The 144,179-nt window shown below is 37.8% G+C and overlaps 2 protein-coding genes, 1 long non-coding RNA gene and 1 pseudogene across 16 annotated transcripts in view; 2 read left to right on the top strand and 2 right to left on the bottom strand.

The window, feature by feature from the left end:
- The window catches only part of MIA2 (MIA SH3 domain ER export factor 2), a 100,776-nt gene extending 84,613 nt beyond the window's left edge, over nt 1-16,163 (top strand). For all 12 annotated transcript variants that reach the window (XM_045568097.1, XM_045568117.1, XM_045568106.1 and 9 more), the window contains 4 exons: nt 9,312-9,434; nt 13,809-13,867; nt 14,524-14,758; nt 15,836-16,163. In XM_045568097.1, coding sequence (XP_045424053.1) covers nt 9,312-9,434; nt 13,809-13,867; nt 14,524-14,758; nt 15,836-16,002 — 584 coding nt within the window. In that variant the 3' untranslated portion in view covers nt 16,003-16,163. The remainder of the gene's footprint in view (nt 1-9,311; nt 9,435-13,808; nt 13,868-14,523; nt 14,759-15,835) is intronic.
- A 22,028-nt stretch (nt 16,164-38,191) lies between these two features.
- FBXO33 (F-box protein 33) lies at nt 38,192-80,022 on the bottom strand. The gene is made up of 4 exons (XM_045568078.1): nt 79,086-80,022; nt 42,973-43,083; nt 41,775-42,460; nt 38,192-40,306 (listed from the first exon to the last, which is right to left on the bottom strand). Exons 1-4 carry the CDS (start codon nt 79,691-79,693, stop codon nt 40,035-40,037), a joined length of 1,677 nt encoding a protein of 558 aa, XP_045424034.1. The 5' UTR covers nt 79,694-80,022; the 3' UTR covers nt 38,192-40,034.
- A 110-nt stretch (nt 80,023-80,132) lies between these two features.
- Nucleotides 80,133-126,654, top strand: LOC123649836. Of its 3 annotated transcripts, none has more exons than XR_006739158.1 (4): nt 80,133-80,217; nt 95,806-95,895; nt 125,277-125,401; nt 126,608-126,654. It is a non-coding gene; the product is annotated as an uncharacterized LOC123649836 (long non-coding RNA). The 3 variants fall into 3 exon arrangements; XR_006739159.1 differs by having other exon boundaries at nt 125,277-125,397; nt 126,608-126,646; XR_006739156.1 differs by lacking the exon at nt 126,608-126,654 and having other exon boundaries at nt 125,277-125,575.
- Nucleotides 126,655-140,394: 13,740 nt separating this feature from the next.
- On the bottom strand, nt 140,395-140,863 carry LOC123649833 (annotated as a pseudogene).
- Nucleotides 140,864-144,179: the final 3,316 nt, after the last annotated feature.

Raw genomic sequence — 144,179 nt, 5'->3', positions numbered from 1 at the left:
ATTTTTCACTATGAGATAGGATTAATATAGAGATATATTTTCAATCATGCTACTATCGTAGCTGTTTTTTAAACAACTTTTATTGACTAACTTAACACACATACATTTGATGGAGATGTAGGTTGTTTGCAGTTTCTAATTGTTATGAGTAAAACATTCTTGTGTGTGATTTTTAGTACATACATTTATTTGAGTATATATATATTTAGGATAGGAATTTCTGGGTGACAGGATATTCTTATGTTAAGCTTTAGTAAATTATACTAAACAATATTCCTAAGGTATAGTATCAGTTTATACTTCCACCAACAGTAGATGAGCCTATTTAATTTTAGTCAGCCTGGTCAGTATGTGGTAGCAGCAATCTGGTTTAAATTTGCATCTCCCTGATTATTGATAAAGTGGTATTCCTCTTTCATAAGTTTATTGGCCATTTGAATTTTCTCTTTTGCCACCTACCTTTTTGAGTTTCATGTTCATTTTTAAATTTGCACATTTGACTTTTCTGTTTTGTAGTAGTTCTTTTATATTTTCTGGAAATGGACTCTTTCCATTTCCAGTTATATATGTTACCGATATCTTAGAGAACTCTGTGGTTTGCCTTTTTACTTTCTTAATGGTCTTTTGATGAATAGGTTGTTGGTATTATTAATAATATGGCTCAATTTACCAATCATTTCCCTTATGGTTATTTTTTTTCCTTGTTTAAGAAATCTTCCCTTACTTTTTAGGGCATGAAGATCATTTCCTATGTTATGCACTAAAAAGCTATATTTTTCATATTATGTCTATAATGTGGAATAAATTTTGTGTGTATAGTATCTAATAGGGATCAAACTTCATTTTGCTCTATAGGGATATCCAATTGATTTAGCATCATTAATTTAAAAAACTCTCTTTTCCCCACAGTTCTTTAGTGCCATCTTTGTCATACATTAAGTGTGCATATGAATGTGTGAATGTGTTTCTGGTTTTCTGTTAAGTTCCATTGGTCTCTTACCTGTACTAATACCACACTATGTTAATTTCTGACTTGGAATCATGTTGATATTTGGTAATTGAGTGTTCATTCCTTGTTCTTCTTCAGGATTATTTTGGCTATTCTTACCCCTTAATTCCATAAAAATTTTAGCATCTACAGGCCAATTTCTTAAAAATTTGCTGCTAGAATTTAGACTGGTAAATTTAGAATTTACTTTGATCTGTAGATAAATTTAAGTCCTCCTTAATTTTTCCTAGTACTTTGTAATTTTCTGTGTGGAGATCTTACATATATTTTGTTAGCTTTCTTTCTAGTCGTGTTATATTTTTTGATGTGATTATAAAATGAATCTTCAAAAAATTTAATTTTCTAACTTTTAACTGGTACATAGAAATATAATTGATTTTGTATATTGGTCTTACCTCTAATAGCCTTATGTAATTTGATTTTCTGTATATACAGTCATGTTGTCTTGAATAATTATAGTTTTATTTCTTCTTTGCCAATCCTTACATATTTTAATTTATTACAAACATGTATGGGTGTATTTGTACGTGTATTATTTTCTTTGGTCCACAAGTTGTTTAGAAATGTATTCATTAATTTCCAAATGTGGAGATTGTCAGATCTTCTCTTATTGTTATCTAGTTTACTTCCAATGTGGTTAAAGGATATAAGTCTATGATTTAGATCCTTTGAAATTTGTTGGAACTTGGTTTATAGACCAGCATATGGACAGTTTTAGTAAATGTTCCACATACATGTACTTGTAAACAAGGTGTATTCTTAATATGTTGGGCACTGTATTCTATATACATGACCTAGATGAAATGTGTTTCAAATCTTCTCTTTGTATATTTTATCAGAATATTTTGATACATTAATATAGCTATTCCAGCTTCCTTTTTGGTTACTTGTTTGTATTGGTACATTTTTTCTATCTTTTCAATATTTTTATATATTTATATTTAAGCTGTATTTCTTTCTTTCTTTCTTTTCTTTTTTTTTTTTTTTTTTGAGACAGAGTCTCACTCTGTTGCCCGGGCTAGAGTGAGTGCTGTGGCATCAGCCTAGCTCACAGCAACCTCAAACCCCTGGGCTCAAGCAATCCTCCTGCCTCAGCCTCCTGAGTAGCTGGGATTACTACAGGCATGCGCCACCATGCCCGGCTGATTTTTTCTCTCTCTCTCTCTCTCTATATATATATATATATTTTTAGTTGTCCAGCTAATTTTTTTTTTTTTTTAAAATAGAGACAGGGTCTCGCTCTTGCTCAGGCTGGTCTCGAACTCCTGAGCTCAAACGATCCGCCCGCCTCGGCCTCCCAGAGTGCTAGGATTACAGACATGAGCCACCGCGCCCGCCGAAGCTGTATTTCTTATAAAACCACATAGGGTTAGGTTTTATTTTTATTTATTCTGACAGATATTTGAGCTTAAAACTATTTTACTATTTATGTTCTATTTGCCTTATGTTTTTTGTTCTCACCTTTCTTGGATTAATTACTCTTCTCACCTTTCTTGGATTAATTACTTTTTATTAATCATCCTCCCCAACTCCCATAAGCTTCGTACTTAGTCATTCTTTCCACTAGTGCTCCTTCCAGAGAGGATTTTAGTTTACTTCAACCTGGAGGCTAGGGCCACTAACAGTCCAGGATCACAATTAGAGATCGTGATCATTCAGAGTTGAGAGGAATGATCTGTATTCCTAGTTTATCATTCTGTGATACAACCATTTGGGTTCCAAACCTGAAGCCTAGTGGGTTTACCAGCATCCTAACCCCCTACCCTTACAGGCCACGAACTCCATTGTTTGTCTCTATTTAGTCTTGTGTATGATCTGCTGACTTTCTCAATCTCTCAGCAGTCTCTTTTGGAATTGGCAGATGCCTCATTGAAAGGTAGCCTCAAATTCTGGGCCAGTTTCTCTGGGTTTCCTTATTCTTCCAGATCTTGGTACTGCAATACTTCCCTGCTTTGTAAGCCCTTGGCATTTTTAAAAGATTTTGAAAAGTATGTTCTATTCAGGATACCTAGTTCTTAGAAGTAGGGTTGTTTTGAATCAGTAGTCTGTCATTATAAAAAACAGAATTCATCTTACTTTTAATGATCTTTCTTTTATTGGTTTTCTTAATAACCAAAGCAAAAAAGAGCATTAGAAAGCACTTGTAATCCTACTTACCCAGAGATAGATGTATTTTCTTCCAGGTCTTTTTCTGCATGTGTGTAATTATATATACATACACATGCACACACATACACAAATGAACATTTATATGAATTTTCACTTTTAAATAATGAAAGTGGGATTGTATCAGCTATTTTTTGGTACATCAGTGCTGCATAGCAAATTACCCTGAAAACAATGCCTTAAAACAAGAAATACTCATTTAGGTCAAGAGTTTGTGAGTTGGCAATGTAGGCTGGGCTTAGTTGAGTAGTTCTTTTGGTTCTTCTGGTCTTCTGGTCTTGGGTAACTGTGTTGTCTGGCTTTTCACTCGTGAGCTGTTGACCTTGGCTACAGTGATTCAGCTCTGTTCTGTGAGTGTCTCCTCCTTGTGGCGACAAAGGTTCAGGAGTGAAAAAGCAGAAACATGCAAGTGCTTTTTTAACCCTCTCTTTGTCACAATAGCTGACATTTGACCAAATCAAATCACATGACAGAATTTAGAATCAGTGGGCAGGAAATATATTCTACCTTGAAGACAAGGATGCAGGGAGGGATAAAGAATTGAGGTCATGAATGTAATCTACCAGAGGATTATACTTTATAATATATTTTTACTTACTATTTAACTATGTTTTAAATACTATAATTTCTTAGATTTTAGAATTATTTCTTAGTAGAAAGGATTATGTAATTTTTTGTTTAGTTTTTTTTTTTTTTTCTTTTTTTTTTGAGTCAGAGTCTTGCTCTGTTGCCTGGGCTAGAGTGCTGTGGCAACATCCTAGCTCACAGCAACCTCAAACTCCTGGCTCACGTGATCCTCCTGCCTCAGCCTCCGAAGTAGCTGGGACTACAGGCGCACACCACGACATGCGGCTAATTTTTATATTTTCAGTAGAGACTGGATCTCACTCTTACTGAGGCTGGTCTCACACTCCTGAGCTCAAACAATCCTCCCTCCGCAGCCTCCCAGAGTGCTAGGATTATAGGCATGAGCCACCATGCCTGGCCTGGTTTTTCTAATAATTGGCTCCTAAGTAATTGCCTTGCTTTCTTTGCATTTGCTCTTATTTACAAAGCTGTGCATATTAAACAATCTTGAAGAGTAATAATTTAAAGAAAATTTTTAGAAAATCTTAAAGTGTGCACTGTTATCTCCCATACTTAGTAGTTACTAATAAGCTTTAAGGGGTGTGGATATTTAAAAGTTTTATGCCTTTTAGAAACAATAGTAGTATATTTCAATAATGTTAGCACATAATTCAAATAAGAAAAGTAATGGTTACATGATAGTTTCTTGGCTGTGAGGGAGTAAATCTGCTGAATTCTTGGCTTTTAGCCTTTTAATTGATTCTTGAGACTTATATCCATGGGGCAGTTACAAATAATTTATAGGGCAGGTGTTTGTTAATCAGAGCAATGATTCTTTATGTGTGAATGAACTATACAGTAATTGTGTCTAAGTTTATATAAATATTTTATTTTGGTAATGTTTTAACTTGAGAATATTTAAGAAAACCATATATACTTTAATGAAACAAAGTTTCATTATTTTTATCATTTTCTTACTCTTTGGTGTTCTTGATCTCTTAGTGCTCCTCTGATCGTCAGTGCTCCAATTGCACCATCCTTCCATTCTTTTATCTAGTCTTACAGCACCCTTTTCCAACAGGGAGAAGTAATGTAAGACATAAAGAATTTTAATCCTCAGCAAATCTCATGCTGTTTAGGGTAGAGAGCTTAAAGCAGAATTATGTTATTTCCCCTCCTTGTACTTTTTCAAGTGTTAGTATTCTTAGTTTTAATTGTCTAAAAGAACAAGGAGTGTGTGGCTTCTATTATTTTTGTCACTGCTTATCTTTTACTTATTTGGATAATAATCATGAGTTAAGTCTGGTCTCTGGCCTTGCATGTTTAAAAACTCTTTTTCTTGAAGAGCTGAGAAAGCAAGAGACATGTACTGTACAGCTAAATTGATGTGGACAGTTTTAACTCATTCTTTGAGCAAAAAAAGCAGGTTAAGCAGATCAAAGTACCTCGGATAGCTTTGGAAGTACAGGCATAGATTTTTCTTTACTGGCTGTGATTTGTAGACATTTATGCAGACTGTTGTTGTCCTTTTGTGTTGTGAATATTCTTTTGGTGGAATTACAATTTTCTTAGTTTAGGCTAATTTTGATATCCTTGCTGAGGTAATGGAGTCTTTTCTTAATAAGGGGTTCTAAAAATCATCGTCTGTGCTTTTATTCTCTCAGAGGAAGACTTTAAAGTTGTAGCCACATTTTAAAGCTGTCACTTTTTTTGGCATATATATCTCTTAGTCACTTACATCTTCTTGATAGTGATCTCTTGTAAATTCTAGTGATTAGTATTTGGTTGATAAGTTATTGCTATGTATATTTACATAAACTTTAAAAATTTGTGTTTAATTTTTCACTCTTCTTGAAGAGTAGGTTGAGGAGAGATTAGGATGTAAGGGCAAATGTGGACAACTTTTTGAAAAATTGTGCTTTGAATGAAAAAGAGAGATGAGATGGTAGCTGAAGGGAGAGGTATTTTTGGTTTTTTAAAGGTGGGTAATATTATAACAGGTTTATTTGCTGATGGGAATAATACAGGATAGAAGGAGAAATTAATGATGTATGGGAGAAGGTATAGTTATAAAAGTGAAACTCTTGAGTATTAAGCAAAAAGGATGGGATCCAGAGTGTCATTGGAGAAATCACTTCATTCATTGTAAAAAGAAGTAAGCTAGTACAGATAAGTAAAAACTTAGAAATTGGGTAAGAGTAAGTGGAAGAATCCAATTGCTTCAATTTTCTTGATGTGAGATCATTGTCAACTGAGGGAGATGGGAGAGAAGAGGATTGTTCGAGATTTGAACAGAGAGAACAAGGTATGCAATAGATGAGAGTGGAAGAATTCAAACATCAGTGAAATGTAGTATGATTATATAGGGCATTGCTGAGCATCAGTTTGCAATTTATAGTCGTAAATTTGAATGAGGTCAGTCAATATTATATTTTTACGTAGTTTATATTCATAGCAATAAGCTTAATTTATCATTACAGTTACTTTTGGGTGCTTACTCTGTGGCAGATATTATGTTAAGTGCCCTTTATTAGTTACGCTAACACTGAGAGTGTTATTCTGTTATTCCCATTTTGTAGATGAAGAAAGAAAAGCACAGAGAGTCTGGGTAACTTGCCGAATGTCAAAAAACAAGATTTTGTAACACAATCATGTGTATCACCCCCGAGAATTTACATATTAATATTTACGTTAGATATGTATGTGTGTGTATGTGTAAATATGTAAGTTAAACATAAAAAGAAATAGCACATTATATAAATGAGTTGAAGATTATTCTGTTTCCTTTCCTGGGCGTATTACCTTCCTCCCATTCCTAGAGGCAAACTTCTCATGAGTTTATTGTGTGTGTAAACTTTCAGTCCATCTATGATTTTAAAAGGTTACATTTCTGTTTTATCAACTTTCTTTATCAGCATTATCTTCCTAAATTCTTTTCATGTCAATGTATATAAAGTTTATTCCCTTAATTACTGTGTAGTTTTTCAACATATAATAAACCATAATATATTTATCCAGTCCCTGTTGTTGAGCATTTTCCAGTGTTTCACTATTACTAACAATGCTGCAGTTAACACCCTTTTTGCATATATGTTCTTTAGAGATGGGTCCAGGAAATGGAATTGCTGAGTAATAGAATATGCATATTTTTGGTTTTGGTCGATATTGCCCCATTGTCCTCAAGACTGGCTATGAATGAGATATGTGAGAATAGCTATTTCTCCAATACAAGTCTTAGTTTGTGAAACTGCTTCAGAATGCTCTGTATCTTATTCCCACCCCTTATTTGTTTTTTTCTCTGGTCCGTTTTCTTCTGTCATTCTTTCTGTTTAATCATCTTTGTTTGTGGTAGAAAACAAAGTATGAAAGCAAAAAAGAAAGGAACCTTTCATGTCCTTATTTTCTACATTTCAATGTTCAGTCTTTCATTGGTCATATATGCTTTTCACATAACTTTATTGTGTGTGTGTGAGTGTACATGTGCTGATGTGTGGGACATATATGTATGTGTTTATGTGTGTGGGTGTGGGTGTGTATGACTTGACCAGAGTACCCTTGTTTACTTGTTCATCTTTCAGGGCAAAGCTTTACTACCTCTATGACACCATTCCTGATTCCTCCAATCAGAATTAGATAGGCCACCTCTTATACTATTTGTATTTCCCTTTATTAAGACATTAATCACATTATATTTACTTGTTTCTATCACCATTAGTCTATAAGGGCAGGGACTGTACTGAGACCAACATGGATTGCTCATGGCTGGCACATGATAGGCCATGGGAGATTAAAGGAATGAATTACTTTTGTCAGTGGAGGGCAACATGGGCATACAACTTACAGTAAACTTGTAACAAAATTTTTTATTTCTGAGGTTGCTGATGTTGTGGGGATGTATTTTAGAAGCAAAATAATTATGTAGTATCTTGAGACCTGATTAAGAAAGTGTTGAAGTTTTTAGATTTCCCCATTTCAACCCCTTGCCCAACCCTGCCATTTGTTAATACTGAATCCTATGTTTGAAGTACAAAGAGAGAACTCAGTTTAGGTCTCAGTGATTGGTATTAGCTTTTTCTTCCACTGGGCTATTTCAGACCTGTTGAGATAGCTAAGTTTGCTAAGATTTTGAAATTATACAAATGAGCCTTCAAGACTGTCTGGATCTTTATCTCCTAGGCACACCCCCTGACCTTTGGGGAGCTCATTTAAATATAATTCTCTCCATCAACTCTTGTTGATGCCAGATGATTTCCTTGGTTTTATGTGGGAGAGATGTGTCAATAAGGTCCCATGTGGCTGAGTCAGATGAAAAGTGACATTTCCAACATTGATTCTATGAAGTTCATATTATGAACCACTGCCTAGGACAGTCATGAAAGGCAATTTGGGGCTGTTCGTCCATATCTATACTAGGATAGGAGAGAGTCACACAATTCACCTTTTTTTGACATTCTCCATATTTTTGGAGTTGAACATAGGTATACATAATCTAGCAAAGTCTGCCATCACCTGTCAAGGGTAAGATAGACTACCTATATTTTTCAAGAATGATGAGTTCCATAGGGACCCAGAAATTACCACTGTGTCATCATAAGTCATCTCTGGAGATGAAGGAAGATGGTTGTAGAAGCATCTGAGTCAGAGTCTGTGTCCAGCTTGTTGTCTGTCTAGATGTCCTTAATTTCAGCAGTGAGAACCTTCTATTCATCTATTGAGTCATAGGTTCTTCCCTTTAGTTTGGGATGGATGCTAAATTCCAAAATGTTAATTGTTAGTGAAAGTTTGACCACTGATGACCTCTGAGTGATACTCTTTCTGCTTTGGTGACAAATTATCACCTGTTCTGCTAAATTTCTTGCTATGCTTATAATGTTTTCTGTTATTTTTCTCTTCTGTTAGTAGCTGTCTCCTCAGTCTTTTTTGATGTATCCACTATTATTACAATTGAAAATTAATTTATGTACATATATATGTATGTACTAAAACTAGATTCTGTTTTCACGTTTTTTTTTTTTTTTTTTTTTTTTTTGAGATAGTCTTGCTCTGTTGCCCAGGCTACAGTGCTGTGGCATCTGCCTAGCTCACAGCAACCTCAAACTCCTGGGCTCAATCGATCGTCCTGCCTCAGCCTCTTGAGTAGCTGGGACTATAGGCATGCGCCACCACGCCTGGCTAATTTTTTCTATTTTTAGTAGACATGGGGTCTGGCTCTTGCTCAGGCTAGTCTTGAACACCTGAGCTCAAGTGAGCCTCCTGCCTCAGGCTCCCAGACTGCCAGGATTACAGGTGTGAGCTACTGTGCCCGGCCTTATTTTCGCATATTCTAATTTACACATAGTAATTGAAACTTTCAAAATCCAAAGTAGCAAATTTTACTTGTGTTTATACAAAAGCAAAGTTAGTACCTATAGCAAAATATGTAGTTTTTCTAAAATTGCTTATGATTGCCAACCAGAATATGGGTTAAAGTTTTAGGAAGCATGAGAAATGTCTAAGTTCAATATATTAAACTTAAGTAAATTTGATTTATGTTTATATTAATGAAGACATTTTAAAAACTTTTTTCTAGGCCAAATGTATCCTGATCCAGCTCTTCCTCCACAAAGACAAGACAGATTTTATTCTAATTCTGGTAGACTATCTGGACCAGCAGAACTCAGAAGTTTTAACATGCCTTCTTTGGATAAAATGGGTAAAAAATACTTTGTTTTCTTTCTTTCTTTCTTTCTTTTTTTTAAATAATGGTGGCATACTTGAGAACTGGAAGCTAGATTAAGGACTAATATAATTGCTATCTCTGGTAGTTCTTAAGGCCAAAATCTCTTTCCTGAGAATGTCCTGGTCTTATGTTTCTTGTTATATTGTACACAGACATGCATCTAAATATATGTGGTTTGAGCATCATGGTAATAGGTTTACTATATATAGCTATGGTGGTGAACTTTGTTCCATGACTAATTTTCTAATTTTTACAGTCCAGTTTAGTAAACAGGGAAATTAGGCAAGCAAATGTGAATGGATATATGAAAATCTGCCAGAAAAAGTAACTTAGATGCATGCTTTGTGATGGTTTAATCAGTTACCTTGTTTGAACATTTCATATTTTACTTGTGTTTAGATATATTTAACTAACTTGTGTTTAGATATATTTAACTAACGTTTACCGAGCAATCTACTATTTGCCAGATACTCTTTTACTTAAACTACCTCATAGCAAAATACTGAAATTGGGACATATATGTATCCAGTGTATCAATTAAAAGTATACGACATTAAGAAAATGAAAAAACATTTTTTGAAAAGTAGAGAATTAAAACCTATTGGTGAAAGATTTCCTCAACAAAGGGCATATATTTGGAGAGATGTATTATCCAGTTGAAATATTTATTATCTTAGAAAATCAATATTTCTAAAATAACAAGCTAAGAAGCAGACCTATAGTCTGCATTTCTATTATTAGTCATAATTAAGTCAATTTTTCCCATTTGGATTTATGAATTGTTTTTCCCCCATTACTTCAGGCTTAATGGAATGAAAGTATATATGTGATTAAACATCCATTTCTAAATTAATGCTATTTAAAAGTTTTTACATCTCTGTCTTTTTTCTGCCTGTTGAACAATAATATATAATTGAGCAAATAATTTTTAAGCGCCTACTATTTAGAAGGTACCCTGTATGACATAGTATAGGATATACTTATAGTGAGGCATAGTCTGTGCCTATAAGAACTTAATAAATAAGGACAAAGATATATATGCTTAACTAATACTTGTCAGAATAGTAAGTCCCAGTAGAGAGTATGTTGTGTTCAGAGAACTCCTGTTTAGCTGAAGGATCAGGAAAAACTCAATGAAGGAGGTAACATTTGGGCTCTTTTGCAGATATTTGAAAAATTGAGCAGAAGCAAAAATAAACAAAAAGCACAAAACATTGTTGGATAATGGCTTTAAAACAGATATTTATCAGTTGACAGCGTTGTGGAGGGCTTAATGAGTTAATATGTGTGGAAGTGTTTTGTAAATGGAAGAGTTCTTTATAATATTAATAGTTTGTCAGTATATGTACTTATATACATATATCAGTTTATGTTCTTATATATTAATTTGTCAGTTTATGTCAGTACATGAAGGAGAATGGTGAGAGATGTGGTTGAAACATCTTGACTATCAGTAGTGCTCAATAAATATTTATTGAATGAAAATAAATTATCTTATTTAATCTTCACAATAACCCTATGAAGTAGATACTTTTATCCTCATTTTATAGATGAAGAAACTGAGGCCCAAAAAAGTACTCAAGATCTCAGGTAGGAAGTATCAGAGGGCAGGATTTGAATCCATGACTGTGTGGCTCCACAACTGTGGTCTTGATCCCTGTACTTCATTGAAATGAGAAGGTTGTGGACCCATTCATTGATGAACTGAGTATCTTTTGAATGCTTACTGTGTGACAGGTGTCATGGTAGTTGCTGTATTTCAGTGGAAGACAGGAGACAGGAGCTCAGCATTCCTTATACCTTATAAAGGCCTAAAGGCAGTTACACTACAGAGTGACGATTGTTATGAGTACAGCACGTTATGGGAGCATATGGGGCACTAACCCAGATGAGCGTTTTGAACGTGGGATGGTCAAGAAAAGCTTCTTAGAGGAAGTGACATATAAGCTGAGAATTAAAGGAGGGATTAGCTGGACCAAAATGATGATGATGATGTTCTAGAAGAAGAGAATAACATCTTCAAAGATTTAGAGTTAAGGATGCCTAGTAAATTATGGCTGTAACATGGACTGTGAGTCAGGGAATATTGAAAAAAGTAGCTGAAGAATTAAAGATTGTATAGATTTTGCAAGGCCTTACAAACCCTGTTCAGAAATTTGGACCTTATTCTTAGAATAATGGCAACATACTAAAGGATTTTAAGCAGTGAAATGATATAATTATTAATGGATTTGCATTTTAGAGAAATTTCTCTGATTGCATTAGGGAGAATAGATTGGAAAAATAAAGAGTGGGAGTCTGGGTAACTTTTTAGGAGACTATGACAGGAATCTAGATGAGTGATGGTGATGATTTAGCAGAGGGAGTAGATTGATGTGAATAGACATGGAGAAAATAGAATTGAGGGGATTTAGGATTGAAGGCTTGTGGGGGAGAGGAGGGAGAAGGAGTCTTGGCTGATGCCCAGGTTCCTGGCTGTGGCACCTGGGTGAACAGAGATGCCATTTATTATTCTGAGACAAGGAACAAGGGGCAAGTTTGACAAGAAAGATTATAACTTACCTTTTGAATTTACAAAATTAGTGGCACCTGTGATACACCTGCATGAATATTCAAGGAGGCAGGCTAAGCTTTGAAGTCCTGGGGGCAGTATCTGGTTCTGAATTATAGATAGGAAAGTCAGTTGTATAATATATATCTAATTAAAGCTACAGAATTGAATGAGATTTTTCAAGGAGAAAATGAGAAGATAGTATGGCTGAGGATGGAACTCTTTATGGTCAGAAGTAGTAGTCCCCACCAAAGAGACTGAGAAGCAGTAGCTGGAAAGGACAGCTAGAGAGAAGAAAGGGTCCTGTCATGTAAATCAAAGGCTGAGAGCATATCAAGAGGGAAGGAGTGGTTAACATGGTGGGAAGTAATGTAAAATGAAGACTAAAAGTGTCTATTTTAATTTAGCAAACAAAGAGACCTTTTGATCTTGGGGGAAATAATTTTAGTTGAACAGATGTTGCAAATTGAGTACAGTAAAATGAGGACAAAATGGGGGGAATTCCGAACAACATATATAAAACAATTCTTGATTGTAGAGTAGAGAGGTGGCTGGAAGGGAAGTCTTTTTCTCTCTCATTTTTAAATTGTCAGTAGAGACTTGGATCTATCAGAAAGGGAGGAGGGAACCAACAGAGATAGGAAGGTGCCTGAGGAATCTGGAAGACAGAGATTCTGAGAACAGGATGAGGGCCATAGATTGTCTAGAAAGATCCTTTTCCAGGATAATAGGAGGAAAGGTCATAAAAGTACAGTTGCAGTGTGCTTGTATGTTTTATCACAAAAAGGGAAGGGAGTTTATATTTAGAAGTCCAGTGCACTATACATTGTGCCACAGAGCCCGATATGAAGGGAGTTTCTAAGTGACTGTTGTGGTAGGTTTGAGGAGAATGGCGATTTGAAATTGCTGAGGAGAAAGCTGGCTTAAGAGACACAGAAGGAAGGCCCGGCAGTGTGCAGCTGGGAATATGGTGGATCCTGCAGCCTAGATCTCCAGTCTGCATGGCTCTTTGGTTTTTTTATTTTTACCCCCAGCAGTGCTAGGTGGCTGAGATATAGTCAGAGTGGGAATAGAGATTTAGATTAATCTGGGCTTGGAATGTTGTCAAGCACAACTGAAAAATGAGCAAAAGAGCAAGGATATTGATGGCTGGTTGAAGTGGTGGACTTTGGAGTCTAGTTAATTGGGGAAGGAAGTGAAGGAAGGAGGAAACCGAATTAGGTCAGAGGTTTGGAAGCATCAGTGACATCCAAGGACAGGTGTAGTGAGAGTAACTAAATGAGAAAGCTAGAAGAGGTGAGGTAGTTGTAGTCAGAGAGAAGGTTGTTTTAATTTATGTCCTCAGAGACCAACCAGTTCTTGATAACAACAAAGTTCAGGAACATTTATTTAGGAACAGTGACTAAATTCAAATGGCTGGTCTGTCTTACATAATGGAAAAATAAGGAAAGAAGGAAGGAAGGAAGAGGGGGAGGAAGAAAGGAAAGGAGAAAGGGGGAAAAATTGGAAGGAGAGGGGTTCTTTTTTCCAGATGTTTCCTTAGGATGCTGCAGCAGCAAGATTCCCCAAGAACTAGCTGGAGAAATCACTGCCCCACACTGTTGCAGAACTGAGTCTGCCAAAATTTCCAGGGACCTCAGCCTGTTCTTAGAGCCCCAATAAAGGATGCTGGTTTCAAGCTGTTTTATGTGCTAACAGAGGGAATGGGAAAATATCAATGTCCTTTGTGATCCGGAAATATTCTAGGAATGGAGTGATAAATCATGTATTTTTCATGGTTTAACCTTTATGTCTAGATGGGCCAGTATCTTCGGAAATGGGACCCAGTAGAAATGATACCAAAGATGATCTTGGTGTAAGTACTGAAAGTGGAATTTTATCTATGTATTGAGGAGCCTTTTAATCTCTTGGCTTATACTAGAATAGAAATATAGCTAATAATATGGTTTTTGATACAAAGCTGCTTCTATCTTTGACAAATATACTTCCTACTTAGCACTGAAGCTGTTTCTTTTCTGGATTTTATTCTACGGTGATGAAGGACAACTTGCAGACTAGGGATTTTAGTTACTTTACTAGTTAAGCAAGATTTTAGATTTTCCCCTTTGGATTTCTATTTGAATATCTTAAAGTATATTTTTATTTATTACATGTGCAATATTGATTTTGGTCACCTTGGAAATATAAACATTAAACATCTTGCCTTTTTTTTTTCAGTATATGCTTGGTAAAAGAACATACATTTTGGTACTCTTGGACTATACTTTTGTGTTAACTTTAGCTAAAATATTATTTTATTGGTTAAAGCTGTTTTCTGTTTATTTAGAAAATATATGTGATAGCTAAAAACCAGCCATGTTAACATGGAAAACTGTTTGAAGCTTGGAGCTTTCTAAGACTGTCACAGACTGTTTTCTGCCTAGGTGCTTTCTTCTAAGCTTAAGATTTTCAGGAAAACTATTGCAAATTTTGCTGTTGTTTTAATGCATGCCATATGTCAATTTGTTATAGAATTTAAATGTGCCTGATTCATCTCTCCCCACTGAAAGTGAAGCAACTGGCCCTGGCTTTGTTCCTTCTCCCCTTCCTCCAATGAGAGCACCATTGTTTCCAGTGGATACAGGGGGCTCGTTCATGAGAAGAGGACCTCCTTTTCCTCCACCTCCTCCAGGAAACATATATGGAACTCCTCGGGGTTATTTTCCACCAAGGGATTTCCCTGGTATACCACCTCCTCCATTTGCAAGTATGGTTTTTTTTTTTTAGTTCAGTTATCTGTTTTATACAGTAAATCAGAGATCATAATTTTACTCTCTATTCATGTAGTAAAACAGTGGAGGAAAAATTTTTCTAGTGTTCTGTGAGTGTGCCATTACTTCTCCAAATTGGAAAGGCAGCCAGCTAGCCATCGGTGGACTGTAATGAGGCTTCAGCTTGATTCATCTTAATAATGTGGAATTATTTCTGTATTTTAGTATTCAAGAAAATCATTGGCTTTTTGCAGCAGTCTTATGATAAAACTGGAATTATCTGTATCACTCGATAGAGACTGGTTATTGTGGCAATTAGTTAAAATAATTACAATTTATCTTTTAGCATTAAAATTACTGACTAAGGTATTTTTAAAAGTCTTTTTCATAAATTGTACCCATGTAGTCCTACTTGTTTAAAACCTAAAATGTATTTATCATGTTTGGCCTAATTGTTTGTTGGATGTATTAAAATTTTTTCATAGCCTCACAAAAGAAAAATGGAGTAATTTATTGCCTTATATCTATACCATTTAGAACTGTAGATTTCTGCAGAATAAATATATGGTTACCAAATACTAGGCTTTTTATAGTCTTATATAGTCATTCCTTCCCTCATTCCCCGTCTATTTTTAAGTTTAAGATGAATTAAAATGAATTTTGTTTGGGGAACTTGAAAATGGTCTTTTGATATAACTGGAAATGTTTTAGTATAATATCAACTTAGAATTGGGAATCACTGATCTGAATTTTAAGTCTGGTGAAAATTAAATTACATGAAAATGTTTTTAAAGTAAGTTTTATATATTTTGAAATAATTCCTCTCCTTTTTTCAAAGTGTTAAGATAGGACAAAGACTGCATCTAAAATTAATGATATTCCCATTAATAATATATTGTTGAAGAGAGTACATTTTTCTCAATGTTGTAAAAATTAATTTGATCAGATAATTATTCTGGTGGCAATTTTTAAATATAAGAATAGATATTGAAAGTTACAAGCTAGTGATTTATTAAGGTTGAAGTACAGGTTCTTCAGCTTAAAAAATGTCTTTTATCAATCTCTTTGAACAGTGAGAAATGTCTATTCACCGAGGAGTTTTCCTCCTTATCTTCCCCCAAGAGCTGGATTTTTCTCCCCACCCCTACATTCTGAAAGTAGAAGTGAGCTCCCTTCCGGGTTGATTCCGCCTTCAAATGAGCCTGCTACTGAACATCCAGAACCACAACAAGAAACCTGACAATGTTTTTGCTCTCTTCAAAAGTAATTTTGACTTATCTCTCATTTTCAGTTTAAGTAACTACTGTTACTTAAGTGAATATACTTTTGCTCAAATTGAAGCTTAATGGAATTATAATTCTCAGGATAGTATTTTGTAAATAAAGATGATTTAAATATGAATCTTATGAGTAAATTATCTTCATTTTATTTTATTCTAGATAGTATAATTAATTTGATTAACTAATTTACTATTACATAAATAATGGGAGTTTTATATATGTAATCTTGCAGGTGGGGATATTATAAATTCCAAAGGCTGTGTCTTTATGCCAAGAATTGTATTTACTGTGGTTGTAGACAAATGTGAAAGTAACTTTATGCTTAACGGAATAAATTTTAGTTGATTTAAAGACTTGTTTGGCATTGATAATAAAATCAGCTAGTTTTTCCATAAATAATGGCTTTATTAATTAGTTTTTTCCTTTTACCAATAACTTTGAGACTCAAAACTACTAAATCTTTTTGTGGGTCTTTCGCATTCAATTACTTTAGCACAGATGTGCCCCTGTTCTTACAAATACACATGAATGACCCAAACCAACAAATGAATACACTTTTAAGTAAAAATTGAATATATATATTTTAAGGAAAACTGGGATATTGTCCAAGAGTGAATTTCATAATTTTGATCTTCTTAGTTCATTCACTGGTTTTCTTGAGCAATTTCTTGTTTTTTGTCTTCATTTGTAAGATATTAACATTTACTGTTTTCTGTGGGGAATGTTGAGATTTACTACAGGATAACTGTATTGAGGCAATGTGTCACCATTTTGAGCTTTGGACTCAATATCTTTAGAATGTTTCCCTAAATCAGGTTTTAACCTACTATTAGTCTTCTTCCCCATTATATGGTTATGAAAGGAAAGACAGTGCAGTATAACTAATAAATATCATAATACTTGTATTGATCAGTTAGTTGTTTACTTGGATTTTTGCTTCAGTGCCCCAAAACAGAAGGTTAAATATTCTTGAACAAAGCAGTGATGCATTTGTAATTGGAACACTTCATGCCAGCATTTCCCCAGGTGTTGTTCGGAACACTGGTCTTGTGAGGTATTTCTACTCCCCTTCCGTTCTCACCCTCACCTCAGAAAAAAGGCTAAAAAGAAAGGTTTCATGTGAAATGCTTAGATAAAATATTAAGTAGAATGAGGACTGTGAAAACATCATTGCATTTGGTGTTTGCTATGGCTTGAATGTTTGTGTCCTTACAAGATTCATATTTTGAAGTCCTTATCCCCAAAGTGATGGTATTAAGAGGTGGGAACTTAGGGGAGGTATTTAGGTTACTAGCTTAGCTCATTACCTTAACATCATTAGCTAGCCTTTCAAGCAAATAGCTTATTGGCTATTTGCATATCTTTTTGAAAGAAATGTCTGTTTTTTCAGTTGGGCAGTTTGTTGTAGGAGTTAATTTTTTTTTAAATGTTTTATTGATATATTTGAACAATTTTATGCAGTGCATCTGCTGTTTTGTTACATGTATAGGATGTGTAATGATCAAGTCAGGGTATTTAGAGTATCCATCACCTCAAGTATTTATCATTTCTATGTGTTGGGGAACTTTTCAAGTCCTATCTTTTAACTATTTTGAAATATACAATACATTGTTGTTAACTATAGTCAACCTACTCTGCTATCAAACATTAGAACTTATTCTTTCTATCTAACTGTTTGTTTGTATCCATTAGCCAACCTTTCTTCACTCCTCTCCACCAAGCCTCTGGTAACCAACATTCTACTCCTACTTCCATGAGATCAATTTTTTTAGCTTCCATGTATGTGTGAGAACGTGCTATTTGTCTTTCTGTGACTGGCTTATTTCACTTAATACAATGTCCTCCAGTGCCATCCATGTTGCTGTGAGTGACAGGATTTCATTCTTTTATGGCCAAATAGCAGTCTATTGTACATATAAACCACATTATCTTTATCCATTATCCATTGCTGGACACCTAGGTTGATTCCATATTTTGCCATTGTGTATAGTGCTGCAGTAAACATGGGAGTGCAGGCATCCCTTTGATATACTGATTTCCTTTCCTTTGGATAAGTATCCAGTAGTGGGATTGCTGGATCATATGTATATCATACCCTGTTTTCCATAATGGCTGTACTAATTTACTTTCCTACCAACAGTATATAAAAGTTCCCTTTTCTCTGTATCCTTGCCAGCATTATTATTTTTTGTCTTTTTAATAATAGCCATTTTAACTGGCTTAAGATGATATCTCATCGTGGTTTTGGTTTGCATTTCCCTGATAATTAGTCATGTTGAGCATTTTTTCATATACATATTGGCCATTTATATGTCTTCGTTTGTTGCTCAGGCTGGAGTGCAGTGGCACAATCATAGCTCACTGCAACCTTACACTCCTGGCCTCAGCGATCCTCCAGCCTCAGCCTTCCAAGTAGCTGGGACTATAGGGTATACCACCATGCCTGGCTAAATTTTTGTTCTTTTTTTTTTTTTTTAGAGATGAGGTCTCACTATGTTACTGAGGCTGGTCTCAAATTCCTGGCCTCAAGTGATCCTCCCACCTTGGCCTCCCAAAGTGCTGAGATTGCAGGCATGAGCCACTGTGTCTAGCCTTTAATGGGATTATTTATTTTTTTTGCTGCTGAGTTGTTCGAGTTCCTTATATGTTCTTGAGTTGTTTGAGTCCCTTGTCGGATGAATAGTTGGCAAATATTTTCTCACATTTGATGGTTGTCTTTTCACCCTGTTGTTTCATTTGCTATGCAGAAACTTTTTAAATTAATATAGTCCATTTGTCTATTTTTGTTTTTGTTGCCCATGCTTTTGAAGTCCTAGCCATAAAATCTTTGCCTAGACCTAATGTCCTATAGTATTTCCCCTTTGTTTTCTTCTAAGTAGTTTTATATTTTTGGATTTTATGTTTAGATCTTTAATCCATTTTGAGTGGTATTTGTTGATTTTTTTGAGAGATAAAGGTCCAGTTTCATTTTTCTGCATATGGGTATCTAGTTTTCCCAGCACCATTTATTGAAGAGAGTATCTTTTCACCCAATGTAAGTTATTAACACCTTTTTTGAAAATCAGTTGGCTGTAAATATGTGGATTTATGTCCAGGTTCTCAATTCTGTTCCATCAGTTGATATATATCTGTTTTTATACCAGTACCATGCTGTTTTGGTTACTGTAGGCTTGTAATGTATTTTGAAGTCAGGTAGTGTGATGTTTCCAGCTTTGTTCTTTTTGCTCAGGATAGCTTTGGCTATTTGGGCTCTTTTTTGGTTCCACACAAATTTTAGGATTTTTTTTTTTTATGTCTATGCAAAATCAATTGGTGTTTTGATAGGGATTGCATTGAATTTGTAGATTGCTTTGGGTAATATGGATATTTAACAATATTAATTCTTCTAATCCATGAACATGGGATATTTTTCCATTTGTATACTATTCAGTTTCTTTCATCACTGTCTTTTGGTTTTCCTTGTAGAAATCTTTTACTTCCTTGGTATTTAATTTTTTTATAGCTATTGTAAATGAAATTGCCTTGTTTTTATTCCAGCTACTTCATTATTGTTTTATTTTTAATTTTTTTTATTTCAGTATATTACAGGGGTATAAATGTTTAGGTTACGTATATTGCCCTTGTCCCACCCAAGTAAGAGCTGTAAGCATGTCCATCCCCCAGACAGTATGCACCATACCCATTACATGTGTGTATATACTCATCCTCTCTTCCCCAGTCCCATCTGCCCGACACCCAATGAATGTTATTACTATATGTGCACTTAAGTGTTGATCAGTTAATACCAATATGATGGTGAGTACATGTAGTGCTTGTTTTCCATTCTTGTGATACTTCACTTAGTAGAATGGGTTCCGGCTCTATCCAGGATAATACAAGAGGTGCTATATCACCATTGTTACATTTCTTATAGCTGAGTAGTTCTCCTTGGTATACATATACCACATTTTATTAATCCACTCATGTATTGATGTGCAGATGGGTTGTTTCCATGTCTTTGCAATTGTGAATTGTGCTGCTATAAACATTGGAGTGCAGATGTCTTTTTTAGAGAATGTCTTTTATTCTTTTGGGTAGATGCCCAGTAATGGGATTGCTGGATCAAATGGTAGTTATACTTGTATCTCTTTGGGGTATCTCTGTATTGCTTTCCACAGAGGTGGTATTAGTTTGCAGTCCTACCAGCAGTGTATGAATGTTCCTATCTCTCCACATCCACGCCAACATTTATTGTTTGGGGACTTTTTGATAAAGGGCATTTTCACTGGGGATAAGTAATATCTCATTGTGGTTTTGATTTCCATTTCCCTGATGATTAGAGATGTTGAGCATTTTTTCATATGTGTGTTAGCCATTAGTCTTTCTTCTTTTGAAAAGTTTCTGTTCATGTCCTTTGCCCACTTTTTTTTTTTTTTTTTTGAGACAGAGTGTCACTTTGTTGCCCTGGCTAGAGTGAGTGCCGTGGCGTCAACCTAGCTCACAGCAACCTCAAACTCCTGGGCTTAAGCAATCCTACTGCCTCAGCCTCCCGAGTAGCTGGGACTACAGGCACGTGCCACCATGCCCGGCTAATTTTTTCTATATATATTTTAGTTAGCCAGCTAATTTCTTTCTATTTTTAGTAGAGACGGGGTCTCGCTCTTGCTCAGGCTGGTCTCGAACTCCTGACCTCAAGCGATCCACCCGCCTCGGCCTCCCAGAGTGCTAGGATTATAGGTGTGAGCCACCGCGCCCAGCCCTTTGCCCACTTTTTGATAGGGTTGTTTGATTTTTTTCTTTCTGATTTTCCTGAGTTCTTTATAGATTCTAGTTATCAGCCTTTTATCGGATGTGTAACATGAGAATATTTTCTCCCATTCTGTAGGTTGTCTGTTTGCTCTCCTGATAGTTTCCTTGGCTGTGCAGAAGCTTTTTAATTTCTCAAAGTGACCTACAGATTCAGTGAAATCTCCATTAAAATACCAGCAGCATTTTTCACAGATCTAGAAAAAATAATTCTACGCTTTGTACGGAACAGAGGAGACCCCATATAGCAAAAGCAATCTTAAGCAAAAAGAACAAATTGGGAGGCATCAATTTACCAGACTTCAAGCTATACTTCAAGGCTATAGTAACCACAACAGCATGGTACTGGCACAAGAACAGAGACATAGACCAATGGAACAGAACCAAGAACCCAGATATAAAAGCATCCTAATATAGCCATCTAGTCTTTGACAAAGCACACAAAAACATACATTGGGGAAAAGAATCCTTATTCAATAAATGGTGCTAGGAAAACTGGATAGCCACATGTAGAAGACTAAAACAGGATCTGCACCTTTCACCTCTCACAAAAATCAACTCACGGTGGATAACGGACTTAAACCTAAGGTGTGAAACTATAAGAATTCTAAAAGAAAATGTTGGAAAAACTCTTAGACATTGGCCTAGGCAAAGAATGTACGAAGAAGACCCCAAAGGCAATCACAGCAACAACAAAAATAAATAAATGGGACCAGATCAAATTAAAAGGCTATTTCATTATTGGTATATAGAAACACTACTGATTTTTGTGTGTTGATTTTGTATCCTGCAACTTTACCGAATTCATCTCAGATGTAAGATTTGGTGGAGTCTTTAAGTGTTTCTAAATATAAGATCATGTCATTTTCAAAGAGGGACAGTTTGATCTCTTTTCCAGTTTGAGCAATTAAGCCTTTCTCTTTCTCAACTCCTCTGGCTAGGACTCCCAGTACTATGTTGAATAGGATAGTAAAAGTGGGCATGCTTGTCTTGTTCCAGTTCTTAGAGGAAACACTTTTAGCTTTTCCCTGTTTAGTATGATGCTAGCTGTGAATTTGTCATATATGGCCTTTATTATGTTGAGTTATGTTTTTTCTATGCCTAGTTTCTTGAAAGTTTTTGTCAAGAAGTGATGTTGAGGTATCTCCATATTACTTTCCTAGAATTTGCAGTCCCACCAGCAGTGTGTGAGTGTTCCTATCTCTCCACATCCAGTTGGTACTAATTGATCAACACTTATGGGCACATATGGTAGTAACATTCATCAGGTGTCAGGCAGGTGGGAGGGGGAAGGAGGGGATGGGTATATTCACACCTAATGGGTGTGGTGTGCTTTGGGGGTTGGGCATGCTTATAGCTCTGACTTGGGTGGTGCAAAGGCAATATATGTAACCTAGATATTTGTACCCCCGTAATATTCTAAAATTTAAAAAATAAAAATAAATTAATTAATATAAAAAAGGATATGTTGAATTTTATTTGTGTCTATTGAAATCATATGGCTTTTGTTCTTCATTCTGTTGATGTGGTGTGTCATTTATTGATTTGTGTATGTTGAACTATCTTTGCATTTTGGGGATAAATCCCACTTAATCATGGTGTATTATCTTTTTGATGTGCTGTTGGATTTGGTTTGCTAGTATTTTCTTTTTTAGGAAACAGGGTCTTGTTCTATCAGGCTGGAGAGCAGTTGTGCGATCATAGCTTACTGCAGCCTTGAACTCTTGGGCTCAAGCAATCCTCCTGCCTCAGCCTCCTGAATAGCTCAGACTACAAGTGTATACCACCACACCTGGCTAATTTTCTTTTTCTTTTTTGTAGAGATAAGGTCAGGCTAGTTACCCAGGCTAGTCCCTAACTCCTGGCCTCAAGTGATCCTCCCACTTTGGCCTTACAAAGTGCTAGGATTACAAGTGTGAACCACCATGCTTGTCCCTGTTGAGGATTTTTATGTCTAGGTTCATTACAGATATTGGCCTGTAGTTTTCTTTTTTTGTTGTATCTTTATCTGGTTTTGGTATCGGGGTAATTATGGCCTTATAGAATGAGTTAGGAAGCATTCTCTCTTCAACTTTTTTAATAGTTTGAGAAGAATTGGTCTTATTTCATCTTTATAAGTTTGGTAGATTCAGCAGTGTAGCCATCTTGCCCTGGGCTTTTTTTTGTTGGCAGACTTTATTACTGATTGAATATTGCTACTCATTATTGGTCTCTTCAGGGTTTCTTGTCCTGATTCATGCAGTCTTGATAGGTTGTATGTGTTCAGGAATTTATCCATTTTGGTTTTCCAGTTAGCACATAATTGTTCATAGTAATCTCTGATGAGCTTTTGTATTTCTGTGGTATCAGTTGTAATGTCTCCTTGTTCATTTCTGATTTTGTTTGTTTGGGTCTGTTCTCTTTTACCTTGGCTAGTCTAGCTAGTGATTTATTGATTTTGTTTTTCTTTTCAAAAAACCTACTTTTCATTTGGTTGCTCTTTGTATTTTTTTAAGTCTATATTTCATTTAGTTCTGCTGTGATCTTTGTTATTTCTTTTCTTTTGCTAACTTTGGGTTTGATTTGTTCTTGTTTTTCTTGTTCCTTGAGGTATGACTTTAGGTTGTTAATTTATGATCTTTATACTTTTTGATGTAGGCATTTAATACTATAAACTTGCCACTTAGCACAGCTTTTGCTGTGTCCCACAGGTTTTGGTATTTTGTATTTTCACTTTCATTTGTTTAAAAATTTTTTTAAATTTCTGTTTTAGTTTCTTTGTTGACCCAGTGATCATCTGGTACTGCGGTCCCCAACCCCTGCTCCGCCTCCAACCAGGGTGCATACAGCTGGGAGTGAGTGGCAGGCGAGCCAGTGAAGCTTCATTTGTATTTATAGCTGCTCTCCATGGCTTGCATCACCTTGTGAGCTCTGCTCCCCCACCCACTCAACTCTCCCATCCCGTCCATGGAAAAATTATCTTCCATGAAGCCGGTCCCTGGTGCCAAAAAGGTTGGGGACTGCTGGTCTAGGAGCATGATATTTAATTTTCATATATTTGTAGTTTCTGAAGTTCCTCTTCATTTTGATATCTAGCTTCATTCCACTGTGTTTGCAGAAGATACTTCATATGATTTTGATTTTTTTAAACTTGTTGAGACTTGTTTTGTGTTCTAGCATATGGTTTATCCTGGAGAATGTTCCATGTGCTGATGGGAATAATGTGTATTCTGCAACTGTTGGATAAACTGTTCGGAAGATGATTGTTAAGTCCATTTGGTCTAAAGTACAGTTTAAATCCAATGTTTCTTTGTCAATTTTCTGTCTAGATGACCTGTCTAATGCTGAGAGTCAGATGTTATAGTCCCCTACAATTACTGTATTGCAGTCTATTTCTCCCATTAGATCTGATAATATTTGCTTTATATATTTGGGTCCTCTGGTATTTGGTCCATATATATTTGAAATTGTTATATTCTCTTTCTAAATTGATACCTTTATCATTATATAATGACCTTCTTTGTCTTTTCTTTTTTTTCTGTTTTTGACTTAAAGCCTGTTTTTTTCTGATAGAAGTATACCTAGCTACTCCTGCTTGCTGTTGTTTTCCATTTGCATGGAATATCTTTTTCCATCCCTTTACATTCAGTCTATATGTGTCTTTACAGGTCAAGTGAATTTCTTATAGGCACCATATAGGTGGGTCATGTTTATTTTTTAAACTGTTCAGGCAGTCTGTATCTTTTAAGTGGAAAATTTAATCTGTTTATATTCCAAGTTATTGATATGTGATGATGTATTCCTGTCATTTTGCTAATTGTTTTCTGGTTGTTTTCTGTATTTTTTATTCCTTTCTTTCTCTCATTTATCATTGTGGTTTGGTGGTTTTCTCTAGCAGTAACATTTGAGTCCTTTCTCTTGTTCATTTGTATGTTTTCTCTACCAGTGAATTTTATACCTGATACGATTTTGGTTTTTTAAAACTTCTTTTCATGACAGTAGATATTATCCTTTCACTGCCAGGTGTAGGACTCCCTTAAGCATTTCCTTTTTCTTTTCTTTTTTCTTTTATTTTAGAGACAGAGTCTCATTCCGTCACCCGGGCTAGAGTGCTGTGGCGTCAGCCTAACTCACAGCAACCTCAAACACCTGGGCTCAAGTGATCCTCTTGCCTCAGCCTCCTGAGAAGCAGGACTACAGGTGTGCACTACCACACCCAGCTAATTTTTACTATTTTAGTAGAGACAGGGTCTTGCTGTTGCTCAGGCTGGTCTTGAACTCCTGAGCTCAAGTGATCCTCCTACCTTGGCCTCCCAGAGTGCTAGGATTATAGGCATGAGCCACTGTGCCCAGCCTCCCTTAAGCATTTCTTGTAGTCCCATTCTACTGATGATGAATTCCCTTAGTTTTTTGTTTTTCCCTTTATAAATGAAGGGAAAGATTTCTCATTCATTTATGAAGGATAACTTTGCTGGGTATAGCATCCTTGGTTTCCAATTTTTTTTCCCCTGTCAACACTTTTAATATATCATCTTATTCTCTCCTTGCCTATAAGATTTCTACTGAGACATGTACTGTTAATATGATGGAGTTTCTCTTGTATGTAACTAGATGTTTTTCTCTTGCAGTTTTTAGAAATCTCTCTTTGTCTTTGCCTTTTGACATTTTACCATAATGTGCTGTAGAGAAGACCTCTTGGGGTTATATCTGTTTGAGGATCTCTGAGCTTTCTGTGTCTGGATGTCTAAATCTCTTGTTAGACTTGGGAATTTTTCAGCTGTTGTTTTGTTAAATTGGTTTTCCTTGCTGTTGCCCTTCTCTTCATTTTCTGGAACACCCCAAATTCAAACATTTGGCTGCTTTATGGTGTCCCATATGTCACATAGGCTTTGTTCATTTTTATTTATTCTTTTTTTCTTTTTTTGTCTTACTATTTCAGAAGACCTGTCTGAAATACCTCTGCTTTATCTAGTCTGTCGTTAAAACTCTCAAATGTATTTTTCATTACATGTGTTGTCTTCTTCTGTTTGTTTGTTTACTCATATCCATCTCTCTGGTAAATTTCTCATTCATATCCTGAATTGTTTTTCTGATTTTTTTCATATTGTTTATTTGTGTTCTCTTGTATTTTATTGAGCTCCTTTAATATCATTATTTTGAATTCTTTCTCTGGCATTTTATAAATTTGGTTTTCACTGGAATCTGTTGCTGGAGAATTATTGTATTCCTTTAATGGTGTCACATTTCCTTTCTTTTTTATGTTTCTTATGTCCCTACATTGATATCTGTGCATCTGGTATAACAGTCGCTTCTTTTAACTTTTTGGTTTGGCTTTCATAGGGGAAGACTTCCCTGAAGGTGTATCTGTGCTGTTGGTTGGCTAGAGCACTTTAGCTTTGATTCTGGGTATATAGAGTAGTGCAGTCTTGTATGATTTATGTGGTTGTAAACCATGTCAGTGGTGCCTGCGATTTCCTCTGTGGCTTGGGCTACTGTTGTTAATAGAGGTTGTGATGAGGTTTTGCTGGGGGTGGGGATGCCAGGTGGGCCAGTCCTTAGGTCCCAGTAGTGGCAGCAGTGAGGTGAATGTGCCTGTCCTTGGGCCCCCAGATAGCATACACAGGCATCAGTGTTAGCAGGTCCAAGCAGGCCTATTCTTGGGCCTCCTGGTTGTTTGCATGGGTGCTGACAGTGGTAGCGATAGGCTGGGTGGGTGGGAGGGTCACTGGGCCTCTGGGTAGCATGTGTGGCTTGGGCAATAGATGTAGCGGTAGTGGGACAACTCTCAGGCTCCCAGGCAGCATTGCTTGTGTTAGCAGTGGTTGCAGTGGGCTGGGTGGGCCAGTTTCCAGGACCCCAGGTGGTGCCTGTGGGTGGGTGCCAGCTGTGATGTTAGCAGCATGCAGCGTGGGCCCATCTGCAGGCCCCCAGGAGGAATGCACAGATGCCAGTCGTGGATGGGGTGGGCCGTCGCCAGGCCCCTGCGTAATGTCTTTGGGTACTGGTGGGAGCAGGGCCAGGCCTTGGGGGCTTGTCTTCAGTCATCCTGGTGGTGTGCATGGGCACAGGCTGTAGGCCACCATCATTTGCGCTCTCTAGCAGTTGATCCTCTTCTAGCAGGGACAAAGTCGATTCACCTGGCTTATTCACAAATGAGCCTTGGATCCATATCTTCCCAGTTCGGGGGTCTTTTGTGGTTGGGAAGTAATGCTCAAACTCTTTTGAAAGCTGAGACAGGTGATCATGCACCAGCTGGGAGAAAGAAGGCCCTGGCTCAGCTTCTTTCAAAATCTCTGCTAATGTTTGAAATGTCAAAAGTCCCAATGTTCACTTGTTGCCCCCATAATTCCAATTTGGCTTTGAATGCAGCCACTTTATCTGCTGACTTGAACACAGTTGTTCTTCTCTGAAGCGACAGATTGAGTTTGTTGAGCACATCGAATATGTCACACATGTAAGCAAGTTTTGTGACCCATTCTGTGTCACTGAAATGTGCTGCCAGTGGTGACTGTTTTTCTAAAAGAAATCTCTGGGACGGGCACGGTGGCTCAAGCCTGTAATTCTAGAACTTGGGAGGCCGAGGCAGGCGGATTGTTTGAGCTCAGGAGTTTGAGACCAGCCTGAGCAAGAGCGAGACCCCGTCTCTACTAAAAATAGAAAGAAACCATATGGACAGCTAAAAATATATATATAGAAAAAATTAGCCGGGCATGGTGGTGCATGCCTGTAGTCCCAGCTACTCGGGAGGCTGAGGCAGGAGGATCGCTTGAGCCCAGGAGTTTGAGGTTGCTGTGAGCTAGGCTGATGCCACGGCACTCACTGTAGCCCAGGCAACAGAGTGAGACTCTGTCTCAAAAAAAAAAAAAAAAGAAAAGAAATCTCTGGAGCGGCTCTCATAACTCAAAAACTCGGCCAGTGATCTACCTGTAGAGAGCCGTCTCACTTCTGTGAATAAGAGAAGATGCGTGTGCTCTGCGTCCATCTCCTCACAGAGCTGTGCAAACAGACGTGAGTTAAGGGCATGTACTTTAATGTGGTTGATAATTTTAATCACATCCTGCAAAATGTTGTTTAGTTCGGGTGACATTTTTTGGGTAGCCAGCATTTCTCTATGGATGGCATAGTGCGATTCAGAAGAGACCTCCTTGGCCTGAGTAGTGAAACCAGAAAGCCATCCAGTCATGGCAGCCACTCCATCTGTGCCTATACTGACACAAAATGACCAATTCAGTTTTCCTGATATGTAATCATTCAAAGACGTGAATAGTTCTGCAGCTGTGGTGTTGGTTGGCAACAAAAGTTCTCATAATATATCTTCATGCACATCCTTTGGAAAAATACATTGCACAAAAGCATTGTTGTCTTGCTGTCAACATCAGTAGACTTGTCAACCTGCATTGTGTTCCACAGTGACCCAATAATCCTAATAATTGTGCCTCACTATTCTCTGCTGTTTCATCAATTCATCTAGTTATGGTGCTATCCGAAAGAGGAACCCCGTGCCACCTTTTGAACTGCAGCCTCTCCTAAAAGTTCACAGCGCATGTCCTTAGCAGCAGGGGGATCAACTCCTCACCAATAGTAAAGGGCTTCCTAGCTTTAGCAATGCGGTTAGCCACTCAGAATGATGCTGTCAGTGCAGACACATTTGATGAAGTGGTGGCCTTCAATAATTGCTTCTGTTCTTCATGTTCACATTTTTTCTTTTGAAAAACTCCAAAGCTTGTCTTTTAACGCAGGCTGCTTGGTCTCCATGTGGCGAAGCAGTTTTGAAGCTTTCATGGCCTTGTTGGATAGCTGGTCGCCACATATATAAAGCAGGCTTGGAAAATATGAATCACCTTTTGCAGTGAACCTGTAATTTAAGTCGGACTCTGGTATTTTTCTTTAAATGCACACTTCATTTTGTCGGCAGTCTTCTGCTGTCTCCTCACTGGGTCTTTCCTCCTTTGCTAAGAAGCTCTCTAGCAACTTATTATTATTATTATTTTTTACTCATTTTTGCTAGGGTTAGCTTGTGGGCTTACCAAAACTGTGACTGAGACAAATGTGCAGTTCAGGAATGCAGCGCAAAAGGAAGTGGTAAAGAAAATAATGGGCGGGCTACGCATGGACTAAAGTAAGTGTTGGGTTCTTACTTAAAGCCTGCCACTGGATGCAGCTTAATTGTCACTTGCCACTGACTGATAACATTTTGATATGAGTCTCCAAGCAATTGATTTATTATGGTCTCTGTGTGGTCAAACCTCTCTGCTAATCATAATCTGTATTTGCAGCCGCTCTCCAGCGCTAGTATCACTGCCTCAGCTGCACCTCAGATCATCAGGCATTAGATTCTTATAAGGAGCTTGCAACCTAGATCCCTCGCATGCTCAGTTTACAGTAGGGTTCGTGCTCCTGTGAGAACCTAATTCCGCGTCTGATCTGACAGAAGGCGGAGCTCAGGTGGTGATGCCAGCGATGGGGCATGGCTGTAAATACAGATGAATCTTCGCTGCCTTGCACACTGCTCACCTCTTGCTGCACAGCCCAGTTCCTAACAGGCCACAGATCGGTTCTGGTCTGTGGCCTGGGGTTTGGGGACCCCAGGCTCATGAGGATGTACTTTAAAACTTTCAAAGTCTGAACTACACCTGCTTCATTTTTCAATTCTGAGGTACAGAGGTCTGGATGTGGCAAAGGGAACCAGTAATCAGACTTGATTTGGTATGAGGTAAGGAAAATACATAATTAGGAAGTAAATATTCTTCCCAAGGGCTTATTAATGGGAGAAGCATTTGCTCCCAATTAAAACTTCTTAAGACCCCTTTGTTTTCTGAATTCTTTTTCATTTATGGAAGGAAGCTAACACTTCAGTTCTAAAGAATTGGTTACCTAGATATAATAATGTACTCTGTCAATTAAAGTTGCATTTCTTCTATTTTTTGAGGTATTACTGAAACGGTTCATCATTAGTTCATAATTTAATCATCATTTACCTTGAACAGAGTTTGTGACATGTTAAGTTCAGCATAGAGTTGTAAGGCTTTTAGAAACTGTAAAATGAGAGCATTATTAAAATTGTGGATCCAGTTAAGAGCTGAAAAGTTGAAAGACACAACCTGAACAATGAATATTTTGTTATTGCTTCACTGAACAAATTACATAACTGACTAAAGCATCTCCTTTCATAAGCCCCTGAAATTATGAATTGTGATTCTTGTTTAGAAAAACAAATCTAGTCTCTGGTAGGCTATTTAAAGTTGCATATTGTTATTTTAGTTACATGGCTTTTTGGTTGTAACCTAAAGCAAAAAAAGTAAGAAATGGTGAAAAATTGATTAAGTGGGTTTAAGTTTCTTTATCTGTAAAATGATCCCTCAGACAAGTTGATTTCTAAAGTATTTTTTTAATATTGAAATATTTTAAACGAGTAACATAATAAATTATTGTGCCATTTTGTGCTGTGGGTTGACTTAGTGTGTTTAAAAGTTAAATATTTCAAATATAAAGAAAATTAACTCTAGCATTTTAAAATTAATTTATTATTAGGTTTAACAAATAACTTATGAAAATAGAGAAGCATGGCAAATTTTACATCTTAATTATTAAGTGAAACATAACCATTTCAAGCCAAAGGTGACCTAAGTATTTAAGAAGAGAATTTGTTTTTTTCAGTCTCATATGGGGATGTTTAGTAATAAAAATGTTTCCTAGTTTATTATTTAAAATGCTGTTTGTTATTTATAATCAGGTTCAATAACTAGATAAGAATTGGACCCTCTTTGCTAATCGAACAGCATTTTAGACTTACATATCTACTATGGCCAAAGAATTTTTTTTTTACAAGAGGTAGAACTTTTGTTTGATATAATATTTCTTCTACAGGTCTTGACAAAATTCCCACACAGGATGTTGCAAATTAAAAAGAAAAGGGTCATATGACTATTATCTGTTAATCGTAATTACCAGAAACACAGTACAGGCATAACTTGTTTTATGGCACTTTGCTTTAGTGTGCTTTGCAGATTTTGTGTTTTTTACAAATTGAAGGTTTTGGCAACTCTGCGTCAAGCAAGTATATTGGCGTTGTTTTTTCAATAGCACGTGCTCACTCCAGCCTTCGGCAACGACCACTTTGATAAGTCAGTGGCCATCAAAGTCAAGGCAAGACCCTCCACCAGCAAAAATATTACAACTGGCTGAAGGCTCAGATGATTGTTAGCATTGTTTAACAATGAAGTATTTTTAAATTAAGGTATGTACATTTTTTTTTAGATATAATGCTATCACACACTTAATGGACTACAATATAATGTAAATAACTTTTATATGCACTGGGAAACTCAAAAATTCGTGTGATTCACTTTATTGCCATATTTGCTTTATTCTGGGGGTCTGGAACAGAACCCACAGTATCTCCAGGGTAAGCCTGTACATAATGCCAAGCCCATTTGCTAATCGTTTATTGCCTTTCCAAGAAATACTTGTTTTGTAAGAAAGTAGAATTTAACTTCGGTCAGTATACAAAGCTCTTGATAACGCATATCCACCTAGAGTATCCTCGAACATCTATCCAAACAATCTCAGGTGTTTTTCCTTCATATTCTATGTTTCTTTTCTTTTTAAAGTTTATGTCTTATTTTGCTGTTTTGTCATTGTAACTTCAAACCTTATAGTTTAAGCCTGTGTTCTCATGTCTTTCTACAACTTTTTAAGTCCAAATTCCATGTCCTTACCTGATTTCCCTCCTGAGTGTTTTCTAGATGTAGTGATATTAATGCTGAACCAAAAGTTAATATGCCATTCATTCAACAAATGTATATTGAGAGTCTATTATTTATTTCCTAGGCATTGTTCTAAGTGTGCAGGAGACAGTCAATGACAAGACAAAGTCGGCCCTTGTGGGATCTTACATTCAGTTAATATGGGGGAGACAGACCATAACAAAGAAAATGTAAAGAAGGCATTTCCAAGTAGTGCACTCTGAAGAAAATAAAAACAGGTAATAGTAGAATGTGGTCCAGAAAGCTGCTTTGAGGAGATGAATTTCTAGCTGAGTTGTGAGTAATGAAAAGAAGGTGAATATGGGAGAATAGTATTCCACAAAAAGGAAACAAGTGCAAATACAGCTCTAAGCAGAAAGAAATGAGCTTTTATTTTGAGGAAAAGAAAGCCAGTGTGGTGGAATGCAGTGAGCCCAGGAGAGTGGTGTGGGACCAGGTCAGCAAGAGGTGGGCCAGACGTCAGCCTTGAAGGCCATGTTAGGGAGTTAGGATTTCATTCTAAGAACAAGAGGCCAGTGGAAAATTTTTATGTGACCATTTTATTTTATATAAAATGAAAACCATTTTCATGTGTGTGTGGAGAATGGACTGAAGGGTAGAGACAGTGGAAACAAAGAAATAAGAGACTATTGAAATAGTACAGCTGAGAACTAACAGTGGCAAGAAAAGATGGAAAAGGAAGAGAAGTGGATGGCTTTGGAATTTATTTTAAAGCCACGGACTTGCTGATGGATTAGATGTGGAGGGTGAGAGATAGAGGGATCAAGAGTGACTCGGCTTTGATTGGAGCAGTTAGGTGAATAGTGATGCCACTGGACATGTGAGAAACTGGGGAGGAAATAAGTTTTGGAGGGGGCAAAAATCAAGAATTCTGCATGGCCGTGTTAAGTTGGAGATTCCTATTTAGACATCCAAATGAAGATCCCAAGAAGGAAGTATGAGTTTGGAGCTTGTGGAGGAGGGTCCCTTAGGGCTAAGGAAACAAATTTGGGAGTCATTAGCATAAAGGTAACCATGGGAGTGGATGAGATTATCCAGGGAATGAACATAGATAGACAAGTTGTAAAAATGTTCACAGTTTATATCAAGTATGTATGGAAATCATTTAAAATGTTCACTTTAGAAACCCTTGTGATACATCAGGGAGGGTAAAAAAGCGTATCCATGAAATGACTGAAAACCACGCCATTCCTTTCTGATAAATTTAAGCCTTGCCATGCCTCTTCCAAGCTGAACATCCATCCTTTGGCATGGTTTTCTTCTCCATAGAGTGAAACATTTTATGACAAAATAGAGAAATACATTTCAATTAAGGGGAATTAACTTCAGAGTGAGTGAGAACCATCCTGCTTGGATTTAATTAATCTTTCTGGCATTGTCGTAGTAAGAAATTTTATCAAAGGGAATGAGTGTCAGTCTGTCTCAGACCATGTTTTACTTTCTGCCCGTTTCCTGTCACTTACTTTTCTTGACTGACATGCTGCCACCTAGTTTTAGGAGACCTTCACATTCATCCGCTTCTTAGCAGGTTGTGGACTAGAAGTGTATTACAAACAGAAAGCATAATTTGCGTACATGCAAAGATAATCCCTTTCTCTGTTTCCTTTGAAAGAGTGGGATTTAGGAAATCTTGCATAAAATGGCATTTATCATCCCTCAAAAGTGAGGATTTGCTGGAAATGGGATTTTTCTTGTGCTTAGGAGACCCATCCTCGATCACTTTCAGCTGGTGTGAACCATTTAAAACAGCATTTGAGAGGATTTGAAATATTTTAGTATTTGAAAATGAACCTTAAAGTATTTAAAAATTCTGTCTGGAATGCTCTCGTAAGTCAGAACAATTCTAACGCAATATCAATATTTCTACTATGATGCTAAACGTGACCTCTATGTTCCAAAATATCCAGGTGCAGCAGAGCGTGGAAATAAGGAAGCTGATCTCTTACTGTATGTTTCAACTCCAAAACTAGTTTTGACACTTTAATTTCATGACTATTTTAACAGGTAACATGATTATTTAGTCACATGCTGAATTTGTACAATACATTATCTATTAGTTCTTAAAAGGCTTTCACACCTGTTTGTAGTGGCTTTTCATCAATCTGGTGATTAGGTAGGACAGGTATTAATATTCTTCTGCTACAGACAACTGGTAATGTACCTGGGCTGGAACCCAGACTATATTTCTAAAAGATAAGGACCCTTAAGCAAACAACAAACATAACTACAAATGTCCACCTTTTAAAATCACAATTTCTTACCATCATCGAATATCATCGAATAGCCAGTCATTTAATTATCATCAAGTATCTGTTCAATTTTCTCAATTATCTTTAAGATTTTTTTGTTAGAATCAGTCTCTAAATAAGGTACAAATATTGTGTTTGATTGATAGCCCCCCCCTTCTAAGCTACTGTAGACCAAGAAGCCAGATGAATAGGATTATTAAAATTATGGTGACAAGAAGACAAAGTGGGCTAAAAGGAAGTAGAAATGGCTCTTATGAATGTGACACCTTTAAAGCATTAGGAATTAAACTAGCTCCACAAATTCTTTTATACTTATTTCTGGATCCTTGGCTATACTTCAAATAGCTGAAGTTGTTTTATGTAATATCCATATTAAATATTACTCTAATGACAATAGTGATTTAGAGTCAACTACAGTGACATTTTTGCAGCTTTATTGAGGCGATTGACAAAAATTGTATATATTTAAGATGTGCATTATGCTTTGATATAAATATACATTGTGAAATGATTATAACACTCAAGCTAATTAAAATATCCATCACCTCACATAGTTGCCATTTTTTTGGTGTGTGGTGAGAACTTGAGATCCACTCTTAGCAAACTTCAAGTATACATTATTAACTATAGTCACCATGCTGTACATTAGAGCTCCAGAATTTACTCATTTTATAACTGAAAGTTTGTACCTTTGACCAATATTTCCCCTTCCCCCCATGACATATTTTGAAACGTCTATTTTAGAATTTTCCTACAAACAGCTAAACTAGTCTTTAAGCTCTCAGTATATCTTTGACCTTCTTTTAGGTTACTGTGATGCACTTATCCATGAATGGCTAGAAGGCAATATTCTATCTTCCTGCCTTGGTCACTGCTATAGTTTGTGTCCCCTTCCAGATTCATAGGTTAAAACTTAATCCCCCATGCAACAGTATCAGGAAGTGGGGCCAAATGGGTGGTATTTAGGTCATGAGGGCTCCACTCTCATAAATGGCTAAATGCCCCTATTGAAAAGGGCTTATGGGAATAGGTTAACTTTCTTTTGCTCTTCTGCCACATGAGGTCAGCGTTCCTTTGGAGGATGGAGTGTTCAAGGAGCCATCTTGGGGGTGGAGACTGGGCCCTCCTCAGATACCAAATCTGCGGTGTCTTGATCTTGGACTTCCCAGCCTCCAGAGCAGTAAGAAAACAATTTTTATTCTTTATAAATTACCCAGTCTCAGGTATTGTTATAACAGCACAAAATGGATTAAGACAGTCAATTTTAGACTCAGCCAGAATTATGAACCAAGTCAGTCCAGAAACATGCATTTATTGGTAACTTGGATCATATTGACATTTTAAATTACAAATTATTTAAAAAAATAGGAAAGTAATATAACGAATACCCTTTACCTATTACCTAGATAGAGCAAACTTTAACATTTTGCCATATTTTTGTTCAAGGAAAAAAGTTACAAATACTTTCATGCCCACCACGCTGATCCTTGCCCTCATGCCCCATAAGCACTCTTGTGAAGAGGGCATGAATGTTTGTTTTTTCCATTATCAGAGAGCATATGTTGGAGAAAGCATGCAGAGCTAACAGGCAATAAATTGATAACTGATACAATATGAGTTTAAGGAGAAAAATGAATGATGTAAATAAAATTTCCAAATGATCAAGAGCTAAATTGTTTTTTAAATGGATGGATGATCCTACCTAATTACAATAGCATTTAGATTCCATTATATACATTTTAAAAAGTGACATATGCAGTTTAAGATAAACTGTTAATGTTTAATATCTGCTTAGATTATGGCCAAGTTTATGTTTAACTTAAAAACGTGGGCCGGGCGCGGTGGCTCACGCCTGTAATCCTAGCCCTCTGGGAGGCCGAGGCGGGTGGATCGCTCGAGGTCAGGAGTTCAAGACCAGCCTGAGCGAGACCCTGTCTCTACTAAAAATAGAAATAAAAAGTATCTAGACAACTAAAAATATATAGAGAAAAAATTAGCCGGGCATGGTGGCGCACGCCTGTAGTCCCAGGTACTCAGGAGGCTGAGGCAGTAGGATCGCTTAAGCCCAGGAGTCTGAGGTTGCTGTGAGCTAGGCTGATGCCACGGCACTCACTCTAGCCCGGGCAACAAAGTGAGACTCTGTCTCAAACAAACAAAAAAAAAAATGTGCAAAGGAGTACATGGTTTTTCAAAATTCCTTTAGGATTTGTAGGGGTTAAGAAAACAAACTAGAAGACATAGTGTTAGAGAATACATCTAGAGTGATAATGCTGGGTCATAGGGCACAGGCAACTTTGAAAACATACTGCAGATTTGCTTTCCAAAGTGGGTATACCAATTCAAGTTCTTGCCCACACATGGTATATGTTGCCCTAATTTTTTTAATCTTTGAAAAAGGAAGGATGATTCTAGTGTCCTGAAAACTTTTTCATGATACACCTTCCATTTTCATTCCACAACCAGCAACCCAAATTAGTTAGTAGATTGCACCACAGGGATGCACCTCAAGGATACCTAGCGAACCCTGGGAGCCTGGGCTGGTTGCCTCCTGATGCTTTCAGTCTCTTCTGAACAATGAGAGTGGAGCTGGGTCTGACAGTGTGCCCTGGGCAGAGAGCAAACTCAGTTACTCACTACTCCCTGGCCAGATGAGATACTCCACTGTCCATCATAGACAAGGCGGTCTATGAAGCTGTGAGAGAAGTGAAGAGCAGGTAGGAAGGCCCCCTGTAGGCCTCTAATTGCCTCCATATACATCAGATAAATATCTTTCTGTCGGTGGCTGATGTGTGCCTCAGCAAGCAACAGGGTTATGTTTAGGAGATTACAGATTAGAGTATCATTATTTTGAAATAGTTGTAATGAAAAAATACATTTGAATTTTATATTAATTCATATTACAAGAAACCTAAACATTTCATTTCCCAATGAGAGAAAAGAAGGCTGTTAAATGTCTTAATTTTGACTGCATAAATTTTTGAATAGTTACTAAAGGCTCAAAAATTATCACCTATTTGTGGACTGTTTCTCATTGGTTGCAGTATTAAGATTTTGAAGAGGTTATCAATTAAACCATTTGACAAGATTTTATTTCAAAGTTCTTATATCCAATATTTTTCCTTAAATCCTCTGTATTTTATTTTTTCATCAATTGTATTAAGAAATGATTTTTTTTTCTCTAATTCCTTCTAGTTTATACCAGCATGCTATACAATATTTTTTGTGTGCCAGGACATGAAAAAGGTTGTGAAGCATTGATACAGCATATGGCATGATCCCTGGGTATTCACACATGCTTGTGTGTTAATCTATTAGCACTATGTTATGTTGCTGGCTTCATAAAGATCCAATCTGATTCATGCTATAAGCCCCAAGAAACAAGTTAGTTTCTGCATCTTTTGTTCAACTATAACCACACTGTCCCTCCCAGGCATTACTCCACCAACTCCCCAATTTATTCCTAGGGTGGTGGGGGAAATGGGAAAGTAATTTTAGATATGTAAATTTCATATATTTTAGTAAGCTATGTCTTGAAAATATTTAATATCTTTGTTCAAAGATGATCTTGTATGTCTATGAGCTGTTAGGTTAACAGTTGAAAATTTCAGTGAAGTATCAGTTTTAGATAGCCAAGTCCAATATTTCATTTCACAAAATAGGAAACTGAAGCTCTAAGAGGAGTTTGGGCTCAAGTAGCATTAGAGCCAGAGCTTAGATTAACAGTTGCCAAGATTCCCAGTTTATTGTTTGACTACACCAACCTTCACTTTCGTGCTATTCATATTTATTAATACTTTCCTTTTTAAATTTGGGTACATTTTAAATACATACTTAAACATGTTGATTCATTCAAAGGAGTTAGATGTGTCCAGGAAATAAGTGGTAGGTATAAGAACAATTCCAAGATAAGGCAGGGCCTGGAAGAGTCAATGTCTGGAATGATTAAGGAAGGGAAGATGGAAGAAGGAAAAGAAGCCATTTCTTTCCTACATGTTAGAGCTGTTTGTCTCCACAACCAAGAATGGAGATTACAACATCAACGTAAAGCAGGATAGGGGTTTATGAAGTATTTGATAGTGGCATCTCTAAGTATTTTTGCATTTGATTGATATAGGAATTTTAAAAAATAAGAGGTCCCTATAGTATACAAATTAAGTTTTGCCTTATCAATAATGTATTCTAAGTGCATGATACACTAGGACTTTTTTTACTAACAAGTCTAGTGTTTGCTTTTAAGCTTGTATTTTGTGAAAGTACATTTTAAAAAAAACTCTTCAAACTATTCAGCCTAAGACTTTTTATGATGTATTCCCAAATTTAAGGTTTGCTGCCCCAGAATACAATAGGAGCTAACACGATTATACACAATGTAAGGATTATTGCCATTTATTTAACACTAAAAGTTGTCATGCTTCATATACAATAAAATATATTACAATGACCACTTTTTAATGCTTTATTCATTGATTAAAAGAATATACATTTAACATAAACCATACAACATCAGTCATCAGGTCAAACATTCAGCTGGTTTCCTTACAGTTTCTGTCAGGAGTTATTTTATCTGATCACATTTGTAAGATAAAATCTCACCACATCTGGCATTTACACACACTGTGCCAGTGGATTCACACTACTGATGTACATATAAAATCCGCATGGTATGTGCTCACTGGAGACAAAACAGTGCACACCTGTCAAAAGGTCATTTTAATATAAGATGGTAAAACCATTTGTAAAACACATATAAACTTTTTCCATAAATAGAATCATATCTGGACATCTGTTGCATAAATTGTGTTTCCAAAGCTTACAATAGAGCAGCCAGGTCTCAGCACTGCTGGGCACCCACGTTGGCTACTTACTTTATTATTGCAGACTGTCCTTTAACATTAAATGCACAACATTCGTACCACTTAAAACTGGGGTCAGGTGGAAGTCTCACAGAGACCACGTCTGTACCGCGGTTGCCCTGAAACAGTTAAATCGGCTTTTAAAGCCTCTCAGATATAACAAGGTTTTAAAACATACTTCATGGAATGTTCTTCATGTATCATAGCAGCTCATACCTGTGATAGAACAAGCTTTCAGTTCTTCCTTTCTTTCCTTTCTTTACATTCACTATTCACAGTGAAACAGGTGCATGGTTTTTTTTTTTCTTTTTTGTTTTGTTTTTTCAGAGTTCTGAGGTTGCTGACTGAGCCACAGCACAGCTGTGTACCACAGGTCGAAATTCGACCTTAAATATTACAATCTAGCAGTATCTGGCTGGCCAGAGTGGGCCGGCCCCTGCCAGCATGTGGGCACTTCTTCGTTAAGTCTATTCTTTGGCAGCTGACACGCGTGCTGACAGAGAAAAATCCAGTGACTTGTTGCTAGGGATTTCACGACTAATGTTTGCAAGCTTGTGTGTTTACAACTTTGTATTTTGATTTAGGAGGTTTTAACCTGGAATAATTTCTTTCTTCCTCCACTATTTGAAATCTGGGCCAAAAAGCTAACTTGAATGTATAATGTAATTGATGAAGAAAATTATGTCACAAATATTGTTTTAAAAAATCCAACAATTTGAGTATTTGTGTTTATGTAAATGCATCTTTTTTTTAAAAAAAAGGATTAAGTAATGTTCTAACCTAGTATTACACAAAATTCAGAATGGTAATTGATGATATCAACTATTATGTATGTAATAAAAGTTAGTCTTGGCTTTTCTGTTAAGAACAATTCATTTGGGATCATATTATCCTCTCTTCTTCCATTTCAAATCAAAATTAATGAAATGCTATCAGAATGCATGGATGCAGTGCATTGCATACAAATCCACCAGGCTATGGATATGTATCTATATATGTATAAAAATATTTTGGCTCCTGAGCTCTGAACTCTGACATATAATAAGGAATAAAAATGTCAAAAAGGCAGAGTAACTCAGTGAAAAAGTTAGCCAGCAACCTCATACAACCTTCGGTTGTGTATCTTTTAAGGTTTGGTAACAAGTCCATTAACCGTGAAAGCCCTATACATTGTCACTTTGAACTTCTAAACCAATACCCGACTACGTTCTTTGATCAAGAAGTAGAATATACATATGTAATTCTATAAAGCTAATACTGATTAAACACAGCACAAAGGGATTAATTCACGCTACTGAAAAAAAACATAATAGGACCCTACTTGCATATGTAACCACAGGAATTGTACATTTAAAAAAAGCTAAATGTCTTCGCTGAAGCTTTGCATCTCTCTATAGAAATGACGATTTGGTTCAGTGAAGACACTGAGTGATTCAATGTCCATGACTGCGTGCCAAGGTTGACCCAGGCCCAGGGATACCTGCTCAATAAGGTTATGTACTGGATCTACATCCTGATCGGCCAGTTCACCTTGGTCAAAATCAATGCTTTCTTCGGTGACTTCAAGCATTTTCAGATCAGAGCCACGAAGACGAGCAATGGCAATGAGGTTGTGTGCCCACACTGTGTAACCTGGAAAATAAGCAAAATAATGTCATTTCCTTGCATTTTATTTTGTCTCTTTGATAAGTTAGTCTTTTCCTCATTCAATACTTCCTGAGAAGCTTCAAATTTGTATCTCACTTATCACGTTGGTTCTTTTCCTTTAAAAAGATATTGAAATCGAAAAGGAAGCATGATTGTTTAGCCCAGGAGCCCAGGAAAAAAAAAGGCTAAAAGTTTGATATTGTCTTCAAGAACACCACTGTGGATGGTGAGCAGGAAGGTGATCTAATCCTATTCTGATATTTCATTCAGTAAACAGAAAACATTTAAAGTATATATAAATAAATTTTATCGCTTTGGAGAGTGATGTATCATACGGATCAAATGTGTACTTCATATATATGTATCCATTAACAATACACAGTAAACTGGTATTTTTCATTTGTGAAAAATCATCTCCTATGATGCTTCACAGTCCAATTATGAAGTGACATTTTAAAGGTAAATTGTTGTCAAAGCAATATGTAAAGTATAAAACAGTCATGGGAATGATATGTACCAACTTCAGAATAATGGTTACCTCTGAGAAGGAATAAAGAGCAATGGTTGGGGGAGGAGCTTTAGTGGTAGTATCTAATGTTTTATTTCTTAAAAGAAGAAAAAGGCTTTAAAAAGACTGGCTTAAATTAACTTTTACAAAACCTGACATTTCTTTTTCCCCATTTTACTTACCACTTTCAATATTAATCCAGTCTTTGCTACTACCTCTGATGACTGGCCAAATTATAAAGCAAAACTTGAAAAGCAAGACACATACATTCCCACACACAAATGCAGACTAAAAAGAAAATTCAAAAATAATGAAACAGAGCTAATAAAGAGAACTGAAGACATTCTTATAGATTATTTTCTAACTATAAGTATCAGAAAAGAAAGTAAAATGTCCTTTTGTCAGAATAGCAACTCTCTCTCCAAATAAGAATAGTTCATATTAAGGTGAAAGGCCCCAGTAAGAACTGAACATATACCTAATCAATGGAACCATGATTTAAAAAATATCAAATTAATACTTTGATACCTATAATCTAAAAGATGAGGCAGTGAGCATGAAAGAAATGATACTTTCTCTTCCTTCTGTGCTGTGTTTTTAAGGGTTCTTGTGATTAGAGGAATTATATCTACTTGCAGGTAGACATGTATATTTTCTTATATACTTAAATTAATTTCAAATGCCATTTTTGTGAAATACCGTAATTCACATAGTGGACAAAAAACTAACAGGGAAGCTGGAGCACAACACTTAGGGTTGAGTACAACTTTCCATTTGTAAGTGATATATTCTTTAAACTTTAAAAGACATAAGAATCTGCCTATCAATTTGTTCCTATAATATCAAGATTTCTTGACACTATAAAGGTTAGTGCTATCTTTTTATTGGCACAAAGTATCTTAAGTATAATGCCAATACCAAATTATAGTGAACAAAATCACCTACCATGAATTGCCAGAAGAGAGAGCTTTGTGCACCTCCATGCTAATAAAACCAGTGGATCTTCATTTCGGTTGTCACTGAGATCTGGAAAACCAGACGTGTCAATCACATCATTCATTAATATAAAATGAGTGAGGAACTTGTCATACTGCCTGGATATAAGATCAACAATAGCCCCTGAAACACAGGTGATATAGCTGTCAAAATGAATTCTCTCTAGTGGTATACTGGGTTTTAGGATCTTGAACATATCTTCACTCTTGATATCAAAAGCCATTATATAGACCCGAAGGCTGGTGCTCTTTCGTGACAGGGCTTTCCAATGCTCATCATTTGGCATGTTGTCCAGGGACTTGTGCATCACAGAAACATTGTGGACCAGAAGAGATAGTCGCTGCAAAGGCACATGGTTGCTATCGGTTAAGACTCTTGCCATTTCAGCTGTAAAGTCACAGAAATCCAAGGCAAGTGAGCTCAAACTGACAAATCGCTCCAGTTCAACTGCAGTAATAAGAGTGCTGTTACCAGGAGTAGTATTGTCCAGTAAACTCAGGTGCTCCATGGTGTTGGCAATAGCGTTAGAGAGAGATGACAGTGACGTTGGGGTTACTATTTCCAGCATAAACCCACAGGACAGCCATTTCAGTTGCCTACTATTACTCAGTATTTCTTCAAACAGTTGCTGAATTCTATAAGGAAAACACATGCCACAATGATCCCATTAACATTTAGCTGTAAATTTTTTAACACTAACTTGAAAATAGGCAATGAATGGCACGCAGTGCTGAGATCCATTTCCTCTCATTAATTTCTATTCAACCCAATATAAATACCATTAAAATTCACATTAAAATAAATAAGGTATATTAAACATATTGATTTATTAAATACATAGAAATATGTTCTGACAAGGAAAACAGCATTTTACATCTATTTGGTAGAAAAGACTGATGACATACAATTTATAACAAAGGCAACCAGAGAAATAAATTTTAAATAGCTGTGATTATCCAGCAAGTTCTTTGATTTATCTTAAAGCGTTATCACATGGAATGGCATACGCTGATCACTGTATTTCATCGTTAAAATATTTCCAGGACATATATTCCTTTTAGGAAAAAATCACTTTTCTGTTTGTGTCTTATAATTATTCAGAAACAAATTATTACTAATATAAGCCTCTATTAACTATATAACTTACTGTTTAATTTTTTTGCCATCAGGGTCCACCTTGCTGAGGTATGTATTTGACAAACTTCCTTGCTGTTGTAGAACGCTTATGTCTCCAAAAAGACTAAACTTCTGGAGATTTCTACAAGAAAAATTATTTTAAATGATTTTCTAGATAATACATTAAAATATAAATATTAAAAATATGCAACAGGGATATTCTAGCAGTTTCCACTTTATATAACTCACTTGGAATCCAATTAAGTACTTTCAGATTGCTTTATACGTACAATGCAAAGCAACATGATACAGGAGAAATAGCATAGGCTTTAAGACGGACTGGGGTATAAAGATTGGTTCAGGAACTCAATATTTTAATGACCATGAAAAAGTCTCTCAATGGGTCTGCGACTAAATTCTTCATCATTAATAACACCACCAACCTTATAGGGTTTAGGGGGTGAGTAACAAAATGACATATGAAGAACTGTATGAGCTCTAAATTTTATATAGATGTTATAACTGTAATATAAACATTTTTCAAACCAGTTAACTTAGTTAACATGTTAAATGTTCAAGGGTAGGGCACTACCTTGAAGATACTTTCTCAGAAAAAAATATTCATTGACTAAAATCTAAAGAGAACTCTCCCCAGTTTTATGATTAAACATACAGCTTATGATTATGTAAAAAAGATCTTTCAGTCTTGGATAATTTTACTATGCAACATTTACTTTTCTAGTAAAATTCTAAATAAATTTACATAAATAGTTTATCTAAAACAATCTAGATAATTTATTTTCTAGTAAAATTCTAAATAAAGTGAGAGAAAACTAATAGCTGGATAAAGATAAAGCTCCAAAATGCCAATAACCAACTAGAGATTCCATTTATAACACAAAATTTAAGGATAACTTTAATAAGAACTATATCCATAAAAAAAGTATCAACCACCAAAGTGATAAAAGATTTAAATAAATGAAATAAACGAAAAATATCATTTCACATTTGCCAAAATTAATGACCTTAATGTCACTGAAAAACCTAAATGATTCTAAAATTTAGCTTGAGGAACAATCATTAATTCATTGAACCAGATATTCCCTGAGGGCCTATTAAGGGCCAGCTGCTGTGTTATATATGGAGACACAATGGGGATCCACTGCTGTGAAGGAAAAGTACATGGTGCTACATATCATGGTGGTACTTGACACTGTGTAAGTCAGAGAGGGCTTCTCAAAATAAATTGATTAAAATGGTTTGGATTCAAACTGCAGACACAGAAACAAAAAGTATTTAAAAAAAAAAAAAAAAAAGGATCTTAAGGATAAGTGAGAATTACCAGAAGGAAGGTAGGGAGAGAATGTTACAGGGAAAAGGAGAAGCATCTGCAAGCTTTCTGAAGGGAGCAAAGTGAGCTGAAACGAATACAGAGTGGAGTATAGAGAAAGTGAGTAAACCTAACATGAAAGGTGGTTACAGAGGTTAGGTAGGGTTCCATGTCAAAGAAAAACCTTTAGTTTTTGCCTTCACAACAATGAAATGTCCAAAAATGGTTTTTTTTTTTTTGGAAACAGGGTCTCGCTCTGTCACTCAAGTTGGAGTGCAGCGGCGTCATCACAGCGTACTGCAACCTCAAACTCCTAGGCTCAGGCGATCCTCCTACCTCAGCCTTCAGAGCAGCGGGGACTACAGGCGTGTGCTACCATGCCCAGTTTATTTTTCTATTTTTTGTAGAGACAGCATCTTGCTATGTTGCTCAGGCTGGTCAAAAATGTTGTTAAGAAGAGAATAACACAATTAAATTTGTGTCTGAAAATTATTACTGTAGCATTAGAATAGCATGGAAGGAGGCCAAAGTGGGGAGCTGAGTTAAGAGTGTATTTTAGTAATAGAGATGAGAGATAATGGAAGCTTGGTTTTTTTTTTTTTTTTTTTGGCAGAAGTAGAGAGAACGACAGCTTCAAGCTATATTTAGGAGGTAAAATGGACAGGAGTGGGTGCTGGATTTTAGCTATAAGGGGGTAAGGGAGAGAGTAATCAAGAATAACTTTTGGCCGGGCATGGTGGCTCATGCCTGTAATCCTAGCACTCTGGGAGGCCGAGGCGAGTGGATCGCTCGAGGTCAGGAGTTCGAGACCAGCCTGAGCAAGAGCGAGACCCTGTCTCTACTAAAAATAGAAAGAAATTATGTGGCCAACTAAAAATCTATATAGAAAAAATTAGCCGGGCATAGTGGCGCATGCCTGTAGTCCCAGCTACACGGGAGGCTGAGGCAGTAGGATCGCTTAAGCCGAGGAGTCTGAGGTTGCTGTGAGCTAGGCTGACGCCACGGCACTCACTCTAGCCTCTAGCCTGGGCAACAAAGCGAGACTCTGTTTCAAAAAAAAAAAAAAAAAAAAGAATAACTTTTAAGTTTTCTGGTTTGTGGAATCACACAGATAGTGGAGCTTCTTACTGGGACAGGGATTACTAGAAATGATTCAAAAATTAATGAGGGAATTTTTTTTTGAGAGGGTTGAGGTGAGGTGGTGGAGTTATGAGTCACATTATGAGCACTGTCTTGCACACCGTTAAGCTTGTGGTGCCTTTAAGATAGTCAATACAGGCCGGGCGCGGTGGCTCACGCCTGTAATCCTAAGCCCTCTGGGAGGCCGAGGCGGGTGGATCGCTCGTGGTCAGGAGTTCGAGACCAGCCTGAGCGAGACCCCGTCTCTACTAAAAATATAAATAAAAATTATCTGGACAACTAAAAATATATATAGAAAAAATTAGCAGGGCATGGTGGCACATGCCTGTAGTCCCAGCTACTCGGGAGGCTGAGGCAGGAGGATCGCTTGAGCCCAGGAGTTTGAGGTTGGTGTGAGCTAGGCTGACGCCACGGCACTCTAGCCCGGGCAACAGAGTGAGACTCTGTCTCAAAAAAAAAAAAAAAAAAAAGATAGTCAATACAGTCTAAGCTTAGAAATAATAAATCAGAAAGGAAGAGATAATTTTTTGACATCATAAAAATAAAAAACTTGATATCCAACAGCAGACCTCACTAAAAAGGGCAAGCCAACATAGTAAGAAAAACATGTGTCAAAAAAGCTACAGTTATTTTTTATATATAAAAGAACCTCACATAAATCAAAGAGAAAATTATTAAGAATCCAAGTGGTAAATGGGAAAAGGTTATAAAATAGCCAATGTAGAACATGTCAAGGAAAACATTAGAGGGATTACTAATGGAAATAATCTAATTTTTTCTTGACCTTTAAAATCTTTAGTCACTCTAGTAAATCCAATCAACTTTCCATGTGATGACCAGAAAAACTGTATTCTAAAAAAAATTTCAAAGAAAGACATCAAACTTCAAAAAAAAAACAAACCCCATTTTTTCCTATTTAAAAAAATATAAAACTGTTTTTGAGAGAATGGCTTCATATCAGACTCCAAAGGACATATTTCTGTAATATGTAACTATGTTTACTTTTAAAGTATTTTCTCTTTTATCTTTTCTTTATTCTAAAGTCGCTACCACATCCATGAATTATAAAGATGTTGATTTGTTTCTCATAAGTTTTCTTAAAAAGAAAAAAAAATTTTAAAGACTTCTAAAAGAATGAATATTTGTTTTTAAAGAATGTGAGTTTTTATATTAAGTAGAAAAAAGATCACATTTAATTTCTGATAATATTCAGAGTCATATAATCCCAATAGTTTTCTCCCTTCAACCCAACTTCCATTAATTACCATTGTAATATCCTTAACATTGTCCCATGGTACTGAAACACACATATGTGAGAGACTTTTACTTCTCCAAAGGATTAAACAGCCATGAGAACTTCCTGCCCTCTCACTGTAAACAACTAAAAACTTGGACAAAATGTAAGAAACAACTGTCTTCAGGCATTGAACAATAAGCAACATAGGACTGTGATCCCTGAAAGATGGGGGAAAAAATAAAGTGTGCACTATGATTGCCTCACATTATGCCCTAGAGAGAGTTTCCAGGTTACAATACACAGTGGGGAAACCTAAACATAGTCCAGTGGTCTCCCCGAGTTAAGGAGACAAAGATTGTGGGGAATTTGCAGGCTAGAATTTATCAAACAGCGTACCAGAGACAAAGGGACTGTACAGAGAGGGCTCCACAGATCTGCAAAGACTTGATATTATGCAGGTCTCTGGCTGAGTAATAACCTACATATGTGTGGAGTAAAACTGCACAAGGCTAGACAAAGTACCACTGGAAAGCAGTAGAGCGCAGACACTGGTGAGAAGAGTTTGTTACTACTAGCCAGAGTTAAGCAATCTTGTAGTACAGGGACATTGGGTAGAATTCTCAGAAAAGTCATGCCTTACTAGTGGAGATTAATTAACCCCAGGTGCTTAATTAATTAGCTACAGGGTGCTTTGAATCTGTCCTAACACACCGCTTTTAAAGGCAAGGGTCAAACTGATTTCACATAAATTTACTATGTGTCAGAACAAAGTTCAACACTCTTTAAAGGAATACCAAAATATACATACACAAATACTACTCAACAATGTAAAATTAATAATGTCTGGCATACAATAAAAAATCACCAGGCATGAAGAAAAAGGCAAAATGACTCACAACAAGGAGAAAAATAAATCAATAGAAATGTACCCAGAAATGGCAGACAGAGGAATCAGTAGACAAGAAACTTAAACCAGCTATTAAAAATACACTCCAGGCCAGGTGCGGTGGCTCACGCCTATAATCCTAGCGCTCTGGGAGGCCGAGGTGGGCGGATTGTTTGAACTCAGGAGTTTGGGACCAGCCTGAGCAAGAGCGAGACCTTGTTTCTACTAAAAATAGAAAAAAATTATATGGACAGCTAAAATATATATATAGAAAAATTAGTCGGGCACGATGGTGCATGCCCGTAGTCCCAGCTACTCGGGAGGCTGAGGCAGGAGGATCACTTGAGCCCAGGAGTTTGATGTTGTTGTGAGCTAGGCTGACACCACAGCACTCTAGCCCAGGCAACAGAGCGAGACTCTGTCTCAAAAAATATATATATATACTCCATAAAACCATCAATACAAAGCATATGGATTCAAACAGAAGTAAAACTGCCCTTATTTGCAAATTACATGATCATTTACATAAAAAATTCTAAGGTATCTAAAAAAAGCTAATACAACTAATAAGTGAGTTTAGTAAGGTCACAGGCTACACAAGGACAATATATAAAAATTAATTGTATTTCTATACACTAGCAATGAACATTTGGAAATTGAAGTTGTAAAAAGTACTATTTACAATAGCATCAAAAACTTGAATTCTGTACTGCCTTGATTAAATATCCCTAAAGGATTGCACCCCTATTGGCTATAAGAAAAAGACCCAAATGGCTAGCTTAATAGTATAAAATCCTTCAAAATTTGCTTCTAAAAAGCTATCCCAGGCCTCTTACTGCCCTTGAAATGGAATACAGGTTGACTGTCACTTATCTGAAATGTTTGGAACCACAAGTGTGAATTTTGGATTCTGGAATATTTTATATTCATAATGAGGTATCTTGGGTATGGAACCCAAGTGTAAACATGAAATTCATCAATGTTTCCTATATACCTTATATATGTAGCCTGAAAGTAATTTTATATAATATTTTTAATAATTTTGTGCATGAAACAAAGTTTTGACTGCATTTTGACTGCCACCTGTCACATGAAGTTAGGTGTGGAATTTTCCACTGTGATGTCATGTTGGTGTTCAAAAAGCTTCAGGTTTGGAGCACTTTGAATTTTAGGTTTTTGGATTAGGGAGGCTCAACCTAGTATTATTTCTTCTCCTGGTCTGCTGGTAAACTTCTACTCAGCCTTCAAAGACCTGAATGAATGTCACCTACTCTATTAGAGCTTTTAATAAAGGCTAAGAGGCTACTCCATCAACCTCAGTAGGGTCAGCCATTCTACAGACCTTTGTGAAATGCCTTTTTTAAATCGTATTATGCTGTACCGTGATTAATTACCCAATTCTCTCCTGATAGTAAACTCTTGTCTTTCTTAAGTACGTAGCAATAATTTCAGGCACAAAATAGGTGTTCGGTGAGTATTTGTTAAATAAATGAATACTTTGGAAAAGTAGTCCAAAAGTCACCTAAACGGAAATAGTAATCAAGACCATAATACGAAAGAGAAGAATGGGAAATAGGCCGGGCGAGGTGGCTCATGCCTGTAATCCTAGCACTCTGGGAGGCCTAGGCGGGTAGACTGCTCGAGGTCAGGAGTTCGAGACTAGCCTGAGCGAGACCCTGTCTCTACTAAAAATAGAAAGAAATTATCTGGACAACTAAAAATATATATAGAAAAAATTAGCAGGGCATGGTGGCACATGCCTGTAGTCCCAGCTACTCGGGAGGCTGAGGCAGTAGGATCGCTTTAAGCCCAGGAGTCTGAGGTTGCTGTGAGCTAGGCTGATGCCACGGCACTCACTCTAGCCCGGGCAACAAAGTGAGACTCTGTCTCAAAAAAAAAAAAAAAAAAAAAAGAACGGGAAATAGATACATAAGGGGTGGGGTGGGGGTAGGGTTGAGACAGACTTGGGAAGATAACCACATATCAATGATTTCATATGGAGAATTATTTTGAGGGTAATATTTTCAATCAGTTTAAAATAAACTTTTTCTTCTAGATAGATCTTCAGGTAAAGGGATATACAGATTAGTTTATAAGCATTGATAACTATTCCAAATAATTGTATCTGCCATATTTTGACTGCATTTCTAATCAGGAGTTCTTTTATGAAATAGAGAACTAAATTTACCGTGGGTGGGGGGAAAGACTAAGTAATAGGTCAGTGCCTTGAAAGGCTTAGAAATGATTCTTTCTTCTCAGAGAATAGAAAATGATAGGTAAATAGAAAATATTTCACTATCTTTACCACCAATATGCCCCATAAAATGTATTTAAATTTTTAAATTATTTATAAAAAGAGATAATAAAAATCTTTTTTAAAAAAGTTAAGGGACTTTTTGAGGGCCCCAGGATAGGTGAGAACCAACCCAAATTATCAATACCATACTAATGATATGATTCCCAAATTCTAAATCTGCAATGTCTGATATGTGGCATATGGTCTGAATTGACATATATTCTAAGTGTACATACTGAACTTGAAGCCTTACTATAAAACAGTAAAATAAAAAATTGGTCATATGTTGAAGGGATATTTGAATATACTGGGTTAAATAAAATATATTAAAATTAATTTCATGGTTTCTTTTTACTTTTTTAATGTGGCTACTAGAAAATTTAGTATTACATATGTGATCCATACTATATTTTCACTGGGCAGTGCTGCTCTAAAAATTATCATAATGTATATACCTTAGTTTCCTGGTTACTTTCATTTAAAAACATACTGTCATTGACAGAAATAATGAAAGGCATTTGGTTAATACTATTGTTCTTATGATTAATATAATTGGTAGAAAGCCCAGACCATATTTTACCTGTCTTTCTGGCTATAAACGTAACATTAAAAACTCTAAGACCAATGACTAGTTTTTCACTATAAGAAAGCAGGAGTTGAGGAAATGTTATCCATAATTAAAAAAAAAAACCCTACAACCAAAAACACATCTTGATTATACTGCCAACGTATGTTGCAGATATTAGAAAGTACATACAGAAAACACCCTCGTTAAAGCTCCCATTCCTCCCATTAAGTCAAATACAACCTAAATCTAAGAACTTAAAGAGCAAAACTCAAGAAGACAACCATCCTTCATGAACAGCACAAATGAGCTCACCTTTCTTTACCCATGATGTCATTTCTGACTTTCCATTGACTGTAATTGATTTATCTTGAAGATATCATATTTAATCTCCACTGCTGTTTCTACTTACACCTGAAAAATTGCAGCCTACTAGCTATGAGTGATTTAAAAGCAAGTCCTCCCACAGGAGGTAGGAATTCTCATTTTCTCATTCTCTTCAGAGAAATCAGGAATGAAAAGATATATTGACAGGGAAAAATGAAATTAGCCATGGATTATATATCTCCTCCAAACAGCAAGTCTTCTCCACTTATTTTCTATAATAGGCCCACAGAATTTAAGATGACTATGCGGGTATTTATTCCATTATTTTAGTTTTCCCAAACATTTCAATCTGTGTCACTCACATCAAGGTCTGGGTATTCCTTCTTCTGTCTTCCCCCTCCTTTGGGTTACTCCCCCTACAATGTACACAGGTCATCCACATTTCTCAAGACATCCATCCTCTTTTCTGCCCTTCTATCTAATCTCCCCCTTTTCTGCTACTTCAAACCATTTAGTCCCCAAATTCCCTTAATTATAATATTAGACATTCATACTTATCAAGGTCCCAGAAGTGGACCCAGAAGCTCATTTAATGTACCTTGGTTATATTTATACACAAATATGTACTATTTTATGTACTGTATGTGGTGAATAAAGAGCATTTATCTCTTAGTGATGGAATATAAAGACCTTATGATTAAAAATAAGAGCAGAAAAATAACCTTTCACTCCCATGGCTAATGACCAAGACTTTTAACAAAAAGTGTTGAAACTTTTGGCAATTACTGGCATAATGGTGACTATATCTCCATTACGGTTGCCAGTAAAATTAAAAGTAGGGTTTTATAAAACATTTCCCCAATTTATTTATCTCACAGCTGTTATCTGGATTTACTGAATTTAAAACAGAAAAGTTTTTTCTATCTCTATTTCCCTTTTCAATTGTGACTAAGATCTCCTAGTAATGTCATTGTCCTAGGCACTTAAATTTTACTGACAAGCAACACTGAATTTCCTCAACTACTCAGCAACGTAAAATTCCTTATTCAGACCATCACTTAGTGCTTCTAGGTACCCAAATAATCTAGACAGTATTACCCAAATTAACTTCACAATTCCCAGCACTACAAAATTACATATGAAAGATTTTATCCATTCATTTTATTCCTAAATCAAACTTATTTATCCCTCCCCTATCCAAGAGCTTTCACTAGCTTGGACTCTATTCACTGAGTCATGCTCATTGCTAAACTGAAAGTATAACATGTTATTTTTTTCTTGACATAATCAGTATGGTGTTGAAAATATTAAACATTACATCTGCTTGACATAAATCATTTAAATATTTATAATTATTTTCTTTTTCATAACTGACCACACTGGCCTGAATGAAACCCTTGTCGATTGAGAGAAGCAACATAAACCACATTATAATCTATAAGAATAATTTAATTCACACTTTTAAAGGGTTGCCCAGAAGAAATAAATGTAGTGTTGAAAGAGCATTAAATAGGAAATCAGGTGTCCAAAATATAATAATTCTCTGAAATGCAGTTTTCTTACTTGTAAAATCAACAAATTTTTAAGTTATTTTAACAGGAAAAAAACCTATCACATTAGCAACATCTAATTTCTTCTTATAATCATCACAATCAATCATATTATTTGTAATCTTGCTCTTAGTTCTCATGTCACTAAACCTCATGTGTAAGACATCTTCAACTTAAAAATTCTCTAATTCTATAAATTCATGGTCCTTGAATTTTGATTTAAAAGCACTGGATGAAAAGTGTTCACTTAGAAATAAAAACAGAGAAAGTAATTTAAAAAGCCATAATTTTATATTACTGCATAGTGACCATCTTTCCCATAAATTTCAAAACACTTGTTTTGTCATTTTGCCTCTAATTATCATCCTTCTTTTGGGGGCTAGTCTTGAAATTCAACAGCTAAAGCATAGTGTTAGCTCATCTTTTTTAACTCAGAGTTTCTAAGACTTCTAGGATTAGCACTATTAATGAGAATAACATTTTCAATTATAAAACTACCAAAATTAGTTGTTCTTGGAATAAAGAGTATGGGTTTCTCATTGATAGATTTTAAAGCGTTATTCATTTATATAAATTTAAACTATTAATAAATTGTTTTATCCATTGACTCTGATTTACATTAAAGTTGGAGTTAGTTAGAATTTGGAAAAAGAATGAATAAAAAGTAGTATAGGTACTAAAGACAATATGTATCCTGATCGTATCTATACCAATTTTTGAATTTCTATGTATTATTGTAAGATATTATGTAACAATATTATAAATTGGCAAAATGAAAAAATATTTATTAAGAAAAACTACTTTATAGCTTTTTAAAAATTAAAACCAGTATCGTATAAATACATACTTCTAAATGGTACAAAAATTGAGATTTATGGGTCCTTAACCTGGGGGGGGTACATCCCAGAAACTGTTTGCAAAATACTGTACATATGTGCACGTTCTGGGAGAAGGGTTACTAATTTTCATCAGATTAACCACAAGAGATCAAGGACCATTGACCTAGACCTAGAGTCCTGTAGGAATATTAAAAACCCAAACAACAAAAATTCTAGACCTATACACATGATCTGTCCACATTTTAAAATGTAATATTCATCACATTTGCCAATACTCTCTACTTGTAACTGCCAATTTTATTTTATTTTTTGAGACGGTCTCACTCTGTTGCCTGGGCTGGAATGCAGTGGTGTCATCATAGGTCACTGCAACCTTAAACTCCTGGGCTCATGTGATCCTCCTACCTCAGCCTCCCAAATAGCTGGGACTACAGGTGGATGCCACTGTGCCTGGCTAATTTTTCTATTTTTAGTAGAGACAGGGTCTTGTTCTTGCTCAGGCTGGTCTTGAACTCCTGGCCTTAAGCATTTCTCCTGCCTTGGCTTCCCAGAGTGGTAGGATTACAGGCAGGAACCACGGCGCCTGACCCTGATTTTTCATAACTTTATTTTAAATGATATGTGCTTGCTGATTTTTTTTTTTTTTTTGAGACGGAGTCTTGCCATGTTGTCCAAGCTAGAGTGCAGTGGCATCATCATAGCTCACTGCCACCTCAAACTCCCCGGCTCAAGTGAGCCTCCTGCCTCAGCCTCCCAAAGTGCCTACAATTACAGACGTTAGCCACCCCCTACCCCACAACTGCCAACTTCTAAGATTTCCTTCCTTCAGTACGTTAAGAAAGCACAAGTAGCTTGCAACCAATGACAGAGATTACTACTAAAGATTAACACAAAAGTTGGTAAAAGGAGAAGCAAAATTAATTTCATTTATGTTAGGACCAATTCCTAATTTATTTTAGGCTTATTGCCTGTTCATCAACATGCTGGCAAGACTTCATATTCTGAGAAAAAGGTTTTTCTATCAGAAATGTCACTTTTTAATCAACTTAAATCACAGCTGTCAAAAACCAAACCAAAAAAACCCGCAAGTCATTCGGAGTTTCCTAGTCTCTGATAAAAATAAAAAGGCTTTACTTTGGAAATTCTTCAAGAACTTTCACAAATACAGTGTTTGATTATCCTCAAAAAAATTCTAGCTTAGTCTTTTCTCCATATCTTTTATCCTCCCACAAAGGAGGATTGCCTGTCTTCTCAATTAACCCTTCAAAGAAAATAAGGCCTCTTAAAATTATTGCATTTTAAGTTTTTTTTTTTCCTTGAGTATTGTTTGTACCTGCTTCCAGTGTGCTTTCAATTTAGGATTTTTAACAATTTATTATGTTTAGGCTGTATTTTCCTGTAAAACCTATATAAATACCTAGTAAAATCATAAGCAAATAATGATAGTTTAATAATGTAGGTCTTAAGTATTTCCTATTTTATTTTTAATGAAGAATCTTCTTGGCTTTTCAATTTAGTAGCCTTTTACATAAGAAAATATTTGTAAAAGCAAGGAAGTACAGTTGAGGGTCATTGTTTCAGATTGGAGTTGGGAAATGAGTGGAAAGTGTGTGGAATTTATATACTTTGTCTATTAAGAATGCAAGCTTAATTAAATCCTGGCATTTAAAAATCTGATTATTTCTTAGAACAAAACTAAGATAACTAATTCTCATGTCTTGAATTAATACACAGTTGACTGCAGTATAAACCATTTCTGGACTAATTATCCTTTTGACTACATAGTTTATTTCTCTGAAAACAAACTGTCAGAAAATGCTGATTTATGTAATTACCTTTTAGAGGAGAATTTTTAACATGTATACATATATCTTTTAAAATTTTTTTTAGAGAAGTTTTACTACCTGCACACATGCAAACCCTTCCCCATTATCAACATCTCCTGTGAGAGTAGTATATTTTTTTACAACTGGCAAACTTACACTGATACTTCATTATCACTCAAAGTCCATAGTTTAGGACTCTAAATGAGGATTGACTCTTGGTGTTTTACTTTCTATGGCTTTGGACAAATGCTAATGACATGTATCCACTATTACAGTACCATACAGAGCAGTTTCAATGCCCTAAAAATTTTGTGTGCTCTGCTTATTCATCTCTTTCTCCCTCTAACCCCTGAAAACTACTCATCTTTTTAATGTCTCCACAGTTTTGTCTTTTCCAGAATGTCATATGGTATTGAAGCCTTTTCAGATTGGCTTCTTTCACTTAGAAATATGCATTTAAGTTTCCTCCATATCTTTTTATGGCCTGTTAGATAGAGCTCTTTTTTTTTTTTTTTTTTAAGCATTGAGTAATATTCCATTGTCTGGATGTACCAAAGTTTATTTATCCAGTCACCTACTGCAGGACATCTTGGTTGCTTCCAAGTTTTGGCAATTATTAATAAAGTTGCTACAAACATCTGTGTGCTGGTCGTGTGGGCATAAATGTCAACTGCTTTCAGTAAATACCAAGGGGCTTGTATGAATAGTATGATAAAAGTATGTTTAATTTTGAAAAAAATCACAAAAATGTCCTTCAAAGTGACTGTACCATTTTGCATTCCCATCCAGCAATGATCGAGATTTCCTGTTGCTCTACATCCTCACCAATATTTGCTGATAGTATTTTGGATTTCAAATTTTTGCCATTTTAGTATGTGTGAAGTGGTATATCATTGCTGTTTTAATTGGCAATTTCCCTGATGACATATGATGTGGAACATCTTTTCATATGCTTATTTGCTATCTATATCTTTTTTGGTGAGGTGTCTGTTCAGATCTTTTGCCCACTTTATTGGGTTGTTTTCTTACTGTTGAGTTTTAAGAGGTCGGTCACTGTACATTTTGGATAACAGTGCTTTATCAGACATGTCCTTTTGTAGATATTTTCTCCCAATCAGTGGCTTCTCTTCTTTTTTTCTTAACAGCATCTTTTTTTTTTTTTTTTTGGAGACAGGGTCTTGTTCTGTCGCTCTGGCTGGAGTGTAGTGGGCCCAATCATAGCTCACTGAAAACCTTGAACTCCTGGGCTGAAGTGATCCTCCTGCCTCTGCCTACTAAGTAGCTAGCTACAGGCACATGCCACCATGCCTACCTAATGTTTTAAAATTTTTAATTTTTTGTAGAGACAGGGTCTTGATATGTTGCCCAGGCTGAGCTCAAACTCCTGGCCTTAAGGGATTCCTTCCTCCTTGGCCTTCCAAAGCACTGGGATTACAGACATGAGCCACCACACCCAGCCCTTAATGGTACCTTTTGCAGAGCAGAAAATTTTAATTTTAATGAAGTCTGGCTTATCAATTCCTTTTTTCATGGATTGTGGTTTTGGTGTTCTATCTAAAAAGTAATTGCAAAACACAAGATCATCTAGGTTTTTTCCTATGTTACCTTCCAGTTTTATAGTTTTGCATTTTACATTTATGTCTGAGATCCATTCTGAGTTAACTTTTTGGGAAGGATATAAGGTCTACTTCTAAATTTTTTTTAATGTGGATGTCCAGTTGTGTCAGCATCATTTGTTGAAAAGACTATCTTTTCTCCATTGTCTTGTTTTTGACCCTTTGACAAAGATGAGTTGACTAAATTTATGTGAGTCTGTGTCTGGGGTATGTCATTCCATTGGTATATGTCTTTTCTTTTAGCGATATGTCTGTTCATTTAGCAAATGTCTTGATAACTGTAGCTTTCTAATAAGTCTTGAAGTTAGGTAGTGTCAGTCCTTCAACTTTGCTCTCCTTCAACATTGGGTTGGCTATTCTAGGTCTTTTGTCTCTCCGCATAAACTTTAGAATAATTTTTGTTATATATACATGTATATATACAACATATACACACATTATCTTTACAACAGTTTTCCTCTACAGTGTTTACATGCATAGTCCATTCCAAATAGTAACATTACTTTTTACAAATGGTTTTTAGCAGAGGTGGGAGGTAGGGGGAGGCGGGCATGCACTTCCCAGTTGAGATTTACAGCCTCATAGGGACCATAGATATGAAACACTAAATGTACTGGGTTTAAGATTGGGAGGGAAGAATTGAAAGATTATTTATGCAAATCTTATGTTTACTTAATCTTGATGGCCAGGATATTTACAAAAATGAGTAAATTATGTATCACATAATTGGATCTGTAGGGGGCTTAAAAATGTTCAATGTAACTGTTTTAAAAAATCAACACTTTAAATATTGTATAGCCACTATATATTAGCATAATAGGATTTTAAAAAATTAGTCATCAAACTTTATTATTCAAACAACCTATGAGTCTTGATAAAATGCGTTCATCCTTCTATATAATTTTTCTTACCTCCAGAGGAGATTTCGGAAACCAGTTGTGATGTATATCAAAAAAGTTACATCCATTTTTAGGACCTGTACCCATGTATCAAAGACATCATCTCAGGTAACCAGAACCTTCAAGAAAGACACCAGTAAATTTCAAACTTGGAAGTTTACAAAGTCTTTACTAAAATGCACCAATCCAAAGCCTCCAGCTAAAAATAGCATGGTGCCATATGCTAATTTAGATGATTTTACACAATCATGGGTATAAAACCAGAGTGATAAATATACTGGCAGTATACTTATGAATTAGTTATTAATATATGGATGTAAAAAAAGCACACACAAAAAAAACAAATAAAAAAACCCAAACCAAAAAACCGAGTATTTGGTATAGAAACCTGAAAGTAAAGATGATGGAAAGATTTCATTGCCTATGCAGAAGGCTGGCTGGCCAGTTTCCAAAAAGTCTAATGAAGTATCTTTATCTTGGTGAATTGACTACAGTATGATCTATGCTCCTTGATTTTATAGCATATAAATGTTTAGAATCACCATAATTAGAATCATGAAGACTATTCTGCCAAGTCAACTCACAAGAGACTAAGATAATATGAGAAACAAAATTGTCCCATTCAAAGGAGATTTGCACTGAATGATCAGATTAGCCCATTCCCTTTTTTTGGGGGGGACAGAGTCTTACTCTTTTGCCCTGGCTAGAGTGCTGTGGCGTCACCCTAACTCACAGCAACCTCAAACTCCTGAGCTTAAGCAATCCTTCTGTCTCAGCCTCTGGAGTAGCTGGGACTACAGGCATGTGCCACCATGCCCAGCTAATTTTTTCTGTATATTTTTAGTTGTCCAGCTAATTTCTTTCTATTTTTAGTAGAGACGGAGTCTCACTCTTGCTCAGGCTGGTCTCGAACTCCTGACCTCGAGCAATCCTCCTGCGTCGGCCTCCCAGAGTGCTAGGATTACAGGTGTGAGCCACCGTGCCCAGCCCATTCCCTTTATTTAGGAAAAGTACAAGGCAAGGCAAATTGTCTTAAGGTTATCTGATCAACGTGGGAATCAACTGTAAGGGAAGGTACTGGCTTAATTCAGACATTTTAAAGACATCACATTCTGAATGACTAATACACACATCTTTAGCTGATTGAATTGGGGTTCTGTATCCACTTGCTGGAGCATCATCTTCCTGTGCTTTGATGGACACACGCCTAATGACCATCAGATTCTTTCTTGTCACAATTTCCTGCCTTTTTAAAAAAAGCTTTAAGTATAATTGATAAGCAAAAAATTGCACACATTTATTTATTTATTTTTGAGACAGAGGCTCACTCTGTTGCCCAGGCTAGAGTGCCATGGTGTCAGCCTTGCTCACAGCAACCTCAAACTCCTGGGCTCAAGCAATCCTACTGCCTCAGCCTCCCAAGTAGCTGGGACTACAGGCATGCGCCACCATGCCGGGCTAATTTTTTTCTCTCTCTATTTTTTTTTAGTTGTCCATATAATTTCTTTTTATTTTTAGTAGAGACGGGGTCTCGCTCTTGCTCAGGCTAGTCTCGAACTCCTGAGCTCAAACGATCCACCTGCCTCGGCCTCCCAGAGCGCTAGGATTACAGGCGTGAGCCACTGCACCTGGCCAATTGCACACATTTAATGCATACATCTTGATGAACTCTATAATCACCACATTTAAGATACTAAACATACTCTTCACCTCCAAAAATTTCCTTTTGGGGTGTGTGTGTGTGTGTGTGTGTGTGTGTTAGTGGTAAGAACAATTTAATCAACATGAGATCTATCATTTTAACATATTTTAAAGTGCACAATACCATACCGTTAACTACAGGTACTATGCTATACAACAAATCTCTAAAACTTTTTCATCTTGCAAAATAACTTTATACACACTGAGCAACAATTCCTCACTGCCCCCTTCTCCACAGCTGCTGACAACTACCATTCTATTCTCTGCTTCTGAGAGTTTGACTATTTTAGATGCCTCATATAATTGGAATCACATAGTATTTGTCCTTCTGTGACTGGTTTACTTCACCTAGCATCATGTCCTCTAGGTTCATCCATGTTGTTGCATATGGTAGCATTTCTTTCTTTAAAGCTGAATAATACTGTTTTATACACACACACACACACACACACACACACACACACACACACACACACTTTCTTTATTCATTTTTTGTTTTGAGAAAGGGTCTTTCTCTGTCTTATGGCCTAGAGTGCAGTGGCATCATCATAGCTCACTGCATCCTCAAACTCGTGGTTTTCAGTGATCCTCCCACCTCAGCCTCCCATATTCATCTTTTGATGGACATTCAGGTTGTTCCCCTATCTTGGCTATTGTGAATAAAGCTGCAAAGAACATGGGAGTGCAGACATCTCTTTGAGATCCTGATACAATTCTTTTGGATACATATCTAGAAGAGGGATTACTGGATCATATGGTAGTTCTATTTTTACTTTTTTGAGGACTCTCCATACTGCTTTTCCATAGTGGCTGCACCACTCTACATTGTCACAAACCAGCTGTATAAGGGTTTCATTTCCTCTACATTCTCACAATTATTTTTTTTATTTTTGAAAGCAGGCATACTAAAAGGTGTGAGGTGATATCTCATTGTAGTTTTGCATTCCATGATTAATGATTTTGAGTACCTTTCCACATACCTGGTGGCCATTAGTATGTCTTTAGAGAAATGTCTATCCAAGTCTTCTGCCCATTTTTTATTTGGGCTATTTGTTTTTTTTTGCTATTGAGTTGTATGAGTTACTTATACATTTTAGATATTAACCTCTTACCTAATAGATGGTGTGCAAATGTTTTCACTCATTCTGTAACTGGCCTTTTCATCCTGCTGATGGTTTCCTTTGTCAGGCAGAAGCTTTTTAGTTTGATGTAGTCCCACTTGTCTATTTTTGGTTTCTTGCCTATGTTTTTTTTGTGTCAAACCAGGAAATCACTGCCAAGACCAACGCCAAGTTGTTTTCACCCTGTTTTCTTTGAGAAGTTTAACAGTTTCAGACTGTATATTTAAGCCTTGAATTGACTTTTGACCATAGTATAAGACAGGATCGAATTTCTCTCTCTTGCATGTGGATATCCACTTTTCCTGACAACATTCATTGAAGACACTATCCTTTCCCCATTGTGTGTTCTTGGTACCCCTGTCAAAGATCAGCTGATCGTAAATGAGTTTATTTCTGGGCTCCCTATTTTGTTGGTTGGGTCTATAAGTCTGCCTTTATGCTAGTATCATATTGTTTTAATTGCTGTAGGTTTGCACGCATATTTCAAAATTAGAAAGTGTGATACCTCCAGCTTTGTTTTTCTTTTTCAAGATCACTTTGGCTATTTGAGGTATTTTGTGGTTCCATATAAATTTTAGGATTGTTTTCCTATTTCTGTCAAAAATGTCACTGGAATTTTGATAGAGGTTGCACCGAATCTGTAGATTGCTCTGGGTAGTATGGACATTTTAACAATATTAATTGTTCTAACCATGAACATGAGATATCCTTCCATTTATTTGTATCTGCTTTAATTTCTTTCATCAGTGTTTCTATACTTTCAGTGTAAAATACTAGACTTCCACCTTTTTGGCTAAGTTTATTCCTAAGTATTTTATTTTTTTTGATGCTATTGTAAATGGGATTGTTTCTTTAATTTCCTTTTTGAATAGTTTTTTGTTAGTATATAGAAATCCAACTAATTTTTGTATGTTGATTTTATATATGTCAACTTTGCTGAATTCATTTATTAGTTCTGACAGGTGTGGGCATGTGTAGTCTTTAGTGTTTTCTATCATGTCATCTGCAAACAGGCAATTTTACTTCCTTTTGGATTTGGATGTTTTTATTTTTCTTATCCATGTGCTCCGGCTAGGACTTCCAGTAGTATGTTGAATAAAAATGGCAAGAGTGGGCATCCACATCTTGTTCACATGATTGTTTGCTGTGGGCTTGTCATACCTGGCCATATATAGCCTTTATTATGTTGAGGTACATTCCTTCCACACTTTTTTGAGTATTTTTTATCATGAAAGGATGCTGAATTTTGTCAAGTGTTTCTTTCTGCATCTATTGAGATGATCATATGAGTTTTATCCTTCATTTTGTTAATCTGGTGTATCATATTTATTGGTTTACACACGGCAAACCATCCTTGCATCTCAGGGATAAATTCCACTTGATTATGGTGTATGATACTTTTAATGTGCAGTTGAATTTGGTTTGCTAGAATTTTATTGAGGACTTTTGCATCTATGTCCATCAGAGATGCTGGACTATAATTTTATTTTGTTAGCATCCTTGTGTGGCTTTGGTATCAGGGTAATGCTGGTCTTGTAAAATGAGTTTGGAAGTGTTCCCACTTCAATTTTTTTTTTTCTGTTAAATTAATTCTCACCTGAGAACTCTTCAGGTTTTTTTTTTTTTTTTTTGGTCAAGAGTTTGAGGAGGAATGGCATTAATTCTTCTTTAAATGTTTGGTAGAATTTATCTGTAAAGCCAGGTCTTGGGCTTTTCTTTTTTGGAAGTGTTTGATTACTGATTTAATCTCCTTATTCATCATAGGTCTGACCATATTTTCTATTTCTTCATGATTCAGTTTTGGAAGACTGTATGTTTCAAGGAATTTATTCATTCTTCTAGATTATCCAATTTGTTGGAGTACGAAGGTTATAGGAATCTCTTATGATCTTTTGTATTTGTGGCATCAGTTGTAATGTCTCCTCTCTGAGTCTTTTTTCTTTTCCAAAGGTTTGTCAATTTTGTTTATCTTTTCAAAAAGCAATTCCTAGCTTTGTTGATCTTTTCTACTTTTTTCTAGTCTCTATTTATTTCTGTTCTAATCTTTATTATTTCCTTTCTTCTGCTAACTTTGGGCTTAGTTCTTTTTCTAATTCCTTGGGGTATAAAGTTGTTTGAAATCTTTCTTCTTTGTTAATGTAAGCATTTACTGCTAAAACTTTTCCTCTCAGTTTTGCTTTTGCTACATCCTATAAGTTTTACTATGTTGTGCTTTTGTTTTTACCTCGATATTATTTGATTTCCCTTTTGATTTATTTGATGCATTGATTGTTCAGAAGTGTGCTAATTTCCACACATTTATGAATTTTCCAAGTTTCCTCCTTTTGTTGATTTCTATACTATTTTCCTATTACTGTGGTCAGAAAAGATGTATGACATGATTTCACTCTTCTTAAATCTGTTAAGACTTGTTTTGTGACCTAACGTGATCTATCCTGTAGAATGTTCTGTGTGTGCTTGAGAAAAATGTGTATTTAGATGCTGTTGGATGGAATGTTCTGCATATGTCTGTTAAGTATATTTGGTCCATAGTGTGGCTAATATCCAGTATTTCCTTACTGATTTTCTGACTGAATGATTTATTTTATTGACATCTCCTACAATTGTACTGCTATCACTTCTCTTTTATGTTAGTACTTGCTTTATACATTTAGGAGCCCTGATATGGATGCATATATAATTGTTATACCTTCCTGAAGAAGTGACCCTTTTAACATTCTGTAATGACCTTCTTTGTCTCTTGTGTCAGTTTTTGACTTAAAGTCTATTTTCTCAGATGATAAGTATAGCATCCCTATTCTCTTTTGATTACCATTTGCATGAAATACCTTTTTTTATTCCCTCACTTTGAGTCTTTGTGTCCTTAAAGCTAAAGGGAGTCTCTTGTAGGCAGCACATAATTGGGTCTTGTTTCTTTTTCTGTTTCTTGAGACAGAGTTTCACTCTGTTGCCCAGGCTAGAGTGCCGTGGCGTCAGCCTAGCTCACAGCAACCTCGAACTCCTGGGCTTAAGCAATCCTTCTGCCTCAGCCTCCTGAGCAGCTGGGACCACAGGCATGCGCCACCATGCCTGGCTAATTTTTTCTATATATATTTTTAGTTGTTCAGCTAATTTCTTTCTATTTTTAGTAGAGATGGGGGTCTTGCTCTCACTCAGGCTGGTCTCAAACTCCTGAGCTCAAACGATCCGCCTGCCTTGGCCTCCCAGAGAGCTAGGATTACAGGCATGAGCCACCGCGCCCGGCCCCAATTGGGTCTTGTTTCTTAATCTACTTAGCCACTCTATATCTTTTGATGAGGGAATTTAATCCATTTACATTTAGAGTAATTATTGATAGGCAAACACTTGCTATTGTCATTTTGTTTGTAGCTCCTTAATTTTTTTTCTCTTGCTGTTTCCCTTTGTGATTTTTTTTTGTAGTGCTATGATTTAATTTCTTTATGTTTTGTTTATCCATTATAGGCATACCTAAGAGATCTCACGAGTTCAGTTCCAGACCACCACAATAAAGCAAATACTGAAATAAAGTTACATGAATTTTTTGGTTTGTGCATATGAAAGTTATGTTTACACTATAGTGTAGGTTATTAAGTGTATATGTTTAAAAAAGCAATATACATACCTCATACCTAACTAAAAAATACTTTAATGCTAAAAAATGCTAATTATCATCTGAGCCTTCAGTGAGCTGCAATCTTTTGGCTGGTACAGGGTCTTACTTTGGTGTTGATGGCTGCTGACTGATTAGGGTGATGGCTGTTGAAAGCTAGTGTGGCTGTGGCAATCTCTTAAAATAAGTTAAGACAAGAGTGAAGTTTGCCACGTTGACTGACTCTTCCTTTAATGAAAGATTTCTCTATAGTATGCCATGGTGTTTGATAGGATTTTACCTACAGTAGAACTTCTTTTAATATTGGAGTCAATCGTCTGATACCATGCTGCTGCTTTATCAACTAAGTTTATGGAATATTTTAATCCTTTCTTATCATTTCAACAACATTTATAGTGTCTTCACCAGGAGTAGATTGTATCTCAAGAAACCACTTTTTTTGCTCATCCATAAAAAGCAACTTCTCCTTTGTTCAAATTTTATCATGAGATTGCAGCAATTTATTCACATCTTTAGGCTTCACTTCTGAATCAATTTCTCTTGCTATTTCCACCATATCAATAGTGAGTTCCTCCACTAAAGACTATTATTGTTGACATATTTACCTCCTCCCATGAATCATAAATGTTCCTAATGGCACATTTATGTGCTGTCATCCAGGCTTTTTTGTTCCATTTATAGAGCACAGAGTAGCCAAAGCATAATTCTTAAAGTTGCTAGGATTTTCAGAATGGTAAATGAACACTGGCTTCAACTTAAAGTCACCAGCTGCTTTAACCTCTCAGAAGACAGTCAGCCTGTCCTTTGAAGCCAAGCATTGACTATTTCTCTTAGCTATAAAAATTCTAGATGAAATCTTTTTCCAATAAAAGGCTATTCCATCTACATTGACAATCTCTTTAGTGTAGCCACCTTCATCAGTTATCTTACATAAATTTTCTGGATAACTTGCTGCAGCTTCTACATTAGCACCTGATGTTTTACCTTGTACTTTTTTGGTATGGAGATAGCTTGTTTTCTTAAACCTCAGGAACCAACCTCTGCTAGCTTCAAACTTTCTTCTGTGGCTTCCTCACTTCTTTAAGCCTTCATACCAATTGAAGAATTATGGCCTTGCTCTAGATTAGGCATTGGCTTAAGAAAATGCTGGGGCTGGTTTGATCTTCTGTCCAGACCACTAAACCTTACTCCATATCAGCAATAAGGCTATTTCACTTTCTTATCATTCACATATTCACTGGAAGAGTACTTTTAGTTTCCTTCAAAAAACTTCTCCTTTGCTTTTACAATTTCACTCTTTGGTGCAAAAGCCCTAGCAACATGCCTTCCTCACCAAGCTTAGTCATTGCTAGCTTTTGATTTAATGTGAGAGACATGTGACTCTTCCTTTCACTTGAACTCTGAGAGGCCAGTGTAGGGTTTTTGATTGGCCTAATTTCAGTATTACTGTGTCTCATGGAATAGGGAGGTCTGAGGAGAGGTAGAGACGGGGAACTGGCTAATCAGTGGAGTAGTGAGAACACACACATTGGTCAATTAAGTTCACTGTTTTCTATGGGCACAGTTCATGGTGCACCACCCTCCCCCAATTACATAATAACATCAAAGATCACCAATTGCTGTATCAGATACAACAAGGAAAAATTTTCAAATGTTTGGAAGAATTACCAAAATGTGACACAGAGATCTGCAGTGAGCACATGTTGTAAACATGGCACCAACCAACTTGCTTGATGCATGGTTGCCACAAACTTTCAATGTGTAAAAAACACAGTATCTGTGAAGTGCAATAAAGTGAAGTGAAATAAAATGAAGTATGCCTGTATGTGCTTTTGCTTTATGATTACTATGGGACTTACACAAATTGTCTTCAGATGTAACAGTGTATTTTAAGATAATTTACTTACATATAAAAAGTCTATATATTTACCCCTATACACCTTGCTATTGAAGTTCCAATTTACATATTTTCATAATACATATTGAATAATTAACATAGTTATTCTCAATGCTTTTAACATTTAAAGTGATAAATTCACCAGTATTATTATTCTCTATTTGTCTATATATTTATCTTCACTAGTGAGTTTTATACTTTCATAAGCTTTGTGTTGCTATTTATTGTTCTTTTATTTCAAGTTGAAGAACTCCCTTTAGCATTTCCTCTAAGGCAGGTCTAATAGTGATGAACTCATTTAGCTTTTGTTTTATCTGGGAAAGTCTATCTCCCCTTCATTTCTGAAGGACGGTTTTTCTGGGTATCATATTCTTGGTTGGCAGTTTTTTTTTTTTCTTCTTTCCCTTCAGCACTTCGAATACATCATCCCATTCTTTCCTGGACTGCCAGGTTTCTGCTAAGAAATCCGCTGTTTTATGGAGGCTCTTTGTATGTGATGAGTTGCTTTTCTCTTGCTGTTTTCAAAATTCCCTTTTTGTCTTTGATTTTTGGCAATTGGATTATAATATGTTTTGGTGTAGACCACTTTGGGTTCATCCTATTTGGTACTGTTTGGACTTCATGATTCTGGATGTCAATTTCCCTGCCCAGATTTGGGAAATTTTCATCCATTATTTCTTGAAACAGCTTTCTGCTCCTCCCTTTCTCTTCTTCTGGGACATCTATGGCTTAAACTGGTTCACTTGATTGAGTCACACAGTTTCCTCAGGCTTTCTTCACTCCTCTTCATTCTGTTTTTCTTTTGCTCCTGACTTCATAATTTCAAATGACCAGTTTTCAGATTCCTTGATTTTTCTGCTTGATCAAGTCAGCTGTTGAATTCCTCTAGTAAATTTTTGAATTCAGTTATTGTACTGTTTGGCTCTAGAATGTCTCTTTCTTTTTTATTGTTTCTCTTTGTAAATATTCTCACTTGGTTTATGTATTGTTTTTCCTGATGTCATTTAATTGTCTACCAGTGTTTTCTTGTAACTTAGTGCGCTTCTTTAAGATGGTTAATTTGAATTATTTGCAGGTAATTCATACATCTCCATTTCTTTCAAGTTTATTACTGGAGAATTATTTTATTCCTGTGTCATGTTTTCTTGATTTTTCACATTCCTTGTATGGTTGTATTGGTGTCTGTGCATTTTTGAAAAACAGCACTTTTCCCCAATCCCACAGAGTAGTGCTGACTGTAGGGGGCGCCCACATCTTTTCCTTTGTTCTTAGCTGTTCCAGGCATCCAGGCTCTGCCAGTCTTTCAGTACTCAGCATGAAGTGAGATGGAAACCAGCCCTTTGGGGACCACAGTAAAAGGCTGGAGACAAGGCTCACTTCTTTTCTCTAACTCCCTCCTGGAGGAAAAGCCTTTTCCCAATCTTACAGAACAGTGCCCGCTACAGGACACTCACCCCTTTTCTTTCATTCTTAGTTGTCCCAGGTGCCTGGACTCTACCAGTCTTTCAGTGCTGGGTATGAGGTGAGACAGAAATTGGCCCCTTGGGGAGGGCACTGAACAACCAGGAAGCCAGATGTGCAGGTACACACTCTACTCTTTTCTTCCCCATTGTGGGAGACGTCACAGGCAATCCTCTTGGCTCTGAGCTAAGCTGATTTGGGGGAATGGTGGATGTGGGCAAAGTGAATTTGGTCTTTTTACCTAAAATGGTACAAATTTTCCCAGCTGTGTGCTTGTCTGGGGTGCTAGAACTTCTTAACTGGATTTTGCATAAAGGTATCTTCATCTGAATATTGTTATCTTGCTGTTTCTATGGAGAGAGAAGGGCTAGATTTCCTACTCTGCCATCTCGCTCTCATGATAAAATTTTTGATTATGTGAAAAAATCTACATGACATAATATTAGCGGAAAAGGTACAAAACCACACATAGATTATTACTCCAATTTTGCAGAAAGGTGTATCACATTTTACCAGTGATCATCGCTGGTGAATTTTTTACTTTTTTTGTACTTTTCAAATTTTCTATTTACAAGCACATATTACACTTGGAAATTCAGAAGAAAATTTAAATTAGTTTTACATAGCTTTTACCTTTATAAGAACTTAATTTACTTTAAAATCACTTTAAAAATTAACAAACTGCATCATAGTAAAATTTAACAATATTAATATAAGGAGACTCTGGAATACTTCTGGTTTTAGTTCCAGCTATACAATATTTTCAAATGTCCTAGCAATGAACAAAAATTCTATTGCAGCAACAAAATGGAAATAAATGGTAATAATCTTGTTACAAGGGAGACAATAATACATATACAACCTTTCCTTATGCGTGTAATGCCAGACATACTCCTTTATTTTTTTTCCCCCGAGATGGAGTCTCACTATGATGTCCAGGCTGGACTTGAACCCCTGGGCTCAAGTGATCCTCCCACCTTAGCCTCCTGAGTTGCTGGAACCACAGGCTGTGTGCCATTGTGCCTGACTTAGCTATACTTTTGAGGCTAGAAAGATTTGTGGGATTAACTGACTGGGTGTGGTGGCTCACGCCTGTAATCCTAGCACTCTGGGAGGCCAAGGCGGGAGGATTGCTCGAGGTCAGGAGTTCAAGACCAGCCTGAGCAAGAATGAGACGCCATCTCTACTAAAAAATAGAAAGAAATTAGCTGGACAACTAAAAATATATATAGAAAAAATTAGCTGGGCACGTGGCACATGCCTGTAGTCCTAGCTACTTGGGAGGCTGAGGCAGGAGGATCGCTTGAGCCCAGGAGTTTGAAGTTGCTGTGAGCTAGGCTGACACCACAGCACTCTAGCCTGGGCAACAGAGTGAGAGTCTGTCTCAAAACAAAAAAAAAAAAAAAAAAAAAGAAAAGAAAGATTTGTGTGATTAACCAATTTAATCTTTTCTTTTTATAGATGAAGAAACTGAGGTGACCTTTTGTAAAGTCTGAAATGCTAGTTAAGGCAGAGCCAGGAAGAGAACCCACGTTTTGACTACCATTTAGTTCCTACTATTTCTCATAATTTAAACTATGTGCTCGATTACAATGCTTTTATTTAAAGTGATAGGAAAAATTATAGGTGGTATATTTTAAAGCAGTATATGATGGACATTTGTGAACAAAATTTTTAGGTACTTATTTTTCAATTAAAAATGAAAATTTATTAAGCGATATGGATAACGATTAACATTAAAACTTAGAAAAAGGAAAAAAATTGGCAACTCAAGGGAAGCTTTCAAATATATCATGTTGAAATTAGATTACAGACCATATGGTAAAGCCAAAGAAAATGCATATAGCTTCCAGGTGGCTCATTATTGTCTCAGATGGTAAAAAAGGGACTGAAAAGAACATCTAGGCAACAACACTAGAATAGAACCTACTGAATCATGGTAATAAACAGATGCCCCATTTTGAGGCCAGGAAACTATAACAGTAATAAGGGAATTGTGCCACATAATTTTTTTAATGAAAAGTAAAATCTGTAACCTGAGTTTTATTTATTTAGTATATTCATTCATTTATTTATTGTTGAATAGCAAGTGAACTAAGAAGTAAACACGGTTCTTTCCTGCAGAATGTCCACAACATACACTGGCTCAAAAGGCATGTAACAAAAAATATTGGGAAAATATTACAGTTGGTTCCAAAGTATTTTCTTTCACTTTAATTCTTCAAATTAATGTAGGTAGATTCCTATGGTAATATTAATAGGATACAATCTATTTACTAGTCTCTTTGTAAATCCCAAGATGTGTTGTGAAATAGCACAAAATCATAAACAGTGCTTGACAATCTTTACAAAGCATACAAAAGACCATACTATCACCAAAAGAGAATGAATTTCTTCAACTTAATTTTGTTCTTCAACGGTATTAAAAAAATCATGACTTTAAAGAGGAAAGTTGAAAAAGAAAAAGAAAGTCATCAGTTACAGATCTAGAGCTAAATCACATTATTAAGCACTCACAACTTAGAAACTCAGCCTATACTGCTCTCCTACTCTTTGCTTATTTAATTACTAAAATATGGTGGGTGTGGTTGCTCACGCCTATAATCCTAGCACTTCGGGAGACCGAGGAAGGAGGGTCGCTTGAGCCCAGGAGTTCGAGACCAGCCTGAGCACCACAGTGAGACCCTGTCTCTACAAAAAAAGTTAAAAAATTAAATAAAACAATTACTAAAATATATACATTGTATCCAGTGATATAAAAAGTTATGGTGGTTAAATTCCAAATATCCATGTGCTTCCTAGATTCTTGCAGTAGAAATAAAGGTTATAAAAGTAATAATTTTTAATAAAAGTCAGGTGATACCAAGGAATTATTGTTAATGGCAAATGGCATTGTGGTTATATATAAAAATGTTCATAATTTTCAGAGCTTCATACTTTAGTATATAGGGTAAAATGACATTGTTATCCAGGATTTGCTTCTGGTGATAGGTACACTGAAGGCCCTGACTCCTGCATGATACAATTCATCCAGGTAACAAAACACATTTGTACCTTGTAAATTTTTTGAAATATAAAAACAGAAAAAGAAAGAAAAAAAATGTGTGGCAAAATCTTTAAATTACTGAATCTGGGTGACGGATACAATGGAGGTTCATGTGTCTATTTTTTGTATGTGTTCAAAAATTTCAAAAGGAAAATTAGAAAACAAGGCAATCATTTCTCTAATTGTGTAACCCTGGAAAGTTCACTTAACTATGTTTCAGTTTCACCATCAGTAAACCTGGAATAATAAAGATGCCTATCTCAGAGAGTTGTTCAATACTGTTGTTTCTCTGGAAAAGCTAGTTTAGGAATTTAGGTGATATCAAGAACGCATCTACTCAGCTCTCTGCAGCACTGGCGACATGAATGGGCCTTACCCAGCCCTATGACCCTGGTGGTGACTCGTGTGGTGGGTGTGTGGACTCTTAACAGGACATTGGTATCAAGGATGTGTGGCTTGAAAAGGTAGAGCTAAGATTAAAGACTCTTGCCTCAGGTGACTACCTTTGTTCTTTGCCTTGAACCAAAATTGTGCTTTTGCAACATAGTGAGACCCACATCTACAAAAAATAAAAAAAATTAGCCAGGAGTGGTGGCGTGTGCCTGTAGTCTTAGCTACATGGGAGGCTGAGGTGGGAGGACTGCTTGAGCCCATGAGTTTGAGGCTGTACTGAGCTATAATCTAGACATTGCACTCTAGCCTGATTGACCTTGTTTCTATCAAAAAAAAAATTGTGACTCTGAGGTTTCTAAAAATGGGATTCTCTTTTGAAGTTACTAGCAACATATGAAAGACAAACCAGGTTAAAACATGGCCCAACTCTGGCTCCTATTTCCTCTCTTTTCTTTGTTCACTTAAGAAGAGTTCATATGATGAGTGTCTGGGTAGAAAAACATACTTATCTGGGCCTAGTGTTTCAGGTCTGTGGTCTGCAACTCAGGGACTACATACTGGCACTGGTCCATGACGGTCTATTAGGAACCAGGCTGCACAGCAAGAGGTGAGTGGTGGGAGAGCAAGTGAAGCTTCATCTGTATTTACAGCTGCTCCCCATTGCTCACATCACCACCTGAACTCTACCTCCTGTCAGATCAGTGGTGGCATTAGATTCTCACATAAGTGTGAACTCTACCGTAAACTGCGCGTGAGAGGGATCTAGGTTGCATGCTCCTTATGAGAATCTGTGGAGCTGAGGTGGTGATGCTAGTGCTGGGGAGCAACTGCAAATACAGATTATCATTAAAAGAGAGGTTTGACTACACAGAGACCATAATAAATCAATTGCTTGCAGGCTCATATCAAAACCCTATCAGTGAGTGGCAAGTGACAATATAATAACAATAAAAATAAAGTGCACAATAAACGTAATGCACATGAATCATCCTGAAACCATCCCCTGTGATCCCCTCCCCATCCAGTCTGTGGGAAAATTGTCTTCCATGAAATTGGTCCCTGGTGCCAAAAACGTTGGGGACCACTATTTCAGGTGATGAGACCAGTGATTTGGGTACAAGGGGAGGGAAAAATCTTCAGGCACAGTACCACTTGTTTCTTCCTTTCTACCTAGTCCTACCATTTTGAATCCATAGCTCATACGATGGTTAGACCCAGGCAAATTCCGAGGAGTGATAAGTTTACATGAAGCAGAAAAGTGAGGGAGAAAAAAAGAGGAAAAAGAAAATTTCAAATGACTACAGTAAGGAAGACCAAGAAATTTCTGTGGCGATTCAATAGACTGACCCACATTTATGTAAGGCCTATATGAGCAGGGCACTGCTGTACAAGTGCTTGGTGGTAAAGGAGTTAAATGCTAAAGATAAGTCATGTTTTTTGAAAATGAGCTGTGTCCAAACCCTAAGTATTTTTTTTAAGAGAATGTAAGTCATTAACACACACATTCAAAATGAGTAAGAACCAAAAACGAAAAATATTTTTAGATATATTTAGGGAACAGCAATTAAAAGGGCATTGTAATGTTCACAGAACAATTATATCTGATTTTTTAATACTTATATTCCACTTCTAGAAAACCTCCAGATAAAAATAAATTCTGAATCAGACTTAACTTTCACTGTTTCTGCTCTGGTCCAAGCCATCATCATCTCTTGCCTGTTATTACTGCAACAGTCTCCTAATCCTGCTCATAGCTTTTACCCTTGCTCTGCTATACAAGCCACTTTCTACACAGCAGACTGATCCTTTTGAAATATCAGATCATGTCATTCCCCGGCTCAAAACCTTTTGATGGCATCTCATCTCAGAGTAAAAGTCAAAGCCCTTACAAGAGCCTAATAAGGGTGTACAGATGTCCACATGACTTATCTAAATAACATATTTGCCTAGAAAACGGAAATTCCTTTCTCAAAACCTGTGATTTATACTTATCTTTTCAACCATAGTTACAGAAAAACATACAACTTAAGTATGTATATTAAATTCCACTTAAAACAGATCTTTTCTTTTTAGCATAAAAATCTCCCCATGAATTAAACAACCATCACAATTTTTGATAATCTTATAAAAACCTACGAATGGGCAATTCTTCAAAAACATATTAACCAGCTATGAGCCTAAGAAAATATTCCTTAAGGTCTAACTGCAGAGGGCTGAAAACCTGTAATCTTTTTTTTGGATTCTTGTTGGACTGGTTAGCACAAGTACGAGCCAACACTTCTGAGATCTCGGGCATGATGACCTTGTTCTCTCTTCCTGTGGTTCAGAATTGGGGAAGTTCACCTATGGTAGTAACTTTGGTATGTCTCTTTTCAGTCCAGAGTATCCAAAATTATTTTTTTGATAAGTAAGACCAGTGGAAAAATGCAAAATGCAGTCACCTTAAATTAAAGCTAATACAGCTAAGTCTAATTAGCTATGGAAACAGGAAATAGAAAAGAACTTGGTTCTTTAAAAAGACGTTCTTAAAAACATTAAAACCTTTCCCAATGCCATAAAGGAGATCATAAAATACAACTTTTTTCCTTTTCTAAATTGATAAAAGCTAAAATAATCCACGATTGCATGATATTCTTTTGGGCCAGTTCTGTTTTCGTTAGTCCATGTTCAATATTGAATGTTTTTATATCCACATAACACTCTTTATAACATTATTTCCCCTTCTCATGAATGCTAATGGACAGCCATAGCCAAATCAAACAAACAAAAACAAATACTTTGGAGATGTGTTGTCCAGTAGAACTTTTTGCTATGGATGGAAATGTTCTATTCTATGATACACAGTAGCCACTACCCACATATAACTATCAAGCACTTAAAACGTGGCTAGTGGGACTAATGGCATCTTTAATTTTATTTAATCAATTTAAAATTTAAATATATGTGGCTAGTGGCTGCCATATTGGGCAGCACAACATTAGAACCCAGAAATAAGTCACTGGCCTATAGTAGTATTCCTTATTAGCTTCATTAGGATCTGTTAACTACAAGTTATTTCCCAGAATTCACAAGTTTCATCCAAGAATTATCATTCCCAAATCCCAAAAGTTACACACAAAAGGTATATTTAAATAAAATGAACATTTAAAATTATACTTAATTCTTTTTTTTTTTTTTTTAATGACAGGGTTTTGCTCTGTTGCTCAGGCTAGAGTGCAGTAGCATGATCATAGCTCATCATAACCTTGAACTCCTGGGCTCAAGCCATCCTCCTACCTCAGTGTCCTGAGTAGCTAGGACTACAGGCACATGCCACCACACCTGGCTTATTTTTTTTTGATTTTCTGTAGAGACAGAGTCTTGCTATGTTGCCCAGGTTGGTCTTGAACTCCTGGCCTCAAGCGATCCTCCTGCCTTGGCCTCCCAAAGTGCTACGATTACAGGCATAGGCTATGGTGCCTGGCCTTTAACATGCTATTAATAGATAATTTCTTGTAAGGACAAGAAAACTGGGGGAGACTTACAGAGAAACGATGAAAAATATTTGCTTTTCACTTTTCTTTCCCTACCCACATCCAATTGGAAAGTATTCTTGGCTCTACTTCCAAAATATATTCCAGATCCATCCACTTTCTTTAGTCTCCACTAGAATCCAAGCTACTATCACCTTGGATAGTATTACATTACTGCAAGAGCTTTCCAACTGGTCTTTCTGCTTCCTCTTTTGGTTCCTTTTATAATATAATTCACTCATTAAACAACTTTCAGAGTGAATGTCTTGAAAAATGTAAATTAGATCACATTACTCTTGTCCTTAAACATTTTTCAATGACTCCTTCTGTTCTTAGAATATAGTCTAAATTTCATTCCACAAGCCTACATAACCCCATTCCTTCCTCCTGCTACCTCTCAGAGCTCATCATGACGCCACTTTCACCCTCACACTTGCCATGGCCCCATCACACTTTCTTTCCTATTGCTCCAACACACCATAAATTTGTCTGGCTTAAGTCCTTGGTGCTTACTGTTTCTTGTGCTTGAAATGATACTCTGATCTTCAAATGGACAACTCTTGTCATTCAAGTTGCAGGTCAAATGTCCTTCTCAAAAGAGTTTTTCCTGACATTCTACGTAATGTTGCCACCTAGTCTCTATTTACAAAGCCCTGTTTTATTTTCACAACCTTAAAATAATGTTTCTTTCTTTTGTTTACTTGTTTCTGTCTGTCTTCCACCTCTACAATGCTGACTCCATGAGAACAGGGAGCGTGTCTTCACTGCTTGGCACATAGTAGGCTTTCAATGTTTGGAGGAAAAAAACAGATTTTCTGTAACTATCCTCTTAGTTACTAAATAAATTGGTCAAATTTGGTGAACTAAGGCTGCCTTTGAACACACACATGAAAATGGAAATAATTTAATCACTTCACTCAAAAGCTGCTCAACAGCTTCACGTAACACAGTAAGAAAAAATATTTTACTTTTACATTTTTTTTTTTGAGTTTTACATCCTATCCCCCATCTATCAGTTCTCCATAGTCTTAAGAATGTACCTATGGACTAAAGAGTCCTAAAACCACTCGTAGCAGCCCTCCTAGGAGGTTAGTTTCTTTAGCCTCCCTTCTCAATGATCTTGAGGCTATCCCTGGGGAACCTCTTTAATCTGTCAATTTGAAGGTTAAGGAATCTGTTGGGAATACATAGTCTCACTTCTCTTCTCTATAGGCAACTCCCTCTTGGGCAATGTAGAATATAGTCAAAGTCCCAATATATTTTACGATATTAATTCTGTAAATGGACTTCTTTAAGAAAATAATAATAAAGTGAGCTCTCAAATGTGAAATGCTGTTACATATATTTATTATACTATGATGGGAAAAAAGAGTTCAAGAAAAATGAGGCTGGGGTTGTTGGAGGTAACACCTTCAAGGCATTTCCTACTATCTCAGTAATCTGAAATGTCCAAAGAATTTTCAATTTATCTGAAAATGTGTTTTTCAATTGTCTTGTTAGTTATTATGTCTTGGTAAGAAACAATACAAAGACTCTCCTTCACTATATATGCCAAATCAACAAGACCAAATCTAGGAATTATTAATTAAATCCTTTACTAGAGGGTATATAAGCAGAGATAATCATGTAATGGTCAATCTACATACATGTATGTAGTTAGAGCTGTAACTCAGAATTTTAACAAGAAAATCAACCTCATACAAAATCTCCCTGGCCTTTTACAGTATTTATTGTTTAGAAAAAAGTACTGCTCCCTATATAGTATTTCATCCAAGAAAAGCTTATATAAAATAAAGTCCAGAAAAGCATAAACTAGATGACAATGTGCTTATGGCCACTGTTTAAGAGGAAGTATTTTTAGTGACTGAGTCTATTACTTTTTATCATAAATCTTATTGACCATGAACTCTGAAGGAGTCTGAAATATAGCATTTTAATAGGCAGTACTTGGCGACCAGATTAAATGTGAAAAATGTATTTCTAAATCTGTTGTTTTGCACTTATAGGTACAATTTCTTGTAGAACAACTGTAGGAAAAATTTTACGCTATTTAACCTATATGGTTGAATGAGTACTTACTGCATTTCTGCTCTTACTATTCATCAAGAAGGGAGGTAACCGGGCCCTCTGTAGAGAAAGGATTTCTGAAACCTGAAGGCTTGTTTTACCCTCTGAGAGGCACTTCTGCACCTTCTTGATCCTCATTAGTTGTTCCTAACACCTAAGATATCAATATGGCAGCTATAATCACTCTGAGAATACATGTGCATATGTAACTCAGGAATTAAGCAAAACAAAATGCCAATTATCCTTTCTGAAGATCAGCACCTTTGAAAAGTTCCCACAATTCAAGGTTATACTTTTAGTTCTTTTCCTCAGGGACATGAAAATAACTGGAACAAAACAAAACAGTCTGAATTGTATAAATTGTATAAAGGAATTCAGCACAAAGCCTGGAAGTAGAATGTTTATGATCTGGTATGATTCATACCTCCCTTTTATACTTACAGAATGGCAGAAATCATAAAGCAAAACCACTATCAATTTAACCTGAAAACCTAAATACCAATGTCAAATTCTCATTTTTCTCACTAGTTACTAAATTTTATGATTTGAAAAACAAAACACAAAAGACGCTAAATTGTTATACACTGTGTTTTACGTCTTCATTGAACCTGAAATCTGTAGTTGAAGTGATTACGGGAAGAATAATAGGCTTTACCAGAATTACTGAATAAACAACTTGGTTTAAAACACTTTCAAATTTGTTCAAATATAAAGGAAACTAGTCCCATTTCTATTAACATTCAATTAATACTTCCAATATTATCAAAGCATCTCAAGACATTTTCAGAAATAAAGGTGAGATAAACTTATGTCCAAACATGTATTTTAAAAAACCCTTTGAAATATCATTAGTACAAATAAGACATATAATTACACTACACTTTAACTTCAGACATACACAATGAATATGACACCAAAGCAGCACAACATGCAGCACCATACCTATATCTAATGACAAGCAAATCTTAATATCAGGGATGACAGTCTGATGTATTTGTACAGAAGTGATAGCTGACCCAGAAGGGCAGGCATAGGTGGCCTTATAGACAGGCAGACTGGGATGCTAACAAAAGTAGTTGGGGTGAGGAAGAGAATAAGAGAATTAAACTACAAAGGGAAGATGTGATATATCTCTATTCTGTCTACATGATGTTATCTATCCATCCATTGCTCCCTCTCTCCTTCCCCTCCTTCACTCTCCCTCCAACAAGCCAACCAACTAGTTATTAAAATACCTAAAAGGAACCAGGCATTGCTCAAGGCTTACTCTTCCTTGAACCAAATGCCCACATTTTTGCACAGAAGCACCATCTGATATCAGAACAGAAAAACCTAATTGATACTCATCCACTGAATTCACCCTTAATCTTGGTCTCATTAGTAAGTGCTCACTGACTCCGAATCTTTGCACCTTCCAGGTCAGTTGGTCCTCTAGCGTACACTCAACTCTGAGAGGGTCTCCAACCTGCTCAAAACCAATTTTTAGCCTCAACAGCTTCTCTTGCCAGATAAAATCAAAGTAAGGAATTGGAATGTCTTGGTGTGAAAAGCTGGGGGAATAATCCAGGCCACTGGAATAATAGAGTCATGCTCCAGATACAACTTGGAGCTATATGCTTATCTGATCTTTTGATTCAGACACAGATTAACGATATATATATCCTAGCATTAAACCAGGGACTGTTCTCAATCTTGTTCAACATAATGCTGACAGTTTATTTACTGCAAAAGGATGCTGCTCTTGAAGAAAAAGAATGTTGTATGACAACGTGCAAATCACTCGACCCTATTAAGCATAAGCTTCCTTTCTATAAAACAAGGATAATAATCATTGTCTTGCCTCATAGGGTCACTGAGAGGCTCAAAGATAGTGAATGCGAAAAGTACTTGTATAAACTGCTAAACTATTATTACTATGTAAGATGTTTCTTTTTTGAACTTTTGAATCTTCTTCCAACTCAAGAGTTTTGTTGTAAGGTTCGTTAGACTATCCAGATACAGAACATCTAAATCAACAGGGTTTTGGAGAGGGCAATGGAGAAATAAAGGAAAATGATGGCCAGAATACTGGGTCAGAACACAGGAAATTAATTGCAGAACTGCAGTGATGTCCCGATGCAAAACCAGAACAGTTACATGCTTACCTTTTGCAGACAATGGTCGACTCCCTTGCTAATCTTTCCCTCCACAGCTGTACCGTGTTACTTTCAGGTGAATCAGTGGGGGCCAATTGAGTCTGGCGGTGCAAGGGGAGGGACTTTCAACCCTGAAGATCCACTTCTTCCCCAATGCCTTTAACAAACACTCCTACTTTTTGGGCCTGGCCTAGTTAATCAAAACTATTCCCGGTAAGAAAATGGCTGTTAAAGATTTTTTTTAGGGAGAGTCTTTTAAGTATGAGACACCATAAATTACCTATTTCTAATGGACAAATACAGAAAACCTGGGTTATATTTGTTCCGTTTCTCCCAAGACTCACCCATATGCCTCACCCTTCAAGCCTCAGCACTCATCTGTAAAATGAAGAATGACGGCACCTGTCAGCCGCATCCCAAGGCCACCAAGAGGATGAATGAGACAGTGCCTGGGAGGCGCCAGGAGGGGTGTCTGATAAACACAGTTTTTCACTGTTCATAAAGTATTATAATGAGTCCTGTTATGCCCTCCCGCCCAAGGAAATCGACCAGTTAGAACCGACACCCCCAGTCACTGAAGAAGGTAACTCTGGAGCTGGCCGGGCGCGTCCGCACAGATTCTATTTCGGGGTCTGGGTAGAGAGGCGACACCGCGTCGCGCGGCGGGGGCGGAGCCCACGGCAAGCCTACCTGTTGTTCCGGATGCTGACCAGCACGCACAGCACCAGCTCCAAGTAGGTGCGCAGCACTTCCAGCCAGCGGGTTGAGAGCTGCAGGGCCTCAACTTCTTCCCCGCCCGTCCCGCCGTCCGCGCCGCCGCCGTCGCCGGGGCCGCCGCCGCCGCTGAGGTAGTTCTCGGCGGCAAACTCAACGCGCAGCTCTCGCACGAACCAGCCGCACTTGCGCATGAGGAATTCGAGCCGAGGCTGCTCAGCGGGCGAGACGCGGAGGCAGATGCGAAGTTGGGGCCAGAGGGCCGGATAAAAGAGGCACTCGCGCCAGTGCGAGCAGGAGGCCGAGGCCCGCAGCCGGTCCGGCGCGGGCAAGAAGGAGAAGATGTGCACGATCAGCTCGCTGGGCAGCGACGCGGCGCCCGCCGCCTGCCCGCACAGAGCCATTCGGCTCCGCCGCCGGCTGCCGGCTCCCGGCCGCCCCCGCAGTCCCCGGAGCAGCCCCCGCAGCCGTCGCAGCTGCCGCAGTCGCAGCCGCTGCCGCCGCCACCGCGCCACCCGGGCGGCCCCGGCTCGGGTTCGAGCTCCCGGCGGTCGGGGCTGCGGCACTGACAAGAACAACAACATCAATGACAAGGAAGAAGGGGGCGGAACCGTCGTGGGTCTCGGCGGAACCAAGTGGCGCACAAGTTGTAGAGAGGGGGAAAGGCCTCTGTCGGGGTGGCCGGCAGACAGCCACCTCTGCCCTCTTAAACTGTACTCACGTGCGCTGAGGCCTGCACACTCAGTGACTTCAAAACCCTCGCTTGTATTGTTCAGGCGCCCGGAAGCGGCAGGGCATGTTGTAAAGAAACGGTAGCCTCCCCGCGCGTGTCGGCGGAGACGGAGAAGTGGTAGGAGCTGAGTTTGACGTCGCGGGTGGTGGGAGGAGCCCGGCGCAGACCGGCGCGACTTCCGGAAGACGGGAGCGCCTAGCAGCCGGTAGGGAAGGGAGACGCGGCACGTGACCCCTGACGCACGCGTGCTGGGAGGGGCGCGGGGCGGGCGCGCGGGGCGGGCTCGAGGGGCGGGGCGGGGGTGGAGCCCGCACTCGACTCCCCGTACGCCTGTAGGCTACGAAGGCTACTGCGCCCGGGAGGTCGGTGAGTCCGGTAAGTTGGGTGCCCAGTCGCTGTACGGGGCGGAAGTCTGGCTTAGTGCGAGGCGTTGTGACGCTTCTTTGTAAAAGTTTCTCGGTTGCTGGGCTGAGGACTGTGAGCCAAAGTGCAGGATGCAGAATCTTCCTCAGCTGTGCCGCCTGCCCAGAGTATTGTGAGGGATTTCTGGGCTTGCTCCACCCACGCGGGCCGCGGGCGTCCTCGCGGGCTGACCCCGACGGGCGTGTCGGGGCGGCGGAGGCGCGGGGCAGGCGGACCTACCCCTCGGTCGGGCCGTGCCTGTGGACTTCGCGCACAGCCCGGTGTGTGGAAAGAGCGAGGACAGCGCCACCCTTTGGATTTAGAGGGAGAGAAAAAATTTATAAACGAGTCTTAAATTTTCCTGGTTGATTGTCAGCCTTTTTACCAGGGCTTGAGGAAGGGTCTGAGTTCCCGGTACTGAGATTTAAAGACTCTCGTTGAAAAGAAGTTGATGAGGTGTTTTTTTTTTTTTTTTTTTAGCATGGCGCTCCTAACTTGAGAGGGATTTTTGAAACAGTGTCCCTTAACTTCTCCACAACCTGTGAAGTAGTTAACTCTGGTTGTAAGAGATGGTGAAATCAGAAAGTCAGATTTTATGTAGTAATTGAAGATTGATTTAGGGAGGCTGCCACTTCAAAGGCTTCGCTACGATTTGGGGACAGACTTGTTCTCTTGTAAATGTGAAGAAACTCTACTAGATGTTTTTAACCCTTTGAAGGCAAAGGTCTGCGTTCATGTTTCTTTGGTGCCTTTTGGTGCCTTCCTTGCACATATCAGGTTGCCAACAATATTATGTTACCATGTTACCTCTGAGTTCTCGTCAGCTCAGCACCTGTAAAAAAATTAAAAAAGTATGTATATATCAGCCGTGGTAGGTCAGTCACTTCTCTGAACCCTTGTCTACAACAGTTCTATGTGATTAATATTTAATGAGCACGTAGTGGCAACAGTGAATTAGGAAGTCGAGACTTAGATTTTAATTTTTTATTAATAATAATTTCTTAAACTTATTGAAGTATTTTGAAGTGAGCCATAGACATCTAGATCTCCCACTTCTAGGTACTTTCATGTGCATGTCTATAAAAGCGTATTCCTGTATGACAAAAATAATGTCATCACACCAATTTCTTGAATATTATTGTGAGATCAAATAGCAAACATAAGAAGCCATGTTTTCTTGTTTCTGCTTGCCAACATAATTTTACAAAGCCCTGGACTCTGTTGAGGACTAGTAGCTCCAGAAAGATACTTTGAAGACAAAACAAAGTAGAATACATCCTCCCTCCCACGCCCACGTCTCTAGCCTGAGTTGCTATATTCCTTAAAAGATATGACTTTAGTCTTTCTCTTTTCCTACGCATAAGATAATGTCTGATGAGGTTAGTGATTATACTTCTGTGATCTATAACCAGACGTACTCTTACACCCGAACCTTGATGTGATTCTGCTTTAACGTAACTTCTGAGCAAGGCACGTGCTGAACCCCCACCACTTGTATATAAGCAGTGGGATGAAATACTGTGCTGGAAGAGTCTGATAGAATCTCTCTGAAAGATTCCTCCTGGGCTTTAGGCCTTGGACTACAGTCCTCCGTAAGACTACTGAATAAAACTAACTTTAATTCCTTAAAAGGTTGATTTTCTTTTCCCATTAGTTGACATTATCTCATATTCCATATTCAGATTTATCCAGCTATTTCTCAAATGTTCTTTACTGCTGCTTTGTCCAAACCAGAATCCAGTTAAGAACCACACTTGTATTTGGTTATGTATTTCAAGTCTCTTTTAATCTAAACATTGAAAGATTAATCTTTTAGTCTTCGGTAGATCATCCCCACAATTTTTTTTTTATATTCTTGAGTGAGACTAGGTTAATTGTCCTATAGAGTATTTCACTGTCTGTATTTGTTTGACTGCTTTCTCTTGGTATTTAGTTTACTCCTCTAGTCCCTATATTTCTTATAAATGTGGACATAATTGCTAAAGGATTGATCAGGTTAAATGTTAAGGATTTTAAACACAATTTTATCATCAAGGATATTGAATATTTCACATTGAATTGCAATATCTGCTTGAACTACCATGAGTAATTTTTAAAAAAATGATTCCTGGGTTAGGTTGGTGACAGCTTGATCTCCCTCCATTTAAGGTTATGTCTTGCATTTTATTTATTTAATTAATTTATTTCCTCATTTCGTGAGGTGCTATTTTGGTTTCCTGCAAATGTCCAACTACCCCATCAGCCAACTTAATGGCTTTAACAACAATTTATAATTCTTGTCTGAATCATAATTTTATTAGAGATTGTAAAATGATTTCTAATTTTTTCATTCCATTTACATTTATTAATTTGCATTTTTCTGTACAGTAGATGCTTTCTTTCATAAACTAGGGACTTTAATTACCCTGAAGCACAGCTCCTATTGGAAAGGCAGAAAAAAATGCTTAGTTCTTTTTTTTTCATTACTGATTTTTAAAGCAAGTTATAGGGCCTCAAAGGGTGACAAATGAACTACTCTTGCTTTTACATTTTCTGAATATTATTATGTATTTATTAATTTTTATAAGTTTTAATTGGTAATTCTTTTTGACTTTCAAAATTTAAAGCTTCTAGAACACCTCTCAAATAATTTTTTCTATTATTATTAATACTTTTCTAAAATTCCTTGAGCAGTTTTAGTAGAAATAAAAGTGGACTGGGTGAGAGGATAAAAGCCTGGATTTTAATCTTGTTTTCTTTTTCGGTTTTGCCATGATCTAATTGGGTGATCTTTAAACAAGTTGCTTAACCTTTTTGGTCTGTATTTTCTTCACCTATACAAGTCGAGTTTTGGCAAGGATCCCTGCAGCAATAATGGCCTCTGGCTCTTAAAAAACCACCCTTTTATTTTTACTTGCCATAAAACTAACCCATTTCAAATATATAATTCAATGATTTTTAGTAATTTTATCAAATGATACAACCATCACTGTAAATCAGTTTTAGAACATTTTCATACCTCAAATGAGATTTCTTATGCTCATTTACAGCTAATCCCTACTCCCACTCCCCAGCAACTACTAGTGTACTTTCTGTCTCTAATTGTTTTGGTCTATCTGTAGGGTCCCCCAGTTCCCCTGCTTTCTTTCTGTGCCCTGACAAAAAATCACAGACTACCTTGACTGTTCTGTGATGTAGCCAGCTACAGGTTTTCCCCCTCGCAGGCTGAACCTAAACTGGGGCCTTGAACATTCCTAAGCACTGATGAAGGTATCTAGGTTGTTGCCCAAAACACTGAAAGAAACTGGTCCTAGCCCTGAGCCAAATTTGTTAAGCCCTCATATAAACTACATACCCAGACCCCCTCACTGCGGACATACCTCAGAGCATCCCTTTTCTCTTGCTGTCTGTTGTGAGGATGGCTGCAGCCCTCAGTAAGTAAGTTCTACTAATAAATGCTTTGACCAGGAGTTCGGTGCTTCTTTGTTTGGAATCCCAACTGGCTCCATCTCAGGTGATTTGGGGCACTCCCTTGTGGAAACTCCCCTGCTACCACTTTTGGGGTGACTTCATCTGTTTGTTCTGTTGGACAGAACATTACCCATTCACTAGTTGCAGACATCTAGGTTGTTTATAGTTTGGGGCTATTATAAATAATGCTGCTATGAATATTCATGTGCAGATCTTTGTGTGGCCATATGTTTTAATTTCTCCTGGGTAGATACCTAGGGATGAAAGTGATAGGTTGTATGGTAGTTCTATGTATATATAACTTTTTGAGAAACAAACTATTTTCCAAAGTGGCTGCATCCAGCAAAAGAAATAAATAACACAGTAAACAGACAACTTGCAAAATAGGAGAAAGTATTTGTAAACTATACATCTGACAGAGGACTAATATCTAGAATTTACAAGGAACTCAACAGCAACAAAACCCATTAAAAAGTGGGCTAAGGACACGAATAAACATTTTTCAAAAGAAAACAAATGGCCAAAAAGCATATGAAAAAATGTTAAAATCACTAATACAGCAGAGAAATGCAAATTAAAACCACAATGAGATAATGTCTTATACCAGTCAGAAGAGCTACTATTAAGGCAAAAAATAACATGGTGAGGATGCAGAGAAAAGGGAACTCATACACTGTTGGAATGTAAATTAGTGCAACCTCTATGGGAAACAGCATGGAGATTTCTCAAAGAACTAAAAATAGAACTGCCCAGCAATCCCACTTCCGGGTGTTTACCCAAAGGAAAAGAAATCAATATATCAAAAATATACTTGCAGCACTATTCACAGTAGCAAAGATATGGAATCAACCTAAGTGCCCATCAACGGAGGACTGGGTAAAGAAAATGTGGTATATATACACAATGGAATAGTCTTCAGTTGTAAAAAATAATGGAATGTCTTTTGCAGCAATGTGGATGATACTGGGGGCCATCAAAAAGCGAAACAACTCAGACACTGAAAGACAAATACTGCATGTTCTCACTTTTAAGTAGTAGCTAAATAACATGTACAGATGGAAACAGAATGTGGAATGATGCACAGTGGAGACTTTGGGGAATTGGGGGTTTGTAGGGGTGGATGATGGGAGGTTGCTTGGTAGGTACAATGTGTGTTGATTCAGTGATGTATGCAATGAGGGTCCTGACTTCACCACAATGCAATATATCAATGTAGCAGAATTGCACTTTTACCTCATGAATATATACAAATAAAACGTAAATGGGGGGAAAAGAACCCAAAGTGGCTGCATCATTTTCCCTTCCCACCAGCAATGTAATAGGATTTCTAGTTCTCTGACTTTTTGATGATCTGGAAATACATTCTGCTTGATTCAAGATTGGTATTTTTTCCTTCACATTTTACTAGCCACAAAGTATCTTTTCCTTGGACACTATTAATAATTAGTCTTTACTTATTAGGAATGGCTCCTGAAGAAAACAAAAATATATCATTCTGCCATGAAATTCTGCTTCTGAGTGTTATTTTTGAATTGTTTTACTTATTAAATGAAGGATGGAAGGAATACTGTTATTTAACCATAGCTAAGACATGAATTAGTAAGATTTGGTCTTGCCCAGTTATAATAATTAAACAGTAAATTATAAAAAATTTGTGTGTATTATCAAGCCAACATCCTTAATTGTTTATTGAGTATGTATATTTAGCATGTTAGGTGAGTTACATTCTTTCAACATATACTGTTAAAGTAAGAAGATTGTCTTTAGAGGATAGAACGAAATCATATTTTGTGAAGTTATAAAATCTGAGGTATGATTCATAGTGTGGGAGGAAGTACTGACGTTTTGAAGCTCATAACTTTGAAGCTCAAGTACCTAGTAGTACTAAGCTCCAGGTTCCAGAGGAGCCATATTGTCACTATAGCAACCGTCATGCTTATTTGGATTTGAAACCCAAGCACTGAGTAGTGTATAGGAATATAACATCAAGGTAGATATGTGTTCTGGTAGGTTGATATGCCTCACTGCTGATAGTCAATGGTTAGTTATGTTTTTCTTGTTATATTTATTATGATTGATTTTTTGTAGAGATATATTAATTCTTCTTTTTTTATTTCAGCATATTATGTGGGTACAAAAGTTTAGCTTATGTATATTGCCCTTGCCCCCACCCCTTCAGAGAATCAGAAGTTCAAGCGTGTCCATCCCCTAGACAGTGCGCATCGCACTCATTATGTATGTATACACCCATCCCCTCACCCCCCCACATCTGCCTGACACCCTATTAATGTTATTCCTAAATGTGCTCTTAGGTGATGACCAGTGAAACCAATTTGATGGTGAGTACATGTGGTGCTTATTTTTCTATTCTTGGGATACTTCACTTAGTAGAATGGGTTCCAGCTCTATCCAGGAAAATACAAGAGGTGCTATATCACCATGGTTTCTTATAGCTGAGTAGTACTCCATGGTGTACATATACAACATTTTATTAATCCACTCATGTATTGCTGGGCACTTGGGTTGTTTCCACATCTTTGCAATTGTGAATTGTGCTGCTATAAACATTCGAGTGCAGATGTCTTTTTAGTAGAATATCTTTTGTTCTTTTGGGTAGATGCCCCAAAATGGTGTTGCTGTATCAAATGGTAGGTCTCCTTGTATCTGTTTAAGGTATCTCCATGTTGCTTTCCACAGAGGTTGCACTAGTTTCCAGTCCCACCAGCAGTGTATGTGTGTTCCTATCTCTCCGCATCCATGCCAACATTTATTGTTTTGGGACTTTTTGATAAAGGCCATTCTCACTGGAGATAAGTGATATCTCATTGTGGTTTTGATTTGCAGTTCCCTGATGATTAGAGATGTTGAGCATTTTTTCATATGTTTGTTGGCCATACTTCTGTCTTCTTTTGAAAAATTTCTATTCATGTCCTTTGCCCACTTTTTGATACGGTTGCTTGATTTTTTGTTACTGATTTTCCTGAGTTCTAAATAGATTCTAGTTATCAGCCCTTTATCAGATGTGTAACATGCAAAAATTTTTTCCCATTCTGTAGGTTGTCTGTTTGCTCTCATGGTAGTTTCTTTGGCTGTGCAGAAGCTTTTTAATTTAATCAGGTCCCATTTATTTCTTTATTTTTGTTGTTGCTGTGATTGCCTTTGGAGTCTTCTTCATAAATTCTTTGCGTAGGCCAATGTCTATAAGAGTTTTTCTCACATTTTCTTCTAGAATTCTAATAGTTTCACACCTTAGTTTTAAGTCTGTTATCCACTGTGATTTGATTTTTGTGAGAGGTGAAAGGTGCAGGTCTTGTTTCAGTCTTCTACATGTGGCTATCCAGTTTTCCCAGCACCACTTATTGAATAAGAAATCTTTTCCCCAGTGTATGTTTTTGTGTGCTTTGTCAAATATTAGATGGCTATATGAGGATGGTTTTTTTTTTGTTTTTTTTTGTTTTTTTTTTTTTGAGACAGAGTGTCACCTTGTTGCCCTGGCTAGAGTGAGTGCCGTGGCATTAGCCTAGCTCACAGCAACCTCAAACTCCTGGGCTTACGCAATCCTACTGCCTCAGCCTCCCGAGTAGCTGGGACTACAGGCATGTGCCACCATGCCCGGCTAAGTTTTTCTATATATATTTTAGTTGGCCAGCTAATTTGTTTCTATTTTTCGTAGAGACGGGGTGTCGCTCTTGCTGAGTCTGGTCTCGAACTCCTGACCTCGAGCAATCCACCTGCCTTGGCCTCCCAGAGTGCTAGGATTACAGGCGTGAGCCACCGCGCCCGGCTGAGGATGGTTTTATATCTGGATTCTCAGTTCTGTTCCACCAGTCTGTGTCTCTGTTCTTGTGCCAATACCAAGCTGATTTAATAAGCACAGCCTTATAGTATAGTTTGAAGTCTGATAAATTAATATCTCCCATTTTGTTCTTATTGCCTAAAATTACTTTTGCTAAATGAGGTCTTCTCTGGTTCCATACAAAGCATAAAATTATTTTTTCTATATCTGTGAAAAATGATGTTGGTAATTTAATAGGGATTGCATTGAATCTGTAGATCACTTTGAGTAGTATAAACAATCAACAACGTTGATTCTTCTGATCCATGAGCATGATATGGTTTTCCACCTGTTTATATGCTCTGCTATCTCTTTCCTCAGTGTTTCATTGTTCTCCCTATAGAGGTCTTTTACCTCCTTAATTAAATATATTCCTAGGTACTTTATTTTCTTTGTTGCTATAGTGAAGGGTATTGAATTTTTGATTTGGTTCTCAGTTTGACTGTTATGGCATATATGAATGCCTCTGATTTGTGTGTATTGATTTTGTATCCTGAGACTTTACTGAATTCATGTATCAATTCCAGGAGTCTCTTGGTTGAATCCTTGGGGTTTTCTAGATATAATATCCTATCATCAGCAAAGAATGAGAGCTTGATCTCTTCTGTCCCCATTTGGACACCCTTGATTCTGCTCTCTTGCCTGATTGCTCTCGCAGGGACTTCCAGCACTATGTTGAATAGCAGTGGGGACAGTGGGCAACCTTGTCTGGTTCCAGTTCAAAGTGGGAATGCTTTCAGTTTTTCCTCATTCAGTATGATGTTGGCTGTGGGTTTGTCATATAGGCTTGTATCATTTTTAGGTAGGCCCTGTCTATGCCTATTTTGTTAAGTGTTCTTATCATAAAAGGGTGTTGAATTTTGTCAAATGCTTTTTCTGCATCTATTGAGAGGATCATATGGTCTTTGTTTTTGCTTCTATTTATATGGTGAATTACATTTATAGATTTGCATATGTTGAACCATCCCTGCATCTCTGGGATGAAGCCCACTTGGTTGTGATGGATTATTTTCTTGATAAACACCTGGATTTTATTTACTAGGATTTTATTGAGAATTTTTGCATCTATATTCATAAGGGATATTGGTCTGTAGTTTTCCTTTTTTGTTGCGTCCTTTCCTGGTTTTGGTATCAGGGTTATGTTGGCTTCATAAAATGTGTTGGGGAGGATTCCATCCTTCTTGATGTTGTGGAATAATTTTTGTAGGATAGGCACCAGTTCTTTGTAGATGTGGTAAAATTCGGGTGTGAAAGCATCTGGTCTGGGGCTTTTCTGTTTGGGAAGGTTTTTTATTGCTGTTTCAATTTCATTTCTTAATATTGGTCTGTTCAGGAATTCTATTTCTTCCTGGTTGAGCCAAGGGAGGCTTTGTGTTTCTAAAAACGTGTCCATTTCCTCCACATTTTCCAGTTTGTGTGCATGAAGGTTTTTGTAGAATTCTTAGATGATATCTTGTATGTCCATGGTGTCAGTTGTAATTTCTCCTTTCATGTTCCTGATGGAGCTTATTAGAGATTTTAATATTTCGATTTATTTACTGAAGTTTTCTTCCAAGTCCTGGATTTTTTTAATGGTTTCTTTGTGTTGGTTATCCATTTTTTCTTGCATATCATTGAGTTTTCTTACAATCCATGTTTGAAATTCTTCTTCTGTCATTTTAGTGTTCTCAATTTGGTTAATGTCCATTGCTAGAAAGCTGGTGTTCCTGTTTGGGGGTGTGCTTTCCATTTGATTCTTCATACTTCCAGAGTTCTTTCGCTGATTCCTTCCCATCTGGATCAGCTGTTGCTTCTTACCTTTAGATTTTCATTTGGATAACGGCACACCCTGTTTAGTCTCTGAGCCAGTAGGTGGTGTTTGTGGGTGAGATTCAACCACACCCTATATGATGAGTCAGTAGATGCAGTAAAAGGGTGTGCAGAATGACCTCCCTGTCAATAGGTGGTGCTTGCTGGGAGGAGCAGGCTGCAGTGTTGTTTTTGGGTCCCGTAACCAGCTCTTGTTCCTCTGGAGAGGCACTCTAGTGCCTCAGGTGGTGGATGGGGCTCTGGGACTTCCAGGTGTGTTCTTATTCTACACCTTAGTGGGGGCAGGTTGGGGAGTGAGTCTGGGCAGAGCTGGGTTGGGTGAGCCTATCCTCAAGCTCCACAAATGCTGTTAGCAGGGGTGAAAGGTCTGTTCTTTGCCTCTGGGCAAAGCTGCCAATGAGGGGCTGGAATGGCCCCACTCAGCAGAAAAGTCTGCATGTCGGGGTGGGGCTTTCTGAGACCTACAGTCTAGAGCAGGCCTTGCTCCTTTCCACCCTCCCCTATTCTGCAGTTTCTCCCAGGCCTCTGCCAGCAGGTAGGACCTCAAGCCAGTGGATCTACTCTGTCTGTTACACAGGGCAGGAGGTTCCCTGCCCAGGATTTTAGCCTGGGCTGGGCACATGGCCTTCCTCTGAGAGGAGGGTTGCCCCTCAAGCACGCTCAAGATCTGCCCCTGAAGGTACACACACTCAGTAGGGTCATTCACAAATATCCCTCTGTGCCTTAGGGCAATGCGATCGAGACCTGGATATATGGGATCTCGTCTGCAGGCCCGTCCCCTGGGCCCTGGAGATCAATCCCTGCCCCTTCCAGGGAGAGGAGTGCTGGTCTCAAGTCACCCAGGGGGTGTCCAAGCTGAATCGATGTCTCTCTGCCTCGGGATTTGCCCCACTCTCCTGGAGTCACCAGGCAAGCAGCACCTGGGAGGGCTGGTGGGTAGGGAGCTCACAATCTGAGTACCCCTCAGTCTGCTGTAAGTCCCCAAAAGGAAAGGTCCTTTTCCCTGCAGATGCCTCCGGGTGGTGGCTAAATTGTCTCTCTTGGCAGCTGCTGGTAGGAAAAGGGAGGGGAGAATGAAGCAATATGGCGCTTGCTGATCCACTCAGGTCTGCAGACTGGGAGGTGCCCTGAGGGAGCTGGGAGCCTGGTGCCCTGTCCGCAAGAGGCTCCCCGCTCACTGGCAGCAGCTGTCTCTGGGCTGGTGTGGGCAGGTCTCTCTGCTCAGGAGCCCACCCGCAGTCCAAAACACAAGGGAGGGGAAATGTAGCTTCTCTGCCTACCCTTGTTGCTGGTCTCCAAGCCTCTTGGGGGCCTTTCTCCTTCCTTTCGCCTTCACAACTTCTTCCTGTGGAGTCTCCTGTAGTTTCAGGCAGCCTTGTCTAGTCGGTGTTTGTCTGCCTGTTTATTTTTTTTCACTTTCTTCTAAAATCTTTCTTGCCGAGACAATCTGGCTGGCTGTTTTTCTTGTCTGCCATCTTGCTCCTCCCGCCTAATTCTTCTTAATGTATTTTTTCTGAGAGAGAAAGTAAGCATTTAGTATTCTTAAATTCTAACATGTTTTACTATAATAATATACTAAGGTTAGTGTTTTCTCTAGATAGGTAATAGGATATTAGATACGTCTTTACCATAGCTTTCTCTCCATTATTGCTTAAGTTTGGTAACTTGCTTTGGGTTAAATATAACTTTTATTGTACTGAATCACTTGTAATTTTATAACAGAAAAAATAACGATGACACAGATTTTATTTTAGCTACATCATGAATTTAAAGCTGCCAGTAAACATGAAAATTGCCTAAATTCAAACATTTCTTGAAAAACTTTTTTTTCTGAGCAAGGTCTGGGTTTCAGACACTATTGGCAAGTAGAGGTGACATAACTCCCTTCTAATTATCTGTTACCATGCATCTGTAAATTTACCTAGAGGCACAGGAGACTCCCAGGAGAATAGATCTGGGGACCTTATTCCCTTTTCTTTGTTCTTGTTTGATAGGTTGGAGTGGTTCCTAATGGGATCATATTATAGGAAAAAGAAATGAGGGATTGAAGGGAACTTGTCTTTGGAGAGAGGGAAGTCTGTACTGGTGAGCTGGATACACAGTGAAGGACCAGGTCATTGGTTTTTTGGTCTAGGTGCAGTATGTTGCTGATGTCAGAACTTATCCTAGCCAAGCTACTTACAAGTTAGATGTGCAAGTTTGTAAATTGGAAGAGCTCTATCAATAAAGCAGAGATTGATAACTGATATCCCAAAGGAATCAAGAACAATGAGAGAAGAGTTAGGTACTGTGCAATATGATAGGGGGGAAGACTGGTTTACCAGAAGATGCTTCTCCTAAGGAACATGGGCTCTATGTTTCCAGATTTCCTAGTTTTCTAAGAGAACTAAAATCTTGATATTTTAAGAGGTGAAATCTCTTGATTGTAAATTTATTCACATTAACCATATTTTGTGAGCATAACCAGAGTTAGTCTTTAGGACACCAGATTACAGATTCTTTATTAGATCTCTCAAACCTATGGGCTGAGGCCACTTTTTGTTCCCATAGCTAGCTAATCCCTGCCATTTAAGTCCACTTCCAGAGCTATTTTTTTCATCCATCCCTTTCAGGGTCTAAAGAAAAAATAAGGTTGTTCTCTGAGAGTTCTCCTTGCTAAAAAAATTAAAATTAAATTTAAAAAGTAAAAAAAAATAAAAATAAATAAAAACGGTTTAGCTCAAATGCTCATTTTTATTACATTACTGATTTCTTGTCTTTTATTCAAGAAGATGGATATTCTTAGAGGCACATTTTGTTGCTTAAAAATATATTAAAAACTGAGTATTGCTGTCTTTAATGCAGTTAATTCAACCAATAAAGTTCCTTAACTTCTAGTTAAAATCAGTAATTGGCTGATTTTAAATATCTTGGTTGGAGTTGTACAGTGTACATTATAGGCAGTATCCCACAATGGGGCTCACGGGATTATTACTCAAGAGGCACAATCTCCAAGTAATTGTTTTAATTGGGTTCCTTTGGTTGTTTAACTTAACTTGCTTAAGCAATGAGATTTTCCTTCCTCCCTCCCTTCCTTCCTTTTTTCCTTCCTTCTCCCTGTCCTCCTCCTCATCTGCCTCCTCCTGCTGCTCCTGCTGCTGCTTTTTTTTTTTTTTTTTTTAAACAGCTACTATAGGGAGTTTTGAGGATATCCACAGACATGCATCAAAGCATACCTGAGCTTCACAGGGACCAGACTGGAAAACTAAAAGCAGAAGCTAAGGTTAACTCTCTTCATCTCTCAGAGTACCATAGTGTCTCTTTTCCTCTTTCTCAACAGCCTTCTTTTGCTTATTCATTTTGCATAGGGCCCCAAACTGCTGGTCCTCACTACTAGTCTACATGACCTTCTCAGTCCCATATCCACTTTCATTTGCAAATTTGGTCTCTGTCTCCGGTTGAAATTCCTGAGAAAATCTGAATGGGTTATCTTTGAAAGGTAGGCCACAAATCATTGGTTGATGACATTCCTGTTGATTGGCTGCTTTAAGGCCAAATGTTCCTGTCCTAGTCCAGTTAGCTGAATTTAGACGGATGGGGTACTGTGCTGGATGCTCCAGACAGATGGATATGAGAATTAGTGAAGAGAAAAAGTAGCTTTCTTTAAAACAGAGTGCGGGCAAGTAAACACTCTGAAATCTGTCTGGTACAGTAGATAACAGGACTCAGTGACTTTTTATACAGAGATGCCTAGAACTCTATATTGAACAAAAATGTCCTAAGCTGACAACTAACCTTTTAGGTAGTTGTTGAAAAGTCAGATAGTCTTTTGGCTTCCCTTACCCTTGGAATATCTATCAAAATTTTCAAGTCATACTGGCTGAATAACCATAAGACTTTGTCATGAAGAGATGTATTCTTCATGGTTAATTACTGTGATATTCTCATTGCAGAATTTAATTAGTTTTGGAGGCTGAGGAGTACTATGTTGAGAAGGATTTTGAGGTTGTCCCTTGTTTACTGGAAAGAGTATTATACTTGATTTGTGATATCTGCCATGCTTGGAAAGAATTGGTGACCTGAAAAACTTGTATTTTCTATCCCTAGTCTGGGCTAATTATTGTCTTATGTGACTATATATTAGTGTTTGTCTTCTACTTTCCTTTTTTTTTTAGACAGAGTCTCACTCTGTTGCCTGGGCGAGTGCTGTGGCGTCAGCCTTCCTCACAGCAACCTCAAACTCCTGGGCTCAAGTGATCTTCCTACCTCAGCCTCCCCAGTAGCTGGGACTACAGGCGTGTGCCACCATGCCCAGCTAATTTTTTCTATATATATTTTTAGTTGTCCATATAATTTCTTTCTATTTTTAGTAGAGATGAGATCTTGCTCTTGCTCAGGCTGTTATTGAACTCCTGAGCTCAAACTATCCACCTGCCTCAGCCTCCCAGAGTGCTAGGATTACAGGTGTGAGCCACTGCGGCAGGCTACTTTCCTTTTGTTGCACAGTACATAGACATTCTTCAGTGGAATGTATTCATGCCAATTCCTTATATTGTAAATAGCAGCAGATCACTTAAGTATCAAATTTTATAAATTCTTTCAAATTAGGAATTTTTATAACTCACAATGTATTAAGTAAACTTAAAATTTTTAAATTTATCAGGTCTTAACTGGATTCTCTGGGAATGTGAACCACTTCTTCATTTATAGTGAATTTTAAGAGAGGAAGCATACTTTCAGATCACAAGGAAAATATAACAAATTTTCTATTCCCTTGAAAGTTACAGAGTTTCTCCCATAGGATTCAGTTTATGTAGGAAAATTCTCACATCTCTAAAATCTACCCCTTAAGCAAGAAGTTTCTAGTGGAAATTTATTGCATTTTTTAAAAATCAGAGTAATACATGAATACAGTAACAAGATAGGGAAACAACAGGTTCTGCTCGATAAGGAGTCTTGAGACTTAAACCAAGGTCTTTGATAAAACAGGAGACAGCTAGGGGAAGAAGCCAGCCCAAACCAGCTAGAACCCAGATGGCCACGAAAAACCACCTCAGGTTACCCTCATTACTCAGTATATGCTAGAAAGAATGTATTAGCATGCTTAAAGAAACTAGGGCCCTGACAGTTTACAAATGCCATGGCAACTCCGGGAAGTTGCCCTGTGTGGTTTAGAAAGGGGAGGGACCTCCTGTTCTAGAGGAACTCTTCACCCCTTTCCCAGAAATCCTATGACTAATCCTCCCTCTGCTCAACATAATTAAATAGAAGGTATAAAACAAGACACCAGAAACTCACAAGGTGCTACTCTGTTTCTGTGAGAGATAGCTGCTGCCCTGTCTATGGGGCAGCCTCCTTTTTTTTTTTTATTTTCTTACTTTAATAGACATACTGTTGCTTTACTCTGTCAGCTTGCTCTTGAATTCTTTCCTGTGAGAAGCCAAGAACCCACTTGACCTTCAAATGGACTCCAGTTTTGGGGTCTACTTTCCTGGATCAGTAACAAAAAAATGTAGTACAAAAACACTTTTGATGAGCAGCATGCCTTCCATTGTGAGGCCTTTCCCAGAAACAAACATTTTGAACCATTTGGTGTTTGATTCTTTTTTCCTTTTCTTTTCTTTTCTATTTTTTTTTTCTTTTTTTGAGACATAATCTCACTCTGTCACCCTGGCTAGGCAGCGGTGACATTATAGCTCACTGCAATGTCAAAATTCTAGGCTGAAGTGATCCTCCTGCCTCAGCCTCCTGAGTAGCTGGGACTACAGACATGTACCACCAAGCCCAAATAATTTTCTCTCTTTTTGGTAGAGACAGTGTTCTTGCTCAAGCTCCTGACCTCAAGCAAATCTCCTGCCTCAGCCTCCCAGAGTGCTAGTATTACAGGTGTGAGCCAGTGTGCCTGGCTTGGTGTTTGGTTCTTTAGGTAATTTTAAATTATATGCTTATTCTTTTTGATTGATTAAACATTATCTGTTTACCCCCTTTTGTAAAAAAATGAAGATTTCAATTATATTTCTCTCCTTCCCTCTCACATCTTCCTACCAATATTTGATAGTTAATTATAATATTTAGTTTTTGTCTTGGTTCTTATATTAATCAACTTTTGTTGCATAGTAATCACAATCTTTTGTCTACAATGGGGGATTATGGTAGATTAAATAACCATTCAGCAAATATTCAGTTTTTCTCCACTCACCCACCTACACAGAAAGAGTACACTTTTTCCCTTGATCACTGATGTTGGACTTGGTCTTGTGACTTGCTTTGACAAATATAAAGTTAATTTTTCCTTCTTTCCTTTTAAGAGAAAGGCTCTAATAAGGATGCTAGTTGCTATAACATGTAAACCTGAAAATTTTAATGATTTAACAAAATAACAGGTTATTTATTTTTATTCCTTTAACAGTTGAATGAAGGGGTTCTTCTCAGCAGGCAGCTTTCCTTCATGCGATAATTCAGTGACTCAAATTCCTTCTGTCTTACAGTTCAACCATCCTTAAAATGCCTTGTGATTCTCTGTCTCCTGTTAATGGAAAGAGAAGAGAGAATGGAGAAGGTACTTCTTAATTGCTATGGTAAGGAAATGACATTACTTTTACTTACGTTCCATTGGCTAAAACTAGACATGTAGTCTTACCTAGATTTAAGAGGGTCTGAGAAATACTTTTGGCACAAAGGAGAATTATTCTTTTAGTATTATTTTTAGCTGGTGGTAAACACTAGTCTCTTTGTATTTGTAGCGGTGGATTTGGTTGGTGCAGTTTTTCTATATTAAAATCTTTAATTAATTTCTGTTTTTAACCTCCCTTCTAGCCCCTTTTCTAATGTCCCTTAGAAATAGTTCCTCAGGTGCCTCTGAGCCTAGAATTTCTGTAAGGTTTCACTGGGCATATCAGCTTTCATCTCAGTTGCAGCTTCCTCCAAGAGTGTTATGTTCTGTTCAGTTGTCAATACATTCCTGTCTACTTTTTTCTTTCAGAAATGTTTTGAAATTTCGTGATGGCCAATGATCATCTTTTTCCTAGCTGAGTTCTCTTTACTGTTATACAGACTTAAGTATTTATATATTGTTTTTATTTTAAGTTTCAGGAGTCAGATAAAGTGAATATAGAATACCTTCAATTAGTACCTCTAACAGAATCTTAATTTTTTTTTTTACTATGTGCTGCTTGAACAAGATACATTTTATATTCACCATGGGCTGAAGACTTCTCTAGGTTCTGGAGGAAATGTAAAAAGATACAATATATAATCCCTGCAACTGAAGAATTTCTACTCCAACTGGCTTACCTTTCTAGAACATTGATTCTTTCCTAGTAATTCTTTAGAAACTTTCAGTGATTTTTTCCTCGCTCGTATTTCCCTTTGTAAACTCTGGCATTCAACACTCTATCAGTGCTTGCCCTTCCACTGAGAGCTGCTCAGTTTATTGTGTTACCAGCACACCATGTTTGTCTTCAGCCTGTGCCTTTGTACATGTGGTCTCTACTCCAGAGTTACCATCTTTTCCATATTGGAGTCCTATTTAAACATAAATGTTGAATTCAGATTTCACTTTTTTTCCAAGTTGTCTGTCCTGACTACTCTAGATTTCCATGATTTTTTTTCCTCTGATCAGCAACAAAGCTTATTTGTCCATATTTATTATTGTTTCACACTTCTTAGTGTTCTTTCTTACAAAGTATGGACTACTTAAAGGAAAAGCTTGAGCTATACACCTTTTTGATTGCCCTATAGTGTCTAGCATAGTGAAGAGTTCATGCTGAATACATAATAAATGTTTATTGACTGAAGTCCTGAATTGTTTAGTGGTAATCAAAGTGTCGCTCGATGAACTATTTGTTACCCCCTTTTTTTGGAATATAAATACAGAAATTGAGAATAAGCAATAGAAACTTATATAGGAATTTGACAGAGTAATTTTATATCTGTTAAAATTTATAATAAATTGAGCTTATATTTTTGCATGTTTTTATAAAAATTGGTAATCATTTTAATTTCATTTCGTAAAAGTGTCAGTCCATGATGGATTAGAAAATTTTTAAAATGGCATCTCACCACACATAATTTGAGAAGCACTACTTTAGACTATTTAATACAAGGGATATGAAAATTTAGCAATGAAGAGATCAGTATGTTTTGGACTAGCAGAAGAAGATTTGATAATGGAGATGAGAGCTCTACTTGAAGGGTAAATAGAATTTGGATGGTTATAAGGTACTGGGTTGTTTTGGACAGAGTTAACAAGGTTTTGGACCACCAGTAGAGGAGAGGTGTGCTGATATGTTCTGTGGTGAGCAGAGAGGAAAGAGGCCTGGCAAAGATAAAAATCAAATCCACAGGGAGCTGACCAGCTACCAGATAAAATAAGCATTTCCAATTTATTTCGTTACCACTTGAACTATGGCATGTTGAAGATCTTTAATTCTTCTTATGTATATGGCTGATTTTCCATGGGACTAGTAGTAGTGAGTACATTTTAAAGTCTGCATATTTGAAACATTTCTCTTTAACTTAGCTTTTAAAAAATTAGATGGTTAGCTTATTAATATGTTATTGCTAAATTTATTCTAGCTTTAATATGAAGCCAAGTAAGCAAAATATAAATGAAGAATAATTGATAAAAATAATTTTAAATAAAAAATTGTTTTCATCTTATTCTTTATTTTCCTTTGTCAATTTCATCTTGGATCAAAGCTTTTCCTCCTCATTATTGAATTATAGTCATGAATTTGGAGACCTAGGATTGAAAAGAATATTGCTATATCCAGTGCCTCTGGAGAATTAATATTTTGCTTATAACATAAAATGTGAGCTGAACTCTTTTTTTTTTTTTTTTTGTTGGAGACAGAGTTTCCCTTTGTTGCCCAAGCTAGAGTGCAGTGGCATCATCATAGCTCACTGCAACCTCAAACTCCTGGGCTCAAGCCATCTCCCTGCCTTAGCTTCCCAGGTAGCTAAGACTGGGCAGGCACCACCATGCCCAGCTAATTTTTGTTTCTATTTTTAGTAGAGATGGGGTCTCACTCTTGATCAGGCTGGTCTTGTACTCCTGATCTCAAGCTATCCTCCCACCTCAGCCTCCCAGAGTGCTTGCTTGCAGGTATAAGCCACCGACCCACCACCAAACCTAGCCTGAACTCTTTTATTGACAAAATATACATACGATTTACCATTTTTTAGCATTTTAAGTATACAGTTCATTGGCATAAGTACAATCGCATTGTTATCAACAACCATGACCACCACCCTTCTCCAGAACTTTTCATCTCAAGCTGAAACTCTATCCATTACACAATAGCTCCCCATTTCCCTTTTGTCCCCTGAGCTAGTTATTTTAAATTTATCTATTTCTGTATTTTCTTACTTGTCCTATTTACTACCATTAGAAATGAATATATGTTGAATACTCCTTATATATATGGAACGGGGCCAGATGTTGAACAGTGTTGAATTAAATTTGTAAAGAAAATTGCAAAATTTGCCACGCTATTAGGTGGTTTCCTGGGTGACAGAGTCTTGTTGCGTCATATTCTTTATCTTACATCCAAACTCCAATCCAATTAAATGTGCGAAAGTACACAAGCCGGTTTTTTGTTTCAGAGGTTAGCAGGAAAATAATTACACCAGTCTGACAATTTTAAATGAAGATTGGGTTGAAATGTTGCTTTGATTTCATCTGAGATTTTGAGTACCTAAATGAACATATTTGCAAGATTATTAAATAGGAAAGTGGGTGGTAGTTATTTTTAAAAACCTGGATAAATTTTTTATAGCTATATATATTTTGAAGGGTCCCGGTTTTATTTCTTACTTTCGAACTTTTTTTTCTATGTCATGTTCATTTGCACCTTTTCCTTCCCCTGACCTGTAAGTTCATCTATTTCTCATGGCTTTCTCCTTTAGTCTTTGGCTTAGAAATCTCACCTTTTTCAGTTTCAATTATCTCTCTGTGGGGGAAAAAAAAGACACCCTTCTAAGTCTGTATTTCTTAAAACCTTGAGTCACAGTTCTGAATCTAGAACTGTGACCTGAAATTTTCTCTTGTATGGTCTGCTTTTACCTTTAACAAAACATGTTTAACGTTGGACTCATAATTTTTCCATCCACTTTAAGCAACCTCCCTTTTTAAATGGCATCGCCAATCTTGTCATTATCTAAGCTTGACACTTTGTGGTATTTCTCTCCCTTTTCAAATAGTCACCAAGGCCCCCCACCACCTGTTTCTTTCCTTATTATAATCATCACATCTGACCCTTCCTTTTCATTTTATCTGCACTCTGTCCAATGTAGGGCCTGATCCCCTGATGCCTAGACTATTGCAATATTTCCCCACCAGAATTTTCTCTTGAGTCCTTATCACACTTTCTCTGTAACTCTCATGTGAAAGTTGCAAATATTTATTTTAGATTACTGTTAATTGTGTCTCTCTCTCATCGTTGCCTTTTTCATTTTTGTATCCCCCAGAAGCCTTGCATCGTAGTTGGTACTCAACAATATTTTTGAGAATACAGTATTTTCACTATCATCTCTTCTCCTTCTAATGTATTTTGTACAGCATTGTCCGTACAAAACAATTCATTAAACAAATATTTATTGAGTGCTTATTCTGTGCCAAACACTCTTAGGTACTAAGGATATAGTAATCAACAAACAAACAAAAACTTGTCACCTCTGGTGGCTTATATTTTAATGAAGTAGGGAATTGATGACATAGCAAAATACATAGTGTGTTAAGTGGTGATAACTGCAAAGGAGAAAAAAAAATGAATGAAGGAGTAAGATAGTATCAAGGGTGAGAGATTGGCATTTTGGATAAGGTGGCCAGCAAGGCCCTTTCGTAAAGGTGGCATTTGTGTAAAAACTTGAAGGAAGTGAGTGGGGAAGGCAATGAATATCTAGGGGAAGAAGGTTCCAGGCAAAGGGAACAGCAGGTGCAAAGACTTCAGGTGTAAGTGTGCCTGGCATATTTGAATACTGGGGAGGAGAAGAGTGAGCTGGAAGATGCGTAGTAGGAGGCAAGGGTATATATTAGGGGGAGAGGTGTGAAGTGGGAAGATACAGATCTAATAGGGCCTCATGAGTCACAATTAGGAATGTGGTCTTTACTCTGAATGAGATGACTAGCCTTTGGAGGGATTTGAACATATAAGTGACATGATCTGACTTACATGTTAACGGAATCACTCTGGCAACAATTTTGAGATGAGAGAGGAGGCAGGCACTTTGGCACAAATCCAGGTGAGAGACAATGGTGGCTTAGACCTCAGGGATAGAGAGAGTCTGGTTTGGGATATTTTTGAAGGAAAGCCAACAGAATTTTCTGATAGGTTGGAAGGGAAAAGAAGAGTTAAGGATTATGTGAACATCCTTGGCCTGAGCAGCTGAGAGAATGGAATTGCTATTAAGATGACAATACTGGAGGAGCCACTTTGGCAGGGTATTTTCAGGCAGTCTGCTCTGGATGCACTAAGTTTGTGATGCTTGCTTGATATCCAAGTGGAGGGAGACTGCTTAGGTTCATGTGAGTGTACTAGACTAGTGAAGGAGGTCTGAGAGTCATCAGCATAGAGATAACATTTAAAACTATGAGACTGGTTACATCATCTAGAGCAGCAGTCCCCAACCTTTTTGGCACCAGGGACCAGTTTCAGGGAAGATAATTTTTCCATGGAGTGAGGTGGGGTTGGCGGGGATGTGTATAGCAGAGCTCTGCAGGCTGGGGTTTGGGGAACCACAGATCTAGAGAATAAGTATAGAAAAGAGATTAAACTTGTTGAAATACCTTACCCCTTCATATCCCTGCTTAGCACATAGCTCCAAAGGCTCTAGCTTTTCCATGGCCTTTCATAGTATAGTTTCATCTAAGTTTCTTTCTTCAGTCAAATAGTCAGGTTACCTAAGCTCTTCTTTTGCATTGCTCCTTTCCTTTGTTCATTTTTATTGCTTTTACTTAGAATGGTTTCTCACTTGCTTTCTACCCAGCTTAAGGCCAGTTTTCTCCAAGCAGCTTTATCTTATTACCACAGAGTGATCTCTTTCTTTTTGAAAAACCGATTATTCTATTTCATTTTGCAAAATTCTGCATCTTTATTTTACCTCCCCAATCTTGTATGTATTGTAAAGTTCATCATATATTTATATGTCTTTTTTTCCTAATGAGCTAATGAGATCTGTGGCAGGGACCATAATTTTTAACACTTTGTCTTCCCCAGTGATGAGAACCCCAGTTCTACTTCTCAGAGGCAATCTGTGAGGAAACAGTCTGTCTAAACACTAGAAAGCTGGAGGTTTTGAGGCTGTTCAGGAATATTTGGACGTTGATTCTGTTTTTTCCTCCTTAGGTAAAGTGGCCTTATTAGCACTGGGTTTGGTTTAAGAACCAGCAGGAACCCAGATGTTTGTAATGTATTCTCACTAAAGTGCATACTTTAATAAACTTGTTAGTGTTTGTTCTTCCACAAATGGTGATGTAAGCCCTGAGCATAAAAGAGAAGTGGCACCATATCAGTTGAGCTTTTCAATATGGCAAAACCCTACTTTGTCCTCTAACCAGTAGTATATGACTCTGGAGTCCAGTGGAAGTTGTGCTTAGATGTGTTCCTGCTCTGAGTGGCAGTCTCACTGCTGATAAGATTTTGGATCCTTGGCTAAGTCAAGCAGGAACGAAATGTAAAGTGTGTGTGTGTGTGTGTGTGTGTGTGTGTGTGTGTGTGTGTGTGTGTATGTTTTCTCTTCCCTCTAATTCATAGCTAATAGCTAACATTTACTTAAGGTTTACCTACTCTGTGTGTGTATGTGTGTGTATGTATGTATGTATGTTTTCTCTTCTCTCTAATTCATAGCTGATAGCTAACATTTATTTAAGATTTACTTACTATGGGATAGTCACAGTTCTAATATTATATGTGTATTAACTCTATTAATCTTCATAACATCTACATAAATTAGCCATTTTCAGATTTATAACCATTTTCAGATAAGAAAACTGAGAAAAAGAGAGGTTGAATAACTTTCTTTAATAGAACTAAGTAGAGGAAGGGGGTTTGATCCCAGCAAGTTTTGATCCAGAGATTATATTTTAACTGCTGTACTATACTTGTCTATCTGAAATGCTGCAAGCCAATCTTAATTATTTCTTTTTGTCTTGTGGTGGATGTTTCTATAAGTTTAAATAATATGCTTATACCACGATTTCTTGATTCATCAACTAAGAATAACTATTGATGACATGCCATTTAAGATGAAGATTTACTCTTGTGCTACTCTACCTTCCCTCTTCAAATTTTATGTAGTTATATGTTATTGTTGGTATTTCCTCTATTGGTTATCTTTGCAACTCCAATATGCCCAAGCCTCTGCTTCATCTTCCATTAACTTTTAGCAGTACTGTATCTCTTATTTCCCTTTTAATAAAGTGAGGCTATTGTCACTCATACCCTGTACTTACCTCCCTGGTGTCTTTTAACCACTGTCAAATATCTGTTTACTTTAAAATTATCAAATTTATAATATTTAAATTCTATTTAAGGAAGGCAGTATAACATTGTGGTTAAGCATGTAGACATTGGAGCCAGGCTGCCTGAGTTCAAATCCAGGCACTACCACATCCTAGCTGTGTGACCTTGGCAAGTTATTTAATCTCTCTGTGCTTCACTTTCCTCAACTATAAAACACAGAAAATAATGGTACTTATTTCATAGGATTAGTTTGAGGATTGAATGATTTAACATATGTAAAGCATTTAAGACAGGGCCCAGAATATTTAAAACAGGGCTGAATATATACAGTTCTATATAAATAATTGTAATTAGTATTATAATTATTCTGTATCATAATTAACTCTTCTGTGCTTTTAATTTATTCTAAAAATTAAAAACCAGTAAACATTTGACTACTTAACTCATTATGATTTTATAGTGCAGAACCAAGTAGTACACTGTGATTATATTTCTTTGTCTCTGAGTCCAAAGTCATGACCCTAGGAGGTTTCTAGGATCAAGTTCAAAGGGTTATCTTTTCTTCTACTCCATAAATTTTCAAAATTATATAATATTTTAATTTGATTTATAATTGGACAATGACTTTCTTTTATAACTCCCCCACCCCCAGAATTTAGAATTACTTTTCTTCTTATTGACTTTTAAAAGGGTAAGATACTTTCATCATATTCTCAAAATTATCCGACTTCTCCTTTACATGTAGTTATAAGAATTCACTTTCTTTTTGGGGACAGTCCTACAATTCATTAAAGAAAAAATTGATTAATTGGACTTTATCAAAGTTAAAAACTTTTTGCTCTACAAAAAATACTATTAAGAGAATGAAAAGGAAGGTTATACCTGGGAGAACACAATTAAAAATCACATATCTGTTAGAGGATGTATATTGAAATTATAAAAAGAATTTTTAAAGCTCAACAATAAGAAAACAACCAGTTTTTAAAAAGTATACAAAAGATCTGAAGAGACACTTCAAAAAAGATGTATGGATGGCAAATAACCATATAAAAAGATGCTCAACATTATTTATTAGGGAAATGAAAATTAAAACAGTGAGATACTACTACATACCTATTAGAATGGTTAAGATTAAAAAAAACCTGGCAGTACCAAGTGCTGGTGATCTTATACTTGCTGGTGGGAATGCAAAGTGCCATTTTGCAAGACAATTTGGAAGCCACTCTGGATGACAGTTTAGCAATGTCTCATGAAGTTAAACACAGACTTAATCACATGACCCAGAAAGAACACCTCTAGGTATTTACCAAACTGATTTGAAAACATATGTCCATATGTGTGCTTTATTCATAGTTGCCAGCTTTATTCATAATCATGAAAAACTGGAAGCAACCAAGATGTCCTTTAATAGATGAATGGATAAACATACTGTGGTACATCCATAGGATGGATTTTTGTTCTGTGATAAGTAGGAATGATCTATTATTTAATGCTACAACACAGATACATCTTAAATGCATTTTGCTAAGTTAAAGAAGCTAGATTAGAAAGGTTACACACAAAATGATTCCATTCATAAGGCATTCTAGAAAGAGCAAACTATAGGAATGGAAGGCCGATCAGTGGTTGCCAGGGATTTGAGGAAGGGGGAGTTTTTGACTAGGGGAAGTAGAAGGGGAGTTTTAGAGTGATGGAACTAAACTATAATGGTGAACATATGATGCTATGCATTGGTCAAAATCCATAGAACTTTACAGCATAAAGAGCTTAACATATACAAATAAAAATATCAAGAGTTTAAGGGATCTCAGAAGGGAATGCAGATGGGGACAAAAGAACCTAACAAATGTATTTCAGATGCATGACATAACCTCATTAAAGGGATGGGGAAAAAAAGTGCTGATCTAAATAACTTTGGAAAGCAGTGTTTTGACTGAAAACTGTAAGACTAAAGACAAAAGTGCACATAAATACTGTATTCTAGCTAGTAAAGTTGGTTTTCACCAGGGTATTGGTTATCAATTTTGAAACTGCTGTACATGTATATAGGAAATTAACAAATAAGTAAACATATGGTGGCTGATAGGAGTCTGTTTTCTCACTGTTGGGGAGGAAGTTTGCAGATAAGAAAGGAAGGATAGAATGAACCGTGTGGTACTGAATTAGATTTGGAAATATCAGCATGAAATTATGTTTAACTTAATATAAATACAGCTGGATAGATACAGAAATAATTTTAGATATGTGTGCATACATGGGTTAGTATATGTACATATATTTCCTAGTTCTAGCTACAGAAAGGTCTTAGAAATAATGATATCCCAGTAGCAGTAAGCATACCCAGCAAGTCCCTGTAGGCCAGGTGGCCAAGGTTAACATCATTAGTGATAAGTCATATTGATAGGCCAAACCCTTGATATGATGTGATGAAAATCACATTTCACCTCTGTAGTCTTCCTTCCAAAATCCATAACCCCAGTCTAACCATGACAAAACCATCACACAAACCCAAATTTGGGGGTCATTCCATAAAATACTTGACCAGTACTCTATAAAATATTAAGGTCATTAAAAATAAGGTTTGAAAAACTGTCGCCAGAAGAGAGTAAGCATGATGACTAAATGTAATGCGGTATCCTGAATGGAAGCCTGGAGCAGAAAAAGACATAAGACATAAGGGAAAAAGTGGTAAAATTAGTGAAATCCAAGTGAAGTGTATAGTTTAGTTAATAGTAATGTACCAGTATTCATTCCTTAGTTGTGACAAACATGCCATATAATGTAAGATGTTAATAATAGGGGAAACCCGGTGAGTGGTATACAGGAACTCCCTTTACTATCCTGGCAACTCTCTGTGTCAGAACTCTTCTAAACAAGCCCATTTCAATTAAAAACCTCCAATAAACAATATTTAACTATTTAACTTATGATTATATCATATAGAACCAAATAGTATGTGCCAGATTACATTTCTGTCTCTGTGTCTAGTCACATTTTTTAAAAATTTTCTTTTCTCAGAATATTCTTTGAGATTAATTATCTTTGGGAATTATCTCTGGAATTAATTTTATTTATTGTGCTTATTTTTTCTTCCCTGCTCCTGGTTTTTCTCATATGCCTGGAAATTCTTCAAAATTGTGTTTATTTAAGAATAAATGATACACTGATCATTATTGGGAGCTGACATGAGTTTCCTTCACTATTAAATAGATCTACTTCTGATAGGTTTCTTTTCTGAGTGGGAGTCTGACTGAGAGCCGTGTCTGTGGGTGGGTTATATCAACTGGTAAGCTTTGGTTTAGGAAGTACAGGAAGAGGCCTCCTGGCCATTATCTGGCTTTCCTTCAATCAATCTAGCTAGCTTAGAGTAAATCTCTAAGGCAGTTTAGGTTATCTTTTGTTGGACAACAAAACTTCTCACAGTTTTGTGACCCCAAACAACTACCATTAGGTCACAATTTTGTGGCTCAGCAATTTAGGCTGAGATCAACTGGGTGGTTCTGGTCTTAGCTCAGCTCTCCCATGCGTCTGTGGTCCGCTGCAGGCTAACTAGATGGCTGTGTTTGTGAGAGTGACAAGCTCTTGCTTGAGGCAATGGGGCAACTGAGTCTTGTGTGTCATTTATACTGCAGCAGGCCAACCTAGACTTGTTCACGTGATAATTGCAGGGGCCCAAGTGAGATAATAGAAGAATCGCAAGGCTTTTTGAGATGCAGACTTGGAACTGGCATAATGTCACTTGTGTTGGACTCTTTTGGCCAAAACAAGTCATAAAGCCAGCCCGGACTCAAAGGAATAGGGGAATAAACTACACCTCTTGATGGGAAGTGCTACACAGTTGTATTGCAAAGGGGTAGAGAATTGTGTTTAACCATCCCCTCTAGGGAACTGATGTGTTATATCCTTTCTTTCACTTTTAAAAATAAAGTTTTACACTTTCCTTTGTGTGTGTGTGTGTGTGTGTGTGTGTGTGTGTGTATGTATATGTGTATCTATATAAACTATATATAGCTTTATATTGTCAAAGAAACCAGAGCAGGTCAGTAAAGTGGTAAAAATGTATTTTATTCAGGAACTATTGCAATAGGGAAAAAGAGACCTCCATGTAGAACTGGGCTCAATTCTGAATACAGCATGGACAAGTGGGAATTTATAGCCAAGGATTAGGGATGGGAGGGTCAGTGGTTGGAAAATTACTAAGAAATATCATGATTATGGGGGATTCTGGTTAAACTTACTTGACAGGATTCTTGCTGAAGGCAGGCCAAGGTGATCAGATATCAAGGATAAAGTATTCTCGCTAAACTGACTTAACAGGACTCTTGCTAAACTGGGCAATGTAAAGACAAACATGGAAGTCCAAAGGCCAAGGTGTAGTTGAGAAGAAGGTTCACAGGAGGTTGACTAAAGACTGGTCAAGGAGAGACTCTGTCAATATATACGTAGATATACACTGAAAATTCTATGTGAATTCCTCAATATTTAAGAGATTCTTAAGGTTCTGTTTGTGAAGATTTCAATTTGATGAGGAAATGAAAAATATGTGTTCAGCTTGTGTGTTGGGAAATTTCCTACAGAATATTATGATTTTTTCCTTTGGAAAAAGAGAAGAAAAAAAATCATACTATATTTAGAATTTAGATAGTATGTTTTGTTTTAAATGTTTGATAAATGGTCAGTGAGGCCTAGAAGAACATTTTGATTTCACAAATATTGCCAATATTTCTCCCCTCTCTTTGTAAAGTAAAACGGTTGAATGGTAACTTGTCTGGCTGGGTTTCAGGAGGGAACTGGAAAATAAGAGATAATCCCCCGCTTTTGATCCAACAATATTGGGAAGGACAATTTGGGGAGAAGCATGCTACACAAGTACAAGAGCTTTGGAGTGGGGAACATTATTATAACAACTCTAAGCCCTCATCTAGGGTATTGGATTCTGTTATTCTCAACACATGTAGATGATGCCCTGAAATACAGCTCTACTCCTTCAGCTTATCACAGGGCAAGAAATTCGGGGATCCCCATATCTGACCCATAATTCTGAGGAGACACTGACTCTACATCCCCATCAGCCACATCTGTCCCAAGTAGAAGAGCACCTGGATGTGAGAAGGAGCCCTACATACTACAACAAGTGGGAGATTGGGGATGGTTACAACAATAATGAAAACATCAGCTCCTTTACTATGTGCCAAACACCCCTTCTTTGAGCTCTATCTCAAACTCAGTATGAGTCACAGACTCATATCTGTTCACCTAAGACCCAGTTCTATTATTCTAGAGTCCCTTTTCTTAATAAATGGAATCACCGTTCATTCTATTCCTATAACTAGAAACCAGCTAGATATCCTTAAGAGCTCCCTCGCCTTCACTTTCCATATGCTATGCAAAGCCAAGTGATGGCAATTTTACTTTCTAAATATCTCTACAATTCATTTTTTTTCTTCCTGCTGCTACCATACTAGTCCATAATCTGGGCATAGATTATTTTCTTAGATTCTCTTCATATGTACCACTGCAATAACATTTTATCTAGTCTTTTACAATAGCATGATTCCTCTACTCCTTCAACTCCCACCCACTACAACTGATCCCTACATTAGAAATTCATTCTCAGTACTACAACTGGAGTCTTATAATGCAAATTGGATTACATCATCTCTTTGCTCAACAAATATCAATAATTTTCTGTGACTCTTTGGATGTAGATCATAATTTTTACCATAGCCTACAAGGAAATGCTATTATTATTGCTTTTATTTCAAAATATTAAGGGGGTACAGATGTTTTTGATACATGACTTGAGTCAGGGCTATAAGTGTGCCCATCCCCCGAATAGGGTTCATTGTACCTGTTAGGTAGGTTTTCACCCATGCCCTCCGTCCCCCTCCCCCTTGCTTGATTTCTACTGAGTTTTACTTCCCTCGGTGCACATGGGAGCTTATCAGTTAGTTCCAGTTTAATAGTGAGTACCTGTGCTGTTTGTTTTTCCACTCTTTAGATAATTCATTTAGGATAATGGTCTCCAGTTCCATCCAAACTTTGCAAAAGGCATTAATTCATCCTTTTCTATGGCTGAATAGTATTCCATGGTCTACATATACCACATTTTGTTGAAATACTCATGAATAGATGGACATTTGGGTTGATTCCCCATCTCTGCAATTGTGAATTGTGCTGTGATAAACAGCACAATTTGAGTGCAGGTGTCTTTTTGATAAAATGACTTCTTTTCCTTTGGGTAAATACCTAGTGATGAGATTGTTTGATCTAATGGTAGGTTGACTTTGCTTCTTTGAGGAATCTCCATATTGTTTTCCATAGAGGTTGTACTAATTTGCAGTCCCACCAACAGTGTGTAAGCATTCCTTTCTGCATCCATGCCAACATCTATTGTTTTTGAACTTTTTAATAAAGGCCATTCTGACTGGGATAAGCTGAAATCTCACTGTGGTTTTAATTTGCATTTTATTGATGATTAGTGACATTGAGCATTTTTTCATATGTTTATTGGCCATTTGTCTATCTTCTTTTAAAAGCTTCTGTTCATGTCTTTTGCCCACTTTTTAATGGGGCAGTTTGATTTTTTTTTTCTGATTTGCTTGAGTTCTTTATAGATTCTGGTTATTAGTCCTTTATTGGATGTATGGCTTGTGAATATTTTCTCCCAGTCTGTAGGTTGTTTATTTGCCCTGTTAATTATTTCCTTGGCTGTGCAGAAGCCTTTTAATTTAATCATGTCTCATTTTTAAATTTTTGTTGTTGCTGTAATTGCCATTGGGGTCTTCTTCATAAATTCTTTGCCTATGCCGATATCTAGAAGAGTTTTTCCAATATTTTCTTCTAGAATTCTTATGGTTTTATGCCTAACATTTAAGTCTTTTATCTATCTTGAATTAATTTTTGTAAGAGGTGAGAGACAGAGATCCTGTTTCATTCTTCTGCATGTCGCCATCCAATTTTCCTAGCACCATTTATTGAATAGGGCTTCTTTTTCCCAGTGTATATTGTCTATTTTGTCAAAGATCAGATGGCTGTAAGTAAATGGTTTATATCTGGGTTTTCTGTTCTGTTCCATTGGTCTATGTCTCTGTTTTTGTGCCAATACCATGCTGATTTAGTTACCGTAGTCTTGTAGTGTAGTTTGAAATCTGGTAATGTGATGCCTCTCAATTTGTTCCTTTAGCTTAAGATTACTTTGGCTATTTGGGCTCTTTTCTGGTTACACATAAAGTGTAGAGTTATTTTTTATAGATCTGTGAAATATGACATCAGCATTTTGATGGGGATTGCATTGACTCTATAAACCACTTTGGGTAGTATGGACATTTTAACAATGTTGATTCAACCAATCCATGAGCATGATGTTTTTCCACTTGTTTGTATCTTCTGTGATTTCCTTCCTCAGTGTTTTGTAGTTCTGTTTGTAGAGATCTTTCACCTCCTTGGTTGAGTACATTCCTAGGTATTTTATTTTCTTTGTAGCAATTGTAAATGGTATTAAGACTTTGATTTGATTCTCAGCTTCACTATTATTCATGTATAGGAATGCTACTGATTTATGTACATTGATTTTGTAACCTGAGACTTTGCTGAATTTATTTATCAATTCCAGTAGTCTCTTAGTGGAATATGTGGGGTTTTCTAGGTATAAGATCATGTCATCTGCAAAAGGCAATAGTTTGACCTCCTCTTTCCCCATGTGGACACTTTTAATTTCTTTCTCTTGCCTGATTCCTCTGGGTAGGACTTCCAACACTATGTTGAATAGAAGTGGTGACAGTGGTCATCTTGTCTAGATTCAGTTCTTAGGGGGAATGTTTTCAACTTTTCCCCATTCAGTGTGATGCTGGCTGTGAGTTTGTTGTATATGGCTTTTATAATTTTGAGATATATTCCTTCGATGCCTAGTTTCTTCAGAGTTTTTTTCATGAAAGGCTGCTGAATTTTGTTAGATGCTTCTTCTGCATCAATTGAGATGATCATATAATCATTGTTTTTGCTTCTATTTATGTGGTGAATCACATTTGTTGATTTACGTATGTTGAACCATTCTTAGACCCCTGGGATGAAGTCCACTTGGTCATGGTGGATTACTTTTTTGATATGCTGTTGAATTTGGTTTGCTAGAATTTTATTGAGGATTTTTGCATCTATATTCTTAAGGGATATATTGGTCTGTCATTTTCTTTTTTGTTGTATCCTTTCCTGGCTTTGGTATAAAGGTGATACTGGCTTTGTGGAATGAACTGGGGAGGATTACCTCCTTCACTATGCTATGGAGTAATTTCTGAAGAATGGGTACCAACTCTTCTTTGTAAGTCTGGTAAAATTTGGCAGTGAATCCATCTGGTCCAGAGCTTTTTTTGTTTTAAGACGTTTTATTGCTGCTTTAATCTCATTGCTTGTTATTAGTCTGTTCAGGAGTGCTATTTCTTCCTGATGGAGTCTTAGGATGTTGTGTGTTTTCAGAAATTTGCCCACTTCCTCTATGTTTTCTAGTTTATGTGCATAGAGATTTTCATAGTATTCACAGATGATATTTTGTATTTCTGTGGTATCAGTTGTGATGTCTCCTTTCTTATTTATAATTGAGCTTATATGAGTTCCTTGTCTTCTATTTCTGGTTAATCTAGCAAGAGGCCTATCAATTTTGTTTCTCTTTTCAAAGAACCAACTTTTTATTTTGTTGATCTTCTGTATAATTTTCTTGTTTTCAGGTTCATTTACTTTTGCTCTGATCTTAGTTATTTCTTTTCTTCTGCTGGCTTTGGGCTTGGTTTGCTCTTCCTTTTCTAGTTCCTTGAAATACATCATTAGATTGTTAATTTGTAATCTTTCTGTCTTTTTGTTGTAGACATTTGAGGTTATGAATTTTCCCCCTAGGACTACTTTTGCTGTATCCCAAAGATTTTGGTAGCTCTGTCTTCTTTGTCATTCAGTTCAAGGAATCTTTTAAATTCCAACTTAATTTCATCATTGATCCAATAATCATTCAGCAGTAGGTTGTTTAATTTCCATGACTTTGTGTAGAATTTGGTGTTTATCTTTGAGTTGATTTCTAGTTTTATTTCACTATGGTCTGAGAAGATATATAGTATGATTTCAGTTTTTTTGAAGTTGTTGAGCCATGTTTTGTGGCCTACAATATGCTCAGTTTTGGAGAATGTTCCACGTGCTAATGGGTCGAATGAATGTTCAGTGGTTTTTAAATAAAATGATCTGTAAATATCTGTTAGACCAAATTTTTCTAGAGTCCAGTATTTATGTAGGTCCAGTATTTATTTATTTTCTGCTTAGATGATCTGTTCAGTTCTTTCAGTGGGTGTTGAAGTCCCCAGCAATTACAATGTTGCTGTTTTTCTCTCTAGGTAGTTCAGCAGTCCCCAACTTTTTGGTACCAGGGACTGGTTTCATGAAAGATGATTTTTCCACACACTAGGCGTAGGGGATGATTTTGGGATGATTCAAGCACATTGCATTTATTGTACAGTCAAACCTCTCTGCTAATGATAATCTGTATTTGCAGCCACTTCCCAGTGCTCGCATCACTGCCTCAAGTCCACGTCAGATCATCAGGCATTATATTCTCATAAGAAATGTGCAACCTAGATCCCTTCCATGTAGTTTATAGTAGGGTTCATGTTCCTATCATGATCTAATGCCCCTGCTGATCTTACAGGAGGTGGAGTGTATGCGGTAATACAAGTGATGGGGAGCAGCTGTAAATACAGATGAAGCTTTGCTTGCTCGCCTGCTGCTCACCTCCTTCTGTGTGGCCCAGTTCCTAACAGGCCACGGACTGGTACTGGTCCACAGCCCAGGGGTTGGGGACCACGGAGTTAGCTCTAGTAGGGTTTCCTTTATGAATCTGGGCATTCCTGTTTTAGGTGCATAAGTATTTAGGAGTGTTAGGTCTTCTTATTGAATTGTTACCTTTACCATTATATAATGACCATCTTTGTCTTTCTTTACTATTATTGACTTGAAGTCAATTTTATCTGATACAAGAATGGCTACACCTGCTTTCTTTTGGTTTCCATTTGCATGGAATATTTTTTTCCATCCCTTGACCTTGAGTCTGTAAGAGTCTTTGTGGGTTAGGTGTGTTTCCTGGAGAGAGCAGATACTTGGCTTATATGTTTTCATCCATTCAGCCAGCCTATGTCTCTTGAGTGGGAACTTCAAACCATTTATATTTATTGATAGGATTGATATGTGGAATGCTGTTCTGTTTATCCTGTTGGTTAGTACCTTTTTGCTTTGTTTTACATCTTGTACTATTGTATTATTTAAGCTTTGAGCTTTAGCTTTTGGGTGGTTTTACACTGGAGGTTGACCATTGTGCTGATCCATGCATAATGCAGATCTGAGTATTTCCTGCACGGCAGGTTTCATCTTGACAAATTCCCTCTGTGTTTGCTTGTCTGGAAAAGTCTTTGTTTCTCCTTTGTTTATGAAACTTAGTTTTGCAGGATACAAAATTCTAGGCTGGCAGTTCTGTTTAAGAAGACTGAGGATGGGCCGGGCACGGCTCACGCTTGTAATCCTAGCCCTCTGGGAGGCCGAGGCAGGTGGATCGCTTGAGGTCAGGAGTTCGAGACCAGCCTGAGCGAGACCCCGTCTCTACTAAAAATAGAAATAAATTATCTGGACAATTAAAAAAATATATATAGAAAAAATTAGCCAGGCATAGTGGCACATGCCTGTAGTCCCAGCTACTCGGGAGGCTGAGGCAGTAGGATCCCTTAAGCCCAGGAGTTTGAGGTTGTTGTGAGCTAGGCTGATGCCACGGCACTCACTCTAGCCCGGGCAACAAAGTGAGATTCTGTCTCAAAAAAAAAAAAGAAGACTGAGGATGGGACCTCAGTCCCTTCTGGTTTGTAATGTCTCAGTTGAGAAGTCTGCACTTAGCCTGATGGGGTTTCCTTTGTAAGTTACTTGACATTTTTGCCTTACAGTTTTCAGGAGTTCCTCCTTTGTGTTGACTTTAGCCAGTCTGATGTCTATATGTCTTGGCGATTGCGTCTTTGCAATGAATCTCCCAGGTGTTCTTTGAGCTACTTGTACATGGATGTCTAAATCTCTAGCAAGACTGGGGAAGTTTTCCTCAATCATTCCCTCAAATAGGTTTTCCAGCCCATGTGTGTTTTCTTGTTCTTCCTCTGGGATGCCTATGATTCTTATATTTGAGCTTTTTCCATAATCCCAAATTTCTCATTAGCTTTGTTTCTCTTAATTCTCTTTTCATTATTTTTAACTGTCTGATTTAATTCAAAAGAGTTGTCTTCAAGCTCTGAGATTCTTTCTTCTGCCTGGTCTAGTGTATTCTTAAAGCTTTCCACTGTGTTTTGTATTTCCTTAAATGAATTTTTCATTTCCAGAAGTTCCATTTGGTTTTTCTTTAATATGTCAATCTTTTGGTGAATTTTTGATTCATTTACTGAATTTATTTTCTGGTTTCTTTGAGTTGGTTCTCCATTTTGTCTTGTATTTTGTTGAGCTTCCTTACAATCCATATTTGGAATTTTTTATCTTTCATTTCAATATTTTCATTTTGGTTTGCATCCATTGCTTTAGAGCTGGTGTTCCCTTTTGGGGGTGACTTTTTGCTCTCATTTTTCATACTCTGGAGCTCTTTCGCTGATTCCTTCTTATCTGGCAGCACGATTGAGTCCTGGGTGTACTGGGTCTGGCTTTTGTGCCTGTCCCTGGATCCCTGAAGATCAATCCCTGACCAGCATGCCAGGGAGAAGCATGCTGGTCCCGAGTTACCTATAAGATGTTCAAGCAGGTTTGATAACCCTCTTATGTTGCCTCTTTCCTGCTGTCTTCACCTGTTCCCAGCAATGTGAATTGTACTGGGTCCTCTAGCTTAATCTCTGAGATGGTAGAGGTGCTTATGAGTACAGACCAGCCGTGCCCTATTTGACTGAGTTGATACATTATGTGATGAGCTGTAGTGTTGTTCTCCCTGTCAGTGGTTGATGCTTGCATGAAAGAGCCAACTGCCAAGGTATTCTTTTGTGCCTATGGTAGGCTCTGGTCCCTCAGGTGGAGCACGTGAGTGTCCCAAGATTTAGGAGGGTCCCTTTAGTTCCCAGGGGTTGCTTGATCCACCACCACAGCAGAGGTGGGTGGAGGAGTGAGGTAGATCATGGTTAGGTTGTGTAAACCTGTAAGGCTTTGCAAAGCCTCAGCTGGGCCCAGAGGTTGCTTTTCTGGCCACTAGGGAGAGACACTGGAAGGAAAGTCAGGACAGGCTATCTGGACTGGGAGGGCTGACCACAGGGGAGGTCCCTAAACTCTTGGTTGCTATGGCACTGGGCTGGGATCTTCCCAGCCTAATCCAGTAGGGCAGGTTGCCTATGGGGAGGGGTAGGCACTCTCCCAGAGCACTATGTCTCCCCATGACAGCACTCTCCCATCAGTTCTGTCCTTGTGGGCACCCTTGTTGCCCAAGTCCAGCTCCCAGAACTCCCCTTTGTGTCCCCTAACCGCCTGCTCAAGTCTAGGGGACCCTGGGTCTGGTCTGGTTGTCTGACCCACTGGCATGCGACCCCGCTAAATGCCAGTGGGCAGCGAGCACCCAGATTGGCCCCTGTACCGCTACAGATCCCCAAGGGGCAAGGCGTGGGTCCTACACTCTGTGGGAACCACAGTCTGTAGCATGTGCCTGCTTCCAGGAGGAGGCTGCTCGCCAAAATCTGGGCTCAAACTGCTTTTCCTTTTGCAGTGGATAGAGGCGGAATGGGGAAGGAAGCATCTGAATGGGAGAAAACCAGTTCCCGGGTCTCTCATGCCACTCTCCTAGGAGGGGAGCCCCCTGTAGATTGTCCAAGCTCTGGGATCATGCAAGTTCTCTCCACTATTCCATGTTTGTCACTGTGCCTGGGCTTGTGGGGGGTGGAAAAGCCTCTAGGAAACTTGGTGGTCCACTGGTCACCAAAGGTGCATAGTGGGGAGAAGGGAACTCCCCCTTACCCTTTCACAGAGCTCCGAGCCTCTCTGGGTTTGATCCTCACTGATCTCTTCTTTATCTTCTTCCTTCTCTGCTTTGCAATTTTCCTCCCTGAGGTCCCCAGCAGTCTCCATCAACTCTCTCTGTGATCCATACCTGTGCTGCAACAATCCTCCCCTTTCCTTTATCAGATATCCTACCTTCATGCCAAGATGGTTCGGTAAGTGATGTCTCTAGTCATCCACCTTTTTTCCCCCCGGAAATGCTAATATTGATGAGACTTGAGAACTGTGTTAATGTGTGGGATAGTCAGGGGGGACTTTCAAAGACAGCACACTTTTGAGTTTATATATTTGAGGACCTACAGTCAAGATGATTCCCTTAAAGATATAATTTCCCTGAATTGATACTTAGTCAATGAAGGCAAACAGGTTTATCACAGATTGATAAATTCATAAAATTAGTGGAGATTTTTAATTGCTCATTATTTGTGTATTATAGACACCTGTTTTTCTGTGTTCATCCTTTTCTTGTTTGTCTATTATTAGTCCACTTGCCTTCAAAATGAGCACTGCAGTTCTGTGAGGTATCTTCGGGAGATTATGCAGAAAATAGATTTGTTTCTGATAATCTTTAAGATGTAAGATGGTTTTGTAGCAGGTGGCCAGTGCCATAGTTTGCAGTGTTTTCGTTTTTTGCCCACCTCTTCCCACCCTAACACAATTGCTTTTATTTTTCTGCCTATTTTTTTTGTCAATAGCCAAACTATTATTTGTCTGCTCCTGAGAATAGATTATTATACAAAATTCTAATCAACTACTCCAAATGCTAACTCTTGTAGCTAGAAGATCTCAAACATTTTTAGCTAAACAAAGGAAAAATACCTTGGTTTTTTCCCTTTTGGATAGCATGGGGAATTTTTTGTTTAGTTTTTATGAGGTAAAATATGAGTGTCTTTGTGTATATTGGATTTCTCTGGGGACAATTTTGGTATAAAGAAACTACTGCATGCATCAGAAGAACATAAAGATTCATGCTGTCCAAGTGTCTTTAAGATTTTATCTAAAGAGCTCCATTTAAAAAAGGCTATTAAGTAGAGCTACTAAAATAAATCGTAAAAAAATATAATGTAAATTTCAAAGTAGGCTAGTATAGCAGGTTGAGAAGTAGAACTTTTCCTGTTCTTTCTGATTTTGGGCTGAGCTCCCAGAGCTAAGAACAATGCACATTCGTGCCTGGAGTTTCTAAAGAAGGGATGCTGCTCCATCTGTGTAGAACTTGCTATGGCCACATTCCTTGCCAGGGGAACAATTCTAGGCAGTTTCTTGCATATGGTGGCTCTGTGCGTGCCATATGACTCTCTCAGCTCTTCTACAGCTAATTGGGGATTGTTAGATCCAGTGCTCTCTCACCCCAACTGTAGCCAGGCCAGTGGCCTATGAGAAGATGCCATGAAGGCTCTGCCCACATAGAAGCAACAGCCATTTGCTGGTCAATGAGATTCTTTCTTTGAGTTTCATTTTGTTTTTTAAATAGAAGTTACAGCCAGATAGCCAGCTGGTTATAGGAGCGAAAGTCAGACAAGCACAGATGAACTGAGTCATGTCAGTGTTGAAACATTAAAATAGAGATCCACCAACTCCTGCTAGAGCTGCCTGAATTCATATTTTAAATACGATAAGGTTCTATTTAAGTTTCATGTAAGCTTGTTTTCAGGTATCAGCCAGGTTTAGGCTCTTGGGAATGGTGCTCATCACCTGTCAGTTTATGGGAGACACTTTTCCTATTTCTGTTCTCTATGCATATCCACTTGAAATCCATATGTGAGCCACTGTAGTTGTTGCACCAGTAACTCTATTTGAAGTTTCCACTATAATTCTTATCCACTTGAGCTATAAGGACTGACAGCATATTCTGTTGCCATCTTGACTCCTTTAGGCTCAGGAAGTGCAGTTAGATTTTGTACCTGTCAGGAAAGGAAGGTTTGGTAATACAGTGTTTATTTTACAGAGTAATAATCTTTTCTTAATGTTATTCTCAATCCTATTCCAAAAAGTTCCACTGCCAAATAAAAACTTCACTTCTAAGGAGAAAACATGTAATAGATAGGATTCAATATAGGGTTCATGCTGTTGGCTTTTGATGGGTTGGTTATAAAAGATTAATGTGTGGTTATATAGAAATCTAAAAGGTTTTACTAAAGAGAGATAGAGAGAGGAAGAGAAATTCAGCTCTCTTTTCCAGGTTTATGCTTTCCACCATGAACCCAAGAGAATAATCCAGCCTCTATAAATAACTGCAGGCCTCACTGAGTTTCTGTAGATTTTCTGGAGGGAAATTGTATTGAAATTCTCATGGTCACTATCATCTCCGCCTGTTAAATTGGCAGTGGAAATGACCCTCTCTCCCTCCAAGGTTGTGGTGGGTGAGTTATAAACATAGAACATGCAGGGACTCCAGCCTGACCTTCTGGCTGCTCTAAATGTTTTTCTTCCTGGTAGCTTTTCTTCTAGACACCACTTGGCAACCTTTCTCCATGACAGCAGCTCTCAGCACTTTTTCTTATAACTGACTTTCACGAAACTTAGGGGGCTTTCTTTAGCAGTTGCCACTCTTACATGCAAGGGCTTAGTCATCTTTTAACTCCATTGCTGATCACAGGCCCTGGGAGGTAAGAATTTGTTGAATGAATGAGGGAATGAGCCTGGGCAGCTTAAGATTTGCTCTTCCAACACCATTTCTAAATGATAGCTTTTATCAGAGTCCCTGCCAGTCCACACAGGACAGCTATAATGTTACACTGCTCTTTAAAAAAAGAGAGCAATTATTTTAAGAACCTTAATTCTATATATGGTTATTACATAAGGCGAATGCTAGTTGTCATGGGAGATACAAAGATAAGCACAACATAATCCCTGGCCTGTAGGAGTTTATAATATGGTGGAAGAGACAGAGATGTTAGTAACTTTAACACAGGTAAAATTCTGCAAAGACTTCGAGGATATGGTTACTCTTGAGCTGGTCTTTGAAGGCTAGAGAAATGCAACACTTGGATATGGTGTGAGAGAGGAAAGAGTTATTCCAGGAGGAACAACATGAACAAAAGCATTGGAACAAGCAAGAAGGAGGCATGACTAGAGAACGAAGGCAGCACGACACAGCTTTGTATGTGTGTAATGACTGGAAAGGTAACATGGGAACCATTTTTTAAAGGGTTTTGAATGCCAAACAGAGCATTTTGGATTTTATTTTGAGCAAAAGTGAAAGCCATCAAATAGTTTTGAGCAAGGAAGTGATATGTAGTAGAATTGTGTAATGAAGTGGTTTTTAATTGGCAAAATGAGAAACTTATGTGAAATTTGTAGGAAATGACCATACTGGGTTCTTACTCAAATTGACTCAGAATTTATGGGGTGGAACATGGGTGTATGACTTTTAAGCTCCACAGGTTGTTCTGATGCACGCTAGTAATTAAGAACACCTGGCATAGTAGAATGGGCACTAGAGAAGCTGTCAAAACACCAGACTTTTTTCATGGCCAAGTGACTTTTCTGAATTTCAGTTTCCACATATAAAAAGAATTAGGAATAATAATGCCTGCAATTTCCATCTCTTAGGTTATTGGGAAGATCATATGTGATAATATAAGATTCATAGGCCACATAACAATGTTTTAGTCAACGACAGACCACATATATGAATACAATGGTGGTCTCATAAGATTGTAATGGAGCTGAAAAATTCCTATTGCCTATTGATGTCCTAATTAGGGTAATGCATTACCTTTTCTATGTTTAGATATGTTTAGATACACAAATACTTTCATGCTTATATTTCAGTGCAAACTTTCCCCTCCACTTTCCTTAGCCCCTCTTTCTCCTTTCCTTTCTTCTACCCTTTCTCTCCTCCCTTCATAATCCATGTTAACAACCTGGAGTGTGTCTTCTCCTATTTTTCTCCATGTACATATAATCTTAATGAGAATGAACACTTTTACAATGCTTATTATAGCACCAGGTACTGTTGTAAGTGCTCTACATATTTTAGCTCCTTTAATCCTCATGTCAACTTTGTGAGTTAACTACTCTTATTAGCCCCATTTACTCATGAAAGGATTGTGGTACAGAGGTAAAGCAAGTGCTTGGGTTTGAACTTGGGCAGCCTGGCTCCAGAGTCTGTTTTAACCACTGCACATACTGCCTTTGTATATGTCCATATACACATCTACAGTTAGGTTCCCCCCCCCCCCCCCCGATGAAAATAAGATCATTTATACATAGCTTTCTGCATCTTGTCCTTTTTTCTAACAATATTTCATGGGCTGGGCATGGTGGCTCACACTTGTAATCTCAGCACTTTGGGAGGCTTTCAGACCAGGAGCTTGAGACCAGCCTGGGCAACAGCGAGATCCCATCTCTACCACAAATAAAAAATTAGGTGAGCGTGGTGGCATGCCTATAGTCCCAGCTTTTTGGGAGGCTGAGGCAGGAGGATTGCTTTAGCCCAGGAGTTTGAGGTTGCAGTGAACTATGATCACACCACTATATTTTATTAATAGCACTGGTAACACAGTGAGGCCCTGTCTCAATAAAAAAACCAAACAAACAATATTTTATGGAAGTCCTGCCAAGATATGGTTTAGCTCTGATTCATTGTTTTTAAAGTCTACATAATATTCCCTGGTGTGGATATACTATATTTGGCCATTCACCAGTTCACTTTTTTCCTTGTTCCTTGTACTTATGTCTTCAAATGCTGGGGCTTGTATTTCAGTTGGATGGATTTCCAGGAAGTGGGTGCTGGGTGGGAATATATCTGCAATTTAATTTTTAATAGATTGTCAGATTGCTTCCCAAAAATTCTTCAACACTTCACATTATCATCAGCAATGTATGAGAGCCCTCTTTTACCACATCCTACCAATTTAGATTTTATAGCTCTTTTTAATTTTTGCCAATCTGATGGGTATAAAGGAATTTCTCATTACTTTATTTTACATTTTTCTATTAGTGAGTTTGAGTATCTTCTCATGTTTTTGTATTTGCTTTAGTATAAATTGCCTATTTGTATTCATTGCCTAATTTTTTATTAACTTGTGCATTTTTTCTTACGAAAAGTAAGAGTACTTTCTGTGTTACAGATAATAATCCTTTGTCATTTGTGTTCCTAATACTGTCCCCTCAGATCTATCGTTTGTATATGATTTTGTTTATGATATATATTTTCAATATATCAGTTTATTAATGAAGTTCATGAATTATATTTTCATAGTTCCTGATCTTGAAATAATTTATATTCCTAGAATATGCTTTACTTGGTCTTAGGGTAATATTAATTTAAAAGTTGTTAGATTCTATTTATACTTTTTTTTTTTTGAGACAAAGTCTCGCTCTGTTGCCCGGGCTAGAGTGCAGTGGCATCATCATAGCTCACTACAATCTCCAACTCCTGGGCTCAAGAGATCCTCCTGCTTCAGCCTCCTGAGTAGCTGGTACTACAGACATGTGCCATCACACTGGACTAATTTTTCTATTTTTTGTAGAGATGGGGGTCTCACTATGTTGCCCAGGATAGTCTTGAACTCCTGGCCTCAAACAATCCTCCCACCTTGGCCTCCCAAAGTGCTGGGAGTACAGATGTGAGCCACTGTGCCTGGCCTGTTTACCTATACTTTAAGAATGTTACACTTTGTTTGGTCAGTTGTATTCCCCTGTAATAGCCACATTCCTGCATGATCTTCTAGAACCTTGACACTTTCTTGCATCAAGAGGTAGAATCCATTTCTGGTCCCTTTAATTTGAACTGGACTTTGACTTCCTCAATGAATTGAGTGCTGAGGAAGTGACATTGTGTGACTTCCAAGGCCTGTTTGAAATTGTGAGGAAGCCCAGGCCACATGGAGAGATCAGTTCAGGTGTTTCAGTTCAGGTGTTCTGGCTTATGGCCCCAGCTAAGGTCTCAACTAAACCAGAATCAACCACCAGACATGTGGATGAACCTTCAGACAATTCTAGTCCCCAGCCTTTAAGCTGCCGCACCTTAGACTGAGTAGAGCAGAAAGGAATTATTCTCACCAAGCCCCGCCCAAATTGCATATAATTGGTTTAAGCCACTAAATTTTGGGAGAATTTATTATGTGGTCATAGAAGGAAATAGATTTTGATATCTGCAAGTGGGATGCCATGTAACAGAAACCAAAAAATGTGGCAGTGGCTGAAGGTAGGTAAGACAGAATGAGACAGAAGGCAGAAGTGATGTGACTGTGAAAGCCTGATGGCCCTCAAGGAGGCTGTCAAAGGCCGGACGCAGCGGCTCACGCCTGTAATCCTAGCACTCTGGGAGGCTGAGGCTGGTGGATTGTTTGAGCTCAGGAGTTCGAGACTAGCCTGAGCAAGAGCGAGACCCCGTCTCTACTAAAAATAGAAAGAAATTATATGGACAGTTAAAAATATATATAGAAAAAATTAGCCGGGCATGGTGGCGCATGCCTGTAGTCCCAGCTACTCAGGAGGCTGAGGAAGGAGGATCGCTTAAGCCCAGGAGTTTGAGGTTGCTGTGAGCTAGGCTGACTCCATGGCATTCACTCTAGCCGGGGCAGCAGAGTGAGACTCTGTCTCAAAAAAAAAAAAAAGGCTGTCAGAGAAGATTTAAAGGAAATTGGGAAAATGTCATTGGGAGCTGGAGAAAAGAGGATCCTTGTTAGGTTACGACATAAAGTTTGGCAATATTGTCACCTATGGTAATGTGGAAAGTAGCAAATGGTTATAATGAATTGCATGATAAGGATATTTCCAGGGAGAGGTTTGAGGTATTACCTGGCTCCATGCTGCTTATAGTAAAATATAATAGGAGAGAGGTAAGCTAAAAAAAGAATTGTTAAATATAAAGGAGGCAGAACTTGTTGAGTTTGAAAATAAAGCTTTCTCTTTTCCAGTTTCTCCAGATGGCAGACAATTCTAAAATTATGAAAAGGCTTATGGAAGGAAATAAAATCTAGGGTATTGTCAGGAAAACATGCTTTACTATGAAGCCAAGAGAGTGATTGTAAAAATCTTAGTTAAGACCTCAGGAAATTTAATGTCATGCCTCACATGACAATAGTCCCTCCAAGAATCTCAAGGACACGCCATGCCTTACAGATCCTCTTCATTAAACAAAAAGTCCTCTAAGAATTTTAAGAGCATTATCCCTCAGCACCCTTACAGGAAGCTCAAGGACTTATCTTGAAAAGATTTGTGGGTGCAGCTTTTGTCTAATTGAGTGAATTATAAGTTGATTCACAAGAAATCCACACAGTTTTTTGTTTTAAATAGACTATTTTTTTTTTTTTTTTTTTGAGACAGAGTCTCACTTTGTTACCCGGGCTAGAGTGAGTGCCGTGGCATCAGCCTAGCTCACAGCAACCTCAAACTCCTGGGCTTAAGCGATCCTACTGCCTCAGCCTCCCGAGTAGCTGGGACTACAGGCATGAGCCACCATGCCCGGCTAATTTTTTTGTATATATATATATTTTTTTTAGTTGGCCAGATAATTTCTTTCTATTTTTAGTAGAGACGGGGTCTCACTCTTGCTCAGGCTGGTCTCGAACTCCTGACCTCGAGCGATCCACCCGCCTCGGCCTCCCAGAGCTAGGATTACAGGCGTGAGCCACCGCGCCCGGCCTAAATAGACTATTTTTTAAGAGCAGTTTAGGTTTACAACAAAATTGAGCTGAAACTATAGAGTTCCTATATGTCCCGCCCACCCTTCCCCTCAAAGTCTCACCCCCTGTCAACATCCATCACTACAGTGGTATGTTTTTTACAATCAATGAACCTACATTGACACATCATTATCCCCCAAGTCCATAGTTTACATTAAGGTTCATTCTTGGTATTGTATATTCTATGAGTTTTGACAAGTGTGTAATGACTCCACCACTGTAGTATTGTACGAAGTAGTTTCACTGCCCTAAAAATCCTCTGTGCTCTGCCTGTCATCCTTCCTTTCCCCCAATCCTTGACAACTATGAATCTTTTTACTGTCCCCATAGTTTTTCATTTTCCAGATGTCATATAGTTGGAGTCATACAGCGTGTAGCCTTTTCAGATTGGCTTTCACTTAGTAATATGCATTTAAGTTTCCTCCATGTCTTTTCATGGCTTAATAGCTCATTTCTTTTTAAGTGCTGAATAATATTCCATTGTCTGCGTATACTAGAGTTTATCCATTCCCTACTGAAGGACATCTTGGTTGTTTCCAAGTGTTGGCAATTATAAATAAAGCTGCTATAAACATCTACATGCAGGTTTCTGTGTAGACACGTTTTCAGCTAATTTGGATAAATATTAATACCAAGGAACATGATTGCTGGGTCATATAAGAGTCTGTTGAGTTATATAAGAAACTGCTAAACTGTCTTCCAAAGTGGCTGTACCATTTTGCATTCTCACCATCAATGAATGAGAGTTCCTGTTTCTCCACATCTTTGCCATCATTTGGTGTTGTCAGTGTTTTGGATTTTCACCATTATGATCGGTGTATAGTGATATCTCAATACTGTTTTAATTTGCAATTCCCTAATGACATAATGTGGAGTATATTTTCATATGCTTACTTGACATCTGTATATCTTCTATAGTGAGGTGTCCATTTAGATCTTTTGCCTACTTTTTAACAGGGGAGTTCATTTTCTTACTGTTGAGTTTTAAGAATTTTTTGTATATTTTAGGTGACAGTATATTTTAGGTATCAGATGTATCTTTTGCAAGTATTTTCTCCCAGTCTGGGCTTTGCTTCTCACTCTGTTGATCCACACAGTTTTTAAAAGGATTTTATTGTCTTGGACCAACAAGCACAGAGACAGTACAAAACAAAAAGAGGCCCTTTTACCTCAAACTTCTACAGACAGGAAGCATTCTCAGAACATGGGTACATTTTGTGAAAAAAGAAGAGTGACTCAGAGGATGGAACCAACAGCCTACAATGGGGAACCATGAGCCACAGTCAATCATTACAGCTGAGCCTTACTCAAAGAACTAGCACTGTGTGTCCAGGTGGACTTCAAACTTTTAACGGACCAATGAACTTCTGTGTCTCTCCTTTCCCCCTTTTTGAATGGAAATGTATAAAGCAGTCATCCCATACCTGCTCCAACATTGTGTATTTGGTGTTTGTGGAGGCATATAATTTATCTTTTTCAGTTTACAGCTCTTCAGATCAAGGGGGACTGTACTTAAGGGGCCGTATTTGAGGAACTATACTCAAGAAGTTCATACCTGGACCTCAAACCTCAGCTTGATGTTATAGGTCTTGAGGAAGGGAATGAGTATATTTTGCATGTTGAGGGGATGTGAACTTTCATAGCCAAAGAGTGGACTGTGGTATGTTATATTTCCAAAACTGGCCTAAGCAATATTTCTGGTCCTACATGCTCTCCTAGAGTCTTGCCTCTTCCCATTAAGAGATGTTTATTTCCCCTCCCCTTGAACCTGTACTACATGACTTCCAAAGTGAGATCATAAAAGATGATACTGCTTCTGCCTATCTTTCTCAGGATGCTTACCCTTGGAACCCAGCCCCCATGATGTGAGGAAGCAGAGGCCACATACAGAAGCCGTGAGCAGCTGTCCTGGCCCCACCTGTGGACTCATCTGACAGCATCAGCCACCACACATGTCAGTGAGTGAGCCTTCGTATGATTTCAGTATGGAGACTTTCGGCCACCCCAGCTAATGCTGAGGGGAGCAGAGATGAGCTGTCCCCTCTTAGGCCTGTCCAAATAGCAATTTCATGAGTAAATTAAATATTATTGTTTTGGGCCACTGCATTGGGATAATTTTTTAATGTAGCCATAGTAACCGAAATAATTAGGTTTATATTAATAGTTTTTAGATTTATTTTTAAATTAAGTTTTGGTAATAAAGTTATGCTGGCTTCATGAAATGAATTGGGAAATATTTTGTCTTTTTATTTGGTATGGAATAATTTAAATAACATTGTAATTATTCTTTAAAAGTTAGGTAGAACTAAGATTTAAAGTCATTTTTTGGTAATTATTATTTAAAATGATAGTCATCTTTCTAATCTCTTCTTTGGTCATTTTGGGGTTTTTTTTCTTGTTTTAATCTGAGTTATTTGTATTCTCTAGGAAATCATACATTTCTCTTTATTCCTAGTCTTGTTAATATTTGTTTTATCTTACATTCTTTTTTTTTTTTTTTTGAGACAAAGTCTCGCTTTGTTGCCCGGCCTAGAGTGAGTGCTGTGGCGTCAGCTTAGCTCACAGCAACCTCAAACTCCTGGGCTTAAGCGATCCTACGGCCTCAGCCTCCCCAGTAGCTGGGACTACAGGCCTGCGCCACCATGCCCGGCTAATTTTTTCTATATATATATTTTTAGTTGGCCAGATAATTTCTTTCTATTTTTTTTAGTAGAGACAGGGTCTCGCTCTACCTGAGGCTGGTCTCGAACTCCTGACCTCGAGCAATCCACCCGCCTTGGCCTCCTAAAGTGCTAGGATTACAGGCGTGAGCCGCCGCGCCTGGCCTATCTTACATTCTTAAGCAGGACCATAAAAGGTTTATTTATCTTTTTAGTCTTAAAAAAAAAAAAAACATCTTTTGGAATTATTTGTCGATTCTACTTTTCCCTCCTATATAAGCAATTACATCTGTTGTCTTTATTCATTCACTCTTAAAATTTTCTTTTGGTATTTGTGCTTTTAAAAAAAAACCCAACAAATCTTAAGGTAAGCATAATGTTCCTGCAGTTTTAGTCATTTTTCTTCATAATGAAAGGATTTAGGGATCTAAATTTTTAAGTGTGGCTATTGTTGTGTTCTGTAAATTTTTTTTTTTTTTGAGACAATATCTCACTCTTATCCAGGTTGGAGTGCAGTGGTGTGATCATAGCTCACTGTGACCTCAAAGTCCTGGGCTTGAGTGATTCTGCCACCTCAGTCTCCTGAGTAGCTGGGACTACAGGTGTATGCCATCACTTCTGACTGATCTCAAAGTCCTGGCCTCAGTGGGTCCTCCGTCCTTATCCTCCCAAAGTGCTAGGATTACAGGTATGAGCCACAGCACCCAGCCCTGTAAATTTTTATGTAAGGTGTTCACCCTTTCATTAATTTTTAGAGTTTATGATTTTTCTCGTTGATCAAGAATTAATATTCAAGTCATTAAGATGTCTCAAACCATTTAAAAAATTATTTCTAATATTATTGTATTATGATCAGTGACTATGGCCTGTTATATATTTACTTTTAAATGTTTGTTATGGTTTGCTTTGTGAAAATTTCTGTAAAACTGTGAACAAATGTAATTCTCTCATTGTGGGAAAGTTTCTACACTTAGGTAGAAAAAAATCATTGAAATAAAACTTTAGAAGGTAAATTTAAGTATAGTCACTCTGCAGACCTGCTTGAATTAGTGGGTTGAAAAAAATCAAGAAGAAATATCTAAAAACTAAGAATAAATACTTACAGAGAAATAAATTATGACAAAGACATTCAATTAAAGATTCATTTTCCATACCCTTTCTATGAAAATTAGTGGAGTTTGTGCATCATCAAAATAATGGCATAAACCAAGGAAGAAGAAAAAGAAATTGAGGGAATTGGATCAGCACAAACGAGAGACAAAGGCATTGTGTTGGTGGAAAGCCAGAGGCCTAGAAATAAGCCAGTCTAGATTGAAATGGGTCAGGAGGTTCAAGGAGAGACTTCTTCAAGAAGATAAAATTGATAGAATACTTAAGGGGTTTGAGTGTGTTGAGAATAGATTGACATAAATTCTGAATACACAGAAAAGTAAAAAATGAAATTAAGATAATTCTCAACTTAGGGCTATTGATAGTGTTTACATAGTCAATATAAACAATGGATATTGCTCTAAGCAATATATATTGACCTATCATAACATAGTAAATTGATATTGGGGGAAAAAGATTGTGTGCGTGTGTGTGTGTGGGGGGGGGTGATTATAGTGCTTATATATGAAAGAGAGCTAAATTCTTATCTTCTGAATAAATGATGTCAGATAATAATGCCTGTAACTGAAAGTTATTAATAACATTAATATTCTAAGAATGTTATTTAGAAATTGGAAGCAAACACGAAAAGCCAGCAAAAACCAATTCAGGGAGTAAGAAATTTGAAATGCATTGTGGGCCTAATGTTTTTCATAACAAACTTGTATAAGTCTTAAATGATGTAATATGTAACTCTACTAAAAAAACCCTAAATTAAAAAGAAAATGAAATTGTGAGAGTAGACGGAGACTTGATAGATCCAAGAGATATAATATTAGAAGTCCTAGGAGGTTCCAAAAAAAAGAGAGAGAGAGAAATGGTAAAAACTCATATTAGAAGAAAGACCTAAGTCTGAAACTTGGAAAGTACCCCACTCCCTCATCCAATCCAAGTTTTAGTTAGGACTGATGAGAAAAACCAGATAATAGGCATGTTCCTATAAAAGTTTCAACTTCCAAAGGTAATGATAAAATTTTATGGAATTCCAGATAGAAAAAAACAAGTTACTGGCAAAGTACAAAGAGTCAGGTGGACATTGAATTTCATATGTGCAACTCTGGAGAATGGAAGATGCTGAAATAATGTCAATAGACTAGAAAATTATACCCATGCAAATCAAAACTACAGTGAGATATCATCTCACCCCCCGTTAAAATCGCTTTTATCAAAAAGGCAATAACGAATGATGGTGAGGATGTGGAGAAAGGGGAACCCTAGAACACTGATGGTGGGAATGTAAATTAATGCAACCACTATGTAGAATAGTATGGGGGTTCCTCAAAAAACTTAAAATAGAATTAAATTGCTGCCATATAAACCAGCAATCCCACTGCTGGGTATATATCCAAAGGAGGGAATTCAGTATATCGAAAAGATGCCTGCACACCCATGTTTGCTGCAGCACTATTCACAATAGCCAAGATATAGAATCAACCTAAATGTTCATCAACAAGTGAATGGATAAAGAAATTGTGGTATATATGCACAATGGAATATTATATAGCCAGAAAAAAGAATGAAATCCTGCCATTTGCAACAACGTGGATGGAACTGAAGAGCATTATGTTAAGTGAAATAATCCAAGCACAGAAAGACAAATCTCACATGTTCTTACTCATATGTGGGAGCTAAATATTAAAAGCAATTGATCTCATGGAGACAGGAAGTAGAGTAACAGTTACCAGAGTCTGGGAAGGGTAACAGGGAGAGGAGATAAAGTGGGGAGAGTTAATGGCCACAAAAATATAGTTAGATAGAATGAACAATATTTGATAGGACAACACAGTGACTGTAATCAACAATAAGTTAGGATATACTTTAAAAGAGTGGAATTGGAATGTTCCTAACACAAATGTTAAATGCCTGAGGTGATGTATACCCCAATTTCCCTGATTTGATTAATTCACAATGTATGCCTGTATCAAAACATCACATGTACCCTAGGAAGATAGACAACTATTATGTACCCATAATAATTAAAAATTAAAAATTATACCCATGAATCCTAAGCTACCAGTCACCTCTCAGGGAGAAAGATGTTTGCAGATCTATGAGATTCAGAGATTAGAGAAATCTTGAGAAAACATACCAACCAACAAAAGGGTTTGAAGAGTGATATGTGTAGATGAAAAAGAGAGGAAGAATGGTAAGCAGTGAAGTTAGCAGTATACACAATTTTCTATCTCAGTCTTAATGACTTGACTAACTTGCAAATGTTTAAGTTCTAAAGAGGTATTCTTTTGTTTCTCTAGCTTTCAATTGGAAAACTTTCAAACAAATAGAAAATTCAAAAGACTGTTACCTAGTTTCACCAATTTCTCTGGAGATAATTTCTTTTCTAATTCAGGAATGCTACTTCTTTGGGAATGGCTCATTCCAGAGCAGGAAAAGTAGAAGGTAAGCCTGTGTTATTTTTACATGCCAGAAAGCAAGGAAATGCTTAGATCAATGGGGACATGTCAAAAGAGCAGAGAGCGCATTCGGGACATTGACTGGGGAGTGCTTTTGGAGAAAACATGTATAAGGGAATGAATAAAGCAGGATTGTCAGAAGGAGAAGTTGAACTATAATGCAGTTCATCTTCTGCATGGGGAGCTCTGGACATAGGATGACCCTTCAGAGTTGTCCTGAATTGAGGCAAAGGGCCCTTGTACCCCATTTGGACCAGTCATTTCATGTGAGCGTCCCCTGGAGTAGGGGCATACGCTTGTGTGAGGAAGCTCCTTTCATCAAGAGCAATTCCCGGGGAGATGCCAGTTGTGAGCTGCCACATGCAGCATTCTTGCAGCTGGAGAAGAGTGCCTTGCTCCTGAAGTACATCTGAGCAATCCCTACCATCCTTCACTTGCTTCATATAATATATCACCCTATCTGGGAACAGCTTCTCTAGGAATCTGTTTGGTCTCTCTTGCTGGAAATACAAGAGGAAGGTAAATAGGACTTGTTCTAGTCTCTTTCACTACAGTTGGTCTTGGGGCCACAAATAATACTCCTTGTCTCCTCTTGCTACCAGTTCTAAATTTCCCCTTACCCTTGGCTAACTGCTCTACTGGTCTAGCAGCTTACCTGTTGGGTCATTGAGGCTCATGCCACCGTGCTCTCCTCAGGCTATGACTGTAGAATTTGTCCATTTGCTATCAAATTTGGGCAAAGGAGTATGAAGAAATACCCTTCATATATACCCTTGATATCACAAACAAAAACATTTACTACCTGGGTGATAAAAATTTGCTTTATTGTCACTGTGTGACAAAAGCCTCTTCCTGATGATCAAGATCAATTACCCCTGTCCTGATGATGACTCCTTTTCTTGCCCTCTGGTCTCTTGGCCTAAGGTGCATGAAGTGACCAGGTGGAAGTTGAAAGAGTTTACAGAGTTACACCCCAAAATATGACTCCTATATAGAAAATATTTTGAATTAAAGGCCCTTAAAGATCAATAGGTCATTGGAAGGGAGATTCTCTGTATCTGCATAAACCAGTCAGAACCTTCAAAAAGAACAATTGACTTCCCTTCTCCTCCCTGTTATCTCAATATATTGCAGGAAACAAGATCAAGAATGCAACCATACCTGGCCCAAATTATTTTAAATATAATACCTGTCAGATTAATTTATAAGTCAATCTGTTTCTCCCCATCCATTCATTCTTCTAAGTATCTATTCATCCTCCCTAACAACCATCTATTGCCCCTAAACATAATAACCTATATTCCTCATCTCCCTCTCCCCTCTAAAAGGAGGTTATATAAATTTCTGGACCCCACTGGTTTATTGGGTAATCACTCTGATTCTCCCTGTAAGCAAGGTAAATAAGTATCTTTCTCTTATTAATCTACCTCCTTATGAGTCGATCGAAACTTCTGGGCAAAGGAGAAGTTTCCCCTCACCCTGACGGTTTGGCATAGCTGGTAGGATCTTCCAAGCCGCTCTACTCTTCTGAAATCTGCAGTGAGGAGAATCTGGACTTGATCAGCCAGTAACACAGTAAGATACCTTAACTTACCAGCCAGTCTCCCGGCTTTCCTGTGTCTCTCCGTTGGCTCTGGTTGAGCAGATGGTAAAGATTATTGTCTCTTTTGCCTTTCCAAATTTAAGATTAATGAGAGAAAATGTTTTGTGAGTAGTCTTGGTATAGCAACTCCGGTATTTTTTTCAGTACTTTGTGGTATGAATATTCATATTGTCTAATTCCCTGTCCTCTCAGAAATAGCCTTTTGTTGTTGCTTTCCTTTGTGGTTGTCTTTCTGTGTTGTTTTGGCATAAAGAGGGTTACTATAGGGTAGAACACAGGCCTAGAACCCCTATAAGCCCATAGTTTGAGCCAGCCCTGCAGACTAGTTATATGTTTCTGACTAGACTTGTGTCTGTTAAGGCAAACTTGGCTGCAGGTCTTTGGGGAAAAAAAAAAAAAAGAAAAACCATATGAGGATCCTCTCTCATCCTATTACATGTCCCTGAGCTCATTTTGTGACTGAGTGGGAATTTTCTCCTCAGTCTCCACCATCCGCAGGGTGTGTTTTTTCGGGAACACACCAGACGGCCAGTCTGAAAAAAAAATTGGGAGTCAGAGACATGTAAGCAGCACCCTCTGTACCAAATATGTCCAGCTCTAGGGGAGTCTTTGTCTTAAAAGGTCCCATCCTATTTTAAGTCTAATTCTGAGAGTGAATTTTTGGAAATCGTGGGAACTGCCTCCTCTATGCCCTCTCCAGGAACACTCTAAACCTGGAAAATGACCACCTGGGCTTTCTATCAAGAGACTTATTGCATTGAATCCTTTTGGAATAAATATACCATTGAAAATTCTAATTATTGATTGCCAAAACAAGAATCCTTTAAATTAAAAGACTTCTAAATTAAATATATATATATACATAAATTTTAGATACCTTCTATTCTAAATTATTGCCTTATTTGTATTAATAGAGAAATTAGATGAAAAGAAAGACACATAATGTTGTGGCTATCCTAAAAAATTATCTTGACAAAATTAAAGAGCAAAATCTGACATAAAAGGGGGGAAAAAAACCCCTCTATACTGCCTTCGCAGGAGCAACAATAAAAGCCAATTCACTCTGTAGCCTACTGGTTAAAAGTTCTGTGCTTGCACTTCAGCAGCCTAGGTTTGATACCTAGACAGGGAATACCTATTCTGGTTTGATATTTGTGTAACTTACACCATTTATTGAATCTTTTCTGTGCACAGCTTTTGATTTCATGTATTCTGTGGCGGCAAATGGGGCTTTTAGACATTTATGTATAAATGATCAGCTGAAAAGCTGGGACCCTAGAAAATATGGCTGGACAAAAATTGTGGGTTACACCTTGTTTATGGCTATGGAGATTTTCTTTGAGCTGTTTTTGTGGTTTCTTTGGATCTCGTAAAAACTAGTCTCTACCTCTTTGGAGACATCTCTTGCTTCCTTGATTAAGTTATAACCTTGATTAAGGCTTATTGGTTTCACTTAAAAGAGTACTTTGGTTGAAAAGTTCAAAAGCAAAAATATCAGCTTTTTGTCCTGGCTAAAGTTTGCTCCATTTATCTTCACTCCATTTTCTGTACATCTCTTTCTCTTTTCTGTCTATGAATCTTCGTCAACCATGCTGCAGCACTGGGGTCTCTCTGAACCTGTTCTGATTCAGCTGCCCAATTCATGAATCGCTCTTTGCTCAATTAAACTCTATTGAAATTTAGTTTGTCAGAAGTGGCTTCCAAAGTGGAGCTCCCAGAGACCCTCAGGAGCACTGAGAGTCCAAGTGAGGTACTTGCCAGATCCATTGTGTCCCTTGCTCTCTCACTGCAACTGGGGCTAGTGGGTAAATTCTTTTTCAGATTCCAAAGCTCCACAGATTTGTATTTTGAGCTCTCTGAGTTTGTTTGAGCAAATTTTTGATCTAAACTGGGTTCAGAAGTCATGACAGAAATGAAAATAGGTCTGGGATCAGATTGGATCTGATAATTGTAAGGTTTCTTTGAAGTAGCCGGCGCCAGAGAAAGAAAGATGAGCAGAGTTGAAAGGGATAAATAAAGAGGCTTTATTGGAGTGCTCCCGGGTGGGGGTAACGAGTCCGAGAGAGGGACCCAGGGGTGGGGGTAACGAGTCCGAGAGAGGGATCTGGGCGTGCCTCACAGGACCCACGGAGTGGTACCAGAGAGGCTGCCCGGCCCAGAAGTCTGAATGGGTTTATATAGGTTCTTAGGACTGGGGGATGGGAGTTTCATCGGCCAGGAGATGGTGTGAGGAGTGAGGAATTTCTTTGTTTCAGCTTTGGGGTGGGTATTGAGGGATAGGAGGGACTTCTTCTTTTTTCCATTAGGGAAGGGAGGGGTACCTGCCACCAGCCTTACAATAATTAGCTTAGATCCAGTTGGAGGCCTCAAATGTCTGACTGGGTCAGGTAAAAACTAGCAGTAAATGGCAATGCCACAGTGGGTATGAACTCCAGCTTTTAGGAATTCACAGAGATTTCTGTGTTCTAACTCCTTGTTCCTTTTTCATCTGTAAGGAAAAATCATTGCCTAAGTTGACCATGTGTTACCGAAATGGCCACTTGTCCATGAGGCCAAAGAAGAACGAGGACAAGAGGTTTTAGGAGGAAGGAAACAGAGTTTACTTTGCTAATAAAGGAGGAGATATGGTTGACTTTCTCATCTCAAAATCCCAAATTTCCTGAACATAGGCAGAAATACAGAGATTTTTAAAGGGAGGATTCTGGGCTTCAGGCAATTACTGTGGTTAACTATTCTGATCATCCCATTTCTGCCAAAAACAAAGCCTGTGAACTCTGCCAACTGCCCACGTGGGGGGCTGGCCCACCTGGGAGTTTTAACAAAAGACTTAACTTGCCTGGGGGATGTAAGCCAGGCTATGGTTCCCAAAAGAATGGAGGAAGTTTTCCAGGCCATTCCCTCTGTTACATATGGAGATCTGAGAACCAAAGCCATGATTCAAGGTAAAAATAGGATCCTTAATTTCTGAAGAACTGAATACTCTACTACACTTACCTATACATGTATAAGTATTAGGCTCTGGATCAGTAAATGCTAATAGAAATGGAAAAATCTTACTAAAGGCAAATTGTTGCCTACCTGATAATTGCTTAAAACAATAAGATAGGTAACTAAAAGACTGATAGTTTGAATAAAAATAGTAATATTTAAGAGCCAGCACATAAAAATTTTTTATAAGAGCTATAACATCTGCTTTCATCTGTATGTCTATGTGTCTATATATGTTATGTGTATGTGATATTTTACTACTGAAATATATAAAAGAGCTCTTATTAATTAGGTTAAAAATAAATGCTTAAATTAAATATTTTATCAAGAAGATAGAAACTAATTCAAATGCCTTTTAGTTCATGTAGCTTTAATAATACAGTGATTGACCTCTGCTCAACTTTCTTTCTGAATCTACTGCACCCTGATTCACAATTTCTCTTTACATTCGACTTCAGAGAGAGACAATTAACATGGACCCAAATATCTCAGAGATGCTATGAGTCTCCTTCAATATTCTCTCAAATCCTCAAAGCTGATTTAGACTCCATAACCTTTACCAGCGATCCACTCTTGTGCGGTACATTGATGATCTTTTGCTCTATAAACAGGGTGCCCTCTTAGACTCCCTTATTCTGTCAATGACTAGCTGAATGAGGCCATAATGTCTCTAGGTCTAAACTCCAGTGGGTACCGACAACTGTTATGTTAGAACCGGTTTCCCTCGGCCCCAGAAACAGAGAGGCAGAGTCACCGAGGCTGCAAAAGGTAAAGGAATTTACTGGCTTGCTCGAGCTAGGGTCCAAGTCCCAGAGCACCAACACAGTGGCCTCTCCACGAACCAGGACCCCGCCCTGGGTAAAACTAAGCTTTTATACTTTCCAGTGGGTTACATACGCTGGGCACACCATCCCCCCTCCCTCCCTCAGTTCATTTGTTCCTTCAAGACTGGCTGACCGTCGGCTCCTGATTGGTTGGTTCCATGGTCGTGTTAACTCCTGATTGGTCCGCTCCAGGTCTCCGGATCCTCCGGTGGTCATCGGCCTCATTTCAGGGAAGGGGAGGGCCCCCGTCGGGGAAACCGAAACTTAGGCCTACTCCAGGAAGCCTAGCCTGTCATGGAGTTACTTTTGCTCTTACAGTTTCTTAGTGTAAGGCTGGTGGCAGGCACCCCTCCCCTCCCTAATGGAAAAAGAAGCCCCTCCTACTCGTCCATACCCACCCTAAAGCTGAAACAATGAAATTCCTCACTCTTCCCGCGGAAACCTTCCCTCCAGAGAAACTCCTATTCCCCACCCCTAAAAAGGTATATAGACCCAACCAGACTTCTGGGCGGGGCAGCTTCTCTGGTTCCACTCGTGGGACCATGAGGCTCGCCCAGGCCCCTCTCTTGGGACCCGTTACCCCCACCCGGGAGCACCCCAATAAAGCCTCTTTACTTATCCCTTTTAACTCTGCTCGTCTTTCTTTCTCTGGCGCCGGCCACTTCGTTCTTAAAACCTTACACTTAGGAGATAAAATATCTCAGGGCACTCAAAAGCTCACCCCAAAGCACCTTGAGTCAATTTTGTCATAGCCCTCATGAGAGCTTGCATATTGGCAAAAGGAAAAGCTGAAACTATTTACACAGACTCCAAATATGCCTTTGGAGTCTGCCATGAAGTTGGCACAATTTGGAAATCTCATGATTTCTTAACTTCTGTTGATACCTCTATTGCCAATGGGCCTATAATTGCTGTGCTATTATGAGTTATTCATCTTCATTCTAAGATTGCTATTGTTCATTGCCCAGCCCATGCTAAGGAAAAGGATCCTGTATCCTTAGTGTTAGAAATGACCTGTGGTGCTGTTTAGAAAATAGTCAGACATTGCAAATTGTCTTGGCAAGGCAAAATCTTTCTGATCAGTTGCCTAGTGGCAACAAGCGCAGCCAACCAGCCTGTGCTACCGGGGGTTCCTCACCTTTTTATCCCTAACACAGACTCATGGCTGTGTCTCATTCTATTGGCCAGGATTTTGACTGCACAATCTTGTTCTTACCCGATGGCTAAGGTGTGTTTCTACCCGATACTTTGGCAGAAAAGATCAAGCCAAGGTTATCTCCCCCTACACTAGGAAATGATAGAACTGACAGGGCTGCTAAACATGAAGCAAAAAATGGCCCTCCTATGCTTTTTCCACTCAGTTTATTATTACCCTATCCTTATCCGTGTCTGATACTGTTAATCATCAGGCTAATGCCCCACAATCCAAAAAGGATAAATAGATACAAAAGGGTGCTAAACAGTTATTAGACTTACTATATTTTGGGCCAAACAGACTCCTTGTGACCCCTTTTCTTTTAACTTTTTGGTTTATACTTATCTCCCATCAGATGGGACATAGTACCAATGGGGGATAAATTATATATATCGTTGGCACTACCCTAGTATCTATCAAATCTCTGACCAAATTATTTCCCAGTTCACTATTTGTAATTCTTACCAAATCTCTGGAGGAAACTAACACTCTCCAGGAAGTCCCCAAAGGCCCCCATGTGGCACTCCAAATTGTTTTTATAGATTTACCTCTACCTTTATGCTTTTCTCACTGTTTGGTTACTGTTTGTGTGTTTAGTAGATGGACTAAATGCTATCCAACTAGGATAGCATTCCACAACAGTGGTAAAGAAATTATTAACTGAGAGTATTACTTGTTTTGGTATTCCTTTACAGATTGAGTCAGATCAAGGGACTCATTTTACAGCAGAAAAAAGACAACTTGCTTGCAAAGCCTCTGGGGTACTTATTAAAATTGCATACCCCATATCATCCCTAATCCTTAGGGCAAGTGGAATGTAAAAATCTAGACATAGACAGGACTTTGGGAAAATCTGTCAAGCCATGGGACTTAAATGGGCAGAAGCATTACCTTTGGCCTTACCTTTTTACCTTGTAAAAATCTGGAAAACTCTAAATAAGAGAAATGAATTAACCCCTTTTGAAATAGTATTTAGTCATCCCCTGCCTACTAGCACCTCTAAACCTTCTATTCCTGTGCTGATTGGACACTATGGGGATTTAAGTGAACAATTTGATATCATGACTAGCTATATACACATACTAATATGCTTGGAGCATATCATCGACAGGTGAAAGGAGTCTCGCCTCCACCGACAAACTTGCCACCCTTTTTGACCAAGAGATCATGTGTACACCAAAGTTTTTATAATAACGCTGATATTTTTATTGTGTGTGGTGATAATGTATACAAGTGGTTCCCATGTAGATGGTCAAGATGCCATGGACTTGGTTATCTGACACCCTCTGTTTGCAGGTTCTCTACTTTAAATGCCAGCCAAATTACAACTTGGGCTCTTTCATTCATAAAGTGGTACCACACAAACGTACTAGATGCAATATTATAAAAAGCCCACTTGTATATCATAATTCTAAGTTCTATTTGGTGCTCAGGACTCTTTTCCTGGCATTTGGAACTTATGAGATTGAAAAGATAGTTTTGAACCTCTCCATGGTAGTAGAACAAGAGTTAAGTATCACTGTGCAAGCATTTGGAGCACTTCAGTTAGAAGTCAACAGTGTAGCCTCTGTTCTATTTCAAAACCACTGCAACCTGGATGCTCTGACAGCCCAATAGGGAGGAGCTTGCACAATTATTGGTGAAAAATGCTGTTTCTATGGAAACTGCTCAGGGCAAGTAGAGACTGATCTATACCTCTTTTAAGACAAGATAAATATTCTCCATCAGATTAATGATTGGGAGACTGGATTAATGGGGTGTGGGAAAATGTGCTTAGATCTGTTCTTTTCTACTTACTCTAATCTATGCTCTTGTCTCCCTTTTCAGATCTCTTATTACTTGACTACTAACCTGGTTTCTCTCCACAGCCACTGACTCAGCTTTTTAAAATTTTTATTTATTTTTATCTTTTTTTATTTCATCATATTATGGGGGTGTAAATGTTTAGGTTACATATATTGCCTGTGTCCCACCTGACTCAGAGCTTCAAGCATGCCCATCCCCCAGGTGGTGCATACTGCATTCATTAGGTGTGAATATACCCATCTCCCCACCTGCCTGACACCCGATGAATGTTACTACTCTATGTGTACATAAGTCCTGATCAACTAATACCAATTTGATGGTGAGAACATGTGGTTTTTGTTTTTCCATTCTTGTGGATACTTAGTAGAATGGGCTCCAGTTCTATCAAGGATATACCAGAGGTGCTAGATCACCATTGTTTTTTGTGGCTATGACTCAGCTTTTAATTTGTGAAACTTCTAGGGAAGTTCCAGACAAGGGGAATGAGGAACTCAGGAAGTTTCACCCAAAAATATGACTCCTTGGTATAAAGAATATTTTGAATTAAAGGCCCTTAGAGATCAATAGGCCCTTGGAAGGGGCTTTCCCTGTATCTGAATAAATCAGATGACCCACAAAAAAGAATAATTGACTTCCTTTCCCCTTCCTGTTATCTCAATATATTGCAGAAAACAAGATTGAGAATGCAACCAGACCTGGCCCCAATCATTTTAAATATAATACCTGTCTCTCAGGTTAATTTGCAAGTCAATCTGTCCGCCCCCCCCCATGCATTCATTCTCCCAAGTATCTATTCATCCTCCCTAGCAACCATTTATTGTCCCTAAACAGAATTACTTATATTCCTCATCTTCTCCTTCCTAAGAGGAAGTTATATAAATTTCTGGACCCCACTGTAATACTGGATAATCACTCTGTGATTCTCCCTGTGTGCACGGTAAATAAATCTTCTTCTGTTATTAATTTGCCTTATTATGAGTTGATCTTTCACCTAACCTTCCAAGGTGAAGGGGAAGTTTCCCCTCATCTCCACATGGTTATAACTTAGAGTTTAATAGACTGTGTCACTTGGTGGGACCAGGATCTCTAGATTCATAGAACCTATCATTGCAAGTATGAGAAATATAAATTGCTAAGTAGATCACTGGGAATGACAGCAAGTGGAGCTATTTCTGCTTCTCCCTTTGTTTCCTGGCTGCATGTATTTTACCTATTGCAGATTTGGGCACCATATAATGGTTATTGATTGAGGGTAAAACTGTATCCTGGAGAAGGGCACCTTATCCTCACATGTTATCATCTTCAAGGGAGTGTCTCAGACATGCCCTCAGAATGTTTTTTCATTGCTCTATCAGGCTAGTGGCTTCCAGATTTTGCAGCATGTGATGGGACCAGTGGATCTCATGGTCATATGCTCACATTCCCTCTGCTATAGAGTCCCTTGATCTGAAGCAATGTTATGTGGGATATGGTTAAAGTGAACCAGAAATGCAAGCCCTCAGACAGTGGTGCTAGCTAAGGATATACAGGCAGGAAAGGCAAATCCATGCTGTAATTTGTGTTGATTCTTGTCAAAGTGAATCACTGCCCCTTCCAGAGTGGTCCAATGTAATCCATTTACCACCAACTGTCTGATCGATCTCTTTGAGGGAATATGTGATATTGAGGGGTCAGCTTTGGTCTCTGTTACTGGCAGTTTGAATAATCTGCACTAGCATAGAAGTAGCTAGTTCAACATTGGTGAGAGGGCACCTATACTCTTGGGCTCATGCCTGGCCTCTGTTCTGTTACCAGGGCTGCTTTGTCCATTGTACCAGCATTAAGGTGGCCAATGACAGAGGCTGGATGATTTCTTTCCTTTTTTTTAATAGCAATTAAGAATTTTTTAATTTTGTTTTTTAAAAAGACAATTTTTTTAGGGAAGTTTTAGGTTCACAGTAAAATTAAGCACAAAGTACAGAGAGTTCCCATGTACCTGGCCCCCATATACATATACAGTCTCCCCTACTAGCAGCATCCCCTATCAGAGTGGTATGGTACATTTGCTACAGTCTATCAATGTCACCCAAAGTCTGTAATTTATATTAGGTTCACTTTTGGTGTTGTACATTCTGTAGGTTTTGAAAAATGTACATGTAATGACATGTATTTGCCATCATACACCATCATAGTATCAAACAGAATAGTTGTTTTTTTTTTTTCCTCCTGCCTCAGGTATATTTGTACAAATAGCACAGGAGGATCCCAGCCCCATGCAGACACCAGCCCAGGGTTCACACCAGTCCTTCTGTCCTCATGTTGGTAGACTAAGGCCTCTACTCTGGAGCCTTCGTGGGGGCCTGGGCACTTTTTGGAGCCTGAGCTGGAACTGAAGCTGGAGCTGCAGCTAAAACCACAGACTGGACCTTGGTTTGATCCTTGGCCTCTGGCAGGCAGGGCCTGAGACCCTTGGCCACGTGCGCATGAGCAGCTTCCCAAGGTTGGGGTGGGCAATATAGGAAAGTCAACTGAGCTTGTGGCTCATGCCCTTTGGGATCTTGGCGTTAACTTCCTTGGGCTTTACAAGGCCTTGATAGCTTCAGCATGTGCTTTCATGGTCTTGGTGGTGTTGGCCTGCATCTCCTTCAGGCTCCTCTTGTGCTTCTTGGCAAAGCATATATTCCTCAGGAACCTCAGGTCTACCCCCTTAAGAGATTCATGTCTTTGTGATCAGGGTTTGTTGATGCCATTTCTGTGCCACTTTTGGGACTGGTTGTGTGTAGTGTGGTTCTTGGACTTGGCCATGTGTACACCATAACCTGAGGCTGCCAAAAAGCCTGGACCAGAAGAGAAAAGCCAAACAGAATAGTTTCACTGCCCTAAAAATCTTAGGTGCTCCATGTATTTATCCCTCCCTCCCCTGGGAGGAAGCAGAACCTCTGGCAACCACTGATCTTTTTACTGTCTCCATAATTTTGCCTTTTCTAGAATGTCATATAGTCAGATATAATTTTTGTTTCCATTCTTTTCTTTTCCTTTTTTAAAAAAATTGAAAATATTAAGTGTGTACAAATGTTTTTGTTACATGGATACCTTGTATAATGCTTATGGTGGGGCTTTTGGTCTGCTCATCACCAGAATAGTGTTCATTGTACCCAATAGGTAAGTTTTTATCCCATATTTCCCCTCCCACCATCCCCCTTCTTGGTTTCCAATGATCTTTATATCTCTTTGCGCCTGTGTGTACCCATTGTTTAGTTCCCACTTATTAGTGAGAACATATGGTGCTTAGTTTTCCATTCCTGAGATATTTGACTTAGGATAATCGTTTCCAGTTCCATCCAAGTTGCTGCAAATGACATTATTTCATTCCTTTTTATGGCTGAGTAGTACTCCAGGGTATATATATGAGCTGCATTATCTTTATCCACTCATGAGTTGATGGGCACTTGGGTTGGTTCCACATCTTTGCAATTGTGATTGTGCTTGGATGATTTCAATTGGTTAGTATTCTGCTTACTTGGTTGTTTAGTGCCTTCTTCGTGGTGGTTGTTCTCTGATAGGTGTTAATATGAGATACAACGATCCCCATACTTTGTGTCCACTCCCATAGGCTCATTCTCATGCCCTTTTCCTAGGAAAACCAGTTAAGAGGTTTGGCAGTCTTTTAAATGAGAGTTGAGGCCCTGTGCTAGCAGAGTGGCAGTGAGAATGTAAATAAATGATGATATCTGAGTGGAATTTCAAGTTGGGATTGTGAGATTTTGGAGACCCTAAAGTTTCTAATCTGATTGATTTAGGAAGATCAGAGATTTATTTTAATTGAGGCAAGGGATTAAGGAAAAAGTTGCTCTATAGGTTGGAGAGATATACTTTATTTTAGACCAGAAGACTATTAGAAATGCTGGTATGAAACTCAAGGAGTCAGAATTAGAGACAGACACAGCCATGTCATAAACTTACCCATTTTATAACTGAGAAACACAGAGAAAATTTGGTTATCACTGCTCGAATACACCCATTACCATCCTCAACCTGCTGGTTATTAGGGGATTGGGGCTGTGGGGGAACAATTTCTTTGAAATAAATAACAGTAGCAGAAATTCAAGGAAATCGATTTAATCAGGTCTAAAACTTAGCCTCATGTAAGAATTTAAACATTTCCTTTTCAATGATGCTTACTTATTGTTTTGGAATAATTGCTCAGGGTCTCAGATAGCTTCTCCCTCTAAGATGGCGTCTGGGTATGTAGTATAGGGGTGGCTTCTATGATCTTAAGGCTTGAGGGAGGCAGTATTCTCAGATTTGCATGTTGTCCCAAGGCTCCTCTGGTTGCCATGGTGATGTCCTTTGTTGGCCTCTGCTCTCTCTGTCAGCATTTGGATTAGAGTTACTGGCTTCTCCTACAGTTTGGTAACAGCCTAGTAATGCTACCTGGCTGACAAGGCCTTTGGCATTAGGGACCTCTCTGAAATCTGGCTGTGAGTTAGAGCTAGAGTCTCAGTTTGGGAGGCTCACTTTGAGCCTCTATCCACATGCACACATAGAAACCTCAACTGGAAAGTTCCATGGCTAGATACACTGGGGCTGACTTATGCCATGGTTGGAAGATCTAAACACATAGAGCCTTCTAATGACAAGGCTCAGTTGCAAAGTTTATTTTGATACGTTCATGTTTATTTGCCTTTTGATTACTTTAGTATCTGTTGTTGCTCACCCTTCCTCCTCTAATATATATACACACTAAAATATAAGCTCTTGATAATGGGGATCTTGTCAGTCTTATTCACTGCTGAATCACAAGCTCCAGGAAAAGTACCTGTCACATGGCTGGCTAATAATAGATCTTTGTTAAATCAATGAAGGAAAGAAAGACAAAAATAATAGATGAAATCCCTAAGGAAGAACATGTCAAGTGAGAATAAGATGAGGACTAAACTGTTTAGTATATCTTCTACCTTCTATTTTAGGGATAGAAGGCAGAAGAGGCTCCAGGGAAAGAAACTGAGAGAACTGTTGAAGAGAGTGGGAAGAGGTTGGGAGTGCAAAAGTGGGACAAGCATGTATCAGTAAAGAGAAGTAATCACTGTTGCCTAAAGCTTCACAAGTTGAGCAGGAGTAACTGAATTTGGCAACTTAGAAGTTACTGGTAATTTTGGGGAAAGTGGTACCAAGGTATGATGCTAGGAAAACTTAGATTTCAAGGAATTGTGCCATAAAAGGAAGAATAGAATTGTGGCAGCAGGTAGTCTTTTATGAAGGTTGGCAATAAAAGGAAAAAGAATTTAGGATATGTCACTGGGCTTCTCAGAAACAGGACTCATGGAAGACTCTTTTCCCCCCAAGACAGAAGGGACTTTGTGTGTTAGTGTGTAGGGAGGAACTGGTAAAGAGGAAAAGGAGGAAGACTGAAGAAGGTGGTTCATGAATTAAGGTCTCAGAATTTATATAACCGGGAAGGGATGAGTTTAGCCTTGGGAAAAAAGATGGGAAGGAAAGGGATGGATGGAAAATAGAAAATCTGAGGCAAATGGGAAGAATGTACAGGAATTCACATCAGATTTTGCTCAGTGAAACAGGTGTGCAGATTATCTGCTAGGAATGTGTATGTTCAGACCTCTATGGGAATTGCATTGTGAAATAGGGCCGTGTCACCAGTTTAGCTCCCTACCACCCACACTTTGACCCTTTCTGACTCAAGGTGAGTAGCTATGCTCCCTGAAGTGCCTTCTCAGAGAGTTCTGATGATGAAGAGCACACTTTAGTCCTTTTTGTTTAAATTCAGAAAGGAGACTTGGTTGAGGGCCAGTGTCTTCTCCCTGCAGGGAAATCAAGTTCCCAAGAGAGGCCTGGATGCCCTGGAGTTCTCCAGAATTGACATGGGGATCTCAGTAGATCACAAACTCAAGTATGTTTGTGTTTCTAGGTTGTGTAAATAATATGATTAATTTAAATAATACAGGTCTCTTTGTACCTCAGCAATGTTGAGTCGTTATCAAATAAATAAAATTTATTTATGCTGAATGTTCTTCTTAGTTGCTTTTCTTAATTGTTGATGACAGAGTTCATGAGTATCTTGTTTTATATTATCCTGTGATAATTAAGAGGTTATGGGCTGGGC

Source organism: Lemur catta, chromosome 1 (genome assembly GCF_020740605.2).
Source record: "Lemur catta isolate mLemCat1 chromosome 1, mLemCat1.pri, whole genome shotgun sequence".
NCBI classification, from domain to species: domain Eukaryota; kingdom Metazoa; phylum Chordata; class Mammalia; order Primates; family Lemuridae; genus Lemur; species Lemur catta.
The sequence above is the reverse complement of the archived record's forward strand: the minus strand, read 5'-3'. Positions and strand labels throughout refer to the sequence as shown.

Bases quoted from the DNA above. Each gene is read 5' to 3' on its own strand.
- FBXO33 (XM_045568078.1), bottom strand. From the start codon at position 79,693: ATGTTGTTGTTCTTGTCAGTGCCGCAGCCCCGACCGCCGGGAGCTCGA. The intron at 43,084-79,085 runs GTAGGCTTGCCG...TTTTTCTTGTAG, and splicing joins GTCAGCATCCGGAACAACAG to AAATCTCCAGAAGTTTAGTC. The intron at 40,307-41,774 runs GTAGGTGATTTT...CTTATTTTCCAG, and splicing joins CTCTCTTCTGGCAATTCATG to GTTACACAGTGTGGGCACAC.